Genomic DNA, 128,676 nt, shown 5'->3' with positions numbered 1-128,676 from the left:
TAAGCATATATATACAGTGTTGGGAAAGTTCACTTTCTACATGAACTAGTTAAAAGTTCAGTTCACAAACTTTAAAATGAACTAGTTCAGTTCATAGTTCAAACTTCAAAATTTCAAATTTCAAAAATATTTGAACTAAGTTCACAGTTCCAACTAGTTCAGTTCTTTTTTTCCAAATGTTTCTGCGAGCTATTATTTTTCTAAATTATTGCCACAGCCCAGAACCACACACAGCAATTATTTGATCAGATTTAACACTGAAGCTATGCATCAGATTTAATCTTCATATCCAATTTTGAATCCTTATCCAACCAGAGTTTACATTAGCATTGAGGGGACAGCATTTCCCCTTTGTTGCTTTAATGTTGCTGTCCATTCACTCCACACCAGTAGCAGCTGCAGCGTTCACCCCTACAGTACATTCTCAAACACATGCTGCTTGAATGGTCTTTTTTAAATAAGGAATAAAAACAGGATAAGTTTGTTAGGCTTGATTATGTTTACATCAAATATCTGATTAGATACACAATAAAAAGAAAACCCACTTTCTCATCAGTAGTCGTTCTGATGAAGTTCTGTGTGTACGCATGAATATGTAAAAAAAAAGCTATAATTTCCTTCAGATGCTAATATAAGGAGACTCTTTCCTGAACCGTATCATGATCAAGATCCTATATTTTTTTTTCAACAAGCTTAGAAATGAAATGACAAAAACATTATTTTTCCATTCTCTCTATACTCTAATTATAATACATTAAAACTATAATAAAGGATGTCAAAAGCAGTCATTGAGAGCGTGAGTCTGATAAGAGTGTATTGATAATGCAGAATATATACAGTACGTGTCAATGACTAAGGATGGAGTTGATTCTCAGATCTTTTAAAGGTTAAACGTGGAGGTGATTGGACACATTACTGCAGTCTAAAAGGCTCTGTGAAATGAAAAATTAAATACACTTTAGTACTTCTCAGATTTATTTTCTGATTTTATGTGATTACGAAAGAGGATCTTGTTTAAAATCTGTACTTTGTGTGGATTTTTGGTCATTTTATGTCATTTTGAAAAAAAATAGTCATTTAGAGTAATATTGCAAACTTCAGTCTGCATTTTTGGTGAATTATACCTTTTCTTGTAAAAACGTTTTTACAAATCAGTTCATTTTCAGAAATGAATGAATGAATGATCGTTGTAAATTGTTAATTAAGTTGTTCATACTGTCAGTCAAGTTATGGGCAGGAGCCACATTCCTGTGTTCTAAACCTTATTTGCATGTGGAATCGTGGAATGTTCTGTAGAATAATGGTAGAATTCCATGGAACTCATCTCAGATTCTTTGGTGGAATCCTCGGCGCCTATTAACCAAACGCCCACAAGAATCGATCATTTCAGCTCAGTCAACAGATCACAGCGGCCACATTGACCCGAGCTCCCCGATTTCCAACAATTCTCCTTTCAACACAAAGAAGAAACAAGTGAGTTACCAGCAAAGCTGCAGACTTTAAACCATTCATCTAAACATTTAAAACGCTTGAGGCCTTGATTCGACAAAAATGTCAAAACCTGAATCTAATTTCAGTTTTTATTGTTGTATAGTTTAATAGACCGTCTATGTGTGTATTGGCTCACTGATAAGGAGGACAAATATGCTGTTTATTGTATTTTCTGGCTCTCAGTAATTCCTTCACTTTATTGTTCATGGTGACAATACACAACATCCAAGCAAATTCTTATCAATGCGTGTTGCTGATGATTCGCCCCTTTGTGTTTTACATCTTTTACCAGAAATGGAAATACTAAGAGACGCCGTCCGCAGAAGAACCCTTTGCACCGAGGAGGCACCACAAGCTGCTCCCGGCTTGCTGCAAAGGTACGTTAGTATTGTGTGTTCTCCACCAATGAACGAGTCGTCGCTAACGTCCAGCACATCTTTTAGGATCTTCAGGTATCTCAACCCCTGGGGTCAACCTCCCACTGTGGCCCAGGAACATCTGCAGGAGTCACCACTGCAGGATGACTCAACCCACCCGGACACAAACCCAGAGACCGAGGAGGCACCACAAGCTGCTCCCGGCTTGCTGCAAAGGTACGTTAGTATTGTGTGTTTTCCACCAATGAACGAGTCGTCGCTAACGTCCTGCACATCTTTTATAATCTTCAGGAATCTCAACCCCTGGGGTCAACCTCCCACGGTGACCCAGGAACATCTGCAGGAGTCACCACTGCAGGATGACTCAACCCACCCGGACACAAACCCAGAGACCGAGGAGGCACCACAAGCTGCTCCTGGCTTGCTGCAAAGGTACGTTAGTATTGTGTGTTCTCCACCAATGAACAAGTCGCCGCTAACGTCCTGCACATCTTTTAGGATCTTCAGGTATCTCAACCCCTGGGGTCAACCTCCCACAGTGACCCAGGAACATCTGCAGGAGGCTCCACAAGCTGCTCCCGGCTTGCTGCAAAGGTACGTTAGTATTGTGTGTTCTCCACCAATGAATGAGTCGCCGCTAACGTCCTGCACATCTTTTAGGATCTTCAGGTATCTCAACCCCTGGGGTCAACCTCGCCCGGTGCAGAAAGACTCAATCTTCAGAAGGATCTTCAGGTATCTCAACCCCTGGGGTCAAAAAAACCCAAACCAGGGAGTTAGGGGTGGACAAAACAAGACCAAAAAGATGAAAAAAAGGTTCAAAATCAAACTGATGATTGTGGGACTCAAATACGGCTGGAGAACAAAGATCATGTATTTCCTCCTCCTGTTTCTGTTTGCTGGTGGTGAGTCTTTGCTTCACTTATTGCTCTTACTGGCGTCGCTGTGTCCGTCTCCTTTCTGAATGTCCCTGCTTTGTGTCCCCTCAGGAGTGACACAGCACCTACACCTCAGCAACCAGCTACAAGACGCCCGGCTGCAAATAACCACCCTCACGCAGCTGATGGGCCGATTGAGTCCCGTCGCAGACACAATGGCCAACTTCGCCCAGGAGTCGCTGGGTGAGTCCTCGCCTTTGCCTTCATCATCATCATCAGTGGCATCGTCTCGTCAGGTTTGACGCGTTGTGGTTTGTAACTTTGTATTCGTGTCCCTTACTTGCAGGAGCCAGAGTCCTCCACACCCTGTCCTCAGACACGTTCCGGACCTCGATACAAGACAAAATAATGGACCAGCTGCTCTCCTGGGTCACCACCTCCACCGACCACCAAAGAATCATCCAGGTAGGAAGGTCTTATCATGAACGAACGCGGAGACACCGGTCGTAGCGGATGGCCTGCAAGCCCTGAACCTCGACTCTTTGTCTCTCCTCAGGACCACTCAAGGTCGCACCCCGGAGAGTGCTGGTGCTTCGCGGGGGCCAAGGGACACGCCGTCGTCTCCTTGTCGCATCCCGTCGAGGTCACGCACATCACAATCGGTCACATCACAAAAAGGCAGTCACTCACCGGGGAAATCAACAGTGCGCCGAGGGAGTTCTCCATCTACGTAAGTCAGAAGCTTTCCTGGACGCGTCCCACCTGCTCGGCGCCGTTGTTCCGTCCCTAAAAAAAGTATTTTTTTCCGTCTCCTCCAGGGATTGGTGCACGACAACGACGAAGGCATCCACCTGGGGAGCTTTGCGTACAACAAGAACGGCCTGAGCTCCCAGACCTTTGAGCTGCCTGTGAGTGTGTCAGAGGTCAAGCAGAGCAGCACGCATGACCTCTGCTGCTAGTAGATATGTTCACTATAACAGACTGAGGTGGAGTCGCAACCTGAACCAGGTCTGCATCTCCGCCACGAAGCGCCACGCCCTTCATTCACGTGTGTTTCTCTCTCGTCTCTGACCAGGTCCCAGTCAAAGATGTCTTCAGCCACGTCAAGCTGGAGATAAAGACAAACTGGGGGGATGAAGACCAAACGTGCCTCTACAACTTCAGGGTGCACGGGTATCCGGTGTCTGGTTAGGGTGTAGAAGGTCGACCAACCCTGAACCGTCCAAGAACAAATGAGATGTCATCAAATACATAAATATGTGATCATGGGTATGCATAAATAGATGTATTAGATGACATGTTCACAGATGTGTTCGGGTTGGTTTGCCTTCCCACGTGGGTTTTCTCCGGGTTCTCCGGTTCGCCCCAACACACCAAGCATTGTTTGGTTTACAGTTGGCAGAAGAGGATTAGGTCTTTTGGGTTTTCTCCGGGTTCTCCGGTTCGCCCCAACACACCAAGCATTGTTTGGTTTACAGTTGGCAGAAGAGAATTAGGTCTTTTGGGTTTTCTCCGGGTTCTCCGGTTCGCCCCAACACACCAAGCATTGTTTGGTTTACAGTTGGCAGAAGAGAATTAGGTCTTTTGGGTTTTCTCCGGGTTCTCCGGTTCGCCCCAACACACCAAGCATTGTTTGGTTTACAGTTGGCAGAAGAGAATTAGGTCTTTTGGGTTTTCTCCGGGTTCTCCGGTTCGCCCACATTAATACCCAACATTATTGGGTTCACAAAAAAAATGTTTAGTTTATAATAATAAATATTTGGAAATTTATATTTTGTTTTCTGTGTATTTTATTCACCATTTTATTTTTTCTGATGTTCCATCAAAGGGAAACGGTTGATCTTGTCTCTTGGTCATTCACAAGGACTGAAGTCCTGAACATTGATGGAGCTTTTCATTGTTAGTGGCAGGTCATCGTCACTTTAACAATTCAATGACACTTCTAAGGTTAACATAATAATAATATTAATTCTATAATAAGGTACAATCAAAACCTGCTGTTGCTGAGTTTGAGGGATTTATATCAACAAGCTATTATAAATATGAGCTGGGAGAAATGTAGAAGAGTCCACTTTAAATGTATATTGTGCAGTTCAACAAAAACAAGGGACGGATGAGTCCTCCCCAATGAGATGATGGAGCTGAAAGCAACGTCTCAATCACAAACCGATTATAGAAGTCAATCGTGTTGAAACCGGAGTTCCAGTATTTTGATCAACAAGCTTGTGCTCATAGGATGTAGGTCACAAAGGTCAGACCATGGGTACACATCAGTTTTCAAAAGGCCTTCTTTTTGGTATCAACTGAATTGTATGTTCTCCACATTTAATATTGACACTACGCAGACTGGAAAACAGAAGCACATGTTATACATGGTACTATAAAACCAAACCTTAACTCAACATCTCTCAACACCACTACTCCACACGGAAGATCAACACAGCAACACGGGCAACATGTCTCATCAGTGACACGTGTAATGGTGGTAATACTCTACAACGGTAGTCATAAGAACTCTTAATTATTGGACCAAATTCACCCCGCATTTCTAATTAAAATAAATACCACAAGTTCTTGTGAACCGGTTGAGGTCTAAGTTTGAGGTTATGGACCCCGATACTCATCCCCCCCCCCCCAAAAAAAACAAGATCTCAGCTGAGAATATTTAATTGCACAATAACAAAAGTCTCTTTTAATTCAAACCCGCGGCACCTCGCATGCCGTTACGGCCCAAAGGCACAGGTCGACCACTTCGGAAATTACTGCAAAATAGCATTCGCCCTAAATGAGGAAAAAGCCTCCATCGATGCCGCAGAGTGTGACATTTTGATAAAACGCCGGATGTCTCAGGAGCCGGCAGCACTCGAGCATTTCATTTATTTATTTTGGAGAGAATATACTTAAATTGTATGAATTGTATTTATGGTCTGCCACAGTTAAGAGGGAGTGTAGATATAGATACATACAGTGTTGGGAAAGTTCACTTTCTACATGAACTAGTTCAAAGTTCAGTTCACAAGTTTTAAAATGAACTAGTTCAGTTCATAGTTCAAACTTCAAAATATTTGAACTAAGTTCACAGTTCCAACTAGTTCAGTTCTTTTTTTCCATATGTTGCTGCAAGCTATTATTTTGCCACAGCCTAGAACCACAGACAGCAATTATTTGATCAGTTTTACACTGAAGCTATGCATCAGATTTAATCTTCATATCCAATTTTGAATCATTATCCAATCAGGGTTTACATTAGCATTGAGGGAACAGCATTTGAGACCAAAAAAATGCGTAAAATAATATATACATCGTACCCGTAAGTACCATTAGTATTTAGTCACTTCTGGCATATTTTTCATTAACAAGCAGAGGATGGTCTGCAGCAGTTCCTGCACATGAGGACATGTCTCCCTGAGATGATTTAGTGAGTGACGGCTGCCTGCTGCATGTGAGAGCCGGTAGCCCCGCCCACCCAGTCAATGCGTGCAAGCAGCCGGACAGGGAGCGGAACACTTAGTGCGCTTTTTTAATAAAACGTTTTTAAATAAGGAATAAAAACACGACAGTTATCATTAAGGTGCTAATGCTTGCAAAGAAAGGTAAGATTCCTCCCATCCTCACCGACCTTGTCAGTAACTTCATAAAACTCATTTTAATTATTATACGCCGCCTCTTTGCTACACGCAGCTGTCGCCTCCATGCATTTCTCTTTTTTTTGATGACGCATGCGCGGTGCGACACTGGAGGCTGGTGTTGCCAGATTGGGTGTTTTTTCCGCTACTTATTAAGGCGCGTTTACGGTGTGTTTTCTATAGAAATCTGGCATCCCATTGAACAACGTTAACCTGAAAGAACGTGCCGTTCAGACACCAGAATGAACGAGTTCACAGTAATGTTCATCGGGCATTAATACAGTACGTTCAGTTCACGTTCGCATATATATATATATATATATATATAACTGCAAAACGGATCGTTACATATACACATATATATATATATATATATGTAACACAATATACAATATGTATATATACAAGATGTAATATACAATATATATATATATATATATATATATATATATATATATATATAACCTCGTAGTTATCGACCATCACTGTTTGCCATGATGTCATATCATGGGGTGCGTTCGTTTTACAGACACTGTTTACCCGGGATATTTTCTTACATTTTTCTGTTCGTTGTTAAACGTAACTAACTGAGTTAGAGAGTTTTGGATTGATTCCCCATTTAAATGTAATAGAAGACCAAATGATTTAATTATAATATTGACACTCGATTAACGTTACTTTTACTTAAATGTCAATGTTCACCGCCTGCCGGTAGATAATGTTATTAGTCACGTGGCAGAAAACCAAACGCCGTTTCCGGAAGCCACTGGTCAGCTGCTTGGGCGCTGGTGTTTATATGTAGCTTGATGGCTAAAGTCGATAGTTAGTGGGTTATACTGCCGGATGTTGTTTTTGAAAATAGTTGCACAGTAGTTTTTTGTAAATCTATAGACTGTCAAGTTAAAAATGAAGTCTGTGTTTCTTCTCGAGGCCTTCTCCGTCGCTTGTTTTGTGCTTTTAAACCAAGTGACAGCTAAGGTAAGGCTAATCTTTACTAGCACAGGCTAGCTAACCTGACGTAGGAGAGGAAATGGTTATGATGGCATTCTCGTCTCTTTAAATCTCCCTGAAATGTTCTCTTCACTGTGATGCTAATATATTATGACTATAATGTCGCAGGTGTTGCTAAAGTTAACGTTAGCCAAACAACGACAATAACAACAACAAAACATAAGCCTATAAGCCCGATGGAGGTAGGATTTGTGTGAGGACTGTTGTATAAGACCGCTTTAGTGTTTAGCTTGGTGTGCTCAATAGACCGATCCCTGGATTTATGCTGTCGCTAGCTAACTTACTTATGTAGGGAAGCTAACAGCTAACATACTCTTTAGCAGCGTGTCGCCAATTTAGTAATCAATATTTTGTATTGGTGCGACGGTGTCCTGACCTGGACAGTTTTAATGTGAAAATAGACCGTAACGTTACGTTACTTTGCAGAAAAAACTGCAAAATGTCAGAAAAAAATATAGCACAAATGTTTTCTCGGGAACATTAGCACTACTTAAGAAGTAGTGGCACCAAACAAGCAATTATTCTGATGAATGTTTTGTATATAATGTAAAAAGTTTTAGGTGAAACGCTAATGAATTACATTAACTACGTACATTTCTGACAGTCAAGCATTGCTGCAATTTCGGGTGACTCATGTATATGATGCATCTAGGTGTGCAGATGAAAAAGTACATTACTGTTTGCGTGTCTGTTTATGTATGTATTCTCACATTAATTTATCTGATAACAATGAAATGTGATCTGTTACAGAATTCTGAAGACATCCGTTGTAAATGCATCTGTCCGCCATACAGAGACATCGAGGGTCAAATCTACAAACAAAATGTCTCTCTCAAAGACTGGTATGCCAAGTGATGTGTCATTGTACTTCCCTGAATGACATGAAGAGGCCTTTTACTGCCTCCTACTTCCCTAATGTTTTTTTCATTCGGTTTCAGTAACTGTCTCCATGTGGTTGAACCGATGCCGGTCGATGGAAAAGATGTGGAGGCCTACTGTTTACGCTGCGAGTGTAAATATGAAGAGAGGAGCTCGGGGACCATTAAGGTAGGTTTACATTGAAAAGATTGTTAATTCCTTTTTATCTGAATTTCTACTGATTTCACTGTTCTGCTCCACCTGATGAAAACTTAACTATTAATTAATCTTTTTTTTCCTTCTTTATTAATTCATTTTGTATAAAAAAAAAACTAAAGGTATGACATTTACAGTTTAATTTAAAGTAACCCCCACATTTAGGGAGCTGAAGTAAATGTTTTGCAATTCTGGTTGAAAAACGCCTTGAATGATTAATAAACCATTTCCGAACAACACTTCACTGAATTTGTTCTGCTTTATGTGTTTGAATCATTTCAAGGAAAACAATCAGTAATCATTGTGAATATTTAGGTTACCATCATAATGTACCTCTCCATTTTGGGCCTGCTACTGCTGTACATGGTCTACCTGACTCTCCTGGAGCCCATATTGAAGAGGCGTCTATTTGGACATTCACAGCTAATCCAAAGTGATGATGATGTTGGGGTATGTATTCCTCTTGATAGTTCAGCATTACCAATCACTGTTAACGTACAATACCTTTTTTTTAATATTACGTCATTATCTAAATTCTTTCCTATCAGGAGAATTTAATTATTTCCCTAACCTCCATTTGCACAGGATTTCACATCCTTTATGGCTAGAATCTAATCAAACAGTATCCAAAACAAACAGATTTTCCATCCTGTTTCAAGCAACATTAAAGACAATACCTGAAAGTGTATTCAAAGAGCAATGAATCTATTTGGACTGCAGCTAACTTGTTGACCTCACCTGTGTGCTTTCACCAAGAGTAAGTATAACATGAGAGCTTGTGCTGTGAAATGGGACAAAACAATGGTAAGAACGAAATGTTCTACCTGGTTAGTGTGAACATTTGGATAGATGCTTGTTCATTGTCTAAATTACTGACAATTTAGTTTCCTTAGTCGTTTAAACGGAAATAATGGACGACGTGCAAATAACATTTACTGTATTTGTGGAACAGCAATAAAATTGGGAAAATCCTGTGAAAACTGCTATAAAATCTGTATATGGCTGAAGTACTAAGCAAACAAAGGGCAGAGATGTAAAAGCAAAACCAGTATACAGGTTAGTACCGCTGCTATGTTAATTATAGAGGAAATGGTGGGCTTGTAGTGTTTATTCAGTCAGTGATTCCCAACTGATAATCTTGGTTTATTTTCCTCAACGTATTTGCCACGGATATCAGTTTTGGTTGTGATCCTCCCAATCTTGTTCCGGAATTGACTTTTATTATGTTCCCTTCTGTCTGCAACAATGGCAACTTGAATTGAGCAATTAAAACTAAAAATTAATTTTTATAAAGTACTGATCATTTTCCTAACCATACAAACAACTCACAAACCTATGTCACACCTTTTAAGCTAATTGTGTGTGTTTTTTTTCTTTTTTTTTTAGGACCAGCAGCCTTTTGCCAATGCTCACAACGTTCTGTCGCGTTCGCACTCTCGACCAAACATGCTGAACAAAGTGGAGCATGCTCAGCAGCGCTGGAGGAGGCAGGTCCAGGAGCAGAGGAAGTCTGTGTTCGACCGCCATGTCGTTCTCAGTTAAACTGCCTCTTGGAGCGAGAACTACCGGTGGAGCGAAAAAACAAATCACTGTGACAGACGCCTCAATTTATATCCCTTCCTAACTCTCCATTTTTGGTTTGTATCTCATGCAGCGGGGCACTTCCCAGGTGAACAGGGGGGAGGGGGGGGGGGGGGGGGAGATGTCGATCTGTAGAGCAGAGGTCCCTGTTAAATGTACATTTTTTGAGCTGGGAACTCTTTGGTCTGCAGGCAGCACAAGAGATCAGTGACTCCCTTTCTGCACAATCTTAAATGAACAGTCTTAAAGAGCATCTTTCCAAAAGCAGAATTTACTCTCTGCCTACTGTCTGGTTTGAATAAGTAAGAAGTGCCAAGTTATCAGATGATTTGCTGTGGATAATTTGATGGGAGTGACCAATAAATGTTGGATAAAAAAGTGGATGTTTTGTAACATTCTCCAACTCTTTCTGGCCATCGTGTCATTTGCGGTCCCCTCAGTCTAAAGCTAGCAAGTCTTTCATATTTTAAAGCATTTTCTGGCTTTCAGGCTAAAACATCCAGATGTTGGTTAACTGGATAACGAGAGCAACCCCCCCGGCTGGAGTCATAACCTGTTAACTTGTAGCTGGTTGGTACTTTCCACACTTAATAATATAACTCGAATCTACTGCTTGCACCACATGAGGAAGGAAAAACTGTACAATATAAATCTTTCAGCCTTCTTTGAAAATGCATGTTTTATAATGAAACTTTTATAAATGCGTTTTGAATCCTTTATCTCAACCGTAATGTCTGATAACTGGTGTGAAATCCATCATTTAACGCATAACACTATATTTGGCTTCTCAAAGTAGTTGCAGGAATCGATGCAATCTCTTGGTGATGTCATTGTAATCGTAGCTGTTCTTCTGATCCTCCATCTGTTGAAGACCTTCTTGAATTCTGTGATTTCTTCAACACCCTAAACGGATCTAATGAGTAGTCTTATATTTTGGCACTTCTGTGTGCTTGGTATCAGTTGCATTACCATGGTCTTGTCTATCAGGCAGCATTAGTATGACTGGTGTTATTCTAAGCGAAAGGGAGGTTATTGTGTGGCTACTGGGGCTGTGTGGAGACCGCTGGAAGTGTTCTTGACAATTGTATATGTTCTATCTTTAACTTTCAAATAAATTGATGTAATATTTGTGATCTTTGCATTTGTTCAAATGTCTATGTGCTTTGCATGAGCTGCAGGCCTAACCAGCTAAAACAACTCTAGAGCTTGATGTCATGTCAACATCGCTCACAATATTTTAATGCACCTTGCAATAACTAAGATGGCCCACTCATTGTTTTTAAACACACTTGCACAGTATTATTCAAATCTCTATATATCTTGTTTTGTGTTTATCTCACATTTGTGTGAAATTGCTCAAGGATGTGCACCAATTAAAACATTTAGGGCATTCAAATGTTTTTTTTCTGGGTTTTTTCTCTCAATGTTTTGGCATCAATGTGACAACCCTGTAAAAGAACTACAAGCATGTTAGCATGATTCTGCTTATTACCTAAAAACATCTCGAAATGGGCAATTCAAAAATGAGTTCAACTAAACTAAGACAAATTTCATTTTGCCTGCAGTTTTTTTGACAACCCTTCGTCTGTAAGATTTCACCAAACAAAATGATTTCCATACATAAGCGTCATCGTTTCCTGTGCAGTCCACTTTTCCTTTTTTTTCTTGCACGTTGCATCCAGTTATGTGGAGGAGACTATTTTCCGCCGAAAAAAAAAAAAATCACTTTTTCAGGCAGTTCAGACAGAAAGCGACACAGACTCTTACAGTATGGATCTTTGAGCAAACACTGCACCCACCACGCAGACAGGTAAGCTGTTGGCTTCGCCTCTTTCCATGTTGTATGTATATCGACATTTTCTTGCCTTTTTAAGTAACTTGCAGTATTTGTAGCATCTTCAGACGGACGCTTTGGTGACAAAATCCACTTTCGTCGTGCCTCGTAGACTCTTGTATTGTTGTCCCGAGGGACACGACTCGCATAAACTTGTTCCACGCGCGCTGACTTTGACCGATGTGTTTGCATTGTCTAATCCACTGTTTGTCGTTCAGGGGGAAAAGTAGTTATTGTTAAGTGTTACTGCTTCATGTGCACGAATGAACCTACAGGGGGCGCCTTTGCCTTTGCATTTGATCTAATAAGATAAATGATGTCTGTTCCACTCCTCAGAGCGTGTGAACCCACTCACCTGTGTTTACCTTTTCCTTCATGTCTCAACGAGTATGAGTTTAATTGTGACATTTTGCCAAACCCACCCTAGACAAACACACATACACACACACACACACACACACGCACACACGCACACACTCCAGTGTGTTAAACATTACACCATTACGCTACATTTGCCTTCAAGGTTTCCGAGCCAGACATCAGACGGGTGTTGTAGCTGCTGTGTGGTGAAAAGTGACCATGCCGTGAGATAAAGGACTGTCCTTGTGCTAAACAATGGGGCTCAGTAGCACATTGTGTTGTGAAAACTGCAGCTGCGATTATTCAAAGGACTTTAGACACAGTGTGATGGTTTCTCGTCGTTGGGCGTACTCTATGAAACAATCATTTGGTATTATTATTTCATGAACCGCAGATTTTTCCCAGCTGGTTACAGATTTCTGTTGGTTAGAATCATGATTTGTACGACTCGGATTATGGTCCCTTAAGTAGGTGGTCACTGTAATTTTGGATCCGCTCCATTTTTTTGCAGACTGTGAAATGGTGACTGTACAAAGAGTAAGACAGTCAAAACAAGTTTGAAGTTTGCCTCGGGCTGCAAACATGAATAATCAAACAGCTTACATTCCCTTTCATTCTCCCATGGCAGATAAAATGTGTCATGTGTTTTGCATTTAAGCTTTAGAAAAAAAGAAGTAGTATAGATCATATCATTTTCAGCTGCCGTTCATGAGACCCTTTTCAAAGAGGAGAGGATGTCTTTACTTAAAACTCTTACTGTGCTGTCAGAAGTGTTGACTAGACACGTCAGCCTCAATCTTAATCCTGGATTTGAAGAGCTGCCTCGGGTCTGTTTCTTAAACCCAATAATGGTGTTTGATGATCCTAATATGTTTTCAAAGGGGTTGAACATTTCCTCAGCTCCTCTCGACCCCTTCAACCACGTGGACATGCAGAAGCTGGAGGGAGAATCTGACGTGTAGGTGGGAAAATCTCCACAGGGCTGCCAAATAATCCCCCTGGTCTGTTTTAGGATTTAGGATTCCCGGTGGATCCTTAACACACACAAGATGAGTGTTTTTTATTTGATGAATGAAACACTCTTTCTCTTGCGGCTGTGGCCTCGGCAGGTGTTTAGTCGTGAGAGTGGGAAGCCAGACCCGAGATCCACGGCACCAGCTCGGCTCACCCCCTAATAGCGTTGTGTTTATTATGTTTATGGGGCCCGGCGTCCTGTCAAAGATGCTTGTCATGCTAGGTTTCAAACTTTGGTTCGTTGCTCCCATGCCATGCAAGAGGAGGATGAGGCTTTTAATGAGGAATGCAGATGGCGGTGCGATCAATGGAAACAAAGCCACGAGAGTGCAAACTTGTGGTAAAACATCCCACAGAAAGAAGTCACTGTCTCATTCTTTTGTTGGCAGTGTTTTCCGGGGAGAACATTCTTTTTATGAGACCTTGAAAAGGTTTTTAAGTGGGTCTCTGAGAAAAGATACAGAGTGGCTTGTCGGCCTCCTGTTGACTTAATGTGACGCACCGTGATGACGGATGTCATGAGTTTTGTGACTTGCATCTGTGCCCGAGTCCAATGATAAGACTATGGATGACGAGAGCTTGTTTTTGTTTGTGTTTGATAGCTTGAGTCATTATTCTTAAATAGGTGCCCTTTCAAGGGTCTGTAACATACGTCTGGGACAAATGCTAACATGAACAGCCACTAAAGGACACATCAGATTTGAAAAGGAACTAAAAATTCTTAGCAGTTCATGTATGGAAGCAGTGGGGAGGATTCCTGTCATAATAATAATAAATACCTACAGAGCAGATTCAAGATTTCAGGTTTTGTTTTGTTCTGTGATTATTTTGATCAGTTTTGATCAATACTGTTTCTTGAAGGAATGTAACTGTTTATGTCACGTTTACTTTGAAGCCCTGATATGTATGATCTAGAAAGGTGCCATGTATACAGTCGATGAACATCCAAATAAACATCCACCAAGTATACACGCTGAGATGTGTGAGCTTACGTTAGAAAAGCTGCTCCGTGTTATTCAGTGAACGCTCCAGAACCAAAGCACAAAGAGAGTTAAATGGCTCAGACCGCGGAGGGATATTATGTTATGGATGAATATTTTCATTTTTGTGGTCACCTCAAGTTTAGGCCTGTGGTTGAGCTCCAAAGCGCGCACAACCACGTTGGATATGTTTAGAATATGTTGAAACATACGCAACAGGGGAATGTTATACACACACATTTGTTCAAGTACTAACTTAAAACCAGGAGCCGCTTCGCACCTGTAGCCACACCCACAAGTGACGTTATGGGGTTCTCCACTGCATCTCTGCATCACTGCTGCTTACAGTTAGGGCATTTTCAGTGGGGTTAACTCTGGAAGGTGATATTGGATGAATTTGCTCTTTACTAAAGCTTAACATACTTAAAGCGCATTTGGTTGATAACAAAACGTTTGTTCTGTCACTGATACAAGACTCTTAAATAAATGACTTACGTACATGTTATGTAGTATTTTAACGTTTCAAGGAACCCAGTACTTATTTTTCCACTACAGCCTAATGTCTTTGATTAAAAACTTGTTCACGGTGACTGCTCTCTAGCTGTGGAGAAATGTAAGTACAGTAAGTACATGTATTAAATCACTGTACTTGAGAACAACTATCAGGCGCTCGTACTCTACTCCATTTCCATTTCATGCTGTTCTGCACAATACAGTACATTTACCTCTTATAGACTAGTCAATGCATTTCAATGCGATGACACATACTTTTTCTCCAGTGAAATATCTGAATACTTTCTCTGAGATCCAGTGTCTTGCTGCTTGGTTACACACCCATCCCAGACAAATGAAAGACATCTTTGTGCGCTGGTTGAAATGCTTTCCCATGTGCCAAGTAGTGTGTGCGTGGGGGGGGGGGGGGGGGGGGGGGTTCAACCAGACAATGTGGTGCATAGCTGGCAACATGTGCTTCAACTCGTGAATATTCATCCACACTCCTCGGCCCCACCGGGACAATAAACAAGAGAGAGAGACACAGAGAGAGAGAGACAGAGACAGAGAGAGAGAGAGAGAGAGAGAGAGAGAGAGAGAGGGCGGCTGAATGCCTGTGTGAGGAGGGCACGGGGGCCGAATCTCCATGGCAACAAGCCCTGCCTTCTACTCTGCAGCGGGCTGGAGGGTCCCCCCCCCAAAAAAATCCCCCCCCCTCTCCCGCCCCCCCAGCCTTTTTGTCGGTTTTGGTTGGAAAGACATAAATGGGAGTTTATTGAGAAGGGGCAGGTTTCCGGCAGAAAGACAGCCGAGGTTTGCCCGCGCGTAGACGAAGGGGATTTATGCTTCGCGAGGGGGGAATAATCCCAGAACGGCAGCAGCCATGGATGCGAGGAGCGACCCGGAGGTAACGTTAAAAGTCCGCTATTCGAAGCTGTTATTGACGAGCCAACATCAGGGGGGGTACACACACACTTCCAGCCAGCGGTAGGGAGCAAAGACGGAACAAACTACACCCCCCGAAAGACAAATGTAAAATATGTTATAGAAAAAGTTGCAAGGTGCGTTTGAAATGTAGCCCTGAACTCCACGTGACCTTATTTGGTCATCTAACATGTTTAAACGATGAAGTGCAGCAAGCAGACTCAAACACAGGCTGTTTTTTTCTTTTTCTTTTCTTTTTTCAGCTGACCCCTTTGAATAAAGAAAAATGTCCCAGCGGATACAGGCAGTGACTCTGTGGATTGTAATTAGCACCGAGTTATCGCTCTAACATCCGAAAAAGTCCAACCGGCTGATAAACAGAAAGTAGAACTCCAGATCAGACCTCTGGAAAGCACAGAAACCCCTTTGTGTGCTCAGGGAGATTAAACACACCAAACACTACTGTATATGTCACCTTGGAATGGCTGCTGTGTGTTTATACGGAATACTCACATCCTGTGTGTGTTATGAATAATTCAATATAATAATCTATTATCTAAGTATATATTGTTCTTAAACTGGAACATGCGTCTTTAAAAAATAAAACAATGAAGTTCCCCACTTCCTTGTGACTTCCCTCACTTACTTGGATGATAAAATTAGGCAGTTAAAGCATTAACACATTCTCCACAACTAAGGCATGCTCTCACTGAGGTCTCCTTTTTAGATATGGGAACCTTCGCTGCATCTGTCATGGATCTGAGAACATTAAGATTACAACTTAAATCCTGAGGGTCTTCTCTTATTCAACACAGCTATGCCTGGCTTTATTTAGCTGTATTTCTTCCCTTAAACTCTTTCTATTGTGCAGATCAAACAACGACCTTCCCCTCTCGCTGGACGGGCTGTCAACACAAAGCTATTGAGGAAATTCTTCTCTGTTCTCCTTTCAGTGAAACAGTACTGGCCCACCACTAGACACTTTTAAATGGACTGTGGTTCACTCCGCATCGTAATGAAAGGGATTTTCTTCTTTCCTGGTGCTGTCTATCCACCCAAAAGGTTTATTTGTGGCTGTCGTGGTAAACACCATTTCATTCATGATATTCCAAAATAATTTTCAATCTGAATTTACCAGGAAAAAGTACCTCTCAGGGAAATTGTCTGCAGACATGGAGTGGGTGGATTCCTTTGAGTCACTCTTACCTTTAAAGAGACATTGCTGTTGAGTTATTGCAAATGTACAGCATGTCACACTCAATGACATTGGGTGTGTTATTGAGTGAACTGTCCCTTCAAGGATGTCTGATTGTCTGATTATCAGTACTTTACTTCACACTCATACACTTAATACATAACTGATCGTTGCTTATTGTTAAGAGTGATAAAAGTGATTGGTTTAGGGACTCACTGAAGTCAAAGCTATCGGTTTAGAGTGAAAATACTTCCACATAATTTCCTCTAATCAACTTTCTGAGCTCACTGTTCATGTCCAAAGTCAATCTCTCTCAACTTGAATCCCCAAGCTCAACAGAAGTCATTGTACACTGAGATCATCCATCCATCCTGATGCTTATTTATATCTGTAACTTAAGGACCTGGCTGTCGTATTTGTAGAACAGTTGGAAGTTGGACACAAGTGACAGGTTTGTCCATGTTTGTATTGCACAAATGATAGAAAGAGACGTATTTTGTGTTGGTGTGTTGTTATTTTTCGCCGATGACGACATCGGAGAGCGTCCGTCTGTTCCCCCCGTGGTCCGTCTGCACCAGCTACTGTTGAACACTTTTCACGACGACACTGATCCACCTGTGATGTGTAATCCAAGGTTCCAGCCTCGGACTCTGCTTTGACACCTGTTGCTAGAGATAATACTAGACACTTTCACTGGCTTCGCTCAACGCAGGTGGCATTTCTTCCTTGAATCCTCATTTAGGGTTTTCAGTCTTGTAATGATTGACCTGCAGCCACAGTGCAGTCTAACTCGTCACAGGTGTGAAGAATCAAATGTTGGCATCATGACGCAATGAGATGCCTTCATCGAATAGGTGTGCTAGTTCATCAAACTGAGACAGACGCAGTTCACGACTAGCTTTAATGTCTGAATGTTAACAGCTAAAAAACACTTCCTTCTATAACAGCCTACAACCAGCCTGTAACCTATAATATATTGCATTTATTCTCAGAGCATTGTCGTCAGATTCCTAGATCATTTAATAAGGTAGGTATTTCATTATCTAACGTTGTCATCATTTAAATGACTGTTTCCTTTATGAGTTCATTTGTAGTTATCTTAATTAATTTTCAGACTCCTTTCAGTCAAGATAAATCATGCAAATTTGAGCTTGAGCTGCTGGGAACATGTTATCACTTGTGTATAGCCAAAATAATGATCATTTAGATTTATGAATAATGCCCCGCTTTTATTAACTTTATTTTTAAAGCTGTTTATGGAAAAACACACTGGTGTAGCCTTTGGCTGTTCCAATTGAAAGACAAAAATCAGGTCTAACCTACTAGAAGCATATCAACAAATATGCTCATACTAGGGACAAAAGGGGCAACAACACAGGTAATATACAAATGATTATTGTTAACTCTGAGTTTAAGACAGAAGCAAACGAGAATACATTTGATCTACTTAATGTCCTTAGAAGAGTCCAAGACCGGGTGTCAGAGGTCTGCTCAGTGACACCATCTCTACCCCCCCTTGCTGCAGCTCAGATGGATTTAAGCCTGTTTTCCACATGCCTGCCTCTGCAGCTGTGCATGCTCATATCTACGTTACGCAGAAGGGATTTTCCTCTTTTCCACAAAGAGAAAATATGCCATGGTCAGTCAGGAAAAAAAAGAAGAAAAAACCTGATGTGGCTGAAAAACAAGATAAAAAAAGATTCCAAGAATTGGTTCCACCTGGTCAATTGAGCTACATAGTGGCAGCATGGCGAGCTATGTGGTGGAGCATGGGGGTAATTATATAGGTACAGCTATGTGCAACAACCTTGGTGGTTTTCTTTTACATAAAGACATATTCAGGCTGCCAGAGCTGTAAACTGCTATCCAGGCTCAGCTGGTTATGGGAAGAAAATCCATCCAGAGTGTAATACATTTTTCTTTTAGTTTGAGCTTTCTTTTTTTCCGCTGAATTTATCCCTGCAACTCAGGGCTGTTTGTTTGTGTTTACATGTACAGCTCGTGGTGTCTTATGGACGCTTTCATGCAGACTGAATTATTTAGTATCAAGAGCTTGATTCTCTTGGACCAGAATAGTTCTCATGCCATGTTCAACATGCCAGCTCAAGTCAGATATTGAAACAATGGCATGTATCACTGTGTGGGCTCATGGCTGCCAGTGAGTTGGGAAGTCTGGAAAGAATTTGCAGCCATTTTCACTCCCTTTTTTCTGTGTTGCATCTTGGTAAACTCTGCAGTGGTTTTTAAAAACCTTGAAGTCAGATTGCTAATCATTGGAAAATGAGGAGCAGGTCAGCCAGAATTGCAGAGTGGGAGGAGACAGAAGACAATATTAGACTGTTTATGCACCCTTGTCTCTGCTACGGCATATTTCAGGATAAAGTAATACACTTTAGGACCGATCTCCTATTGAACCCCAGTAACAGCCTAATAATTGTTTGAGGTCATAAAATTCTTACATACAATTGTGCCAGGTGCTGAGAGAGCACATGTTTGGGTGTAGTCTTTTGTTGAATACAATCTTGGCATCAAGTGCAGGTGTTCCTTTCCTGCTCCTCTGCTTTCTTTCCCACTCTGAAACCCTTTTTTAATATTTTGAATGGAGCCACAGGTCTGATGGATGCCAAAAATATTAGTACATTCCTGCTTTTAGTTAAGACAAATTTGCATCAGATGGTCTGCCGTGTTTGACCGGGTCTATGACGTGCAGACTCTCTTTTGAAAGATATTTCTTTGACTGCTAGACACGGTGTCTCTTACGCAAGCACACACACACATGCACACCCTCAGCTGATAAGAGACTAACTGTACAAACCACATCTCCCTTTCAAGGACACATGGGACACAAAGGCCTTTTTTATTCCAGTCCATATTGTCTAATAGAGACCCATTCATTTCATGAATATGCTCTTGTTGCTGAGAAAGACATACATCACAAATATCCCTCTTTTGTAATCAATAAGTACCTGTCACGTCGTTAAAGCTAGATGTGTCCTGTGACAGACTACAGAAGAAGTAGTCAAGAAAACAAAACCCAAAACCTTTAATCCACACACAAATGAATAAATAGTTTGATATTAACATTGGTGTAATCTAAATGGTGTTGCTCATTGTGGTGTAGTCATAGATAATTAAATCAATAATATCAGTTGCCGTGTCACATCTGCAGAGTTTTGTTGTCTTTCAGATCATTGTTTCTGTCTTCAGGACTGCAACTTTATTATTTTGGTCGAGTCCCAAGATTCTCATCAGTGTGGTCTGCGACATAGAAGCTTTCCAGGCAACCAGAACAAGCACTAAAAACACATTTAGTGAAGGGCTGGTAAACATTATTGAGTATTTAGCAGTGAAAAATCCATATATTTCCCTCAGGAGAAACTGGATTTATATTTGGAATCAAAATGGTCAGGTGGTCACATACATGTCATCAAATGTCAAAGTATTCATTAAGAAACTCAATGATTGGGGGAGTCAGAATGGAGCGGTCGGCGTCTCAATCATTCGCCCTGACATCACAAGTGAAAAATTGTCTTGAATCTGTTTGGATGTAACGTAAAGGTACTTCAGAGCTTTCTTATAAGTGGTTGTTTACAGCCTGTGATTTTGTGTAAGGAGATAGTATCAGACCTCAGGAAGTCAGTTGGCTAACGCCTTGGTGTTTACACTGCAAAGTCCATGTTGGGCCTCTGGGAGCCATTTCTGTCATTTAGGCTTTCTCAGCCCCCCCCCCCAACAGAAAATATAACAAGGAACTCTCACTAGTAAACATTGCTTAATTTAACTAAACTGCATGGAGCTGACACAATTTAAAATAATTGAATTGCTTCAGCTCCTGGCAGCTGATATCCGTTTTGCTCCACTCTGTGTATTTCCTTAAAGGTTTTACAAATTGAAGCTCCATGTTTTCAATCAAGGAGAAAATATTGAATTTCTCTTCCAAAAACATCTAACATTTTTACAGCAGGTCTTAATCAGAAAGATATTTTAGACAACTGCCAGTGTGTCTGAACTTTATGTTTCATTTGGTCTAAATTAAAGTACTATGAAATATCTTATTTCTTAAGCATTTCTGGCTCGATTTCCTGTCCAGATTTGTTTTGTTTTATTATGCAGTCATGGGTATATTATTAGTCATTCATTAATCAATTTCTTTACATTTGGAAATCCACATTACAAGACTATTTTCACTGGACAGTCCTCAATGCAACCCGTATTATTTTTCTCAAATGTGCCTACGGCTCTTTGATTAATAGAAATGATTTGAGAAGTGTTCAAAGAAGAAATCTTCCCCTCCATCACCTACAACCTGACACACTGGTCAATGCATCGGCAGCACCGCCTGCAACACGGAACACGTCTTCAAAATGTTCATGTCCTATTTAGTTCTCTTTAGAAATGCACTGTGAGTGTTGTGTTTTGTTTTTGACAGGACAACACAATTCTTTTGATGAAAATAATGATGCAAATTCCCCGTCGTTTGAGCACAATCGACAGTTACAGGAAATAGCTGACGGCAGGAATGCTCCCTCTCCGTCCTCATCTGTCTCTATAGGACTCAACTCCACCACTGGTTGGCTGGCTTCTTCATACAACAACTTCCTGTAAACAAGCCATGCTGCCAAACACCCTCCCATCCTCCACTGCTAATCTCTGAGGATCACCATTTGACCCCCTTATGCACCAGATAATTCACTTTGACCCTTTTTAAAAAAGGTCATTGCTGCATTTCAGAAAGTGATTTCCAGGGGCCATTGTCAATACTTTGAACAAACTGCTGTTCTAATTTGAGTTTTAATCCAGGAAATGTTTATTATTTCCTGTTTTTGGACTTTTCATATTGTTAAATAAAGAAGGTTAAATTGGACTGATGCATACTGCGTAAATAAAAACAACATGCATGTGTTATGAGCCATGAATGATCTCCAGTGCTGGATATTAAGCTGCACCAATAAAACGTCCGGGATAATATTTTCCCAAATATAAGCACGCGGGCCGACCGATACGTGAGAAGAAATCACAGTACAGATTACAGAACATATGATTAGCTTAATAACTGTCATTAGATAAGTGATAGATAGTGAAAAGTTTGTTTTCTAACTAGTTTCTCGACGGTAACAGTAAATATTGTGGACACATATTTTTTTATATTGTCTTTTTAGAAAAAAAATAAGACCACCGAGCAATATAGCATTGAAAATTCACTATCGTCAGGCTGTGCTAAGTGTCTGTTTAATTGACCCTTTAATGAGACTAATTACAGTCTCTGTAACCGCAGCTGCTTATAGACTATATAACATCCGGTAATTATCTGCAGCCACCTGAAGGCAACAGCTCGGGAGCCTCTGAAATAGAATGAAAGTGCAGGGACAGACAAACTGGGACCCGTGGTGGTGACCTCGATTAAATCCTGTACAACAAACATCAGGCAGCTGCAATAAAACTCTTTACAAAGGCCCTCTGTGATCATGATCCAAAGGTTGTTCAAATAATGTCACTTGAACCGTTTTAGTGGCAGCAAATCTGAAGTTTAGTCTGAAGCATCAGTTGTGTTGGTTATGAAAATCCATCTGCAACGTTAACACAGAAGATTGAACATGGCGTCTGTAGCGGAGGGCGCTGCTTTGTTGTATTTCTGTGTCAGCTTGCTTCACAAAAGGTTTTGAAGCTCAACATTACCTTTGTCTCCACTCTCATACTAATTTGGGATTGAGTCTGAATAGGGTTAAAAGTTGGATAAAGTCAAGTTAATTGTAGGGTTACAGTGATCAAGACCATTATTTCCTTTAAAATTCCCACTTTTGGGGAATTTATGTTCATAGTTTGATGCCAGAGTTAATAAGCTGTGGGCCAACGTTGCCCCCCCCCCCTGTATTTGATGTGGCACCAGAAGTTCTTCCATGCTCAAAACAGGATTTGATCATTTTGCATATTGACTTGGTCAAATTTTATATCTTTAGTAATAGTGTTAATTCCTTATAACACTCATTGACGGACCCAAATAACCTTAGAGGTGTTTCAATCTACTAGTTCTTGTTCATTAACTGATTGAATGTTTCCCACCCTTGTGTTTGCTCATTAGGTGAGTGAGCGGCTTGCGGACAAACATGACTGCCAACAAGTGTTCGAAGGCTGTGCCTCGAGCAGGAGGGGGTAAAGCTCCCCAGGAAGTCCCCGACAGGTCAGTGACATCTGGGACATCGGGGGTGGGCTGTTTAATGCGTACGTCCATGTCACAATGTGTCAAAGCATCCCATAAGTTCACTCATGGGGAAAGAAGGGTTGATGATTGTCAGTCTTGATAAGACTTCCGAAGCTTTTGCAAGTGCGATCCTGTGTCCCGGACAAGGGCCCCATCCGACTCTGTACTGTGAGTAGCGAGCTGACGCTTGTGTTAGCACGTCGAGAGCTGACGTTGTCCTGCTGGGACGGAAAAACTAACTTTGGGAATGATATGTGATATCTATACTATTAGTTCTTACAATTTATCATCCTGTCCATGTTCTTTAAACACCAAGTTTATTTTAGGAACAGGCAGACGGTTCTCATCTCGCATGTAGTATTTACACACAATCGTTGCACTTCATAGCGGGGAAATGGAGTCTGTGTTCATACTGCTGCACCACTTTGTGACAGCCTGATGGCTGACTTTGAGCCAGGCGATTGTTAGAAGTGTCCCTGTTTATCGCTATTCTAATAATGCTACTTTTTGACCGGCACTGCTGATGTTGTGGAAGACACACAGAGAGCAATACTTCATACACAAAGCATAAAATGGCTGCTTGGTACAGCTTTTGCTTGCCGTGTAAAGCTGCACAAATATTCATCCTAATGTAAATATTAGGATTAAGATAAGTGGCATTCATTTGCATGTAAATGTGTAAGTTCACTGCTGTTCCCAAGGTAAACTTGGATAATGCAAATGTGTGGAAAACACTAATCACAACGGCACCTGCTGACTGCATTACTCTAATATGATAATTGTGCAATTAACCTCAGCGTCTTTTGATTAATGCAATTGTCATTGAAGTAGCCTTATTACCAGCTTGCTTCACAGGCTCATGTTATCCTAGATTCTTACAAATCATAAAAATACTTTCAACAAATGGGTATAAAATGAGTCTATAGTGCTAAACAATGCATTCTCCAAAACTGAGAGATTGAGTTTCCAGGGCAAGTTACTGCAACAAACTGTGTATCTTCAAGGGGCACACAGCTAGCATATAATAAAACTGTGGTTAAAAAAACAAATACAAAACAAACAAAACTCTAGTTATGTGATCTTCTGTGCAAGGAATAATGATAATGAGGATGATAAGGACTTCCTGCCACTGAATTGAGGTAAGAAACCCAGACAGGTGCTTTAGTGACACAAAACATGCTGACAAAGGTGTGCGAGAGACTACTCCCTCTCCTGTGACTGGGGATTCATACACCCAGATCTAATGTGTATACAAGCAACCTTCAACACCCTGCGAATCAAATGTGTTTAATTATCACAGTTTCATCCGTGATCATGCATTATTGAGTGCCGACAGATGACAAAGTTAACATATGTTGAACCATAATGGCAGAAGAGCTGTTTGTGCAAGCGGTTGGCTCAGTAACAGGAAGTGACCTGTGGATAGCATTCCCTGACAGCCTGAGTGGAAGCCAGAGGCCAGGTTGTGACTGGCATGTAGCGCTTTGTACCGTACTGTCTGTGAGGCTGGACTTGTTTTTACAGGCAGACCACCGGAACCCCCAAAAGTACCTATAAGCCCTACATAGACAACAATCGTGCACGTGTTCTTTTTGTTTCCAATCAAAAGATCTTTTTGTTGCAGGCTAAATGTTCCCTTTATAGCGGGAATAACAATATTTTAAAACCTGTATTGTATATTGTATTTGCTAGTGACTTAAGTCTGCAGTGATGTAAACAGATGAAAAATAACAAATTCAAGTACAGTACAAAGTACACAATAGGTAACTAATATATCACAGCGCAATTTACTAGTGTATATATATAATGAGACAGAGACGCAGTCTCCTTGTAACAATCCCAAAGCACTAGATCACACGCAGCCAGGTGACGTCATGTTTTTGAGCTCGGAGACGGTGGTGGATCCTTCCCGGGTTTTAACTGGCAGCCATCAAACCAAAGAGCAAAAATTGAAATTGCTGTCATTAACTCAATTAGTGGTATTGTTACTGGCATTAGTGTTTGGTCTGGTTGCTACTGAAGTAGTCCCATTGATACTAGGCTTTAGAAACTCTGCTCCCTCCCTGGTCATACTCCTTGGCAGACGTCGAGTTTTAGCAGCAGAACGGTAGGATTTTAATGTGCCAAATTCTAATAGCTGCAACATGTCTCTTGTTTGACAGGGTTAATACCAAGTAGGTCCAAATAGTATTTTCTTCAAAAGAAAACAAATGTTGTGTCGTGAGAAAATGCTTGAAAACACAGGTTTTATGAAGAAAGTCTTTAGTTAAAGTCGTCTTGTTTCAGAGATGAGTGCATTAATGACTATTAATGTGGCTAATAATAGGAAATACGAGTTGAAACTGGTGTATAAACAGTTCATGTTTTCATGATGAACAAAAACCAGTTACCAGTTACCAAGCTGAACTTGTTTTCATTGATACATTAAATCATCATTCAAACTATTGCATGCTACAAAAAAAAACTATTTTCTGGACTTCAGAATTCTACAAACCAGCAGTAAACATTTTAAAACACAAGTCCGTCTCAAATCTCATATTTCTTCAGGGAAAGTAAGGTAAGATACAAAGAGCAAGCTTGCAGCTGGCTGGTTCCCAGCGGTTAAAAAAAAAGTCTCCCCTCCCTGGAGCTGGAGGAATGAAACCAGGGAAGGGCAGGTAGGTGAGAAGCGAGATCTGTCCTAACCTGCATTGTTGGATCACAGTCCGCAGCCCTCAGCTTCCTCCTCCCATGAGGCTTGTTATTCTAACCAAGGCTGTGACATCAGATATCTCAGCGCTTCGCTTTTGCAAGACTTAGCGAGCCTCCGAGTCATAGTAGGAGTCGTCGAGTACTATGTGTGTCGGGGGGAAAGTTTCTTTGGAATTCTCAAAGGAGGTGAGCAGCTTGAGAAAGCAGCGTGTGTGGTGCGGTCAGCTGTAACACCTAGAATCACTTCAGAAAGAATCTGCCAGGATAATAGAGGAGTAGATTGACTTTCACAGGTAAGGACGCTCTATAACTCTTCCCTGACACTTGGCTTGTGTTTTATATCTTAGTTATGTGGAAAAAATCCACAGTGGCTTTTTAATGTTTCCTGTATTTCTTTTGGACTTTATTTCAACGTCATGCTAAAAAGCTCAAGTTTTCATTCTGTCTTTGATCCTACAAATTAATTCAGAATTTTCAGCTGATTCCCAACTGTTTCCCCCCCCATCTGTTCAACATCAAGTTTCTGGTACATTTTGCGTGGTGCAGGGCTGAGTGTTTTTCTTTGATTTTCCTCTATTGGTTATTAAGAGTTTCTTTGTGTGTCCTAGAATCATTTGAATGTTTGCAATGTAATTAGCTCACACCTTTCTCTGGTTGAAGGTGCCGCTCCACATCGGCGTCTCCTGTTCTCGCTGCCAGTCAGCGGCCGAGCCAGCAGCCTGTCCTCAGCGACGGGGAGAACTCGGGGAAGCAGAGACGCTACGCCAGGACCGACGGCAGGTTCCTAGCGCGCGCTGAATGGAGCAGCAAGACCTTCTGCGGCGGTGCGGCGCTCACTGGTGACACCGACTTCCGAGGCGGTCTCACCAAGTCAAAGAGCATCAGCTGTTTGGACAACCGGCTCTCCATCTACAAGCCTCAGGCCCCAACCAAATCCTGCCAGGAAAGTCCAGGCGCCCAGGAGCAACTAGGGGAACCCTCCAGGGGCGATGGACTAAACGGCAGGCCCCTGAGTTGGAGCACACTCTCCCTGGGACCTTCCTCGAACCAAAGCCACAAGAGCACTCTCTCTCTGCCCCGCTCGGGAGCGGGTGTCCCCCCCACCGCCATCCGCAAAAAGATCTCAGAATGGGAGTGCCGCAGGGCAGCTCTGCCTAGGATGAGCTTGTGTGTCGATAAAAGAGGAGAGCGTGTAGGGGGCAGCGAGGGCTGCCCCAGCCTGCTCTCTTCTCCTTGTAGCGAGAAAACCTTTGACTTCAAGGCTGTTCGCAGGATGAGCACGGCTTTCTCCGAATGCTCCTACACAGAGGAAGAGGAAGGGGTTTCCGACAAAGATGGCGTGGGCCGCTTCAAGAAGAGGATTGGGAAGACGGAGTCCTCGGGAACATTCGTGCGCTCCCTGTCCGCCCGGAAGGAGACGTCGGCGGTTCTCAACAGGATACAAAAGATAGAGCAAGCCCTGAAGGAGAACCCCAGCCCGTCCCCTCCACGATATCTGAGCAATTGCTATGCTCCCGACAAGACAAGACAAAAGTCGTTTGTGATAGGCGACGACTTGGACAGCACTTGCACCAGTAAGCGCAGCAGCATTTGCTCAGTGGCCACGGAACCGGATGCCGTTTTGGTGTCCGATAAGCTCTGTAAGCTCAGACAAAGGTTTAGCATGTGCTCGGGCAGGTCCGAGAGCCCGGAACCACCGGGCCACCCGGCCGCTGTCGGCACGCCCGTCAACCCCTTACCTAAACCCAAACGCACTTTTGAGTACGACGCCAAGCGGGACCAGGAGGGCGAGTCGCCGGGCAACGGACTACCTCCAAGCAAAGCCCCCGAGTCCCCCCCCCCGCCGCTGCCCTTGACCCCTGCGCCCAGTGTGAATCGAATGGGGAAGACGGAGCGGAGCCCCCCGGCGAGACCGCAGGACAGGTGAGGATATCAGTGGGCCTGTGTCCGTTTATCCGTCAAAGTCAATGTTTTATTGTATGCATCCTCATTGGGTGCTGTGAATTTCTTTAGATCCCTCAGGTGTAGGTTCATAGGTTTATCATGAACTAACTAACTAACTAACTCATAAACTAACTGATGCATTGAACAGACTTAAACACACTCCCAACAAATACACAGTATTTTCGTCATCGAAAATATGTTTCCTCGTAATCTGCCTGTAACTGAACATACCCAACTAATAACCTACAGAAGCCTGTGAAAGATTAGATTATAGAGCCCCTTTCTTAATGTCATATCACCTAAATCTTGGAACCTGAAGGGCATCATGTACTTCTGCGCCCACTTCACACAAACACTATCACTGCACTCAGCCGTATCACAGCACAAGTACTTCATGCTTTGCTTTGTTGTCGCTGAATTTTTGTTTTTGCTGTTTTGACTTTGGCTGATGCGTGATAGAAAGAGAGGAGTAAAGGTCCGGCCTAGTGCGATTTGAGATGCTCGCAATGTGCGCCATAGTGGAGAAAGGCACCGCTCACCAGACGAACTGCAGGTTTTGTAAATACGACGTTACCTGAAGTATCACAGCGTGCGCTTTCTGCTCGTTCGCTGATAACTCTACGCTTGCAAATGTACTCAAAAGAGGCCCTCAGGCTCAGCCGGCTCTTTTTGAGGGTGGGGCCTCTCCAGATTGTCCTTTTGTGAAATTAAGATGAAATTCTGACTATGCATTTAACATTCCTGTGGCTCTAGAAATTTTCAGAATAAGCTTGGAAGCCAAATGCTGGCGATGGTGCAACATGACCGTACTGTAGATCCCTGCACTAATGTAGCAACGTCCCTCTGCAGTGTGCTGCAACATGTGATTTGAACATTATACTGTGCAGAGAAGACTCACAAATTATAAGATATCAGTTTGTTTACTTATGACTTACCAGGAACTGCCTTGATATTGGATGTTGATCCTGGAGTTTTCAATCTTTCTGGTCATCTGGGCTATTTTTAATGCTATCTGGACTTTGTCTGTTTGCTCCTGTCTGTGTCCACTTTAACATCTTTCCCTGTCATGGTCTATTTTGGCTTTCTTCATTTCTTCCCAGGGAGTCATGTGAGTCGGAAAATGCTACGAGTAGTCTGCCTTCTTCTTATCCGTCCTCACCTACAGAGAACGGCACACTGACCACAGGCACACGGAGTCGGCCCAACTCCAAAGGCACTTTAGAGGAGAATGCCTATGAAGACATAGTAGGTAAGCAAATCATTTAAAATCAGTGAAAAGGAACTTTATGTCACTGTTTTTCTGTCCTACCTAAAAAAAAATCTCTTTTTGGTTTTGGCTTCTTCAATGTGAATATTTGCACGTTCTCTTGCTGTCAATTGAATATATTTGTGTTTTGTACTTTCGGCTTGACATTTGAATTTAAAGGTATACATTTGTTCACTCTTTTCTGATTCTATGGACCAATTATTTGACAAATCAAGGCAATCAATGCTGGAATAGCTGTAGTTGTAGTAGTCGTAGTTGTTGTTTTGGAAGGATGACAATTTACTAGGAGTCCAGGCTTTGTTATCGATTAGAACGGATTGCACATTTCATTACCTTGAATCAATTTCCTTTAAAAACCCTCGTATTACATTAGCTAATTATGTTGACATTATGCTGTTTGACTTGAAAGTATCACAGTTTAATAGGCTAATTTTCTTTTCTCATGGATGCATTCATGCACAGGTGGCATTCATCATTTCCTGCAGGGCACACTTAATGAGTTCGAGGTGTGTGTCGGTGTCAGTAACGTCATGTGATGAAACCTGCGATTTCAGATTCAAAGTGTTTTCACACTGTGCTATTTTTTCAGAACGGATGCTCAGTGACCAAATATGGGCTTATAACAAGTTTTAAATGACTTACGTGGTATTTATACAAGTTGCAGCGTTGTTCTCAAAACATTCATCAGTGTCATGCTCCAGAGCATTTATTTTTTTCCAGTGAAAGGGCGTGACTGATTTTCTTGGGACTCCTGACAAAGCCTTTTTTGTTATCCGGCATTGTGAGTGTTGAGTTTTCAGTTTGGTGACGCAGCTTTTGCCAAACTCTTCATGTTCCTGACAAAGATATTGTTTATAAGCTTGAAATTTCTTCAGCCATTTCCAACAAAGCTTTCAAATTGGCGTCCTAATGGAGGAGAACAGTGGTCGCCACTACCGCTGGACAGCGGTTTTCAGGTCAGCTGATCCATTTGAAAAGCAGTCGCAGCTGTAAATGAGCAATGTTTTCTTGCCTCTGCTTGAACTAGAATACAGAGAACCAGAAGTCCCCATGACATATTGGAGCCTCCTTGAACGGACATTCACCAACGCCATTTGGCTTTTTGGCGCCTGTGCTTGATGTCAGACGTTTGAGAGTGAAGGTCATTTGTAAGCCACGCTACAGTGTTTCTACAATTGAACGATGGTTTAAGTTATTAGGGGGAATGTTTTAAGTGCTTTTGACAGGTGGAGTGCCAATGAGTGATCTGTTTACAGGGCAGATGAATCACACCCTTTGCTAACACTGTGATTCAGCTCTTTGTGTGGTGGAGTCACGGTTCTCGTTCAAAGTCCCATCGTTGTGTCCCTTCGCTGACGTAGTTTGCTCCAGTGGCGTCTGTCCTCTTGTGAATACACATGAGAAACTGTCTGGTTCAGGCTGTGAGTGATTCAGATCTGATTGGGGTTACATTCAGACACTTACAGACATGCTTGGACCTATGACTCTTTGTTGTATGTTTGCACTCTCCTACGACCTTTCTCCAACGTGGTCACAAGCAGACTCTCTCCATGATGGACGTGATGCACGGTTTGTGCTGCCGCCAAATGTTTTTTCAAAACTTTAACCACACTTATTCTGTTAAGGGCTCAATGGCCCAAAGGCCCAAAAGAGTCCATTGTGCATGCAGAATCACTGTGTGCAGCCGAGGTGTGTCCACTCCCTGTGTCTGGGGTTGTGCTACACAGGGATCTGGATGTTTGTAATCAGAGGAGTAGATTAGTACCCTCCAGTTCATAAGCAGCCACGCAGACATATCATTTTCCCAGCAGGCTCTCATTACAGTATGGCTTACGTTTAATGGAGTTGCGGCACAACGTGGCGTGACGCTTTGCCCTCTTATTCTGCTGCTCAGCTTTAATGATGCACAGAAAGTTAGTCCAGTAGGCTAGTGTACTGTGTGTGGAACATCACAACACCACTAAGGTCCTGAGCAGTGTGCATTTAATGTGTGCAGGGATGTGAGTGTTTAGCTCCGACGGGTTAATAATTAATGATTCACCCAAGAATAGATAACTGAACAAAGCTCTGCCTGTTGGTAGATGTGTTGAATACACACATTCACTATTTGAGATGTTGAGATCATCGGGTTTTCCACTAATGTACTCAGGAAGAAGGAACACAGCTACCAAATCTTTTCCTTTCTACTGACAGATAACATTGCTTTTCTTTCTTTTGAAAGTTTCCCTCACGCATTTTGACGCCATCTGGCACTGTTTTTATTCTTCACTGTGGTTTCTTCACTTTCTCACAACCTTTTTCAGACCCTGCCAAAAAGCTATTCTCAGAGCACATGTCTGAATAGACATGGACTGTGGTGTTACGCAAGTTTTCTCTTTATTGAAGTTGGCCCACTGCCAGGTGACATCAGTGAGAGCTGTGCAGCACTTCCTTTTCTTCCAATTTCTGCTATCATTTATTCCCGTACAATCACGGGTACATCTACCGAGTCGTGGAAAAGTCTGTGTTTATTGTAGTTTCTCGACGTACGGTGATGCATGTTTTCAATGTTCAGTCCTTTTTTTCATAACAGTTGTTATTCTACTCTATATCATATATTTAAACGATCAAATATAACTCCTCTAAGCATAATTCAGTATCAGCGACTCGGCATGCCTGGACAGTGACTCACCAGCACGGTTGTTTCCAGAAGTTTCAGCTGGGCCCACTGGAGCCTGTGGGGCCCATTGCCAAAAGCAACCGTGGTCGAAAAAAGGCAGCTCACTTGAGAAGCCGGGAGTGACCTTTGACCTACCTTTTGCGACTCATCTCCTTTCGGACTGACCCTGGGGGAGGCCCTCCGACACCTCGTGCTGTCCCCCGTTGCCACCTCTTTGACCCTGCAGCCTCGTCTGTCTTCCGTCAAAAAAAACCCTCCGTCCGCGGCCAGTTGCTGGCTTCACTTCTGACGTTATAGTCGGACTACACTAAATACTTACTTCATCCCCGACAGAGAAGGAGAACCCGTATGAGGATGTTGACCTGAAGCGGAAGAGTTTGGGTCGGAAGTCATGTCTGCTGGAGAGCAACAGATTGTGGACCACCATGGATAGGAAGCCGAACTCTCCGCCTCAGGTAAGTCACGTTGGGATCAACGGCACTGATGTGTTTTCCTGTTGTAAACATAATCCACGTGTTTTCCAGTGGGAACGTGAGTCCCCCTCGCTATGTGTCAGTGCCTGGACAAGATCTTTTAAAGAACCTCACACCTCATTTGTGGTGCTACGGTTTGATATGTTTATGCCTTGTGATTCTCAACAGAAAGGCCCATCTGCACATTTTGATCCGTCGCTTAAACGCAGCAGCACTTGTATCCCTATAAAAAAGGTAGACACACATGGTTACTGCTGGCAACAACAAGTGCGGCTTGTGGACTATATTTAATTCTCCATCGAATACTTCTTGAGCAGCTACTTTGTCAGGAATATAACGGATGAACAAAATGCTTCAGTCAATACAATACATTTTGTCCAAAATATTTGGATTTCTTCCATCTCACTACAAGAAACTGTAATCGTATTTGAAGCTGCACACGACAGAAATAGTCTACCACACAACAACAGGGCGCAGCGAGGTTTGTGACCTTTCTGCAGAGGTCGAGGTGTGTAGCCGATCAGCTGCAGCTCTTCATCCAGCAGCTCACTGTGGCTGCTCCTTCTCGTTCCCTTGCTTCCTACGAAATGTATAACTCATCAGCTTTAAGCAACCATGTCTTGGCACGAGAGTTGTTGCTCTAAGCCTATCCTCTAAGACAAATGCAGTACATTTCCCGTGACTGCTTCACAATGAAAGACACCTTGTTCTCCGTTGGTTGAATGCTTTTGAGGTTTTAATGCTTTCAATGCTTGATTTGCTTTGACAGTAACCTAATGCGGCTCTGTTACAGTGGAAATAGAGTTAGCAGTAAACAGCAGTGAAACATGCATAATATCCTGTAAATCTTGGAAGTGCATTTTATAATCCAGCATGTGAGTGTTGAACAGTGCTACTAACACATGCAAGAGCTGAAACCTTAATAAATAGCCTTAAAATGCAAGTTTGTTTTCATGAACATTTTTAAGGGACAATTCCTGCCGACATAAAAAATACATCAATTTTTGGCTATGGAGTTGTCTGCCCTCACCTGAATTTAATGGCACTCTATGGCACCGGGCTTTTAGTGCTCAAAGCAATAATAGTAAAATTGGGTATTTTTTAGGGTTCTAACGTGAGTGAATGCGCTGGAACAACTGATATACCAACCCTTGGCTTTTCTTTCCTCTCCGACTAGTTGCCCTCCAAACCCAGTAGCCAGTCCCTTCGCCTCCCTGGTCCAAGTGACAGGAAGAGCCATCGCATGTCACAGTTGTCCAAGCGCTACAGCCACGATGAAATGCTGCTTCCCTCTCAGCGGGGTGGATCTACGTCACCTTGTGGCCGGCTGACGGACGAAAGCCTCTGTAGCGCTAGTGATACTTTGGCCTCACACAGGCACTGGAGGATCCCCAAGGTACACAATACAAGATCCTACACAAACACCTACACTAAGGCCCTGCAGAGCTCTGGCCGTGTTCTCTTTGCTTTACTGCTTCACAGACCAGCTTAGGTTTCTGTAGGGACCAAGTCACAGCAGCTCTGAATCACTTGCAATCTTATATACTTTTATACTCAAATATAGCGCTTGGGTTTCCATAGTGGACATTTTTCTTAAGAACTGGCATTGAAGGTTTTTAGTAACCCTTAAAGCACTGTAAATTATATACATATATACAAAAATTCCTCCTTTCTCTGTTTGCAGCTCGTCCAGCGGATCAACTCCATTTACTGCACTAAACGAGGGAAGAAGAGGCTGAAGAAGCTGAACATGTCCAATGTTGAGACGGCATCGCTGAGAGGTAAGGGCTCTCTTTATTCCCTGAGTGAGTAAATATTTGCGCCACGGCCACCCACATGGAGTTCTTGCTGTGTCCCACTCGTGACATAAACACGGGTCTGCAAAATTGCCCTCTGACCCGTAGAAAACCTTCTTGTCTGTCTCATGTCTGCCTCCAGATGACAACAGTGAGAGTGAGAGTGACTCTGATGACAGGTTCAAAGGTGAGTGACCACAGCATTCCTCTGCAACGGTAAGGTGTTACAGTGTTGACCCCGTGTGACCTGACAGAAAACACAGAAACAGAAACATTGGCATATATGGATTACCAGAAAACCATGAAACATTTATCATATGTCTATGTTCAGTGACGGGAATTCTTGAGGAAAAGTAAATTACATAATATGAGGATTAATTCAATATAAGATAATTCCCTTTGTTCAGTAGAATTCCATTCTGAACTATCTCGTGTGAATTTTCTTTGATCAAAGTGTTGTATGTATTGACGTTCGCTTCCCTCCTCAGCTCACACCCAGAGGTTGCTGAAACTGCAGTCCATCCTTCGACGGGCGCCCAGCTACCGCACGCTGGAGCTGCAGCTCATTGAATGGCAGGAGAGAGAACTCTTTCAGTATTTTGTGGTCGTTTCTCTGAAAAAGAAACCCAGCAAAAACTCCTACTCCCCGGAGGTCACCTACCAGTTCCCTAAGGTAAATCAGCAGAGCACCACATCTAATGTGTGTCAGGAACACAGAAAGCAACATTCACAACTGTCTCGATAGAATTATCTTGAAAATTTGAGACAATGATGATGAACTCTTAAAAATGATCTAAATGAAAATGAACTAACGAAAACCCCCGTCTTCTTCTTTCCTTCTCTTGCGTCGCACAGCTAGAGAGACCCACCAAGCAGATGAGGGAGGCCGAACAGAGACTCAAAGCCATACCTCAGTTTTGTTTTCCAGATGCGAAGGACTGGAGTCCTGTGTCTGAGTACACCAGGTATGGATACATCATTCTGTTCACGCCATATTTAAGGGAAACAGCTTCAGTGTAGAATTGTAAAGTATTCAAATTCAAAGCAGCAGTGGCGGACTTTTTGTACCTGGAATTACTTAAAGTAACTTTCAATTTCTCAAATTGTCTCTTTGTGTCAATTGTCATGTGTACACATTTGTCTTTTGCTGCAGTGAGACTTTCTCCTTCATGTTGACTGGAGAGGACGGCAGCAGGAGGTTTGGTTACTGTAGACGCCTGCTGGTAAGACCCCCCCCCCCCCCCCCCCCGGGGCCCCTGCCCCCCCTGGCCCTTCTGCTCCCTGTTCACACCCTGCTGAGCCCTGTTTGTTTTTACAGACCTTTTTTTATATGAACACATGAAATGCTTTGTTGGGATGTGTTTCATGACCATCCACTGTGGCAGCAGGAGATAGAACGTAGAAATAAAAGAAAGACAGAAAAGACACACTGTCAAATGTATTTATTGAAATAAACACGTAAATTAAAATGCATAGAAAGAAATATAGTAGCTGCATACTATTTAACTATTGCCATTATGACCAAATACTATAAACGCAAACATTCAGTCAAAGGCATTAAGGGCACACAGATATAATCGTTCATGATCAAAACTTTGTTAGGATTCACTCATTAAATTTAACGAAAGTTTCTCAGGAGAGGAGAAACACAGAAAAACCATGAAAAATCCTAACCGTGTCATTGTGGAGCATTTCTTCTTTATAATGAGGCAGCAGAGCGCTTTGATGTTCTTCATTCTGTTACGCTTCCCATGCAGCTTGCGGGTAGAGAGTAGGACTGTGTGGGATTCTGTGAATGTGGTGGTGATTGTGTTTGCCTTTTGGTATTTCTGGGTATGTTTACAAAACGACAGTGTGTGTTTTCCTAAGTTTACAGGGAGTGTTTTCATCCCTGGGTGTGTGTGTGTGTGTGTGTGTGCGGGATAACAGCCGGACGTTTTGGGGATACAGAAATGTTATTAAACTGGATCGGCTCTTGTTGATCTGAGATACATTTTGATGGAAGCAGGTTTTAATGAAGCGAGAGGAAGAGGTGAGCTGCTCTCCTCCAGTAACTACTTTTCTTCCCTGCTCTCCGGGTTGACTTGGCGCTGGCAGGGAGCGAGCATTCCTGAGGACTTGAATCAAGCTCCACATAGTTGATTTAATCATCCATTTGGAAACGCGGAGGAGAAACCCAGAGAAAATTGTATACCTAATATGGAGAAGTGGATTGGTAGTTGTTGAGTGCTTGTGTTCATTTGTGTCTGGGGTCTTGAAGCACATAACGGTGTGTTGAGTGTGCAGAGGAAGGTAGATACAATCAGCAAGAGCAGATAAAGCACCTGTGTTTAGGAAGTTTGTATCCACATTAAAGACTTTCACATCAGATACAAGCCCAGATTCAAAGACTTAAGCTACAGTGTTTAAACGATGGATCTACGTGTGATATTATAATGGTCTGCAGGTGATGGTTATATTATTATGGTGCCGCCATTTATTCATAGTAAAAAAACAAAAACAAACAAAAACGATGCTCTTTAAAATGTCACCATCCAATTCAAATTCAGTGTATTATTGCAGGGAGATTCATTCAGCCTATGAAAGGCGATGCACAATGTCTTGTGTGGCTCTCGAGGAGCTTTGTAAAGCTGGAAAAATAACCCCCCAAAGAGATCCTTATCTGCCTCTTAAGTCTCTTTAAATGGGTTTGTAGACAGTTCACAGGACGCCTGTGATTGTGTCTCTTCATCAAGTCTATCATCCCCAGTGCTCACTGAGTCCATCGCCTTCTCTTACAGCCCACTGGGAAAGGACCTCGCCTTCCAGAGGTGTACTGTGTCATCAGCAGACTGGGCTGTTTTGACTTGTTCTCTACGGTGAGTTCATCCTTTCCTGTAAATTTGACACGTGCACAAACACACACACACGCACACACACTTTATACAGGCCGCTGCAGTACGCTGGCTGTGTGCGGTATTGTTGCTGTGGTTAAACCGTCTCACTGCAGAAATAAATGACTTTGAGCAGACCTTGTGCAAAGCGGCTGTTCATTGGTAAACCTTATTTCAGTCCTTCTTTCTTTTTTTTACCTCCTGATTTCCCAGAGTAATTGTTTCCTTTCTTTTGTCTAAGTGGTGCTAACACAGAGCTGAGCTCTCACTCTGTTTGACTTTTCCAGGCTTATCTGATCCCTTATTAATTCAAAGGGGGTAAGTCCACACTGTTTAGACAAAGTGGTGACTGTATTACATGAAAACAAAATACCATGGTATGTTTCAAAGACTAAAGCAAATATACTTTTCATTGTGTGCTAATCGTCATACCCAGGCTCTGATTAAAGGCTCTTTAAAGCCCCACCAAACATGAAACATCTGAAATCTGTAGTTGGTAGTTGGGTTAAGCAGATTAACGGGCACAGCAGTTTGCATTAAACAGCAAAATAATGTGATATGTGATATTTTAGGGCAAAAAGTGGACGAGAATTATTTTCATTTTGAATAAAATAAAATAAAAGTATATAGGACGAGAAGCAGTGTTTTTATCTTTCGCACACACAACTCCCGACTATATCAGACAGACAGAGGAATGAAGAAGACTAAAGAGGTGATGTCATGTGACCTTGATAAGACTTTGACCCTCCAATATACTTTCCAGACACCAGCATCTTGGACCAAAACCGGCAGACAAACACATGACAACGTGTTTTTATTAATGGTCGACATGGTCAATAATCTTGATGACTTTGCACTTTTTTTGCCATGCTATTCATTCATGCTTTCATATGATCATATATCCAGAAAGTGTGTATTTATGAAACCAGTTGTAATATGTCGAGGTAACCTTGCTTTGCGTTCTCATGTTCAGATCCTGGATGAGGTAGAAAGGCGTCGAGGCGTCTCAGCAGCCCTCGTCTACCCCTTCATGAGGAGTCTAATGGAGTCCCCCTTCCCTGCACCAGGGAAAATTATCAAAGTAAAGACCTTTCTGCCCGGTGCAGGAAATGAGGTTAGAGCTACTACTCCCACTGCTTTCTGCATGCATCCCCTCAGTTAATTAGATCCACAAACGGTCACAAAAAAATGAGAAAATTCCATCATTTTTTGTGGTCATTCAGGTCATCGAGCTGAGGCGGCCCACAGACTCCAGACTGGAGCATGTGGACTTCGATAGCCTTTTCAGTTGTCTCAGTGTGCGGCAGGTGATACGAGTGTTTGCCTCGCTGCTGCTGGAGCGCCGGGTCATCTTTGTGGCTGATAAACTCAGGTGAGGTGCCGTGCTTGTCTTAATCCCCCTGCAATGAGCCTCTATCATCTCATAGATATTATTTAAGTTAAAGAAAGCTTATCCAAAATATGAGAAATATATCCTCCACACTTTCCCAAACTGCCAGCTCGTGTACATTTAGGACCCTTATCCAGGCTGGCGATGACAACAGAATAACAAAAACCATAATCTTAAACAAAGACAGATAAAGGCAGCATTATATGGAAGGGGGTTTCTCAGCCTGGGCTGAGCAGAAATGTTTGATTTCAGGTCAGTCAGATAGTAAGGAAAACAAAAGTGAAGTGGGTCGCACAATGAGTCACTGCCGGAGCAAAAGAGGGTGGGGCTGATGAGACGCAATGAGTCTCTTGGGACTTGGTGTCCCAGTCTGCGCGTTGTTACAGAGAAGAGATGGGTACTTTTTGCAGCATTGGAGGCGAGAGGGGAGTTGGAGAATAATTGAGTGGAGAAGTAATCTCTCCATGTATCAAAGCCCAGTTTAAACAAACATCAGTGGGGGCAGTGACTGTGAGGAGAAGGAATGTACTTCCTGTGTGCGCGACTCTGCCCTCTGTGATCTTTGGCCGGACTGTCACCGTTTGACTGATGGCGCCACGTTCACTCCTTACTTATGAGCTACGCCGCTTTCTGTGTACGCGTAGAAAATCTAAGTTGCTCATCACAGAGGCGTGATTACATCAAGGAGTCTTTCGGTGGGAACCAGGCAATAACTCTGTGATTTATTTCCACATATTGCCCAAAATGGTGATGGTAAACTCACAGGCAATTCTGTGATATCCTGAACGACGAGCATTCAGAATTCGATGCAGTATCTGCAAACCTGGACAGAGAGACATTCTTTGTGCAACAGCTATTTCAAAAAGCAATGCATTATGAAACTTTTGTATTTGGAACAAAGTGTATTCAAACGATGAATGCTAATCCTAAAACCTTCTTCTATGGGGGTTAGTTTTAGGGTTATGAGGAATAGAATGTCTGACTATGCGGGCATACATGCAGGGCTCCTGTGTTTTGGTTTCTGTTCAAAACTGTGACAGGGCCTCTCTGCAGCATTAATGACTACGATGATAAAGGGCTGCTCCCTCTGGGGCTCCGGTACATAATCCATTCCCAAAATAGCTCGCCAGCGGACCATGATGTATGTTTCTTTCCCTTGAAATGTACATCCACCGCGAGCAGGAAGCGAGAGGAAAAGCCGTTTTCGGTGGGTTCTTCTGTCCCTCGCTTCTTTTCTCTGTTACGTTGCCTTAACTCTCGAAATAGTTCACTGAAACCGTCTGTTGTTTTTTTCGGGATGAAAGAAATGTATTTTCCACCCAACGCCTGTGTTAACGAGTTGGATGCATGCTCAGATACATTTATCATAAGCTAGGTCACTCTGTAATTGCTTGAGTTGATTAGCCTGCAGATGCTAAAGTTGAATCAGTGCTGCAGACTTATGTAAACAGTCTCTGTCAGACTTCAGGCTAGAGTGGAGGACAGTCACCAAATTGTGTGTGCATGTCTGGATTTGTCTGAAGGCATGGCGGTGCAATACTCCCACAGTAAAGATATCAGATTTAAATTACTTTCCCAGAGAGGACTCCAATGCTGAAGTGATTGAATCTTACCTGCTTTGCTGCATCATAAATAAATATGATATGATTTTTGACCTCAAATTTTGAAATATTTCATTGCAAATAGATTATATTGCCCTGTTTAGGGGTCTTTATTGCAGTAGTAAAGAAAAATATGAATAAATATATTAAAGTATGAGTCTATTTTGGAGAAAGAGTGATGGGAAGTTTAAAAAGGGATGAACAGGAAGGTGCTCGGCTGTATGCAGAGACCCTGTGGAGCACTTTACCAGCACTTGAGAAGGCTCTTACTTTAAGCACTTTGTATTTTGGCTTTATTTTTTAAGTTTTACTTTCTTAATTCTTGTTGTTCTGGGTCGGAATTCTTCATGGTTGAAATGCACTTATTGTACATGGCTTTGGATAAAAGCGTCAGCTAAATAAACTCTATTCTAAAACGTTGTCTAATAAGCAGTCTGAAAATGATTCGGAGGTCTGAAGAAGTTTTGCAGCTGCAGTATTTCGGTCAATGTTGCAATCCTCAGATCACTGCCACTGCTGCTGGCATTTTTTTAATCAACGAGTAAACAACATAGACATTTATTTTGGTCCTCGGTTATTCTCAAAAACTTTCAAAACGCTTTGCAAAAAGGGCAAAAAACCAAAACCGCTTCTTACAACATAACCCAGTTTCCCATGTGGTATTTAACTCTGAGGTAGAGAAGAGTGAAATCCAAAAACTGTAGACATGTGAAATGTTTTTCAAGAAGCCAAGATACTCTTGGATGCTGCCAGCGACTGACCGGCTGATTTTTACATCAGTGTCGCTCTCATGAATGTTTACACCAGCACGTAGTCGCTTACTTACACCTCGACACTCATATACACAAACACCTGCACATAAACATCTGCACTGACGACAGAGGTGTTTCAAACTTACTGAACCTGCATAGAGTTTCCCACCAGGAGGCCGGTTGACTTACGCTGTTACCTTCTGTGGAGCTGAAGACCGTGGGCCGGCTGCTGGAGATCCTTAAATACAGGAAGTGAGGGAAAACCATTCGGGGACTGAGGGAGGAGAGAGCCTTCAAAATGCACCCTGTGCCATAGGAATCCTATAGGTCTATATTCCCCCCGCTGTTTCTTTATATGATTTTGAAGTTAATTTGAGCTTTAACATTGCGGGGCTTTGGCGAACAGCTGGTGTCTGACAGCTGTGGTTCAGCCTAGTTTTCTTTGTCCTGCGTCTATGGAATCAGTCTCTCTGCCAAGACCGGTAGACACAGTGCAGTGCTTTAGTAGGGCCACGAAGCATGTGGCGACAGAGGCTTTTGACTTCCTCCCTCTCTCTTTCTGTCTCAGACACAGAAATTTCCCTCCTCCTCCTCTGGGCTTCAAAGACTAAGCCTCTGGATCCCCTGCTTCCTGAAACAACTGCCAGTTCAGCCCCACGCACACTAAACCGGGCCTGGCAGACCTATGAGGGCTAATATGTCAGGATTAGCTTCCCAACCTCAACACACAACAGCTTGCATATACCTCACCCCTGAGTAACTGGTTACTCAGGACTTGTAATCAAATAACTGTCTCATCAAATGTTAATGAATCTTAAGAATCTTACATTTTCTTTTTTTTTCTCTAAACGTCCATACATGCGGATACTTCAAACTTCAGCTGTGCTCTTTCAGGAGTTTTTTGCACCCTGAAAAGTGAACAAAAATAGCAAACATGGCAGATACGAAACGACTCTTTCCTTCCTATTGTTTGTACAAGGGGGCACCAAAATAACCCGTTTTGGATGCTTTATTTTCTTTGTGGCCTGAAAGTGCACAAGGAGACCAGAGCCCTTTTGTTACAACACATATGTGGTGTCTGAGGGTCTGAAGTTTTGGTCTGAATGGGAATGTTCCTCTCTCTTTCCAGAGTTGAGTGGCAACCTCTAGTAGTGCAGAGTGTTTTCGTTGCAAGTTCATCTTCTCCCCAGAGTGTGTGGTTGGGGAATGAGTGTAACCTATCCTTCTGGTATCAGTGTTGTGTATGGCTCCGACGGGAGACGGGATCTGTTAGAAATTATGAAGCCCTCCTCCGGCAAATGGAAATCAAACGGCCAAAGGAAAGCTGCAATTGCTTTAATGCTATGAGTGATCTGGAGAAGGCCTTAAAAGACGCCACCCTTTGGGTTTATCATGGTTGTGATTCTATTTAACCCCTGTCAAGAAAACACATTTTAATATTGACAATTTGACCGGTGGGAGGTCAAGATGAAAAGGCCACTGGCAAACACGTAGCCTGACTGATTGGAGAGGAAAGGTTCGTGGGAGTTTTGTCATTTATCTCAGCTCATTGATTAGAGCACTGATCTCTGTTCTCTGTGTGTTCTCTCTAAACTGAGTGTGAATGAGGTCACATGTGAGGGAGTAACTTCTGTTTACTTGGATGTTCCGTGTGCTGTCGACGACAGCAACCACAGAGAAAAGCCCTCATTAAAAGTGCATCCCGAGTGGGGTGTTTGTGCATACCACGTTTGAGCCCGGGCCTGGTCCTTGATCCATACTGATTTAGTGCTCCACTGTATGTGTGTGTACGTGTCCGTGTGTGTATGATTGGAGGCACAGTTTATTTTCACTCCCTTTTGTGTACATGGACTGGACAGTATGCGGAGGACAGAGGGGAGGAGGGTCAGCCACTGTCAACAAGCGACGGATCGTGAGAAAGACGGGCTGCTATTTGTGATTTCCATTTCATGCGGCAGCTGTCAGAGTTAAACCAAAGTGGCGCTTTTTGGTATTGCGTCAACAAGCCTCAAGCTTAACTATGGCAACATGTCAGAGTCACGCTAGCCCTGCCGACGCTGCAGTAATGTCACGGTAATGGGTTTTATTGGGCTCACCATTCTTCACTGTGGTTCGTAATAGATGGTGTTAAACTCTGAGAGGGAGGAGCACAATAGATACATGCAGTCATTTGTTCATAAATGTTTCTGAAAGGAAAAAGGGTGGATACTTCTGTCCTTCAGATGAGCTGCAGGAAGAACAAGATTACATAAACGGTCTCATATTAACTGTTTCAAGGGAAGGATAATCAGGTCAATTTACCAGAGAGTGTGATTTGATCCTTTTGAGTATTTATTTTAAACAACTACAGAAGTTTTTGGCCGCAATAGGCAGTACTTGTTGTTACCGTAAAATTGTTGTTGCCATAGAAACCACCACTCCCCTTTCGGTCCGGGAAAAAAAAACGTTATACATTATCTAGTGAAACATCTGCTCCATTCTGACCGTGTTTAGTTTGAACTGGTGTGGCCGCTGCAGGGCGTTGTTATTGTGTGAGTGTGCAGGTGACTAACGTTGTGTGTGTGTGTGTTTTTTTTGTCTCCCATCTACAGTACCTTGTCCAGCTGCATGCACGCAGTGGTGGCGCTGCTCTACCCTTTCTCCTGGCAACACACCTTCATTCCCGTGCTGCCGGGCTCCATGTTGGACATTGTTTGCTGTCCCACTCCCTTCCTGGTGGGGCTGCTGTCCAGCTCTTTGCCAAAGCTGAAGGAGTTGCCCGTAGAAGAGGTGAGTAGACCTCATCTGCAGTTTCTCTGCCCATCGGCCTTTTGTGTAGTTTTTTTCCAAGACTTAAGCCCCGTTTCCTTGAATAGTGGATTGTATTGTGTGCGCTGACAAATAAGAGCAGTACAGATCCAGAGCAACCTCCTTATAAACTGTCTGACTATCGCTGCATGTGTTTGACCTCCTCTGCCTCTAGTCTTATGATATCAGGGAACCAGCCAGGTAACTTCCAACCACAGTTCAGACCAGGGAAACTGAAATGTGCATTTGTTGTTGTTTTTGTGCCATTTGAGGGCAGTGGATCACGCTGTAAACACAACACTGACCTTTTATCACCTTCTGGGGTGAACCTGGAAATGCTCTTGGGAAGTGAGGTGATCATTTTCTGTCCATTTTAGTCCATACAGTCGACCTCTCTCCAATTATACATCTTACTTTAATCCATTGATTATACCATCGATTCGTGTAGCATTAGAAAAATGAAAAATACAGTTTTATTACTAATTCCAAGGACATGATTCAGCTTTGTTTGCTTTTCAGGAACCATGAACTGAATATATTCGGGTGTTAAATCGGGCAAAACAATTCCATAAAAGTTTGAATACAAATAAACAAGAGTCACAGATGATGGTTAGTTGCAGCATTTATTAAACAGGTTATTGGTAAAATAATTGGCTGCATATGTGTTTCTTAATGTACCTGAACATATCTATATTGAAAGTCAAGCAATGACACACCTGTTAACATTTATTCTCTGTTTACTTGTACAAACAAGAAAGAATAAATTTGTTTTCTACATATTTTGTTATTTATTTGATAGATTCTATTGAACCGAGAGCAAAGGTGGAATTAGCAGTTCTTGGAGGAGATAAATTAAATGTTTTTATTAGTTCAGAACATTAATAATAATATCCTCTTCTTTTCCTTTTCTCAGGCGTTAATGGTGGACCTGGGAACTGACCGATTCATTCGACAGGTTAGTCTGTGAAAAGAAAATAAGTACTTAAAGGAAAACTATATACATTTTACTGACAACAGGATATCAAATTCCATTTGTTTCTTTTGCCACATATAAGGCCTAACAGGAATCTTTCATACATCCACAAACATCCTGAATGTTCTGAGGAGTTTGAGTGGGCTTTTCAGTACCTCATCAAATCAACTTTTGGGTTTTTTCCTCTATCAAACATTAGATGGTGTTGCTTTAAACAGGCTGTAAAACATGCGGTTCTCTGTTGGAAGTCTGAGCCTTTGAAACGTATTCTCCAAACATTGTTGTTTATCACTGACTGCAGTGTTTTTGGTTGTTTATAGATGGACGACGAGGCCTCGCTGTTACCACGGAAACTTCAGGCGGCTCTTGAGCAAGCACTGGAGCAGAGGAATGACATCATCAGCCAGGACTCGGACAGTGAGTCAGACGAAGGTGAATGAGAGACAAATAATCACTTCTTACCAAAACAGATTAAATTAATTAGATTCTTTAAGTCCAAGTCTCTGTAAAACTCTGACGTCTGACTCGTCACAGTGAGTCACTAAGGCTCAGTTTAGATATCAGAAAATGAATTGTTCTACAACAAACACGGCAGCAAAACAATTTTGGAATATCTGTGAGCTGTGAAATAGACAGAAGAAAAAATAATCTCACTTTTCAGTTTCAGACTTCCCATTAATGCCTTTCCCTTTGTTTTACAGAGTACAACTCCTTGAACAGCCTGGTGTCAGAGGCTTTCATCCGCTTCTTCCTGGAGACCATCGGACATTACTCCTTGTTCATCCCTCAGAACGAGCGCGGAGAGCGCATTTTCCAAAGAGAGACCTTCCGTAAATCGGTGGCGTCCAAAAGCATCCGTCGTTTCCTGGGTGTCTTCATGGAGTCGCAGATGTTTGCTGGTTTCATTCAGGATCGGGAGCTGAGGAAGAACCGGGCTAAAGGTAGACGCTGCGTTCCCCCCCCGAGGGTCACTTGTGTCCATGCTTGTAAACATACCAGTAGGAGAGTATATACAGTAAGTGTATACAAGTGTGCAGGAGACGCTACTGCAGTAACACTGATCTCTAGTGGCTGAAAAGTTCACGCTGTGTTTCCAGTCGTTTTCTCACCACGTCACTCTGCTGCTCCTTGGCAGACCAAGTAATTGTAACTTCCTGCAATATGAGATGTTTCATTCTTTTTGTTTTTTTTCTCTCGCTCCGTCCCATTGGCAGGATTGTTTGAGCAAAGGGTGGATCAGTATCTGGAGGAGCTGCCAGACACAGAGCAAAGTGGAGTCAACAAGTTTCTGAAAGGCCTCGGTGAGTCCTGCTGCAGACACACAAGGCTTCATTCCTTTTTGTTTATTTATATACTCTCCATGAGCGTGATGCTGTGTGGTAATCCAGACTCTTATTTATGTCATTAAACATGTCTGGAGATGGTATTTAATATTTTTAACTGGATTCCACAGATTTCAGCAGATGTTCAGATTTCTAGATGAATGCCTTGTGGTTATTCCTGATGTAATCTCTGCCTTGATAGGTCCCCAAATACAGTTTAATAACTTGAATAAAATTGAACCCATGGGATGTTGATGTATTTCACATATTTTAATATAAACTTCTTTTTTTTTTCAGGAAGTAAAATGAAGTTTCTCCACAAAAAGAACTGAGGGGAACTCCTCATGTTTTGAGTCTTACAACAAACAGAAGACCTGAAGTCTCAAGTCGCTGCATTGTGATGATTCTCACCTTTTTAACGCTTTCCTTTGTTTTTTAAATGTGTACATATTTCACTGTAAGCTGGCTGTGATATTCTTCAGTGTATGTTTATAGTTCCTTATGAGATAGCGACAGTAAGACGGAGCTCAGTGAGTGAGCCGTAGAGTAACCACTGATGTCAGGTGTTCTTGTGAAGAGTGTTATCAGGGTGTGTGAGTGTATGTGACCTGACAGGTTGTAGATGTACAGTCCATATGGTTTTAGTTTCGCAATATTTCACCAGCCTTGTCCTCTGTTTAAGGAGTGTGGAACCGCTTTGAAAACTGTACATGCATCAAGACAATGAAGAAAATGATTGTAACTCATCATTGAGCCTTTGCAATCTTTTATTAAAAAATTGTATAAATTCTTCAAAGTGCACTATATTGAGTTTACTTGTAATAAGCACGTTATTATTTGTGTTGTTAACTGTTGCTTAAAGGTCAAACGTTTTTTTCTTACCGACACTTCCCAGTCATATCAGCCAAAACCACTTATCAATAAAAACCTTACAGATGTACTCATCAGCCTTTATTTCTGACAAAACGAGACCCAAAGCATATAGACGTCCATTTCAATAACCAAAATACTTAAATTACAGTTCGCCGGATGATATGAAGAATCTTCTCCTTTTGCATCCGTCATCTCAATGACAGCTTCCCCCAAAGCTATGCATGAGGGGAGGTTGGTGGGATCCCAAAAGGCACAGTTAGTCTGGCACCAGCTCCCACATGCTGCCGGCAACCTTATTACGTCTCTGCACATCACCATGGTGGCTGTCGCTGACGTGCTGTCATCAGCTCTACTAACCGAGAGCCCCTCTGTTGGTTCAGGCCTCATACTACTTATGAAAAACGAAGTAACCTTTATAGCAAATAAAGGGTGACATTTGTTGTGAACTAACAATGTTCTCTGTTTAGCATTAAACTGATCACCTACTGTATATTCATGTCTTAGTTTACATTAGTAGTGCTTTAAATAGTACTTTGTGAAGCATTCATTTCACCTTCTCTACATTAATTTTTTTTTTTTTTACTTTTACTCCACAACATTTATCTGATATTTACAGGTGAGGCTCCACCACAAGATACATCAAAAGACTAATTTTTGTCGAATGCATCAATGATCATATACCATTTGTAATGCACTTTTTAAAATGATTGTCAGAAACATAAATACCTTCTTCAAATCTCCTATTACAAGTAAAAGTCCTGAATAAAAATGCTAACTTAAAGTAAAGATCGATTAGTATCAAAAATGTAGGTATTCATCAAGCAGAAGGGCTTTTGTCAGTATTGTATTATTACATAATTTTATAATTTTCAGTGTTACCACAAACAAATACATCTAAGTAGTACATAACTGTCCAGAAAAGGGTAACTGGAGTAAAATGTAAGTGGTATATGTCACAATTGGGTAAGTAGCTGCATTCCACCACTGCTCATAATGGTTTCACTTGTTTACATGTATAACATGTGAATACTTCTTCTATCATGTTGCAGCAGTCATGGTTCCAGGATGTCATTCTTAAAAAACTTTTCATAAATAATCCATTCTCATCACCAAGTATTGTTACGCTGCAGCTTTGAGAAACGTCAGAACTATCGCATGACAGTGAATATCAAATCTCACGATTAAATGCGAGACTTGAATTTCTCCAAAATTTTGGCCGATTCTGGAGAGCGGCATCCGACGGGGGGGTGGGGACTGACACTCGGGAGATGCACGGGTCAAGGTAAAATAAAAACCCACTCTCTCGCACTCAGGACAGACACGCAGCTGACACAGCTGAGACTGTCCCACTGTGACCTCCTCGCACGCGCTCTCTCCGATGTTTAACCTCGCATGATGATGATTTGCACGAGTGCAATTGTTTGATTCTCAGACACAGTTTCTGGATTCTCTGTTCACCCGACTGCGCGTGTGTGTGACGACTTTATGTTTGCGTGCTGTGCTGCGGGTCCCGTTTTGGTTGCGGATCGCAACCGCGATGCCACGATCGGGGCGTAATCTCATGCGCACTTTCTAAAAAAGACTGTCACGCTCAGGGATGCGCCGGAGGGGGTGTTGCTGATGCAGAGGTAGGCGGAGGGATGCTGCGGCGGCCGCTCTGCAGTTTGACTGACAAGCGGCGTGTTATTGAGCGAACGCGCGTTCATAAAGGGCTGTGACAGTGAGACGTCCACGGGCACGTGGAACAGGCAGACGAACGTGGCACATGCCACGAGGAGAAAAACAAATCCTCACAGCTGTGTGTACAGTGAGTTATACAGCACAACACTCTATACGTAATGGTAGTTTTCCCATAACTTTAACAGTTAAACACATATTTTATGTTTTATGTTGTTAGATTTCAGACAGAAATGACATAACACAAACTAGATAGTTGCAACCAAACAGATGAACATGGTAGTTGCAATTCATTGTTTCCAATGTTTATGGTTAAGTTAAATATCCCATTCAAATTCACTACAGCATAAAATGTATTCTGTATCAAATCCTACTTATCTTTAAATTCTGTCACTCTCTGAAAGCTGCTTCAAGTACTTAATTAGATTATATTCAAAATGCAATTTTTGCTTCAACTGACAAATAAAAACCACGAGAATCAGCAGTAATAAAAAGTAATTCCTCTTGACGTCAGTAGAACAAATTTTAATTGTCCTCAGTGTTAAACACTTACTGCACCATATTAAATATTGCACAAACAATGTAACCTTTTCTTTTAGATTGTGTAGATTTACATTGTTATCAGATCAAGAGGCTAAATGTGGGCTAGTTTGAAAGTGACCAACTATGCAGCTTTCTAGAGCTTTCAGACTGTTTAACTGTTTATGAATGATTTTATACAACAAATATACATCATACAATTATACAACTGTTGTCATACAAAAATAAGTGTATATCTCTGTGTTTTTGGAATAGGATTTATACACACTTAGCCAAAATAACAAGAGCATCAACAAGACGATCCATCAAAGTAAGAATATTTCATTTTTTTTGTACTTCCTCTAGCCTTCCGGTGGCTAAACATTTGTTATTAACACGTTTCAACAGAGAACGCGGTATGCATGAGTGCAAGAGTACGTGTGTGACAGGTTTGACTCATGAGGCTCGTGGTGAGATACTATTAGCTGAAGCAGTTTTGGATCAAAATCTCTTAACAATCTGGTTTCTGTGTGAAGTTGCAGCAGCTAATCCAAGCTTTCCTCAGACAAACTCCTACAATGGGGTTTTTCAACAGTTTTGTTATTTTTGTTGTAATTTCTCAAGCATTTACTTGTTCATGTGTAATGTTCATGTGTTTACTACTTTAGGCAAGTGAATATGTTTACTCTCTAGTTGATTGATTGCTTTGCAGCAGAGTAAATATACATTATATTAAGAGCTGCAAATAATCAAATAAATATAACAACTTTGCAATTCTAAAAGATGATCCTGCTTTCTCTCTGATCTCGTCACTTCGGTATTAATAGATGTCACACGCGGGGGTGCTTTCAAGAGAGAGATCACTAAGCAGGTCTCTATTATTGAGACATCCCTTGAGATGGCGTGCGTATCTAGTGCCGGCTCCACTTAACAGGCCAGGGAAGGTTGGCGGGAGGTTTCAGTTTAAAAGATAAATGCAGAGAAAGGTGCAGAGAAAGAAAGTGCAGAAGAGCCGAGTGAACGAGGGGAAGGGTGTAATACGACTAATTGTGTTTCAAATTGGGTCTTTGAGTGCAGGATGGGGAATGGGATTGTTCTGAGCTCCCCACTGAAGCACCAGGATGAGAAAGTTGTTAGATTTGTAGGTCAGGCTGCAGGGGCTGTTGTTAGGCTGACTTTCTCACAGCTTGAGAAGTCTCAGCTGTTTGACACTAAATTATATTTGGTGGCTTGCATTAGTTTGGATCGCTTTCTGTTCTGCGGTTCCCTTTTTCAACTTTCATGCTGCCATGTTTTTTTTTTTGTGCAAATGCACACTCAGAATCTTATCAATTCTGCATCTAAATCCACCTCATCTCAGTCTGCAGTTGGCTTCTTTTCTTTCTTCTTATAGTGTGCTCTCCGACATGTTGAGTTAAACAACCTTTATTAATTTCACAGTTTTGAAGGGAATTGCAGGAGGGTACCCTGGTCCCATCTGGAGCTTATCAGAGGCTGACCCGGTTTCGGCGTGCTACGTTATGCTCCTTTGGGACCTGTTCCCTCCTCGTTGCTGACAAAGAGAAGAAGGCCACAGCCGTCCTATCCTAGCTCAGACCCACATACCTCGACTCGACCTGAGCCGAACAGCGCCGGATCCTTCCTCGCGCTGCCCGCTCCGAAGAACTAAAAGTTGCTTACATTACCCGTCCTCCCTCCCTCTCTCATTGTAGGTCACTTGGTCTACCTTCCTCCATTTTGGCAAGGGCTTGCGGGGATATTTTGCCCTACAAAAAAATAATTATCTTATCTCCCTAATTCCCAATTATTATGCACAGGCTTATTTAAGAAAAAGGATTAGATTTTCACTCTTTTTTTTTTCTCGGTGGCTGCACCAACATGCAGGGGGATGAATTTGACTGTGGCACTCTCTTCCGTAGCAGTGAGGGGGTTCTACACCTAGATGAACTAGGGGAGGAGAGAGCACAGTGAGGCTGTCATGTAAGCCGTCTCCTCTGGGGCCACCTCTCTCTCTCTGTGCGTGCTGCTTCCTGCCTCAGGTAGAAGCCTCAGTGCTTCTGCTGCCGAGGCGACAGGCTGCTCGCTCTTCTCTCCTCTCCCTCCCTCCTGCTGAGAAGGCAACAGCTCCACTCTCAAAGCATTGAAATGGAGAAGGTAGGATGTTCGCTTTAGCATTATTTCCTATCTTAATCTTGACACAGGTTGAGGTTGTCTATTTGTGTGCAGTAGTTCCTGAGTTTGCACTGTTGATCGTGTGATTGAACCCCTTTAGGGCACCGTGGGCCTTTCTGTGTCGAGTTAACACGCTTCCTACGATTGTCTCTCGCGACCAAAAGTGTCATGTTAGAGTGGGGATAGGGATACCCCTGCCGCTGCAACCTAACAAGTGTTAAGGTTTAAAACTGGATTTGGTTCAGACACTTTTCCCCAATCCTAAATTGGCAAGGATGTTGTACTGCAGAGGAAGGGTTAATTTGGCTTAACCTAGCAGGCGGCACATTTTGCATGCTCTTTTGTTTAGATCGTTGTTGAATCAAAATTGCATGTATACAAAAGGGACTAAGAGGACTTTTATAATAATGTCCTTCTTTTAAAAGATTTTTTGTCTTCCCTTTTCAAAGTTTACTTGCATTACAATGCTTAAATTGTCATTGTTGGAATATTACATTGATGTTAAAACATACTGCTCAAGCACAGGTTTGATTTCCGTTACATTCTTGTCGAAGTCTCTGAGACATTTTTTCGCATGACAGCAGATAACATCTCTAGGAGGTGTGATTTTACCCAAAGCAAAGTGGTCCCACAAATGTTTCTGACATATGCCACTTTGTGGTTTTATCACACAAGCTTCTGCATGTGTGGGTGTGTGGGAGAGAGAGTCTGTCCACTTTATATTTTGAACATAAGGAGGAATGTTTTTCTTTGTGTGTGTCTTTCAGAACTGCTCAGAGTGCTCAGTGCCGACACTTGCACAGAGCCTGTGTACACTCTGCAACAAGTGGTTGTGTTACCAGTGCACAGATGTGCATCGCCATCAGAGAGCTACTACCACATCCCATTACACAGACATGCACAAGCAACAGAGGCCCAGTGCCACCCAGTGTCCTGACCTGCTCCAGAGAGGCTCCGACTCCATACCTCCAACTAGACAAGGCAAGATGTTTGCATTTTCAAGATTTTCTTACCTACATTTGTAGGGGAGTGAGCCAGATCGTCGTTGGGGCTGTGCAGTCTGCACCTCTCTGTCATCACAGAGCCTGTTCTGGCTTCTTTGTTTTCCCTCTGGTTCTCTGTTTATTTGTTAATCATTTCCCTCCATGCACCATTGCTATGAATAATGCATGTCCGTGATGATGGCTGATAATAGTTGCTGGAGATCCTTGGGTTTTATTACACCTCTCTTTAACACGTGGCCCAGATTCTAGGTTGCTCCTTTTTTGCTAATATTAGTGTATTTCTATTTTAAGACCCTCAAGTGTGCCTGGCAGCGTTGTTGCCAGCTGCTTGTGCAGTTCTGCATCAAACAAGTTATCAAAAAGTGAAGAGTAAGTCCTGGAGACCATTATTGGGATGTGGCCGTGTTAATGTTTGGTTGGTGTACTTGCTAGAAAGAAAGCGTGTGACTGTTCTGACAGGATGTGGTCAGTCAGATCAGGTTGATGCACGCAGGATGGTGCTCTGCTCTTTACCACAGAGAGCTGTGAGGATCTGCAGGCAGGGGAGGGGGGAGGGGGGGTTGAGTGAGGTGAGCCGGCCAGCAGAGAGCAGTAGGGCTGCTTTCATTAGCCGTATCCAGCTATTGTTAGATAGACACTCTGTGGGCCAGCAGTTTCTTCGGTGACCTATTTAGAAATATGTGAGAGACAGACGGTGTGCATTAGTACGTGTGCGTGGTGGGTTCATCAAAGGAGGGTTGGATAGCGCTAAGAAATATTGTTCACTTACAGCCTAACCCTCAACGGGCAACCTGCTTCCCACAATTGTTTTATCGTTTTCATTCCAGGGTGCAGAGGTAGGCCAGTTTTAACAATAACAAGAGTTTATTTTTAACTTACGTGTAGCACAATGTAACAGTTTTCATAGACTTCTTATACTATAATAAGTTGCATGAATGCAAAGTGTATTGAACAAAAAGGCTTTCAGCTGTAGCTCACTATAGTCACTTTTCAAAAGACAGGCATGTCGAAAATATATTCATATTTAGTTATACACAAGGCGTTTTGGAAAATATGACTACTTACTTTCTAGCCAAGGGTTAGATGAGAAATGCTTTACAACTCTCATGAAGAAGCTATGGCCAGCTTAGCTTAGCTTAGCATAATGACAGGAAACATGGGGAAACAGCCAGCCTCTATCCAGCAATGCCTCAGCTTTATTTTTAAATGTAACACAATCCACCTCACCCCAAACTCACCAATTAACCAAAACCCACCTTGTTGTAACCAAATCAAGATCTGTCCTTCACAATATTAGACATCCATTTTATCCTACTCTGATCACTCAAACAACACAATTCCCTAACCCTAATGCGGTTCAAATTTAGTTCCTCTAATACATGATTTGGTTTTTAAGTTATAAGAACTCCCTGTTAGTTAGATAGTGTTGTTTTCATTCTCTTCCAATAATAAATGTACACACTGACGGTTCTCCTCTAGCTGTTAGTGTGAATTGCTAATTGTCCTGCTGCCTCCCTCCGTCTGTCTTTTAGGTCCGGGGTCGTATCCTTGTTCCCTCCTGATGTGCCACGCTCATAGACAGGAGCCCTTGGAGCTGTTTTGTGAGTCATGTGACCTTCTGTGCTGTAGCAGCTGTCACCTGTCCTCCCACAAAAACCACAGGTCAGTCCCTTAGATAAAAAAAAATGCAAGGACACTGCAGAGAAGGGCAAACTGCAGGTCAAAAACTTCCTCTGAGAAACAACTCTCCTGAACTGCCTTGTCACTTTTATCATCTGCGTCTGCATACACTACCCTTGGCTCGTCCAATACCTATTATGTATTCATATGCTTTTGTTTTTCTGTGATGTTACTGTACAGTAGCTGCCTCTAAGGTCACCTGCATGATGCCTTGTTCATGGGGAAATCAATTTAATTGTGGTGTTCTTCATGCCCAAAGATGAAATTAGTGAACTCTCTGTGTGGTGTGGTGGATGTTGTGATGGTTTTCAGGGTGGTGAAGATTGGGAATGCCCTACAGGATCAGCAGTGGCTGTTTGAGAGCCTGATGGTTCAGGTGGATGAGAGGAGATCGGCAGTGGAGAACAATGCTAAGCAGATAGAAGAAAGGTTGGTGAAAAAGTCATAATCGTAGTTCCAAGTCTGAGCAACTTCTTCTACAAATGCTTAATAATTTACCAGTGTGAAATATAGCAAGCTAATGCATAAATTAAGGTCTGAACGTCTGCTCTATGCTTCTGAATTTGAGATTTTTTCTCCTACATTTATTTTCCCCTTTCTGTCTTTGAAGACTTCATGGAGTAAAGATTGCACACAGGAAAGCAGAGAACCAGATTAAAATGGCAAAGATGATTATGATGAACGAGCTTAACAAACGAGCCAACCTATTAATAGAGCAACTGGAGGTAATTGCTTTCTTTCGTTCCTTCTTATCGTTCAGCCAGCTTTGAATCTACATGCAAAGAATCAGTAACCGCCGCGATGTAATCAGTCCTGAAAGCAACCAAATGAGGACCCTTAATAATCTATCAAAGCTGCTCAAGCAAACATCTCAAGAACTATGTCTGACACAACAAGAGCCATAGAGTTAGCCCACAGCTCTGTATCAGTAATTACTTGATGCATTTTTATGCGTCAAACACATCTTTTTCTTCTTCTATCTTCTTAACTTTACAGAAAATCTCAGAGGACTTTCAGCATCGTCTGGAGGACCATCTGCAGGGGGCAATAGAGATATGTGGCCAGCTGGACCATGTCCAGAAGTTCATCACCTGGGCTACGACCCACCACTGCAGCGGCCCGGTGCTCTTCAGCAGAGCTCTGGTATGTCGTCGGGGCGGGCAGCAGACGTCCACTGTCGTATTCTAACATACACTGACCTTTGGGGAAGGAGTAATTCATTCATTTTTTGTATCCAAAAAGGGAACTTCAGCTTTTATATGGTAACGGATGTAAGCGTAGTCCCCTAAAGCCTAGTTTGGGATATTTATTTGTATTGCATGCTGGTCTCTGCGTCGTAATTCCAGCTGCTTTTCTTTCAGCATTAGGTGTCTTTTGAGCAGAGCTTCACAATTTTACCAATATTACAATATGCTACTCGTTTTTCCCATAACAGAATATATGTTCTCCAGATTTCTCTCCAGATGCAGCAGCTGCTTGAGTCGTCACTCCACTCAGACTCTTGGAGTCCTGTCAGGATCAAATTCAATTGGGATGCAAGTTACTGGACGAAGCAGATTTCCTCTTTAGGTAAACATAAATGTTTTTGAAGCCACATGGTTTTATTACAGCGGTTGTATTACCGTTACATTTTTCATTCAGAATGACTTCTTTGAAATCATGATGGACATGAAGCTCTTAACGTTACATTTATTCTCTGCAGGCCAGCTGAATGTTGAAGGGGGAAACAGCATTTACCCTCACGGCTTGGCCTGCTCCAGTATTCTCAGGCCTCAGCCAATCAACAGCTTGGCTCTTCCGTCCGTGTGTCACAGAGGACGAGAGCCAGGCTGTGGGTACCAGAACTGCTGCGAGCCCCAACTGTGTTGTGTCCATGGCATTACCTCTGCGCCGGACCCGTCCCGTCCGGATAAAGGCCAGCTTGAAGCCGTCCTTCACAACTCCAGCTGTGTCCGGCCAGCCGTTTTCTCTGCCTCTTTGCACCAGAACATGCAGCTCCAGAGGTGCTGGGACCCAGACAGCTCCTCGCAATGTCCTCCCCCTTCCTCATCTGTCCCGATGACGGGACCCATTCAGCTCAACTGCAGTCGAAGAGCTCTGTCCCAGCCACACGGTGCTGCCTCTCAGACCCAGTCTCAAACTGAACCGTATCTCCAACGGCCACATCAGAGAGACGTTCTTCCAGACAGCAAGGCTCAGCCAGGTGCAGAACTTCGCAGGCCGTCGACCAACACGCCGCTGCAGCAGCAAGTCAGCCACACGGCAACGAATGACGAGAACTGGGAGGAGAGGTGCAGGCTGGAGGAAGCTCGAGGACCAACAGCAGTGGTTGAGAGCAGGGCGCTGGCGGATGGGGAGGACAGAAGGGAGCAGAGTTCTGTCCAACAGCAGCTGCGCGTTGCTCCAGCAGCAGAGCTGAGACGTGAGCTGCAGAGAAACCGGCCTGCAGTGACGCTCAGAGACCACAGAGATGGCAGAGTGAGTGATTAAGTTACCGAATAAACCTGCATGAATACTGTGGATTGCAATATGTGAAAATAAGAACGCAAGCATGCCTGAAATGTGATGGCTTAAAACTTTTTTGTATACTCTTTTGTGATCAATATCAGCTGCTGTGAGAAAATAGCGAGGCACACGGTTGTATTTTGTGCCCCTCGTTCTTTTTTCCCACGTTTCTATGGCCTCAAACAAAACCACAGCACCTATTTATATGCACCTCTTAAAACCCACAATGTATCAGTCAGGCCTATTTTCTGTTCAATGTTCAAACACTCGCTCAGAGGAAAAGAACAAAAGACAAAGACAAAAAAGCCTAATGAAAAGAAACACATCATATAGTGACATTTAAGTCACATTGAAAGCCAGTGACAAAATGTTTAACATATGGAAAGTTGTTATTGTAGATACCTGAAATCTTCTGTGTTTTGTTGAATTTGAGGCTGTTTTAATTATCCGTAAATGACTTAAAGGACAGCTTTATTTTAATGCCAGAATGATTGCTTCCCACAGTTGACAGCAAACCTGACAGATGGTGCAACAGAAATGTGCTTCTGCTTTTATGAAGAAAGGATGATGGGAAAACAAAGAGCTGGTCTGACAATTACAGCAGAGCTGTTTTTAGCAATGTGTCCCAAAATCAGGAGAGCACCTTTGGTCATAATCGCACTCAATGCCAGAGGTTTGGGCAGACACACAATCACCTCGCCAAACGTCTCAGGGTAAACATGTACAAACACAAGATGAATTGTTTAGCATTTCTTAGTCAAGCATCGGTAAAACCACATAAAACCATTTCCTCATGTATGTACCTAAAATGTAATTAATACGTTGCTAAGGAAACAGAGGGAGCTGCCAGTTTAATTTCTGTTCTAGTTTGCTCTCAAAGATAAATTTCTCCATCGTTCCAGAGAGGAGGATTATAGTCTTTTTCCCTCCACATTCTAAATCCTGCATTCGCTTCCCAAGGGGCGAGGATCAGGTAAGTGTTTTAATCGCATGATACTTAGGGGTACATGCTCGCTGTGGATGTGGCCTCAATTTGTATGACAATAATCTAGAAAAAGGAAAAAAAGGGGAACGTGAGATGTGTTAAAAAATAACCTAAATGATTTGTCAGCCCTCCTGCTTCCTTAGCGGACGTGTTTAAAGGAGCTTTTTAAGCCGCTCACATTAGCTAAAGTGTAATAAGAAAGCGAAAGAAAGACTATTATCGCTCACATTAGCTAAAGTGTAATAAGAAAGCGAAAGAAAGACTATTAGTAAGTTATTTGCTCTTCTAGTTTAATCAAATGTTCAAACTGCCACCCTGAATACTAGCATTTTTTCCTCTTCTATACAGTGATATATGCAGCTGTGTGGGCCATTCTCCATCTTTGTAGGGATTGAGTTGTGTGTGTGTGTGTGCATGTGTCACACTCAAGCTGGTTTCCACTGCACACATCCCACACCTTTTCTCTCCTGTCTATTGTAAATGGCATGAACATGGGCATCTGTGCATGGGATGCAGCTTGAAAATCTGCTCAGTTTTGCATGTTTGTGTTTCTGACAGAGATCCACGTCCCTGGAGGTGTCGGAGACAGCCCACGAGTGTGTATCCGATGTGCAGAGCAGCAGGCTCAGCCCTGGTTTAGTGTGCAGGGGGAGGGACAGGCGCTCCCAAAGCATCCCGCCAGAACTGGCAGCCCCTTCCACCAGCCCTTACACTGAGAGGCCCCCAGGATGCAGTCCAAGCCCCCAGGCAGTAGCTGAAACTAAGGTAACGCTGCATCAGAACATAATCACATGATTATCTTCATAATTTATTAATTAGGCTTTTATCTTCTTGATTGTATGTTTGATTGTTTTGTCAATAAAATAGCAGAAAATATTTGACAGGTTTTCTCTGGAGCTTTCCAGAAGACAAAGTCGTGACTATATAACTTTACATTTACTAAATTCCTGTTACATAATGTTTATTTTGCTCTCAGTATGTCAGTGTGGATCGCAAACAGAGGAGGGCCTCAGATGGGGTGCTTTGTGTTGTCAAGGAAACTGCGTCTGAAACGGAGCTCTCCAGAGGTCACCGCTCTCCTCTACTGACCTATAAGAAAGAGCCAGGTGATAGAAAATACTACTGGTGTATCTTTCTTACGTCATTCTTTTTTATATCCGCATATAAGCGATTTACTAAGTCTGTGAATACATGCTCATCATTTTTCTCTTTAGATCATTCTTTTAATTATTTAAATGAAGACTTTGATTATGAGGGGAAATGCAGGGTGACGACAAACTGCCACAGCAGGTGTGTAAAAACTGTCCATTCAAAAATCTGTCCATGCGCAAATCATGCAGAACCGGTCTCATCATTCTTTCTCTACTTGCCTCTGGAGTAACAGAGATGTTCACAAGGACTCAGACAGGCCGAGGGTTCCAGTGGTTTGCTTGGAGCGTCTCAAAATCCTCGTGTCTCAACTTCCCCCACATGGACGACGGCAGAGCGACCCTCTACCGGCCAGCGGGACGGAGAAGAGCCAAACCCTGCCTCCGCAGAGGGCCCGGCACGATGCAAGGCCTGAAGTACGTCACGTTTCTTTGCATTCAGTCGAGGAAAAGGTGATCCTTGAATGTCGAATGCCAATACTTCTCTTGTACCAACCAATTTGGAATAGAAAAAAAAAAACATCAACTAAAGTGACTGTTTTCTTACTGAAAAGTCAAACAGGGTTTTGTTCAGGAAAACTTCTTGTATTACTGGAGATTCTACTCAACATAATGTTAAAATAACGTCTAATTCAGCTGGGTGCTGTAAACCAGCAACTATAAACAAACCACATGAACATAACAACTTGTGTTCTCTTCTCTTCTCCCATGTGTTGTAAACGTAGGGGATACCTGGAGCCTCTGACATCACGAGGCCCACCCGCTCACTCACAGCTCAACCATGTGCACAGCGACAGAATCTTGATCCGGCTTCCACACCCTCGACCACCAGAGAGTTTGACATGCGAGACACAATCGGCTCCTGTAAAGCATCAGCGCCTGCGTCCGCTGACCCTACATACGTACCACACAGTTACACTGCACTGGAGCTGGACTCAGATTCTGATCCCGGATCAGTCTCAGAGGACGCAGTGGTTTCTCAGGCGGATCCAGATCTACACTCGGATGCATCACCAGATTCCGACCGAAATGCAGAGTCTTCCTCTGAGTCTGAGCTGGAAGGTCGGGCTGTGGACGAATCACTGGCTCCAGCACAGATGCGGCTCCGTGGTGAACCTGATATCACGGGGGATTCAGAGCCAAGTCTTGAATATGAGGCGGACCCGGAATCAGATGCAGCAGGGGGATCGGAGGATGGTCAAGGGCTGGTCGATTATTGTGTCAAGCCCGACAATGATCCCAGTTTTCAGGCAGAGACCGACTCCGACGTTTTATCCGACCAGCCTCCAGACTCTCAGGGCGCCCTCGAGTCCGAGCTCGACCTGGAATCAGAACCTGAACTCCCCACCGACGACCCACAACCACTTCGCTCTGACTTGGAAGAGGAGTGCCACAGCGGTGCGGCTTGGGGGCCGCTTCTGCATTCAAACCCTGTCGCTCAAAGGGCCGCAGAGGAGGCCGAGGCCGACCAGGACTGTCCGGAGATGGAGAGTGAGGACTTCTGTGCCGTGTGTCTAATTGGAGGGGACCTGCTGTGCTGCGACCGCTGCCCAAAAGTTTTTCATTTGTCTTGCCACATCCCGTCCCTTCTAAGCTTCCCCTCGTAAGCTTCTTCTAGCCAAACATGAAATGCTTCCAGTGCATTTGATATTACTCGCAAACTTCCTTTCAAGCTGTTCATTTGTTTTCCAGAGGCGACTGGGTGTGCGGCCTGTGCAGGGACGCCATGCAGCCAGAGGTTGAGTATGACTGCGAGAATGAGAGAACATCTGGAGAACACACATCAGCGCATAGACTGCCCGCCTGTGACCAGAGAGTAAGCTGTTCAATCACCTGCATTCATAATAATGATGGCCAGTGGTTTCCTGCAACTTTCTTCCCTTGCTGCATTACATAACAATTTTCCTTCTTGTTTGTAGAAATGTGAGCGGCTGACTCTACTGATCCTAAGTAACGTCCTGAGTGCTCCCTTCCACGAGCCCGTCAGTCCACTTGTGAGTGATCACCCTTTTACTTTTATCGACCATTTACAGAAAAGGCCAACTTTTTTCCATCATATTTTTCATTGCAATTACAATTACAGGAACACTGTAGCAATTATTTTTCTTGGTTGTATCAACATACATAATATTGGTTGAAAAATCCCCTCCGTCTGCCTCTAATATAGATTTATAGGTTCAATCTATGGAACATGTATTTGATGCATTTTGAGTGCAGAAAGTGGTATGATGGTAATTGCATTTTAATGTTATAAGAAACTATAATGTCTGGGTGGATTATATCCAGGGTGAAAGGTTTCTGTTTTTTCATGCAGGCTCGTCATTACTACCAGATCATTAAGAGGCCTATGGACCTGTCCGTGATCCGAGCCAAACTCAACAAGAGGAATACTCAACATTATATCTCGACAGAGGAGTTTGTTGCTGATGTCTATCTCATGTTTCGCAACTGTGCAAAGTTCAATTATGTAAGTTGAAAATGTACATCCTGTATGTGTGAACTCAATATACAGTAAGTCCAATCACAATGAATCCTGGTTTAAATAATGCATATGAATCAATAGTGCTTCACCAGCAGCGATCTTATTGGCTCTCTCCGTCTCTGACCGCAGCCTGACTCCGAGGTGGCTCAAGCGGGCCGCATTCTCGAGATGTTCTTCATCTCCAACCTGAAGGAGGTTTTCCCGGACAGAGTTTTCCTTGCAGCAGAGGCGGACTCTGACAGCGACGAGTACGATGAGGCCTACAGGGCCGCTGAGAGTGGTTTCCCCTGGCCAGAGAGGAGAGAGCTGTGCCACAGGAAGAGGAAGAGGAGACCCTCTCTCAAGTCAAGGAGACCGCTCTTCTAACCGCAGAATGGGACAATGGACTAAAATGGTTTTTTTTGTGACTATATGCTGTTTTTATTTAGCATCCTGTGGGCTTGTGACATTGTTTCCATTCTGTAATTTTTAGTGTGCATTTAGTGGTCCGCAACAATATCACAGTGCTGCCATCCGATGGCAGCTGAACATACTGACACGTACTTCAGATATTTAAAGCACTAACGAATACTGGAGAAACGATCAGCAAACTTCAAGTGATAAAAGAAGTAGAAGTTCAAGATCAAACTATGTTTTGTTGCATATTATATTCTACACATTTGCAAACACGCCTGATTGGAGAAAAACAACTCAAACAGAACTCGAGGGTGGCGTCTGCCTGCAAGGCTGTAATTGTTACTTTATAATTATGCCACTGATGCACTGGAAATTACATTATTTACATTTAGACCTCCTCAAATCAAATACCCAATGTTCTATGCTGTATTGTACAAAGGTGATTCTGTAGTTTGTTTATTAATCTCACTTAGCATCTTAAGTGGATTTCTATAGTTTTTTTTAGGTTAGTTTTGATTATACACAGCACTGTATTTATCCTATTTGTAAGCTCTCAAGGCATTCATTATACATGTGTAACTTGATAGAACTTTATTTTATTAAATGTCACCTTTTAATTACTAAATGATTGCAGGCAATTATCACAGTTTTGATTATTGATATTAATGTGTCTGTGGAGCTTTTTTTTTTAGAAAGCCTTTGACTTTGTCTTTTTGACCACGGGGACACAGAATGAAAGTGATCAAGAGCACTAGTTCTAGTGCTAGAGCTCCTAAGGACAGGTGTATTTATATATTTATCCAAATTAAACAAACAAAAATTTTAATTTGACATTTAACCATGAATTATTATGTATGTGCATACATGATGTAAGCTTTCCGTTCCTCCTGTGTTTCAGCAAAACCGTATACTCCATCTATATCTTAATCTTAATAAGAGTGTTAGGTATTGATATCATTCAGTTTTGTAGTATCTGTAGAGTCACATTGTTAAGAGAAAAATACATTTAATGATACCCACCGTTAAAGAGTATTTCTTGTCAAATATTATTCAATAATTACGTGAAGCTTAAGATAGATTTGACTTTAAATAAGAGAAATGAAAGTCTGTGCACACCTTGGACATTATCAAGAGTAGTGAATATACATTATACGATATGTTACTTTTAAATCAGTAATATTTCCTATTATACAAGGGAAGATAAACTTAAGTTGCCGTCACTCTTTCAGGAGAACAGTTAATTTAATTATTTTTACTGTAACAGCCAATGCTAAATGCACATTTATTATTATCAATAAAATGAATTCAAGAGAAAAAAATGTCTTAATGTTTTCCATTTAACATTTTCAGTCATCACAAGTTTACAGGAAACCAATGGTCAACAAAACCTTATTCTCTGTCCGTGTCACATGTGTTGGAAATCAGGGCACATTTTACTATCATTAAGTGTTTATCTCACAGTCGTGATGATTGTGATAGAATCACAGTTTGCAGAGGGGTGTTGAATTTGAAACCTCTTTTCTTCTGCTCTAAATTAATTGGTTTGTTTTTTCCTTATGAGCAATCATGCACCACAGTGATTAAAGTAATCATTGTCCCGTAGTTTGATTAAACTGGCACCAGGCGTTGTTCATTGCTGCTCATTAGAAAGCTTTGTGCATCTGACTCCACCATGTTGATGCTCATTGGTTAATGCTTGATTAATAGCAAATCCTAGTTTCTATAGCAAACATATTTTTACATGTTTCTTTGTGGATTGATATTATAAAGAATGTAGATTGATGGATATATTTTTAACAGATGTTTTACTAATTTAGATCATCCATTCTGGTTATTGTTTATCTTAGCAAATAGTTTACCATGTATTTTCCACAGCTTCGTGGTGTAAGTATTTTATGTTGGACTGGATTCCAGAGGCCATACTGGGATGAGCAAATGCTTCCCTGTAGAAAAGATTCAAGCACACTAGGATGAGAACATTTCGATTTTGGATTCATACAATTAGGGAAATTTCAGCGCTCCTTCACATGAATTAACTGAGTGAATACGGGGTAAATAGCTTACACAATGTATCAAAGCACACACTCAGTGCATACAGTAAATAGCAAGAGTTAATAATATTGAGTTTAAAATTAAATGTTTTTTGGGGGGTTAATTTAAGAAAAATGCACATTAACAAACACTGCTGATATGAAATGTAGAAAATAGAAATGTAGAAATATTAATTATTAATGCAAATAGATATATTTGTAGATTACAAAAGCATCTTCATTTATTGATACTACTAAAATGTTCTACTACTACTAAAAAGCATTTCTACTTTTATGTTTTTTCAAGTTCTAAGACACACTACTGTTGTTTTGTTCAATTGATTCTTGGGCATTACCACTATAACAAATCTGATTCTAGCTCAGGCCGCTTCACCACCTGGTTCACAAGTTGTATAATTCAGCTTTAATCGTTTATGTCAGACTGGTGACTTTTCAGGGGCCGATCTTTGGTTCAGGATGATTGATGCCGCTTCCAGACCTCGTTTGTAGAGGAGAGCTACTTTGAGATCAAGCTTCTTCACAAAACTGATCTGTCATGTTATGGAGAACCTAGAGCACCCTGCAGACCGCAGACACAGTGGCTCCATGCCCATCGACAAACTCATCAATAAACCGGTAAAAGGGGGAAGTCTGTCTGATGCTGGAAATTAGCGGCCATAATATCTGTAATTAAACATTTTGTCTGGGTACTCCAGACATTTTCATAGCACAACAAACATATTATACATTTGCATGTCAAAAGTTTTTTCTAATATTGATTGAAATCTCACATTTTTAAACCAATGACACACTTTAAACTGTGTCCCCTAAGGGAAATTGATTTTCAAGCAATGCATATTACAATACATAAAATAAAATAGACATACAGTAAAGTAAGGGGACAGCGTCCTGGATAAAGTGGGAGAGAAGTCCAAAAAAACAGTAGAAACTGTAGGTGGTCAAAACTAGGTCAACGTTGTCAAGGTTTGTCAAATATCTCTGTTGTAGTGAGCATTTGTTTTGACATTATGGTAAAGTTTCTTTTTTGTAGATCTGATTGACTCACAGAGCCCACCAGATCCACTCATCCCTTATGCAAACAGCCACCTGCAACCTAAATACAGCTTTTGCTGCAAAAAATGTAATGTAGCTGTTGTTTTGTGTTTGGAGAAGGAATCCTTCAGGAAAAGAATTTCAATTGTGGGTTACAAAAACTGATTCTATATTTCCGTGGAAGTGCAGAAAAACTATTTTTGGATTGCAATAATGGTCAGCATCAGGGCTGGACTGGTAATCGGGCATACCGGGCAAATGCCCGGTGGGCCGACGCACTTGGGGGCCGGTCGATAGGCCTATAAAAACATTTTATTTAAAAAAAAAATGGCTTTCGACCGGCCCATAAAGCAGGGACAGCGGCCCATTGGTTCATTTTCCATACTGACACTGGGCTGGCCCAATCATCTCTTTGCAGGCTCCACCCCTCCCTCTCTGTGTGTCAGTCAGATGCATTCAGTGACTCAAAGCTAGAAAGAAATGTGTGGATTGAGATGGAGAAACAAAAACGTAAGAGCAAGGGGGGTGCGGAGAAATTGCGGGCCAAAAATAATCTAGAGGTTGATGCCTCAACATGTTCAAAAATAACCGACGTGTTTAGTGCTGTAGCTTCAGTTTCCAAAACTACTACAGAACCTGACGACATGTTGTAGAAACAGCAGGTGAACACAGCACATGGAGGACGAGAGGTGACTAGCCACAGCGAGAGCGGTGCTTGCGGCTCGCAGTAGGGTTGCCAACTCTCCCACCCCCAAATCAGGGACACTTTCGCGGGCTGACGGGGGGGTGCTAGCAGTCGGCGGCCGGGCTTGCACAACCTCACATGCTCCGCTCTGACCACCCGCGCGCACACTGCTCTGATGCGCCACAACTTCACAACAACCGGGAGTTTTTCGCGCGTCATTGACTTAGCAGGCTGTGATTGGAAATCGGTACTGGAGCTGTCCCGGCCGGGACAAATCAAAATTGCCCATAATTCTGGATGTCCCGGGTAATACGGGACGGTTGGCAAACCTAGCTCGCAGGCAGCAGAGGAGAAGGTGCAGCAGGTGACAGTGTGACAGTGAAGTCCAGGAGGGGCAGAGTGAGCAGGAGAGTGTCATTGAAACGGTAAGCAAGCAGGTAGCTACATGAACAGGGAGGGAGTGTTAATCAGGGCGGGTGCATGAGGATAGTGTGTGTGGCTGGGCTGGGCCACAACCAAGATGATGACGATTTAACAGTTACCTCAATTAATGAATATTATAATAAGGCAACAAACATAATCGTTGTTGGTTGTTGCTATTATAAAGTCTGAGGGTCAGGTTGTCATTTGTCAAATTGTCACTTAAAAGTGACTGCAATGGCCACTCAGTTAGCTAAAGTCAAATAACACAGCATAAGCTATTTAGCACGGTTATTGTAGCTAGCAGAGTTGAGAGTTCACTTATTCAATTGCAACTTTATTCTAATGTAACCATTTAAAACTCATAACGGTTGTCGACGGCCCTTCTTCTCTAGAAAAAAACTTAAATGATGCCATTTGATTATTACAATCTAAATTGTATATACATATTATCAGGACGTTTTGTGTGAGTAATTTGTTTGTATAGGTTTTTTATGGGATGTGTCTCAACAATTGGAGGTAAATGTTGTTTGGTGTCATATTAAAGAGGGGGAAATGAAAATTGTGTCATCATTTACTCACCCCCAAGTTGTTTCAAACCTGTATGAATTTCTTTATTCTGATAAACAAACATATATATTTTGAAGAATGTCGGTAATCAGACAGTTGATGCACCCCATTGACTTCCATAGTATTTTTTTTTCTACTATGGAAGTCAATGGGGTCCATCAACTGTCTGATTACCGACATTACTGTCCATGGCACTTACAGTAGTTCTCAACCTTGTATGGGTTTTTGGGAACGGAACAGTAGATATGCAGATCTACAGGGAAAGCTAGGATAGTGTACTGGTTGGTGGTTGTGTCCGACCGATTGTGGGGGGCCGGTCTGAGCAGAAATGCCAGGGCCCTTTTTTTGTCCCAGTCCAGCCCTGGTCAGCATTAAAGTGAACCTGGGTGTCCCAATTGGGTACATTTGGGTGCTGAAGGTGCAGAAGCAGAGGGCACAGGCTCATGTCTGGCAGCGGCCATGTCTTGAAAAGTATCTCACAGCACATAGTAACAGTAAAGAGTTTATTTAAGTTGTATGCCATAGTGGCTATATGCTTTGAAATACAGTTTCATCCGATTCATGATGTAATCTCGTAATCTGTCTAGTGGATGAAATGCAAAATACTTCAATGACAACTCTCTCATGAGTCATCATCTTTATCTTCACAGAAAACTGGTTGAAATGTCCCAAAATACAACCGACACTGAATTTTAAAACTCAGACAAACCACACCAGTAGCGTCCACTAGATGGAGACTACGGACCAACCAAAATCCAGTGTACCACCGAGAAAACTAGTTCTCCATTCGCGAAAAAAAGAGAGAACTAACGCTCAGTGCTCACGTTATAAATTGGGTGAAAGTCCAGAGGTGGTCACGTTGTACCTTTTCAATGTCCGGTCCGTCATTAGACACACACGAGCCACGAGGGGCGCTGCAAGCTCCCCGCACTCAGGAGAGTTCATTCATGGTTCGAGGTTTGTCCCTCTTCGCTTTCCATTGCCGCTCACTGAAAAAGTTTTTGTGTTGGTTGAAGACCAATCCGCTAAATGAACATGATCTAACGTTACTTCAAGAGGTAAGAAGCGATCGTTCAACCTTCTCACCTGAAGGGTCTTACCAACCAAGACAAATGAAACTCACATATGTGTTATATCTGAGACGTTTCTGCCGGTCGCCTTCAGCAGCGTCATGTTTTGTTGCCATGACAACGTTTGCAATGGGGTAATGCTACTTTAGCTTTGCTAAAAGTTGACCGCCCAGTCTTTCCCTACACTCTTACATTATTGACGTGAAACATTTTGTTTTACAGTTAACGGCAGAGCTGACATACGGAAATTGCCTCGCGTTAATGTAAATTAATTTTCGGTTAAAAAGCCGGCGTTATATCTCTTTTGCCTATTAGCTTAATTAATGTTAACTTACGTGTTCCCATCAACTTTAAGCTAATCGACGTTAACTGCAAAGATATCTCCACTTGGAACATTTCAGAGAGCGAACAAAACCTTCACCGATTTCCAAAGGACATCTAACACAAAATAACCATATTAGCTTTAAGTACTAGAAAGGAGCAACCTGTCTTCTTATCAGCTCAGTTGTTAACCGCTTGGTATCAACTGAGATGATGATAGTTATCTGTCTGACAGATGTTGATGTTGAAAAAATGCTACTTTAGACTTCTAGTGAAGTAATTAAGGCACCTTTTGTACTAAAAAGCGAATAACAACAGATTTATTCCATTCTTTTAGACACTTGAAAACTGCCAGAGTAGCAGGAGCTGTCGATGCCGATAATGTTACTTAATTATATTCATAATCTCCTCGATTTCATTAGTAAGTTGGATCTAATGGGTCAGTTAAAGCCTCGTTACTATTCGGTTGTGTTGCCCTACATCTTTTGTCCTGGCTAACGGTTTATAAAAAACATTTTTAGTGAAGTGTCAACGTGATCAGCTTGCGTGTTGGACAATTACTGAATTATAACCCAAGGTGTAACGTCAGACATCTGTGTTTTCAGATATAAATGTGCTCAATTCCGTTCGGGTTGTCATTGAAATGAATTTGATTTGTTCTTGTTTTTTTGCCAAGGCCCACATTTTTCTTGATGTGTGCCCTCATAGCTTCCCAAGGCTGAGCCCAGCAAGGGCAGAGATTAGCTTTTACCAGGATTAAACCAATGAGAAAATTTGAATGTGTCGGCCCTTATCTTCTAGCAACATGTGGACTGCTCTGAGCAAATGGCAGAATTTGATCTTTTACTTCCTTTTGGCAAAGCATGTTTTCTTTCCAATAGACTTATCAAATATGACCATTGGAGACAGAGGGAATTCTCGGAGCAGCAACGTGCATTACTTGTTTGCTGAATGTAGGAATAGATTTTTAAAGAAGCGCTTTTTTGTTAGCCCCGTGGTCCGTCAGCTATCTATTACATTGTGTTTACAGCTCTTTAGTAAGTGTTGTATGCTTTAATGGCTTAAGGTTGGAAGGTTCTTGATATACTACACTCAGACCACAAGCCTTGATAATCTCTCTGCATAATATTATGAGTCACCAAATAACTTAGCGGAGTAGATGGGCTCTATATTTGCATTCTAAACATGCAATTTCTTGCCTCATCAGGTAATGTAATTCCACGCTTCATTAGGACTGTGAAGTTTATCATTTGTCATCAAAGCCAAGCTGTCAATAAATGATTAAGTTTCACATGGGGAAAATGTAATATTTGGGCTCAAGCAAAATGAATAGCAGTGTACATTTTAATTGAAGTAAGCTAGATCCTGTTTGTGTTTGATTTTGAGGCTGTATTTTCGAGGCTGCTTTTTACAGCCTGAGGCACCATCATTAGAAGCTGCTTAAGCCTAATTTATTCTGCTATTTATTTCATTAAAGAAATCAAAGCGCTGTATAATAATTTAAATTTGCATTATCTTGATGGTCTGGTTTTAACAACGTGGTTTCAGCAGCATACTATTTGCCATTTAATTCTGGGACACACCACTGCTGACAGTTGATATGCTGCAGTTATTCTACTGGCAAATCACACATATATTGAATTATGGCTGTAAATATTGATCATTTTCATTAGTGATATTTGCATTGAGTCTTTTTATGATTAAACGATTAACCATTTAGTACTTATCGTTTCAAACAGACTAATATCTTTTTTTTTTCTAGAACAAGAGTCCACTGATTTGAAGTGTTAAAAACTGGGAAAACATATCACATTTGAAAAAATATAATTCTAGATAAATTATCTGGAAAAATGTATTTACAAACACTTGACCTAAATGGCAACATGAAGCATTTCAGTGGAATCTGTCTCTGGTACAAAGTGGTGACTACATATAGTCAACACATGACGCATTGCACGTAGACAGCAATAAGTGATGATTACAATGATACTAGAATTTAAAAAAGGTGGATATTTAAGAACATGCCACATAGAAACAGAGGTGCATTTCCCAGTTAGGAGACAGAGCTGAGAAACCTTTTTGCCGAAAAAGCCGTTTTGACCTACAGGGCAGAAAATCATTGATTTATTTCATGTCGATTGATGGATCTACAAATATTTTCGGCATCATCAGCATCCCTCATGTTGTTCTATCGACAGATACTCCTTAAGATAACCCTTGAAACCAGTTGATCAGCAGCACTATTTCTGTATTGCTGTACAATGTTGACAGGATTGTGTTCTGGTCCAAAGCCTTATATTGCCTGATAAGAAGAACACCACAGCCTCTCTAGTAAATGCATATTACCTTGAGCTAAAAAACGACGAGCAGGTTTAAGGGAAGGCACACAAGGCCAGATCTGTGCATTGTATCCAAGCTCTCTTTGTTCCAAAGTGACATTGATTTTATTTGCAAAGTTCTTAGAGAGTATTCCCCATCCTTCAGTCATTAGGCACCACGTATATTTGTCTCTCGATACTCAGTAGGGTAAATACACACAAATTATTGTGTGACAGAATGATGGAGAGATGAGGCAAGTATGGGCTTGACTTGTGATGAACCGGCGGTTCTAATTACTTCCTGTGGAAACTAGAGACGAGGCAAACTCAATGTATAGGATGGAGCCTTTGTTTCTTTATGGTTGGGGTGTGTCTGACAACAAAGACCACTATGTTTTGACATTGTGAAGTTGGGCTGTCGACCATCATTTAATCATTGCTGGACATAGTTAAGAATTATGTTTTCATCCACGGGTTAATCCTCTGTCTACAAAGAGGTGGGGAAAAAAGATCCATGCACAGAATATTGTCACTTAGTCAAGTGAACAACAGCAAAACAAGCCGTCTAGACATGGTCTTTCTAGGATGTCTGTACTGCTGATGTACCAGCTACTTCATGGAAAACATTTTATGTGAACAGGTGGCAAAGGTGCCCACTCCTTACCAACCCCAGAGGGAGTTTATTTCCAGCATTTTGGTCATGCTACAAACACACTTGTCCAAGTTGCAACCTGCGAAAGGTTCTTGTAGCAATCTCTTGCATGTTGATTGAGCCGAGAGGGGTGGAATTTAGGAGGAATAGCAGGAACAGTTGCATTTACAAGTTCCGATATTCTTTTAAACTGGACAATAGTGGCAAAGGTACTGTGTATAACAGTATTGAATTCATTTCAAATGAAATAATTCATGGCTGCGTTTGGGCGCCACAATTGAACTTTTCTGTGTTAGCCTTCTTCCTCCCGCCCATGAGGTCCTCTGTTAGTGTTTTGTTTTGTGTAAACATTTGAAGTGACTCCGTTTAAAAACAGACACAGGTAACACAGGGTAATATACTGTGCTTTGGTCGGTAGTGTTACAAACACCGGTCTAGGAATTGCAGATTGACGACCCCCAAACTTAAAGCAATTCAGGACCTGTGTCTGCTAGTTACCCCTTCTAAGATCCGACTTTCTCACGCTGACCTGACCCTGATATCCAATTTCCTTTGCACCTTGGAACTGGGGTCTAAGGACCAGACACCTCTGTCTTGGAGGCACCTGAGGTGCGCAGGACCCTGCTCAAGTACCTTCAAGTCCCCGGTGATACACTCATCACATGCCTCTGTCTTCCACAAATGAGCTGAGATTGAGGTGATTGGAATTTCCAGAGGCTGTCACAATCGTTTTGATTGGAAAATAGACATGAGGTAATGGGAGAGACAGGCCTGCTATGAGAGCCCTGACAGGGCTAAAATAATGCATCAGTGAAGAGGTTAAAGACACCGCTTCCTTGTTAATAATTAATTGCTGTTCATGTGGTGGATTCACTTCATAGCTCCTAGTCATCCCTTGATAATTGCTTTACATTTAATTTGGCTTTAGAGACTGGGTGAGTTGTGCTTAAGGTTAATGTGGGCCTGGACTGAGACAGAAGTTTGGTCATAAACCACTCATTGAAAAGAATGAGACAATAGATATTAGTAAACTTGTTTCTTTAATACACTTAGGAAGCTATTTAAAAATTGTTTTAAATGATCAAGTGTGTTGTTAATGTCACACTTTAAGTCAGTAATACATTTTGAGATAATACTGACAAATTGCAAACCGCGCTGTTAATTATGAGTTATAAATGTTAACCAATCAAGTAAAATGATATTCACAAATGTGTTTTGTTCTTTAATAATCACATTCGTGCACATTTATTATGTTATAAGAATAGCTCATGGCAATGCAGTTGTTATTTGTAACAAATATCTCCATTTACTCTAAATGTCTATGGACAACCTGTCATGCGATGGCCTGAGAGGAAATCTCAAAGGGATAATGACGGCCCTCTTCTTCCATCTCTAGGTGACACGTGTCTTTGTTAGTGGATTAGGCATTAACATGGTGTCCACGCCGACCAGCAGGGACACACTGGCGAGGAATGTGCCTTTGATACGCCTGGAGAATGATGCCGACCTCAGGGTACGGTGAGCGGTTCTTTACATGATTCTGTATTTTGCTATAGGGCCACCACTGAAACAGACACACAGACTCACTGTTGACCTTTATAATATCTGCAACAGAAGAGGATGAAACTTCAATTTGCTGCTATATAGCCACTCTTCATTGGGGAATTTGACTTCTCCCATCGCCAAATGCTAAAGCAGCCAGTGCTCAGCCTTGCATGCACACAGATAATGATCAAGTTAATTAGACCTGAGATTGAACAAACTGCAGCAGCCACTTAATCATTTGTAACTTGATTAGAAATACTATATTCTGCACCACCAGAGACCTGAAAATGTTCTGTGTTTTTCCGAGAGCTTGGAATTAGGATGCTCTTTGGGATTCAGGTCTTAAGTTAAGACATTCATTTCAAAACAGTGAAATGATCCTAAAATCTGAAACACAAGGCACATCCTGTGCTGTCTTACAGTCAGGAGGTGTGTTTTACAAATGTATTCATATTCTCTTCCTTATGCCCATAGGACATCTATACATTTGGAAGGCATTTGGGTCAAGGTAGCTTTGGAGTGGTTTATGAAGCCACCCATATTGAGACACAGACAAAATGGGCTATTAAGGAGGTTTGCAGACCAGCGGTGAGTGCGTTTGGCGTCTCTCTGGAAAGCCTGTTTTAAGTTGCACTCATAAGAAAGTTCAATGTTGAGAGAAACATGATCACAACCAGAATGAAAAGTCATCAATTGTGATTCCCCATTGTGTCACTTTAGGCAGGAAGTCGGAGAGCCAAGATGCTGAGCCATGAAATAAACATTCTCAAGCAAGTGGATCATGCTCATATAATACATCTCCAGGAAGTGTACCACACGGCCCAGGTGATCTAAGCAAACATTCTGAGTAACAAACTCTAAGAAAGCCAGTTGAGACAGTGGGTTGTTTGTAATGCGTGTCTTGACACATTTTGTATATCACATATCACGACCTATTACTCCGTGTGCATGAATGCTATTTATAAGCACCCAAGTGGACTATTTGTTCAGATGCATTTTCTCTCTCTTGTTCTTAGATGACTTATTTGGTTATTGACCTCTGCGAAGGAGGTGATCTTAAGCAGCTGTTACAACGGAAAAAGTACTTTACAGAGGACGAGACTAGACACATCATCTGTAGCTTAGCTGACGCCGTTGTCTACCTCCACAAAAGAGGTAATTTCCTCCTACAGAAAGAAATTCTGATAGTGTTACAAATCATCTTTGAAAGCTAGACGAAGAGGGAGGTTTTTTATGACCTTCGTTGGAGTACTCACCTTGCCATTCTCTGAAATCACTGACTGCAGTTTGCAGGTTAACAACTTCTGTTTGTGGTCACTGTTCCAAACATGACACTAAGCATCAGACTATTGAAACAGTGTTGTTGCCGAGTCACTCGATGTTCACACGGATGTGAATCAGAGTACAGAGTGTTTCTGTACCGGGATTCTTCAAGTCCCTGTTTCTCTCCTGCAAGACAAGAATTATCTTTATCTTCTTCATTTCAAACTAACCCACACATACAGACGCACAAACACGCACAAACACGCACAAACACGCACAAACGCGCACACACACACGCGCACAATTAGCTCTGTTTGGCTTTTTTAATACATATAATAGCGGCAGAGCAATTGTTGAGTTTCACAGGACATAACCACTTTACTATTAATAACTATTAATCAATAATTGAACTTGCTAATAACCAAACCTTTTTTCGCTGCATCCCAACACATTGCCATCATAGTTTGTATTTATTATAGGAGCATTATTAGAAGGATTTTAAAATGCTGATTAACCTTTTTAGAGCAAGAACTGTTGTTGGTGGTAATTTAGGACATTGCTCGGCAATGAGGCATCGCCACATGCGTCTAATGACTCATTTGCAACAAGCCAGGGAGCAATACTGATTAATAGGTGTGTTTTAGTTGGAAAGTACCTCTCTGCTGGTTTCCCTCCCCTTAGTGTAACCATGCTAATGAGAAAGAGCTGGTTTTGAACTTGGAAGCCAGTATGAACCTTCACAAAGCTTTATTCTATTATTATTAAATAACATTCATGACATTATTAAATTCTGCTGTCCTTCGTCAGACTTGTCGGCTGCTTCTCACATTGAGCTGTCAGTTTTTGGAGCCTCACTTCACCTCGGCTGTGATTTGAGCTTTAATTCTACAACAACAATGGTTTATTGCCAGTGGCTCAGTAAGTAATAATTATATTATAGTTGGTAAACATTAAATACAGCAAAACTAATTCAGATCTAGAGTGTTTTAGAATTGCTTATTGTAAATGTACATTTACAGTAGATGTAATAAATAAAATAGACAGTTCTGAATGTGAAATTGTGTGTTTAGTTGTCAGCAAGCAGTTGAATAAAAAGGTAACACAGAACAAAACTTAAATGCATGAAGGAAAAAAAGAAAACATTCTCAGGTATTTGTTTTGTGAACACTAGTTGTTCTAACTTACCTTTCACACCCCATCAACACTGTTCCGTTTTATAATTGGTTGCTTCAAACAGGGCAGTGAACAAGACAGCCCGGGGCAAATTGTATTTTCCCTCCTGCCTCTCTCACTCCACCAAGTTTTGTTAACGAGGCGGCTCGACTGTTAGAAAGGTAAACCGACCGCTACGACCGAGTCTGAGGAAAACATTGTCTTTTCCTGGTCAATAACGTTAGCAGATCACGTTGCACTCTGATCACAGGCTTAAATGGTTCTTTTCATCAGAGCTGCGATCTATAGCTCCATTGATCATTTGGCTTCATGAGAATATTGATATGAATATTGATCATGACAACTATTTGTCACATATTTGCACGTTATGGGATTATGTATTTCTAAAAGTGTTCCTTTCATCTCACAGATATTGTGCATCGGGACTTGAAACTTGAGAACATTCTTGTGATGAATGATCTTGATGAGGAGGAGGAAGGCAGGATTAATATCAAGGTAAGATGGTGTCTCAAACTGAGAAACCTTCTTAACCATTCTTTGTCGGACCGAGTATAAGCCCCTGATGGAGAGATCTCTTCACCCACTATTTTTTACAAAAGGCTTTAAAAACGACCTCGTTACGAGGTACTCCCTATGGTCTCCCTTTATAGAATACCTTTACTCAGTTTTATCTTTACCAGCTGTGGACAAATAGTTGTGTGAATCGATGATCGAGTCAAATCAGATACATGGTGTCCAAGCTAAAAACAAGACTACAGTATGTTTCTCTCTTTTTTTCTCTCACACAAAGAAAACACTGACATATTGTACATGTTTTAAGAGATTTGTTGTGGCACACCATAAGTTACTTTGATTGCAAATGCGTTAGTCTTGTCTTCTGGATATGTTTTTTGCTTTTGTAATAATGTGATAACCCTTTACCAATGGGTGGTCCTGTAGAGCCTAAACAGCCATGTTGTTGTACACGTCAATAGTCAAGGATGCTTTAGCTGCAGGCTTGTTTTCCTGAAAAATAGAAAAAAAAGCACATTTTAACAGATTATTGACTGAGTTCCATCAGCACGTTTCATGTTTATTTATTATCGCCTTTTTATTAAGTGCTTTTCTTTGCCTAGGTGACAGACTTTGGATTATCGGTGAAGACAAACGGTGTCGGGATTGAGAACATAATGACGGAGGCCTGTGGGACTCTTATCTATATGGGTATGACACCTCACATATCTCCTTAAACATGCGAGTAGTACACATGGATAGAGCTTGAATTAGTGTGTAGCATTTTATTCATCTGCCACAGAATCTTTGTGGTTCTCCCACTAAGGGGTGCCAAAGTTATATTCATTTTAAAAGTGGATTATTTGTAAGAAATAAATGTATACTTCTTTTTCTGAATCAGATATTTCTGGTGTTTTTATATCTATACGTTAAGGTACCCTGCTAATGTGTTTACCAATAGTGCTGCCATGGAGCTCTTTTAAAAGTACTTGGTTGGAATTTGGGTTGCATCTTTTGCTCAATTAGCAAGCCAAGATCCATGTGTAGTGTGTGCAAGCTACAAAATGACATCATTGGTTTCATGCTATTCCACTCAAAAAGCAACCTGGTGGTGGGGAAAAGTGGCAAAGAAATACACAATTAGCAGGAAAAGGCAGGAAACAACCTAATGGCTCCCTTTACTACTTCAGACCCCCTTGCTCTCCATGACATTCTCTGACTCCATTTAAATCTAGCATACACACCTGCAAAGTTTTGTAACTGCATCTTTTGCATGTGTGACAGTATCACTGTGAAAGAATCTGTGCACAGACCAACAGACCAGCTGCTTGTCACTCCCACTGCTTCAAAACCTCCGCTTTGATACAGCCACGCCCCCCTTTAGCGTATGTATGAGATGCAGAGCTTTCGAGTAACTAGATTAGAAACCCATTCTTTTCAATCTTTGCAACTAGTGATATGTGGGTCAAAACTATTTCAACTTGTTTTTTAATTTCTCAGACAGACAAAAAAGGCAAACTTTTGTGGATGCATGTGAATTTCAGCACCTGAAGTGATGAGTGATCGTGGCTACAGCCAGTGGTGTGATGTGTGGAGCATAGGTGTCGTTATGTACATTTTGTAAGTAGACACACATATACTATATGTACATGGATGCCTACATAGTGTGAAAGAATACATGTATCCGCGCTGTGTGTCCCTTCAGGCTGTGTGGGGAGCCTCCGTTTTTGTCCAAAACAAGAACAAACCTACTTAAGGAGATTATGGACAAAGAAATCACATTTCATCAACCCATCTGGGGCACAGTCAGTGACGCAGGTGAAACTCAGTGATACATGAATTATAGTACAGTATGTTGCATTGCAGTCTTACTCTTCAGATTGTTGCTGACAAGCTCACCGATTGGCTTGAGTCTGTCTCGACAGCAAAAAATCTTTTGACTTGCCTTCTGAAGGCGGACCCTGCCTACCGCATGTCGGCTAATCAGCTGTTAGAAAACCCCTGGATTACAGTAAGGCAATGATTATTTCAGCTGCTTTAATAAAATTCACTGAATGAGTCACACTAGAAGCTCTTACCGGGTGCTTTGTCCAACAGGGTGACACTAATGTGCCTGCTATGCCGACCAATGTGCTGGACTTGATGCACGACCTCCCCGAACAGAGAGAGAGTAAGACAATGATGAAGATTTAACTTTATTCAAATAACTAAATCCATGTTATAGTAGCTTGAATAATCATTATTGTATAAGCAACAATATATTCTGGTGTACGGTTTGAATATAATGGACAAAGTGGAGGCAAAGCCATTGTCATTTATATTAAGTTAAGCTTCTGTATTGTTGCTATGGTTACCTGGAGTTTACCCTGAGTTTTTGCTACAATACCGTGTTTGACACGTCTTGATACAAAGCTTTCACAGATAACAACCAACCAATCAGAAAATAACTCTCTCACCTAGGGATAGCTGTGCAAAATCCAGTGTCAAAAAGGTCAAATTAGTAAAAAAAATTGACATGCCAGTAACTGATTGTAATAATTTAGAATGAGGCATTTAATTATCATACAGTGAAAAGTACTGAGGAACAGAGAGGCAGAGGAGAGAACCAAGACATGTGAGGTTACTGGATGTTGATGTTATTTTAAATTGTCCACAATAGGAAGACAGACTGTGGACGACTCGCCCCCCACCTCCTTTGAGGGCACACCAGACCCATCCCTGGTCCCCAGCGTCGCCTCAACAGCAACAGACGGCAAATGCTGGAGCCACACTGAGAGGGACGGCAGCGCCGGCACACCCTCCACATCCATCAAACCCGTACGTCTGTTTTTACTCAGCTCCACATTTGACCTCAGATGGCTATGTATGTTTTTTTTTCCAGGACTCTAATTTAAGACGATTCCCAAATATTTTAAAGTTGTCAAGTCTTTACTTATCTATTTAAGTAGTGTTACTTCTGCTTACACACAGCTTGTTCTTTAATGAATAGCTTTTCTTACGTCTTGTTATAAAACGCTGTATTCTTTGTTATTGTCATGCAAACTGGTTTCCATATTAATTGACCACTAGATGGTGCCATATTTACCTATTGCAGAAGATGGTAATGAAGGTGTTTTGATGCAGCTGTTTTAAAATAGATGTGATAGTTAATTCTGCAATGTAAGAAGATTATGTATATTATCCCTGCAGTCTCCTGCTGGGATGAAACCCTTCAGACACCTGAGTGCAAAGCAGCAAAGACCTCAGGATATGAAGGACGTCAGTACAGGACAGAAACCAGCCTCCGAACTCAGTAGGGTGGACGACCAGAGACCTTGTACCTCCAGTAATAGTAGGACTGCACCCCGCAAACTTTAAGACCAATACCCCTTCAAGCATTATCACTTGGGGCAGAGAAATACAGGAGTACACTCTAGTGAGCAGAGTTTTTCCCTCTTGATTGATTCACGTTCTTTCTCTTGGGTGAACTTGGAAGGGGAACCTGATATACACTTTTATTTTATATAATTCTGAAATCTAGCAATGGTGTTTGTGTAACTGCCCTGAATGGTGTAACCTTTTTTGTGATAACCAGCGACTAAGCAGTGACAGCAGTGTGAAATGCGTGGGCCTCACATGCAGGTGTGGAAGTGACCACCGAGGGTCTGCTCCTCCTCAGCGGTGCCTCGTGGCAAAGAGAAGGGCCCCAGTCTGAAATGTGACCCATATGGGGCCAAATTGCTGGAGAAAGGCCTACTGTTGCACAGTTCAAATACAGACTCACTAATCTTTATTTTGTTGTGACCAGCATTTTCATGACTCTTAGAAATCTGATTGAAGGCCCTTATTATAAAGCAGCATCCGTAAAGAGAGTTACCCAGGGGATTGGAGCACAGCACCTTAATACAACCGTTATTTAATAGTTATTTGAGTTCCTACCTAGCAGCACATCCAGTCAATCATCATGACATCCTTTATTATATATACGGTAATGTATGTCTTTTGCATGTAGAAATGCTAAAACACCTTCTGTTAAAAGTGAAAGATGATTCTTTACATCGGGAAATGTCTTTGTTATTAGCTAGAGGTGCAGCCTCTATCTGTTCATGTATTTTTAACGTTTGTAAAAAGAAAATGTACAAATTGATTCCCTCAAAATTAGCAGTAACATGTGATTACAACTGTGTGTGTGTGTCTATATACATAAGACAATGCACTTAGAATGTGCCAAGTATTACAAAACACAGAACTATTGCACAATTTTTAGTGTGTCATATTTCACTTTCAATAACATGATTAAACATTTCTCATGGTTTCTCGATTGTAATGTTAAACAGTCACAAAGAGCACAGGATGTTTTATTGGATATTATTTCAACAACCGAAGTGACCTCTCAATTCCAAAACGCCATATACGCAGTGACTGTATCCACTCAGTGTCAAAACAGAAAACCCGTCACACAGGCTGGCTTCGCTCCATGTGAATGCAGAGGATTGGGACTGAGAGCAGCCGCGGGTCTAATCTCGTTTGGAGGCCATTGAAAGTAGTAGGAGCTACTTTGAGGGCACTGCCATTCAAGCACAGGTTTTTTCCGCTGTAGAGAGAATAATCCCCAGCATAGATACAACATTAAAGTAGTCAAGCATAACACACAAAGGCTGAATTTCAAATCCACCCATTTGCATCTTGAAGTGAATGAGGGCCAACAATGGAGCTTCTGTGCGCATGCACAGGCTGTGTCCAGTAGGGGGTCAATGTAGTGTGCAGTTGTGAAAATTTAGATTGTAGATTTCTACATTGCAGGTGATTTGAGGTGATAAAAGTTCCAAATTCTTTCCAGGTAGACGAACTAATCTTGAATGATAGTCAGTAACATTGTAAGTAGATATGCAAAACACACTGTCTCTTGTAGGATTTGTTTAGAATAAAAAAAGACTATGGGAATGAACAATTTAATTATCTGTGATTCAAGCTGCTTGCCAAAGGACTGCAATACTTTTCAATGTTATGGACATACTATCTGCCTGTGTTTTACCCAGACGGGTTTAAACAGCAGATGGAGCTGTAGTAAGTGTCTGAATTCATTTCCTGCAGTTAATCTGACAGGAGACTGGTATCCCTAAAGCTTACTACCTGGTTTTGTGCATGAAGAATAGTAATTAGAAATGATTGCACGAAACACTGCCCGTTAACACTGTGATGTAAATGTAACTTGTCGCTAATGAATATATTGTATGGTAATGTCTTATTGGTCAATTTGAATGAAATAAAATAAGAACTGCTTATTTTTTTGGTTTGATTTGGTCTGATGTGATTTGGTTGATTCATAATTTAAGAAAGTAAACAAAACAAAGTTTTTCTCTTTAGACAACCGTCTTCTTAGCTTCTTTTTTTTTCAGCATATGGTCTTCAGTGTCTCCTGCTGGACATTTGATTAATTATAGGGAAACATAAAGACAAAAAACTGTACCGGAAAAATATGACCTGCAGCAAATTATAGTAGCGCTTGACTCGAGATGCAACACATTTAAAGTGCCTGGAATACAGCAAAAAATATATGGAAGGTTTTTTGTGTAGATGTGTAAATGCTTTCAAATACTGACAGTTTGTATTGTTGCAATCCAACTGGAGCCTCTGTTTTTACTTTCACTTTGACCAAAACAACAGAGAAAGGTGGCAGGGGTGGGGGGACAGAACAGGAGAGGCTGTATGGTGGATCGGTTAGGGGCGTAAATTTGGGACAAAGCATGGAGGCAAAGGAAATTAGAAAATTCGTTGAGATGGAACAAGGGATGCGCTCCACCTCCCCCCCCGCCCCCCCCCCCCCAAACCCTCCTCCCTTTTCCTCCAGCAGTGCTCCTGACAGATGGAAGTAAGGGTGGGTGGGTTGATGGGCTGAAGGGATTAAAACTCTGCAGCCCCATTTTGGAGCCTGAAGAGAGTCTCACTCTTGCAAAGGTGGGGTGCAGAGAGGCACTTCTGGCGAGAGTCATGGGGCGTTTAAAGTGGGAGCACGCGGGCTAATGTCAAAAGAGGCAAGGATGCTTCCCCTCCATTGGCCCCCCCCCTGCTCCATCCACCTTTAACCACTGAGGAGCATGGATGGGGCGGCTCAGAGAGCAGAGAGGGGTTCATCTCAATAACCTTAATAAAGATCCCTTTAATTAATCAGCTCATCTGCAGATACCTGCAGCTGACCCCACCCCCCACCCTCCATCCCCCAAGGTACTCCCCCCTCCATCCTCACCCCAAACGCCACATCCTCACTGCTGCTGTGACATTGTGGTAATGAGGTAACACAGCTACAATGTCATGGAAATGTTACGGAGACGTTATCTGTGGGAGCTCATCACACATGCTGATGTTCCTGATCCCCTTCAATGTTTGTGTGTGTGTCTGTGTGTTCATGTATGCTGCAACACCACAGCACCCCTGAACCCTCCCCCAAAAATACAGATATATATATATATATATATGGTCAAATGGCAGGGGTAAACCATGGTGGCTCTCCACAGAAAGGGGGCGGGTGGGGGACAAGTGATCACTTGAAACAGATGGCAATTTCAAAGCATGCCTCATCAATCTTTGTTGACACTACCCCTTTCAGAAGTACTCTTATTTGGGATATTTGCAATTATAATACTCACCGTATAAGCCCATTTGAATATCAAATTAATTACCGAACACATTGGAGTAAATACTTCTTTTATAAGTCCTTGTTGAAAGTGAAAAGTTCTTCACTATGGTTGGGTGGCGTGTTCATTTACAGTGATATCTAATCCCAAGTTACTTCACATAAAAGGCATTACTATACATATTTTAATGGGTAGGTGGTTGTTTTCCAAGCAATTTTCTGCTAGAGTACTTTTTTAATTTATTCATATTTAATTTATTGGTCTCTGCATACCCGCTCAGTAAAACTAATCAACGCCATGTATGGGCCTCTTAAAGCCACATCTCTCCTTGGCAGCCACACAGGCAGCCTTTGCATTAGGATAAGCTCTGCTCTCTTGTGCACGGAGTCGGGTGAAATGCCCTGCATTCAGTCGAGCAGGGGGACACCGGCTCGAAAGAGACTGTTCAGTTCTCACCAACAACCTTTTAATCGGGGGGTGGGGGGATGTGCCCACCAATGAGTGGTCCAAAACATTTCATTACCTTTGTATGGTGACCGTCGTCAGAACACAGTCCGCTGGGACAATCTCCTCTGCCCTTGAATTGGTTTTATGGAGCTTTGGCAGTCATTTAGCGCAGAATGACTGAAGTTCTTATCACCTGACACCACTATACAGTCCAAATATCTATCGACCCATTGACACACCTTGAGGAGGGATCTGCACAACCTTACACATGGAAATGATTTCAATTAATGACCATTCCCCTTTGACAGTGCAGAGGGGAGGGGGGAAACAAAGGATCCCATACAATAGGAGCATTTCTCTGGTCTAATGTGCACCATGTGTAATGAGCAGCGGAAAGGTCATTTGACACATTTCTGCCAGAATGAATTCATTTATTTCGAGCACTTAATTTTGCAGTCACCTCATTGGTGCACGGCTTGGCAGTGCACTGAGAGGGTGCATTACCACGAGTGGAGGCTTAGGTTCCTCCCCAGCAGCTAGTGCTGACCACAGGTCTGTTGGAATGCTTGAAGAGCAGGGAGATAGTGAAATAGAGTGTGTGAGATCCAATCACACCGTCTATCAGAGGAAATTCGCCTCCATCACCTTCTGCGTAATTGGAGCATTGATTACAGTTGAGTAAAAATGCAGGTTTGCCATTAGATGGGCAATTTAAAAAAAGGCTTCTGGAGAATGGGAGACTTGAGGGGTCACGATACAGGGTCACAGTCAAGTAAATAATGGGAATTGGTCCCATGAGGCTTGGAAAACCACAAAGCCCGTGGTCACGCACCAAAACACAACTCAGCGCAGGAGAGAGGCAAGAATTCAATAATCAGACAGAAAATGAAATGCCCTCGTGCCCTCACAACACCACAATAATTACAAATAGAAAGTCGGACACAATTTGCCTTCTCATAGTTGCTCTAATCTAATGAGTTTGGAAAGCGCTACGATGCCTCAGTCACAACTACAAGCTAGTTGACATCCACCTGACCTGGTGCAGCATGTTCTGTTTTTCACTGAAGACATTGCTTTTGCATAGCAGGAGCGCCCCGAATGTCCAGAGATGGAAAAAAATGATGTGATAACTTCTTCTGGATACCCTGAGCTCCTCGATTATCCGGTGAATTAAACAGAAAGCAGAAAGGGGTGCAGAGAGTTTGTGTCCTGTCTGATCAGGATCTTGCAGATTTAAAGTACTTAAGGCTTAAAAGTCAATTTAACTATATTTTGTCCATATTTAGAGTATGTAAAATGTATATCATGTTGTGAAGTTGATCATCAGATTTTTCCTTAAACCTTTCACACATTGGAGTGTAGTCTAAAGCAGTGGTTATATTTTCTACCAAGGACAAGCACATGGACATGTGATTTTGTGTTTTTCTAGATGCAAATAAACATTTAAATACCTTAAACTTTTCAATCCCACTCGGAGACTTGCATCGCTCGTCCATGTTTCACTTGAACGAGGTAGATGATCAAATCAAGCAATCAAGGAGCAGGCTTTACCACTGTTTGACTTCCTTCCTGTTTAGATAATGTTAGATGTGGCAGGACGAGCTGGTTTGCTGTTGTACTGTGGGAGCTATCTCATGTTCTCATTTCTTTACTGTCTCAAAGAAACTGGCCCACTGTAACCAAATTTTCCCTTTGATCCCATTTGATCACCCGGTGGTGCAAGCAGTCCCGCTCCATGGGGTCCACCAATTGATTTGACCCCTAAGGCCACGCACCTTGTCCCACAGTAAAGTAGTTAGATGTCCCCATCCCACTTCTTTTCTAGGCAAGACCAGCCCAGCACAGCTGGTTGAGACAATTGCTTTAGGTTATACACTGACCTCAAGAGGTTAGGCTCATAATAGCCAATTGGTCAGGGCATAGGACCTGAACAACAGCTAGAAAAACAAATGGGGCAGCAGAAGAATACTTGGCAGGCACATCGTAGTTATAGGAAAACAATGATTTATCTGCCCAAGTGTCTCTCTGCTGAGGCGTTTCTAGTGACACATCTCAGATCTGCCCCTTGGCGCCCGGAGTATGCTCCTCTCTTGCACTGCACCTCTTTTTCCAGCGTATCTTTAGACGCTTGAAAGTTAGCATAACCTTTATTTACGCACCTATAACATCGTGACTTTTTTCAGCCTTTGGGGCTGATCCCACCGAGACGCGACACTTCATAAGCGATCGCTTCAAAAACTTCCGGGCAAAGCTGGTCTGATAAAACGTCATCGTGTCCCTGAGAGGCAGATAATGAATTTGCACGTCATTAGGTCCCTTCCTTCATAAAACCAACACAACCTGAGATATGAATTTCCTCTCCCATATTAAGTAGCTGTCTAACAGGGCAAAACCCAATCCTCGCCCTACCACATCCACAGGCTTCAAAACAGGAAGGCAGTGGTAAAGTAGTAAAGCCCCTGGAATATTATAACTTTAAAACACTTTAAAAATGTGACGTACTGCTCAATAGGAGAGTGAACACCAGGTGCACCATATCATGGTGGAACAATGGTTTTTCAGGCAATTTGTGTCTAGCAATGCATTTCTGTGCATTTAGGACCATACGCTCTCAGTAGAGGCCTGAAAGTTGCAACACTTTTGTTTTATATCTACAATTGTTCTCCCACTTTTGTTTTTGGTTTGAATATTTCTCTCAGGCACTTGCCTGATCAAAGGAAGCATATTTAATGTGTTTAGATTCAAAAACGAGGTTGTTACTTGTGTTGTGAAGGTTATTTTATGAATCTTTGTCATAAACAAAGAAAACACAACAATTGCTCATCGCCTCACTTCCTATAAATGTGCCTGAAGTCACCACTGATAACACGATTGTAGATTCCGTTTGAGACATTAAAACACTCCCAACAAGTTGTTAGAGTATTTGTTAAGATCCCACTAATGACCATGTTTTTGCAGGAAAAGGGCCTATGCATTAAATATGAATCCACATCATGATGAAACAATTAGGCAATGGTCTTCTGTGTGACTGGTTTAAGGGTCCGGATGCCTGAGAACAACTAATGACGTAAACAAAGCTGTGAAGCAGTATTTGCAAATTGGCCTCACTTGTGAAAAAAAAAACACTGGCATCTTTTTGTCGAGACTGATCCATTGCAATTTAGAAAGTAAGATGATAACAAATCAGAAGTATGCTTACCTTTTGAAAAGGGTGCCCAGAGATTCATAATAGGGGGACACGTGCCCTTGGAGTCAGGGCATATGGGGTCTGCTTTGCTCCAGCCCTTCTACCACTCAGGAGGCAGATTGGACTTCTCACTCTCAGCTACTCCACATTATTGTCCATTATCACACCGTTGTCCGTGTGTGAGGTGACAGTGGTTCTCTGACGGAGAGGCGACAGAGGGACCCGGACTGCAATAACATATTATTAGCTTTTTTTCACTGCTCCACTGGGCTGGCTTTACACTGGATATCGAGAGACCTCCGAGGGCAGCCCACTGCCACGGCGGTGTCCACCAGCAGAGCAATTGCCAGAGATACACACGTGTGTGTGTGTGTGTGTGTGTGTGTAGACTGAATAGCATGCAACCATGGAAGGCCCATCCGGGGCACGTGTATGCACTCAGAAACACAAACAGTGTGCGTCTGTAATCAGTGACAGGCCTCTTTCCAATTAGCCCCAGTATTCTGTCATCCTTGTGTACTATTGTTGTACTGCTTATTCTCCTGTAAACTGTAAACATGTCCTGCCACCACTGTGTTAGTGTGGATAGGTACTGTAGATAAGTCAATACTGCATACACACTATATATACACCTTTTATATATATTATATAGATAATGTAGATAATGTAGAGATTATATTTAATCTATAGTATCAACCTATCTTTCCATCTAAACAAATAGATAAATAGATATATGCTGTAGATACTATAGATAATATGGATTTAGGTAGATACTATAGAAAGATACTACAGCTTTTAAAATACCTCGGAGGTCAGCCCACTGTCACAGTGGTGTCTATCATTAGAGCAATGGCCAGGGATACACAAGTGTGTGTGGAGTGAACAGTGTGTGTCTGTAATCAGTGACAGGCCTTTTCCAATTAGCCTTAGTGTGCTGTCCTTCTTGTTAACTATTGTTGTGCTGCATGTCCTCCTTTTGTTCTGTAAACATCACCTGGCATCAGTGTTGTGCGTCTGAGTCAACACGTGAACATTTGTAGATAGATATGACAGGAAAGGATAGAAGGAGTGCCTTTACATTCCATATGTGGGGGAGTGTGGCACATCTGTCGCGCCTGTTTAAATGTGAGATGCTCTTGTCCTTGGTAATGTTAACAGTCTCCCTGGTGACCGATGCCTCTTGTCCCAGGCCTGTTTATAAAACAGTCAGAACTTCGTTAAGGGACAATAACATCAGCCAGGCTCAATTATGGTGACATTTTGCTGACATGCAGATTGCCTCCCCTCAATCTTTTTTATGTAAAATACCGATGTGCCAGTCAAATATGGATGGATGAACTTTGGGAGAATCAATTGTATTGATGAATCATAGATCATACAAGTCAACAAGACTGACACCAGGAGAGCGAATTCATCGCACGCAGAACGTCAATATTAAATTGTAATCATAATCAGACAAAGTGAGTTATGTATAATCAATAGCACAATTATGATGTGAGTTGTCTTTGCAATACAGACAATAAGTTAATTCAAACAGGCTGCTTTGTGTTTATTACAGCATGGGCTTTTGTAGATGGCCATGTATTGTGAACAAGACCCCTTTAGAGTTTTAAAGTGACAATCACTATCAGAGGCAGTTCATTAATAATACAACTGACAGGATTGACAGTCCGGATAAACATACCAAGGACTCTTCTTCTTTTTACAATTTGTATGTTATTTTACAACTAAGTTCACTCCCGGCAATCTTTTAGGTGAGAGATTCAGTGTGTACGTTTTAATATATTTTCAGATTTACAAAAAACAATGGCCAATCAAAAATGAGTTCTAATATTTTCGTAGCAAGCTAGCGCCTGCAGTGTCAGGTCGGTTTCAACTTTGAATGCGATCATTAAAAAAACAATACCTCTCTCTCCCTCTCCTGCCTGTGACTAGAGCAATAAAAGGTATTGCCTTTGGGAGTGAGACAATACTTGTTGTCTTCATCACAAGATTACCGCTTTTCTCTGTTGAATAGCTCATCCCAAGGATTTGTAAGCATTCTGAATCGGACTTTGTAATTGCTGACCAATGATAATAACTAGGCCTTTGCAAAAACAGCATTAGTTAAGCCCTCATTTTTACATTATATGGACCTAAATTCTAATAAGTACAGAACAGGTGCACAGTCTGATACTCAATATCTCCTCTCTAATCATCCTTTTTCCTCATAATTTCCACTTAACTGCTTACCGTTTAAAGGCCACTGATTTTGTTCTCTTTGCTTCGACTTTTCCATTTGCAACAAGGTGTCAAATGCAACCCAGAAGCTATGCCACATGAAATGAATGTAACATCTTTGATTAAAGGTGCGTTCTGTTGAAGCCCCGGACCTTTGCTTGAGTCAAACCTCACACCTTTGCCCTTCACTTTGTTGTCGTTAATTCCCTGACTTTTGTTGATTAACCATAATGAGGTGACTTTCAACGCACTCCGGGCCAACCTGCTCCTTTAGTGAGGGGGTAGGAATAAAAAAGTCCATTTAGGAAGCCGTCATAGAGGGTCAGCACAAATCAGATGGAGGGGATTTCTTGTATCTGGCAGCCGACACTTTAAAATGTTAATGGTTGGGGGCGAACAAAGTTGAAGTGGGTCTGAAAATGCTAATTGTCCCTAATTCATGTAAATAGGTTTCTTAATGGAGGAATTAGGCCTTTTAAATATGCAATCGGAGGCAATCAGTCCTTTCATTTGGTGGGGTGGCACAGGTGTAGTGAATTGAAATTCATCTTTCACACAGGGTGTCTCATTTGTCATTTGGCTGTGTTCAGGCATGGATGACGGGGACTAGAGGAGAAGTCCCACTGCACTGTTATGTACTGATATAGGTGAGTAAAACACGTTGCAAAACCTTTAATTGTGTTCTTGTTGTTGACCATTAGAAGATAGCGGGAAAAGCAATTAACTCAGGTCAACACTGGAAAAAGAGCCATTTTCAAAAATATAATGTATTCTCCCCCCTGAAACAAATCATGAACTTAGATATTAATAAATGTTGATTCATACTTTCTATACTTATATCCAGTAGAATGCATTTATACATACAGCAACATCCGTAGAGTCATTACTGTATGAAAAAAAATGAGTGTAGCACACAACACAGGCAGAGACATATCTACCTACATTTCACAGACAGAGGAGCCGTGGACTCGACAGCTGTGACTTATTATTCTGATCATCTCAAACAGACAATAAAGCAGGAGGTCATGTTTCAGCATGTAATAACATTTTGTTGCAGCAGGACCAGAGACAGAGGGAAACTCACAGGCACCGTGTGGGCTATGAATCAAGTGGACAATACGTTGTCTCCAAAAATGACTTATTAGTCAATATAGAGGGGATTGTGTCTTTGAGGTGTAAATAGCCGTTGTTGTGCAGGGAACAAGAGGCGGCCTTGGTTAATGAACGAGACAAGAAAAACCTTGTATAAAAGGACAAACCAGATCACAAGATTCAACCCCATTAGCTGCTACTCACAGGGAATGATAATAATGATAAAGGATGGTAGGGCCTTTTGATTTTGGAGTAGCAAACTGTGTTGTCTTAAAAGAAAATCTTTTCCTGGAGGGGAATCAAAGAGCAGTTCATTTTCACACTGACCTTCAGGGCTCAAGGCGGCCAGACAAGGGCACAAACAGATTGAGAATTAATTGGTGCAATTAACATTTTGTGATTATAAGGACTTCAGATCAATACCCTATGCAAATAACAGTATTGATGTGCAGCAGAAACCTTGTTAATTGTGTTTGGCGAACAAACGGGCCCCTGTGCTACTATTCCATAATGGAACAGCAGGCACGGACAGGTTCAAACTGCTGACACTTTAGATGCACGAGGACATGTGGCCGTTTCCTCTCCCTACCAGGCCGCCCTGTCACCCCTCTGTGCTCAACACTCTTAAGAAAAGTTGCAGAGTTTAATGATCTTTTGGAGTCTCTCTGAAGAGGTTCTGAAAGGCAGGATGAAGATCCTTCTGTTTCTCTGATCATCATGCTCACGTTAGGAAGCGGTAGATTACACAAACGCCCTTCCGCCTCCTCTACAGCCGTGTCGCTGCATGCTTTTTCCACCCGGGCCTTCTGTGCCGTCTTACTAGTTGAATGACCTAATAACCTCATTATGATGCCACAGTTACAGGCTATTATTTGTTGCGTATAAACACCTCATATTCAAATAACACACAAATTAGTGAAATAAAATGTTACATGAAGCTCAACACCCACAAATACACTAACTGCAGATACGTGAATATGCATGAAGAGATGCTGCGTAATTAACGGACAATGCATATAGTCAAATCAATGTGATTAATCAATGTAAATCAATGGCAAGAGCAAACTCACAAGAGCCGGGCACTTTTATTTACAACAAAGCATGAAAAAACTATCCGTCTAAACTGCAGCACTAAAACAGCGCTCACTCAAGAGCATGGGCCGTTAAAATACTATTTACATTAGAACTATTTGATAAAAAACATCACAAAAGACAAATTAAAAGGCAAATGCAGATGTAAAAATACAAAAACATTTGACTTACTAAATGCTGTTCACTATTCACAGGCAAAGTTCAACCTGAACTCTTCTGTTTGACAGAAGTCACGCTGGCGCACTGACCAATCAGGGCGCACGTCAATGCTGCGCGGTACGTTGATGCAGACGTACTTATGAGGCTACCTTGGTACTACCGGCACAGAATCACAGAATAAGCCCAACGTGTCAAACTAAAGATCTGATTGGTTGAAGACCATGACAGGCATCAATATCCTCCCCATGTACTTTAATGTGCAAAGCTAGAACCTAGAGGACCTCTGGCCTCTCTCACAAAGAGACAGAGAATTGGATCTGATTGGATAAAAGCTCTCTTTAAAACCAGCTGCACTGGAAGCATTTATTTTTATATATATATATACATACAATTGCCCTGAATTTGTCATTTTGTTTTGTCCAGGAGCGATGCTTAGCTGGCCCTGACGGCCCACCACTGCTTTACAGTTACAGTTTTTAACTGTGGAAGTAGGCATGTAAGGAAAAATTGAAACACCCTTTGCTGACAGAAATTGAAATGAATTAGTTTCAGCTTTATTACTATGGACTGAATTTTCCACTCTCGTTATTAAACTGAGTTAAAAATGCACTTTCATTTCAGATAAGTACCAGTAATCCTGTTTGCGGACCACAGCAGAGGAAGTTAAATATAATTTAAGCAGAAATGGAAACCTCTGGAACAATGTAATCATTGAAAGTGAGATTGAAGTGATGCTATTACTATCATTATTTTTCTCATTACTATTGTCATGAAATGACACCACTGATGTTGGCTAACCCCACAACAAACAGAAGTTGAGAAAGAGGGTAAAAAAAGGCCATCCAATGACAATCAGAGCCTGCTACACCTTTCTCTCTTTTTCCTTTCACTGGCGTAGGTCCTACGGCCCTGAAGAAACACACATACACACACATACAACAGGCATGAAGCGACTTTTAATTATTTGTTTAAAGGCCATGCACATTTAGCAGGGTCCTTAATGTGCTGCGCAGCTTGCTGTGGTGTTGGTGTGACGATGCTGCGCTTCATTTGGCTCACCTGTCTTTAGCAATGTTGCGTCACATTTGTCTAGATGTATAGCAGCACAAAAGGCAACGGGCCTGGTGAGAGCACTGTAGGGCTGTAGAAAATAAATTGTTTTTGATTAATGTTTTTTACCAAATTGAAATGATTGATATTAAACACCATAATTTAAAATAGTTTCTTAAGGGTATGATTACAGGTTATTAAATGAAAATAAAACAATTGCCATCGTATTAGCCATTTGTTAGCGTGCTAATTACAGTTAATTCTTTTCAATTTTGGGCAGTGCTCCTTTAGGCATTAGCCTTAATCTCCCTAGTGATGAAGTTAGTGTATTAAATAGAAAGCGCTAGAGGGAGGGGCAGGTGGACATGGAATTAAACCATCATACTGATAAACACTGCAACTAACTGGGCTATTTGATGAAAAACTTGAATCTCAATACCTTCCTGTAAATTGTGTTTGTGAAGTGAAGCCCAATTCAATGAAATAAATATAGTCTAGAACGATGGTTAAGAAATGGTCTAAAATAAAGGATTGGTATCACTATGCAAAATATACTGCTGTATGTGTAAGACTTTAAATTGCATTCTAAAAAATACAGGATTATCAAAAATAAACACATTTTCTTTTTATTGGATTATTGTAATTGTAATTAATACCAGACTAGTTGCTATGAGGACATGGGGCCACCTTTTAGCCATGCAGTTTTTTAAAATCCATGTTGGTGTTGCTGCAAAATAAACTTCATATAAAAAACATGATCCACAAGCTGCTACAGGTGGCTGCAACTACACAAGGATAAAGATCAATCTGCAACCAAACGTCAATGATGATTGAGGTTCCTCTGCAAGCTAAAGCTGGTAAACATTGATTGAGAATGAAGAAGATTGTACTGGTGGTGACACTGATTCTGAATCTATTATTGCACCTGTTATACAATTGGTTATCTCTGCCGAGAAAGGACCTAACCTTTTACACAAGCAATCAACATACAATATCCATAATGATGACATGTGAACCATTTCCCAAACCCTGTTTTAGAGACAAAAATAACTTAGATAGTAAATCATAAAACCAGCGGTCGAAATTCCCATCTACCGTCAGGCTGTGGAGAGCAGGTGAAAAATACACAACAGCATTGCATTTCTAGACATGGCTCAAAAGGACCTTGTCAAGATTGATGTCTCTCCTGTAGCCATAGTTAATAGTAAGGGAACACTCCTGAAATTAGAATCCACTTCTTTCTAAATGCACCACCTGCGAATCGAGGACATCTGAGTGAAAAAAATGGAAAGGTACATGTCATTTCTATAGGTTTCCAAGACCCAGGGTAAGGAGAATAGCCAATCTGTGAGATGTAATGGATATGTCAAGAATTGCTAAATCATAGGGGTCTGAAGAAGAAAGACAACTAACCCAAACAAAATGTAATTTTGGAGGCTAAAAAGAGGTGAATGCAAGAAAGAAGACGGGAGAAAATTACATGGATGGATTAAGTAAAAATAAGTAAAAATATTAACTGTTTATTTTCTTGTGAACTGTTCTTTATTATTACCTATTCGGCATCTCTGTCAGGGTGCATTATGGAAATTAAGTAATGCTACTTTAACAATAACACACTGACTTTGAATCCTCTTACTTAAGGTTTGATTGCTTCTTGACGGTGGTTTTAAATGAATTGTGTTGAGGAGTGATAAAGAGCTTATTGCCAGGAATAAAAGCCCAGAGCAATGAAGAAAAGCTACACATGGAGTGGCTAGGCGATACAGGCTATTACGGTGAGGGAATGGTGTCCTTGACTGCCAGGACGGCTTAGAATTTTATTTCATCTTGTTTTGCTGGCTGCTGACAATGATGCGTGACTCTGGCATCGGAGGAAGAGGGTGAGCATGAGAGCCATTTTAGATGGAATTTACATGCCGTGTGTCTATAACAGCATTAACAAAACCGCATTTAAATGCACGAGCAAGTGCATAGAAACATAGATACAGGTGTGTTTGTACTTTCAAGCCTTCTAAAAGTTTGTCATTGAATTTTCCACATAGTTGCATTTCAGGGAAGTTATAGTTCCCCTTGTGTTGCGTGCGTTTGTGAATACATACTCGCTCTGACCTCTATTGCTCACATGTGCTGGAGCCCCCAATCCTTATGTATATTCGGACAATGGAAGACTAAGGGACTACGGGAATAGTTGTTTATCAGTCCAGCGGAAAAAAACGGTTGAGTTGTAATTGCCCTCCAGTGGGTTCAATATTAAACTTCTCTGTGCAGGAGCAGTTTGAGGCCTCCCCTCTGAGCTGTACATCTCTGTGTTATTTTGGTTGGCTGCTTGATTTGGGTGGGAGCAGTTCATTTGGAGGTTATAACTGCTTTTGTCAATGTGAGTTAGTGCTTCCGTTGCATACAATGGCTCAGATGAGGCAGTAAGATCTCCAAGGATCTCATTTCTTCTGACTATGAAGTCTCATCTGAGTTCATTCAGCCTCCAAGGTTGTAACTTTTTGGCGTTTTCCCACTTAGAAAAATAACAGAAAGTCTACTCTTTATTCTTCATTGACAAGTTCTGGATGTGGCCTCGCTGCACTAACTCTTTGAATGAATCTCAATCTGCAGCGAATGTTTATATATGTTCTTAGTTATCTCCAAGAAAACATCCATAAGTTCCAGCAATACTCAACAACACTGATTTGAAAGTAATATATTGAAAAAGATATTAAACACTGTTTAAGCAACCACACATACGGTGCTGAAAACACTGGGCTATTCTGAGCAACGCCTCCAAGCGCTGACTCCTTGACTTTGTGAGTCAGGCATGCCAAAAGCTGTAACTCCTTAAGTAACGTAGATGTCCACTAATTATCTCATATGATGCTGCATGTTTTCAGGCATACAGAAAATAATGACCTTGTGCCACAAAGTGCTTGAAAAATTCCAGTGGTGAAACTTCTTCCTCTGATAGGTTTGGGCATTTCAGACCTCCATTTCCAAAGAGATTTGTTCAGAGCTTTTCTTCCACTTAAACGTAGAAACACAGAGGATCAATTTGCGGGATTAGTGGAGGCTGCTGAGATAAAGTTGGTGTTGAAGAGGCCCACATGACTGGCATCCTCTCAGCTTCATTCCAGGCCACAGACTAAGCACATCCAAACCCCAAATGCAAGCTCAACCCCCGCTCAGACCCACCCCTCAGAATCGCCATCCTCAACAACACCGGCCTAAATTGCACCTCTGTCCCTCATCGCCAGGCCTCCCTGCCTCGTCTCCTCCCAGAACTTTATTTAATGAGTGAAGTTTTTTGGTGGGTGTTCTAGGGTCCCTCGCCAGGCATTGAGTAACAGAGGAGGAGCTTTCATAAACCATCGGCCAACAAATGGGATTCAACACACAAGAGGCTCTGATGGCCTATTAATTCTGGCTTGGCTGGGATCCAGAATGAGCCCAGCTTCTCTCCTAATTGGAGAGAGGCTAATTTCTATCAGAGGTACCGGGAGACTTTTTTTTCTCTGTGCAGGATGCATCCACATAACTTTAATGGATTCATTTAAGGGCTACGGCACGCAGACATTGATTAGATTGATTCTGAGGCCCCGCTGCTGGTAGCTTGACATAGGCAGCAAATGAAATGTGACCTCTGGTAAAAGGCCTGAACCAGCCAGCCCGACTCTAATCCATTAGCTCAGAACCTTTCCCCAGTCCCATTAAATTAATGAAGTGATCTGAAAAAGGGTGAACAGTTACCAATCCTTGAAACAGGAAAATACTGGCCATGTAAAGTAACTGAAACCAGAGCAACAAGAAAAACAGCATCCCCGGACAATAAATACCTGAATAAAGTAAAAGCGAAAGAGCTGCAGATTTGATGTTTGCAATGACATGTAATTATTATTCCAGCGCCAAATAAGATGATCCAAACACAAAACACATTTGAGGGAGGGGGGGGGGGGGGGGATTAATCAGCAAAATGTAAAACAGAGGAGGTAAACATTTTTTACTTTTGTCAGTTTTAACATTTGTGTTCATCTGGGCTGTGAAGCTGTGCTCCACACTCACCAGCAACACGTTAGTCTCTTTTAACTGGCTCTCTATTCAGACAATTGGAAAGGGAGCCGTGGCACACGTATTTCTGCTCAATGTCAAAAGAAAGACAGGCACCAGATCTCTGTTGGTGCATATGTTAAATTACTTATTTTTCTAATTTAATTCATTTATTTATCTTCAATTAATAATTTATGATGCAACACACAGTAGTATGCAAATGAACAATTTAAATTTAATGAGTTTTTAATGACCAAACAAATAATTAGTCAAGCCCGGTGCGGTGTGCATGTAATTTGAGAAGGAATGAATTGGAGAGCTTTGTTCAATGTTCGAGTAGAAAAAGGCTAATTTACTTATAGAGCAGCTTATGCAGCAAAAGAACTGTGTGGTACATACAAAGGCCTCGGAAAGTCTTTACCTCAAGGTTATTAGAAAGTCTGAAATAGGCCAGTTGTGGACATATAATGCTAAAGAAATAATGTGAGCCATTATATTCAGCACACTCGTAGCAAATAGCAAAATACAGGCACATGCTCTGAATATAACTCACACGTGGACAAAGGAAAAATCCACTCTGGCTATCCTAAATATTCTAAGTATTCCCATTGGTGAAGGGGAAAAAGGCAGAGGGCGACATGCCACTGGAGCCAAATGGCATTTGATAATGGCTTTTTTCAGCAAACCCAAAAGACATTGTTAAGATTTACATTTTCAAATATATGCTGACCTTTTTTCTCTCCTCTCCTCCGTTCGCTTGTCATCAGCACTGTAATTGAATCAATATATTTCCTGATCAGCCCTGAGATTGAATAAGGTCACAGGAAGCCATGTGTGGACATTAAAAATCATTATTCTACTCAAATTGAGCAGAGATGGCAAAGACCATTCAGGGTTCAAAATGAAATTATATTAGACTCTATTACACTTTTACAATTATAGAGACGTTCCAATATTACAACGGGAAATGAAGTCATAATAAAAAGCCCAGGGGTGTATTACAAAGAAATGACCCAACTATTTTTTTCACTTTCACACTGTTATTGAATTGATGAAGAGAACTTGGAGACATTACATTTACTGATAAGTGACCTTATTCAAGAAAAATAGAGCCTTTTTCAGTGGCTACACTTTATAACCTTAGGTTTGCTGTGGAGTCGTTTTCCACCGGCAAGAACAGATGTGCACAAAAGTGCGAACATGTGCATTTACACAGAACATTTGTATTTTCTCACTTTCTGTGACTTTCCCACGAATGGAGCCGCTAAAGCAGTTACTGCTTTAATTGCCTTTAAGCATACATTCATTTTAATTATTCATTTATTTTTTGGGATATGGGATTTTGCTTTTTGCACACGTCTGAGCTTCACAAGCAGCTAATTAAATCACCCCATAGAGTTGTGCAATTCAAAGCCAAAGTTTCAATCCTCCAATTAAATTAAACCACACTATTAACTGATACTTCTCAGTCTAAACTTTTGCAAATTATGTCTAACTATCAAATTAGATAAAACTCTTTTTTAATTGGCTTACTCATTGAAATGAATAACACTTATCAGCTATCAACTTATCAGCGCAGCATGAAATAAGAATGAGCAGGACAAGAAAGAAAAAAAAAAACCTTCCTTCCGGCTTTGCAGTTATTCTTTTGGTCCAGTTTTCTTTAGTCTACATTTAAAGATCAGACTGAGTGTATCTCAAACTAGACAATTATATGGCTCCACACATATAAAGCGGTGACTTGTGATTTGTCTGTGCTGTCGTGTTGGTCTGGTAATGTGGGAGGAAGAGGATCATTTTCTTCAGTTGTTCTACCTCTTTTTCACTTAGGGCACAGCCCCTCTGGTCAATTAGGCGTGATGGCCACAATGTCTGCAGCGCTCTAACAATGTGCTCCTTAAAGCCTGTCAAATGACGGCGAGCGGAGAAACCCGGTCGCCTGGAAACGATGGCGGCTCCCACGGCCGTCATCATCATCGCTGGATGTAAATAGCCTTTCATCTCAGGTGGAACAGAGCCATTGAGCGGGCACATCCACACTGGCCTCTTTAAACTCTGCGTACAGAGAGATGAGCGGTAATGAAAGGAACATTTACACCATTTATTCCACCTCCACCTCCCCAGTTTTTTTTAAATGTAAAACCTTGTTCATGAAACACGTAATGATGATCTAAAGCTGTGGGCGGCTTCCATCTACATGGATTAGAGGGCTCAATGTAGTTCAACGTGTGAAGCCATACTTGTTGTCTTATTACTGCAAGAGCTTCAGAAGTCCTCCCTGAAGGAGAAAGCAAGGGGGGACACACACGACTATGCCACACATCGCTCTCAGCAGAGCTCTCTGTTGACTTTTTTAAAAATGAGGCCAAAAGTTTCTTGGCCTGTCACATTTTTCAGGCAGAGGAAAATAACTGTGGTGGAGTTTTACTTTAACGATATAGCAACACAATCTCACACCAATGTGGGAGTCAATATACACTTTTTTACATGCATAGTGTCTTCTCTTAATAATCTATGTCTTCACTGGAAATATACAGTATGTGAAGGCATAGACTGTATATAAGAAGTTATTGTTGGCACCAATTGGTTCATAGAGTTTCGTTTTAAAGCCATGGTTCAGTGTTTTGGCTTTCACCGAGTTGGATTTAAGCTTTCTTGGCTTTTGGAAGTGACTTATACAGCTCTGCTGGTGTAATAAATCAATTGAAAAGTAGGACAATTTTCTCATAGTTTTCCAAGTAACGCTCTCTAATGGCCAATAGAGAGAATGCACGTTTAAGACACTTCCACGATGAAACCACGTTGAGCAAAAAGAGCGTGTTTGACGTCAATGCGACCGACCATCGACTCACGGGAGTAGTGACACACGAACAGCAGTCTGCTGGATGATGTGTTGGTTTGACTAAGCCACATCCCTTCCTGTTGGACCTAATGGGAACTACATCACTCCTTAAACTCTGTCAGTTGTCAAAGAGCTACGAGCAAGCTGCATAATTTGACGTGTTGGGAAGTGAGAAAGAGGTATCTAAGCTCAGGCCACATAACTCTAAAGGGAAGGAATGAATGCACACCAGTTTGTTTGAAACCAGCAGCATTATTTATTTGGATCCCTTTCCAATCAAAGGAAGTCATCTTAACAACAGGTGGGTGGAAAATGTTCAATGGATAGGTTCACATCAGGAGAGTCCAATATAAGCTAAAAGCAAAAAAGCAAAAAAAAGCTAAACACTTTTGTTAGAACCCTGCAATTTAAAAGATACATTTGAAACTGATGAAATTGACCGTGCAATTAAATAATGAAGATGAATAAGTAAAGAAATGTTGTTTAAGGCAAATCGGTATTTGTGTGATGGAAACCATTAATGGTTACAGTTGGCGGACAAACAGCAAGTTACACACATCCATCCCTGGTTCACAGGAGGGTCTCTGCAGCCCTGCTCTGCAGTCCCATCGTCTCCCCCCTCGGCCCCACTGGCTGGCTGGCTCCGTCACCCTGGCTTGTTGGAGGCCCGATGGTGATGAATGTCTTTTCCTTTTTGTGAAGTCCTCTGTACTGCTACGGTGTGCCAGGCAGAATGAAAAACAGATTAAAGAGGCAGGAAACCGACACGGAGAGGATGTTTGGCTGTTGGCTATTGAGTTATCAGCCCTTTTCACACCTAATGAAACAACTTTCAGCACTGCAGCTTATTAAATATCCCCCAGTCACTGGGCAGAGTTGCTAGGCCCTGAGAAGGCTACATTAGATTTTAATTAAAAACAAACAAATTATACAGCACTCCTTGCATCGAGGACATTTAACTCAATCCAAAAATCTAACATTTGTGGGAATATACAGGTACACTCAAACCTGAATATATATTTATGTTGGGTTAGGACTTAATACACCAAAGAACTTTTATAAACCAAAGAATACATTCAAAAGGTAATGTTAAGACAGCAAGGAGACTGGATTCAATCATCACAAACTGTGAGCCCAAATGTAAAATCCTCACTGGCTGATGTAATATTTGATAATCAATCGTATTAACCTTCACTGCCGACACTTATCTTCTCTTATCAGTATACAATACACAATGATTCTGAAAATCATACTGAAGAGGTTAATAACCATTTCTGGTCCCATTGTTCTTGCAGGATGTGAATGGATTCAATTGAAAATTCCACTATAATGACAATGACATAAAGCGGTTTTTCACTGTTATTTTGAGAAAAATAGAAACATTATAATCCTTTGTGTTTATAATGTTGTAAAAATGTATGTTTCTCCATCACTCGGTTTCTCCATGTGCAAGTCAAGTTATACTTTACTTTGATTTTATCTCTGCTTTCAGCCTCCAAAGCAACACTTTTGACAGATCTGGCTTTAAGTGCTTTATATTTTCTCCCCACAGCCAGACAGAGTTTGTTTAAGCTCTGGACATTATTCCTTGTGAGAAACGTTCATCTCATTACTGAAATATAGATATGAAGTACTGTGTGAACAAGTACATTAACATCTTTTCTTCGTCAAACGAAAACAGAGTGGAAGCGAGAAATCAGCTTCACGGCTGAAGCGCTTCCATCTTTAGGCAGCTAAAGCAATGTGCACTTCTTCTATAGTCCTTGTTTTACTCTCATTGCTTCTTTTTCCTCCTCTGGATTTCAGCTGTCCTCCTGCTTTGCAAGTAACAGGCTTGTTCGTTTCATTTGGATTTGACCCCTGCTTACCTAACTTCCGAGGGGGCTTCATTAAATGTCTTTTGTGGCTCTTTCACAGACTTCTCTCTCTCTCTCTCTCTCTCACTTCTCTTTCCGAAACACTTTGTAAGTGGGAGACTTGTAACAAAAGGAATGTCGCCAATGTGCAGTTCTGAGTGGAGAGGGAGATCCCAACTTTAGGGAGAAAAAGAACCTGAGGATAATAGCAAATAAAGCCAGGGGCTAATGGGCAGACATAGCAGAGTTCCTAGTGCTGCTTTAACTGACAGACATGTATATTAATACTCAGCATCTTTTTTCATCAAAGTGGAAGAAATATGAATATTCATCCTCATTTATATTTTAGGCATTTCCATTCCTGCAGGGGGGGGGCTTGGTAGGTTCCGTAGGATTTCCATCCCTATTACCGAGATGACAGCTCTCACTCTCGGGCCCTGACAGAGGTCTGCCCAATGCGCAGGAGGTCTTACGAGCGGGGAGCCTGCGCCCGTTCCCAGCTGTCCACAAACACTCATTAACAGAGGAAAATATCCAACGGAATCTCTGTGAGAATTTTTAATCACACAAAGGTCCTGCTAATTAGGCAGCTGATGGGGCATGGAGAGCACAAGGACGAATTCTTTAAACAAAGGACTAGAAACTTTAGGAGCCTTAATTACTCGGGCAAAGAGTTCATTCCAGAATGGCAGAGCACATCATTCCGCTAATGAGACCAAGTGGCAGCACGTATTAGCGAGAAATAATGTGGAAAGTTCAATTATATTGTGCTTTTGGAGCCTTTTCCTTCTTTCCCTCCCTGCTACTTATACACACACATAAGACAAAGCCCGGGCCAGCGCAGGAAGGAGGCAGGGGCGGAGGACACGTAATCACTGGCACCAGCACTCCGTTCTTCACGTGTATCTTGGCAGGCTTGATCATCTTAATTGCCCATTAGTATTTTCTCCTGTTTGAAAATGAATATCATTATGGCATCCGGTTCTGGCCGCTGCTGGAGAAAGACTTGCTACAATTTTACCATTCAGTACTGCGTGTGTCTTAAATTCGCACAACTGACTACCAAATTGTAAAAAGCAAACTCTCAGAAATGCTGTGAATTAAAAGGGCAAAGGCAGAGTTAATTACAACGAGGTGTGATTTTTATTTTTTTATTCTTCATGGACAAATTTTCTTTCAGAAAAGGTTTTTGGAAACGCCGCCCTGTCATTGGTGCCAATTAAGTTGTGTGTTGAGTTTTACCACACGGGCTGTGTCTGTAGGTACAAGAGAAAAGGAAATAAATCATTTACTATTGATTTTTTCTGACTTGATGTGCCGCCTTTCTTCACGGGGCTGCTCATGCCGAGACATGACCAGCACTGTCTTTGGGTGAAACAAGCAAACCATTTTGCTTTCGGGGATTTGATTCCATTCAGGATCACTGTTGGAAAAAAAGGACACTAAAGTTTTTAGGTCTTTAGTTGATGATTTGTTATCATCATTTTGCAGTAGGCTAACAATGTCAAAACAGAGTTATAGCCACTTGTATTTAGCGCATAACATTAGGCACAGTCTCTAACTTTGTTTCACACAGTGTATGGGTAAATAATTGTGGATGACAATCAAATAATGTGCTACTGAAAGGGTAATATATGCGCATTCTCACCTGCGTAAAATATTGTGTTAAAAATCCTAATGTCCACATCAGGAGGTGCCCAGACGCCAATTACAGCAAGCAGGAAGCAAATTCTCCGTGAAATAAAACCTCTAATGGGAAATGGAGGGCGGCATGCATCATTCCTTATTGCCTGCATGCTGGATCCAGACAGAGGAGCAGGCCGATGTCCACTGCAGCATCTGGTCTTAACCACACTGCACACAAATACATTGTTTAGGCCTCTGTAAACAAGGCTGTTAAATAGTTCTGTACTTAAGTCTATGTCACTTCCCCACATATATCATCCAAATGCTATCTAGATGGCATATGGGGATTTCTTTTTTTCATGTAGTCAATATAAAGTCTCTAAACCCACTTCCGAATTCCTTTATGATGCAATGTTTTCAACAGAGAAAAGGGAAATGAAGCAATTTCTTTTAGATAATATTCAGATTTATGTTTTTTTTTAAATATGCCAGACATTAGTGGCCATCATACAAATTGTAATTCTTCAACAAACTGACACCAATGTCTACTCATATTTACACAAAAGAAATATGTTTTGGATTATATGATCCACACTTAAACACCAACTTAGGTCCCAAAACACTTTCTCTTCACTACACATAAAACATTGCAAGAAACCTAGACAGCAATTAAAAAAGCAATGGATCCTATAATTACCACATTGCAACTGGAGACTTTCATCTTTTGACCCTCCCTGAAAAAAAAGAATAACTTTGTTAGACAACCGTTTTCATAGACTGCACTGCTTGCACATTGACTTTGACATGGAAAACACAAACTATGAATCATTTTGTTATCTAATCCTAATCTTTTTCTGAAACGCTTCCATCTGTTTGCTCTTCCTTTTCAGCTGAGGGAGTCCAATGCACATTCTCTTAAGAACCCTATTATAAAAAACATTTGAAAATCAAGCGAAGAGGATGTGTTCCCTTCCTAAGGTTTGCAGAAACAAGCCTAACCCAGAGAGAATAGCCTGACCAGAACGGACCCACCAGTGAAGGAACCTATTGATTCTCCCCCAGCCCCCCCATGTTCTCTCTGCCAGACTTGTTTGTTTCTTTTTTCTCATTGCCCCTGTTTTATTTACAGTCACTGGATCAATACAAACACTTCCTCACTCCCTTGTTTCTATCTTTATGAAAACACATATTTCAGCCTCTTAAGCACACTACGTCATTTCTGCAGTGGTTCAAATAATTTGAGCTAAACGTATTGACAGGGGTAATTGTGCAAGAAGGTGGCTGTATAGAAAAAGATGAACTGCTGCAGCATTGAAGTGAACTCTTAATATGTCAAGAACTCATCCGGGTTGGAAAGATTCTCCAGAATATTGACCTTTGCAGCTGTCAGTTCTTGAGCGTAATATATATACATACATATATACATACTGTCTTATTTAAAAAATAAGAGTAGGAGCAATGAAATAGAATGCATTGGCCAAACAGCAGAATAACATTACTTGTTTTAGTGTAGTATGTACTGAATATAATTACTCACATGCATTTTATATGCTACCCCTGCTTCCCCCCACTTCCTGTTGACTGGCACCATGTTCCTTCCTTGACTCACAATGCGTTCGCACTCATTCTGGTGCAGAGGGTGCTACACATTGCATTAAAATAGTTCTGATTGATAAGGTAGTTGAAGGCAAATCTGCTCCCACTAATTGTCTTTCAAATGCCCTCATTAATCAAAGCAGCGCCGGCACGGTGACGGCCAGTCCTGTCAGCCGCTCTGCTACAAGCTCTCCCATGGCCACTCACCTCCCAGCATGAGGCCTCCTTCCCCTCTGTCCGAGGACTAGAGGAGCACAGGCCATCCGTCCGTCCACTGCGTACCTGCCTTCTGCCAGACAGGATCTGACCGCCCCCTGCCACTAGGACGGCCCCAGAGACCAATTTAGCAGCCACTTAATGATTCATGACTTCAAGTGGTGGAAATGAGGGCAGCATATGATAACAGGAATAAACACATTTAATTAGCTCCTCTTATACATTATTTATTTATTTACCTGCACTCTGATTAATTTATATATTTTGTGCATGTGCAAGGATTTTTGGTATTCACAGCATCTGGCAGAGAGCCTTTGTTGTGCGGTTGAGGGAGCGCCATCTCCCACATCTACCTTTGGGGGGGGGGATAGCAGGGTACCTCCCCCTTATATGGACAACTTTTGTGAGGGTGCAATGGAGTGGGGTACCAGCAGGGATTTGGCGAGCCTCCCACAAGGAAATGAAAGGAAATGGTGCAGAATATTAGACTTTAAAATATACAGTTCCCAGTGCTCTAAGTAGCCTTGTTTGTGAATTTCCTGACAGGTAGTTACTCCCCCAGTTTTCTTTGAGCAGAGGGCATACATTTTCATGGAGACACTAATCAAAGCTGTGCTGTGGCAAACAGCAGAGCCACAGCAGGCCCAATCAAAGCCGCGTACCTGGCTCTCTTCCATAAGGCCCTGGGAATGCTGATGACAACTCTTACCCTAGCATCTGCCATCGCATCCATCACAGGTGGACTTCCTTCACACTCACTCCACATCTCTCTCCCTTATAGAGCAAAGACTGCACTAGAGCTCTCTCTCTCTAGGAGTTGGTTTACACAGAAATGAGTTAAATCAATCCAGAATGTTCAATATTTGTAATTGTCATGGAATTTATCAGATTTTTGGTGAGGTTGCCTTCGTCTTACACACATTGCAGAAGGCAAAGGGAGGCACAACAATACTTATTGTCCTAATTAACTGTTGCTGAAGAAAATGTCTGCACAGATCATGTCTGCATGGCAGTAAATTATAATGTCTGCTGTAGAAACAACCTCAGAAACACAACGTAGGAGTGACCTCTACTTTTATCCGCTCAAGGCTTTGCTCTCTTTGTCACAGCAGTGGGAGTGTGAGGATGAGAGTGGAGGAGGTAAGAAAGGCCTCTATGGAAAGTCGCGGAGGCAAAGATTCCCTCTGTAGGAACTCCTCCTCCTTTCTTTTCCATCTCTGTGCCCCCCCCCCCCTCCTCTCCTCTAATCCCGGTCCACTGAAGACCTCCAGACGCCCCCTCTCATAATGACACGGCTATCAAACCCAATTGCTGTGGCTCAGACCCAAGGTAGTGCATTAAACCCCTTAGTGTCTGATTGCCTCTCCAGAGTCAAGTGGTTGTGTCCTCCCTGTCATTCCCCGGGCCACCGCCACCTCCACCGCCGGCTGCCAGGTGCTGCTGAGGCGGGAGCCCTCACACGGGCCTGGTTGACCAACTCACCTCAGTCACACTGACGTCACGTCACGCATGCAATGAGGCAAAGGCCTGCGCAGAAAGATGCAGAATCACGGATTGCATGACAGGCTACAAAGATGTGTTTTGATTTTTTTTTTAAAGTAAAGGTGACCCATTAGTTCCTTCAGGGTGGTGTTTGACTTTTGTGAAGATAACAATACTAAATACTTTTACAAAAGCTAAAAAACTATGGAAAAACAAGTGTGTTGTTGTTTCAATGTCAGAATTCAGTTCTATGTACAATTCAGCTTAAGTGATGGATCAATTTTTTTTTTCTAGATTTCACAATAGTGTGCTGTTTATATCAAGAGACAAGTACAATCCTGTGGTATGATTTGCTTCAAGAATTATCAAACTACAATGTGTGTATTGCAAATACAGCATCTGAAAGCTTGTCAAAAATGGCAAATTATTTTTGGGCCCCGGAAGATACAGGAAATTCAATGAAACAAAAATCAGGTGCAGGTTATTATGCTATAGAATAAGTATGTATTCTACTACAATATAACATATTATATTATACAGAGGACAATGCATGAATTTTTTCCTTTAAAAAAATAATTTGTCAGTGCAGTAAAATATTATAATATATAATAATCTCTTTTCTTGAGTCTTTCTGACACTTAAGGAAAAATCCTTAAATGACCAGCTTGGGTGCATTGGATGCAGTAGTAAAATACATTTCCTTGTAATCTTGAGGGGATTTAAGTTATAGAAAAGTATGTTTTGTCAGTATTTCTAAACAATATGTTTTAATGTTATGCACTTTTTATATCTCAGCATTGGACCTTCACTAGCCGTCACCAACCATTGCTGTAGGGATGTTCGCACAGTGCAAATGGCCAAGTATTGCCAATGTTGCCTGCACACCAATGGTTGCACTGAAGGGAAACATAATGGGAATGAAAGAGCAAATATGTGTAAGTAGTTGTTTGTCAGTGTTTGTGTGCTCCCTTCCTTATGTTTGTGCGTACGTGCGCATGAGAAGTGTGTGTGTGTGTGTGTGTGTGTGTGTGTGTGTGTATCTCTGCCGATGTGTAAGATGGAGTGCAGTGTCGGAGTTTGGGCAGAAGGTGAATAACTACAGTGCTTACAGTGTAATCATGGTTCCTGTCAGCCCTGGTGCAGGAGAGGAGGGGGCACCCAGCAGACTGAGCTCCTCGTGATGAAGTGCAGGCACAGAGGAGCGCTCTACACCTGGATATTTATTAAACCAGGCCTGACAGTAATGAGGCCTGAACAGGTGGGCTGGGACACACATATCAGAGTGAGGAGCATCCGCCAGGAGGCAGTGGGGGAGACGGTGAAGACAAGTGGGAGTAGTTCACCCTGCAGGGACACAGACTCACGTAAGGATGTGGCCCCAAGCCCACTCGTACTTACATTCACATCTGCCTAAAGAAAGCAACTACATGTTGATTTATCCTGCGCTGCTCCAAAAATGTGCCCACTTTGATTCACTAATATCACCAAAACACTGGTTGAGATTTATTAGACTGGTCAATTAGAAATTATCAAAACATGTTTTAAGTGTCTTTACTTTTGTGGCCCTTTATAGTGTTACTCCTCCAGTGACACATATTGTGAATACAGGAAGAGGTATAATTTGCATGGCAATAGCCTCTGGCATTCTGCAGTCTATCAATATCTGGACACTTCTTTCACCCTTTGATTAGACATTTCTTTTGCTATTTTGAGAAAACACCACTTTAATGGCAAAAAAAGCATTCCCCAAAAACTAGCCTTTTCATGTTCTTTAGTCCGAAGGACGGACTAATAATAATTTGGAGGCTGGGTGAATGAAATCACTGCATTCTCACTACAGTACACTGAATCAGAGCTGGACATTGACAGAATTCCACAGACATGATAAAGAAAATTCAAATAAATGGCCCTCAGTCCTTGAGGTGTGGACTCCGGGGAGAACAGCAGACACACTCAGAAAGCCCGACAAATCACCAATAGCAATGGACATTTCCCAGACCTCATTAGGGTCTTGGACGGAGTCTCTGAGGTGAAGGCTGAGGGCGTACAGGCTAAGCATACTGGCTGGCAACGCACTGATCTGGTGTGCTTCTGCGTCTGCGTTGGCCGCGTGCTGCCTTTTATGTACCGCGGTTGTCTTATTAAAAGTCTGAGTGAGGCTAATCAGCGCTGTCATCTGACGCTGAACAGATGCAGCGAACAAAGGAGAGGAGGAGACCACTGCAGGCCCAAGGTGCATCTGCGGGGGAGGAGAGAGCTGCGCTGCCTGAGCTGATGCTAGCTGATGGCAGTCCCTGTCAAGTACCCCTCTCAGAGACTAATGGGTGGAGAAAAGGTAGAGGGTGACTACGTCCAACATTCCATGTCAAATCCACCTTAATAATTTGTCATTGCCAGCTGTGACAGACACAAACTGCAGGGGGAGACGGCGTCTGGAGCTCGCCCATAATGGCACACGGAGAAATTCACTTAAGTAACGTAGTTGACTGTGGACCCAGTCCTCTGTGGGTAACCAGACATGCTGGTGTGTGAATAAAGAGTAAAACTTTTGCTTTACAGAGGGGACATGATTTTGAAAATGATTAGAGGGGAAGAGGTTGGATGACAGTGCCAAGTGAACACTCGACTTATTCCCCGTTATCTCTCCCTTTAAACCATCTATTGTGTGTCTTTCTTGCTGTCTTCCCCCCCCCCACATTCTCACTCTCTGTTCCAGCCATAGAGCCACAGAGACTTAGCACTTAGGAACTAGGACTGAAGATATACTTTAAAACCAGTGGTGACTATTAAGTGATCTCTGTAGCCTTCCTGCTGAGTCTGCTGGGAGCTTGAACACATTTCTTATGCAGACACTCCTAACAGATGACCTTGGTCTTATCAGGACAGGTCTAGATCTCGCTTAAACCAGCAAGGCATCGTGTATTCATTATATGTGTTGGAACGAGACAAATATTGTGCGTGTGTCATTGTGTTTAAATTTTGTCTCCATAAATCATGGTCGCAGTAATGAGAACTCAGTGATCTCCGACATCAAAACAACTACAATAACAGTTTAAGATAAGTCTAATTACAAAATATGTGATAGTAGTTTTTTTTTTTGTTAATCTACCCAGATACGTATCTACCACGATCGGCTATAAACTTCCCCTGTAAGAGCTTGTTCTGAAAGAAAGTCCACTTCAAGTGTAATTGGAAAGGCGTGCACTCTACATGGATTTAAATGAATACCACACATGTTCTGCTTTGCACATCAGTAAGAAAAGTGCTTTCTCTTGGGCAGGCCGTTCCATATTTAGCCCTCCAGTCAAACCAGTCACATAAGCATACAATAGGCCTTTATTAGCCTATCCCCCACACTGCCTTTCAGGGAGGACAGATCTGCAATCTGAAGAGAACAAGCATTTCCTTTAAAGATCCTGTGTCTGGGGCTAATCTGGTAAACTCCCATAAATGCTCCTCAGCACCCCGAATGGAAGGAATTAGCAACCCCAGGCAGCGCAGGAAACCCTTAAGCCTGTAATATACCTCTGAGATTAATTAGTTTCCCACTTTAGATATTGCAAAATGTTGGTTTGTCAGAGAAATTACCATGTCTTCAACTCCATTAGACAGTTTTGTGCCTCGGTCCGAGCAGAGAGCCGAGGCGCTTAGCAAGGCTTTGTCTTCCATAATGCATGTTGGCCTCATCCGTACTCTGACAGCACTTAAGAATCCTACAGCTGTTTGAGTGACAAAGATCTCATCTATTTTTCAGTTTTGACTCGCTCTATGAGGGAAGATCGTGTGCAATGGAGTGTGTGTATGTGTGTGAGTGCACAGGTGTCTGCAAGTGTACACAAGTGTGCGTGTGTTTGCTGGAGAAATTAGAAATATGTTGTTGGACAACAGTCTCGGGTTTAGTCACAAATAATCTCAACTCCGCAGCGCAAGCAGCAGCGTCTCCGTGTGTGAGTCACACTTTTAATGGGCTCTTTTCATGCAGTCCTCCACAGCCTCGCTCGCCGGCGCTGCAGAATTACTATTTTGCTCTGAAAAATGGGTCTTGTTTGAGTTTATGTGCTTAATAAAACCTCCGATTGAAGAAAAAATCAGGGGATACACACCAAGAAACGAACTACACCTTTAAAAAGGGAGGAAAAACAGACGATCTCCTGCCGGTAAGAAATGGTTATCAAATTGTCGTGTGGAGATGACCTGCAGTGAGCAGCTCAGACCTCCATCTCTCTTTGTGTTAGAGAGCTTAGATGGTGAGTCTCCCAATCATCCCCTTTGGTCTCTCGAAAATGTATTTTATTTGATGTGGTTTAAAAATGTATTACGAAAGCCTCGTCGGCACTCTATGACCATCCAGACAACATGCAGGGTATCATATATTAAATTAATGTGACCTAAATTATCGACTCATTCTCAGAAGCAGTTCCCCCGGTGAGCACTTTTCCAACATGTTTTGGTTGAAATATAAGAGCTGGATGTTAGAATGGAATTTTTTTTAAAACATCTTTTGACGGTGCTTCTCAACGTGATACGTTTTACTATTACAAAGAGACGGGGCCAGATAATCCATTAATGTAGCATTAGACCAAACTTTTAAGCTTCCTCAGACAGGCCTTCTCCAGTGTTTGGCAACATCGCAGGTGGGTGGCTTCTTATTGCACATTAAGTGCTTTTAGACACAAGAGCAGAGCATGTGGTGAGTGATGCATTAGGAGACAGACTGTCGAAGATATGTGCTCTCTCATGGATGCCACTTGTATTGATTTCTATAGCCTTTTAATTTAAGGCACTTTCACTTAAGGCTGAGACCAAAGTGAGAAAAGGCCGGCTGCATATTCAGCTGTTAATGCTACAATCATGTTCAATTAAAAATGCATGAGGCCACAGATTGAAAGACAGGTCCTTCGTATCGTGTTTTCCCGTCAGAAAATAATTAGGATTGGTTACGAAATATATATTGCACAATGAGAAAAGTGCTTCTAAAGATCAGCAAGCACCGTATGTAAAACATAAAAGATGCAGCGGGGACAAGTTATCCCTCAGAGGCTCCCACCAAGCAGATGCAGCTTACTGAGTGTACGACCTTCCTAAACGGCCTTGAAAAGGCACAGGTGACCAGTCTGCTGCTTGATAACTTTTCCCTGGCTGCATGTGCTAAGTGAAATTGCTGTTTTCAGCCGTGGAGATGTTAGGCTGCAGGTTGGCGGCACGCAGAGAGACGAGGGAGGAGCGCAGGGTAACTCTGTCTGTTAAGCAGGCCGAGGGCACCCTGTGTCAAGCTCATTAACCTCAGCAAGAAAAACGTTTCAACGAGACCCAAGATATGCACGGCACCGGGGTCACATCCTGAAGTGCCGCCTCTTGTACAACCTGAAATTTCCGAACTGACACAGCAGCATCGGCATTTCATATATTAAAGGCTTTCTTTCTCTGAAGTGGCGGGATGGTTTACAAGAGGAGAATGGGGACCTGTAGTTGATACTGAGATACGAGATTTAAATATTCAAAAGGAAAGGGGTCGCTCGGGCATTCCTGATGCGATGGGGTATACATCATTATGCTGCGGCCTCTCAGCCTATCTTTATTTGTAATTCTTCTCATACCGTCACCTACCATGCTGACCGGTTCAAAATAAAGCCTTTGAATCAGACAGGCACAATCAAGGTGATGAGTACACACATAGACAGCGTCTATCTTGCCTATTAATCTGGGCACCCAGCTGTGAGGAGGGCTTTGCTGCCCTATCTTCCAGGGTCCACACAGTAGCCCGTCGGTATTGCTGCTGATGTTTGGTTTTCATCGAGAGCGCTGGAACGTTTCACTGTAACACAGATCAGGGCACACTCGAAAATGGATCGTGTCTGTTTCTGGGAATATTTGAACCTTCAGTTTAACTTCTTGGCATTTGCTTCTTCTAAATTGGAAATATGAGCAACTTTACTTTTAGATCAACAAACTATTTTATTCCATGCATAGAAATGGGGAGTGGAGCTTGGTGGTAGATAAAATGATGTAGGCGGCTTAACTCAATGTTGGTGGTGACACAGAGACGCTCCAGTAGAAACAGGATAACTTATAAAATCTTGTCTTTTAACAAGGTTGGTCGGCTTGGTTCCGATTGAAGCAATATCTGTGTGAGGGGCGTCAAATCCTTATCAATTCTCATTCATACTGTCCAAAGGCAGCTGTTTACCAGAATGTGGATTAACATTGTACTTGTTGCATATTTAATAATTCGTAGGTATGCGCACAGATAACTTAGCATTAACTTAAACTTCACTGACCATGAATCCTCTCTTCAGACGGACCAAAATCTGTGATTTTGAAGCCTTGAGGTTTGAATTTAAGGCCGACTTCATCTGGGTTTTGGCCCGCGCCATCTCGTTGTCTTTGCCAACAGAAACAGGAGGTTGGAGGTAAGTAAAACACAACACGTAGGGACAAATGTACAGAAAAACAAAAACAAAAGGTTGCAATTTAATGGAGTGAAAACAAACCGTGAAAGGGTAAACGTTGTAGGAACGAAATCTTCACAACTACCAGACTGGACAAAGTCGAGCAACGATCCGTCAATGACAAGGTAGCCGCACCCCAACGCATACCCAAACCCTGCTGCAGGGTGTGTTTTACTCTAAATGGGTCCATGATTTACTAAATGAATGCAATGCTGTATTAAAGATTGAAAGGGATTTAAACCATAAAGTAATCTTTGTAAGATTTACTGTGCTATCAAATCAAAGTGAGGAGAATTTGAATATTCTCCTTGACTTCTAAACAAATTAGTCAAAATGCAGTCATAATATGCATATGAATCAATGCTTGAGAAGCAATCTCATTCAGATTACTAAGAAAGCAAGTATTATATACAGAGCCTGTGAAAGGATTTAGCCTTTGCAACTCTGCAGGGGAATATTCCATGACATTTCCTCTGCAGTGATATTAAGGTGTGGAGCAACGCTGGCCATGCGGGTAGGGGGCTGTTTGAAGCATGAAATTCATTGTCAAATACTTTCTTCTAGTTTAGGAGGGAAAAAAACCCTGATGTGGGGAATATTGAGAGAAAATAAACTTATACTAACCGACATTTACAGTGGGCTATTTTAAAACTGACAATATTAAATGTTACATTGACAAAAGACATTTCTCCTTTCATCATGACCGCTTTGTCGTATTGATATCCATCATGTCATTTGAGATGACTCAATTCAGAACGGAATTTAGGTGTGTTAGTAGAATATAACAGAAGTCTTCTTCTTATTTTGACTCTCGGTGTAAAATGCAAACGGGCTGTGCGTGGAACGTGCAACAGACCTGTTAATGAAGGGTTCTGATTAGCATTTGTTAAAACTCAGGGAAGTTCTTATATGCGAAAGGTCAGGCTGCTGTTCTGACAAGGGGAGATGAAAACGTTCTGCTTTTTGGGGGAATGTCATGATTTGAATTAAGATTGTCAGATTGGCTGTAAGCTCGTATCACAGTGCAGCCGTCTTGTATGACCTTTTCAAGGAATTGTCATTTTCCGCCCCTGTGGTGCCACCATGGCTCAGCGGGGGAGAGGCCCCTCTTCTCTTGCCATGTAGTTTGTCCTGGGTGTTACCATTCACACTGCACTACTCCCAGCCTCTCGCCTAAATGCTTATGTATCTACAGACCAGCAGGCCGCGACTACGGCATAGCGAGAACCAAGCCGCTCTGGTTCTACTTTATGCACCGTGTGCGGCAGGAAAGGCCTGCGCCTCCGTTGGCCTGAGCATCACGCGCCCAAAGCGCGGCGGCAACCACTGAGCTAAAGCAAATGTGATCGCGGTTAACGATATTTACTACACTCGCTACAGCAACAGCAGCACACATGAGCAATCAAGCTCTGGAGCAAGCAGTTGAAAGTTGTTGTGTACTTCGTGGTAAACTGTGTTTTACTCACAATGGTGTCTGTTCATTACAGGAAACATAACATCAAGTACAGGGGTGAGATACATAATGTGTTGCTGCTTTAAAAACTTGAACACAAAATAGGATGGAAAATGTCTTTAATCTCGCCATCACAATATGAAATACCCGGTAACCACATGACCATCTACCGTATGTGCTAAAAACGTTTAAAAATAACAAAATAATGTGCAAGTTCTGTTGAGTTTAATTCATAAGGGATGTTTTTTTTACCAACAATTTTCTTTTTTTTTATAAAAAAATTGCAAGTAGGGGTAAAAGTAAGCAAAATAAAGTGAGATGTAATTATTGCATTTTAACGCTGCTCCTTTGAACACAAACTATATCCCATCACTTTATGATTTGGTAGGTAGCAACAACGTAACATTCACACCTCATATGGTTAATGCCATCACAAAAGTTTCATTACAAAGGAAAGTTTAACCAAGGCCTTTAAGAAAACAAGGTATAGGTGTACTTATGTACAAATCTTGTTGCAAGGATATGCATTTTTTTAAATGAAGAAATGTAACGCCACAACATTGCTGCAAAACATGGTGTGGACGAGGAACATTTCAGCCACTTTGACATGACTCCTCAAATCAGTCTTCTGAGATTTGCACCTACAATGAAGATTGTACTGCATAGCAGCACTGAAGCTGATGTGGCACTGCTGCCCTTTCACAGCTAATTGGTCGATCTGTGCTCATCATCTGGTTATCAGCAGTGATTGGCTGATGGTAAGCTGCGACTGGTCATTCGAGTGTCACTAGCCTCTGTTCCTGTAATTAAAATCTGTCATCCAGAACCACATCCCTCGTCGCCACTAAACCCTTTCGTCAGATGGCAGAGCTCAGATAAACTGCCCTGCAGTCATTTCTCTGATGAGAGAATAGCACGTTCGTGGTGCAAAGTTTAGGAGATGGAGAAAAGGCTTAAGGTATTCCTATAAAATCTTCCAAGTTATTTGAGCAAAATAATAAGCTAATTGGGCATTCATTGTCACATAAAGAAGCTGATTAAATATACGGTTATTTTCTGTATTTGAATTACCTGTTACGGTCTTTATACTTTTCAAACTTTTAAATGCAACTGTGAAATGTTTCATCATTGGTAGAAAGGGTAGAACTGCTGTAGTGGGAGAGAGGAGGAAGAAAAAAGAAGATACTTGATATTTGTAATGATATTGAACATTTCTTTGGGGATTTAACTACTGGAGGGCACTCCAGTGTTGAGTTTCCACCAAGCTGGCCTTGTGAAACATGGACGAGAGAAGTCTTTGGAAATTAATTAGCGACAACTCCCATCTCGCGGCTGAAGTGTGGCATTTAAGGCATCGTCCTTGGTGCTCGTATAACACCACCTTTCAGTGTCGACCCCTTTCCTTCCACAGTCTGGATAATGCAGCCTAATCCACATTAGCAATCACTCTAGTCCCCGTTGTGTAGTGGCAGACCTTCCTAATTGCTTGGCATTATTAGGTACTTTACTTGTAAATTTGAGGAGGAGGAACATCATTCTACTGCATCCAAGCAGCAAATGATCCAATTTGCTTAATTTCCAAGAAACAACACCGGTCTGTTTTCTTCCCCTCGCTGCTCCCCCTGTTGTTTGTGGAGGGAGATGATGGGGGAGCATACAACTAGAAGTCAGAGGTGTGTGCTGATATATTGATTGGCTCAATTATTATCTTAAAATAATTACTGGAGCCTGACCGAAATCAGCTTGAATCAACGGGAGCCATTGTTGAGAATATCCAAATGAAGAAGAAGTATCTTTGACGTAGGATGACGTCTATCTCTCAGCTCTGCAGTTTTGTTTACTAAATTTGAAAATTAACATTAAGCATATGTGTTAGCATCAAGGTAGAAATGAGTTGGAAGTATGTAAGAATATTGCCTCTGAATCTCTAAAATGTAACCTAATTGGAAATCCAGGCCCTGGCCTGAGGCTCCAGAGAAGGGAAAAGTCTCATAGTCTGTAAACCACACATTCTTGTCTTCTTTACACACTTTGGCACGGCCTTCTCTTCCTTTGTGACTCTCTTGTTAAAGTTTTACAGTCACTCACTTGCCGTCTTTTTCACTTTCACTCTTAAAAAGATTTAATCATGAGTTGTTGACCGCGGGTCCCTCTACATTTCTCCGTCTGCGTTGAGGGGAACATGCAACTCAATCCACTTCATCTCCCCCTCTGCCCGTCAGTCAGCACCGTCCCTGTGAAGGGAGGGAGGGAGGGAGGGAGGGAGGGAGGGAGGGAGGGAGGAAAGTCAACGTTGCCCAAGGCGTGCCACTACACACCAAGTGGCAGACATGACAGCCTGATGACACTTGCTTTTGTGTATCATATCATTTTACCAATCATCTGCATTTCATTTATGTGGGTACTCGCACTCCAACGTAAAGTGTCAGGCCTGTTGGCCTAGTTAGGTTGGGAGTGAAGTTGGCGGGGTAAAAAGCGAGCTGATGAGACCCTGCTCTCCGCGGCCCGCTGACAAGCCTGGCACTCCAAATGAAAGTGGAAAGGCAGCCTTATTACAGTACGTTTCATACAGCAAATGGGGAAACAAATGTGACTTGATATCTCAGGATGCCCTTTGTTGTTGTTATTACTGCTGTTGTTAGTGTCAATAATGGTGAAGATAATGCCTGGTGTTTTTTTTTTCCCAGTGCTCTCTTTTGTTTGTTCTTACCAAACAGGCTTTGTGGGCAGATGAGCTGCTGCAGCAGGGAAAGACATAGATTCATCACAATGAGGCCTGCGCTTTGTTATCGTGAACCATTCCTTTTAAATATAAAATCAAAAATGAAAACTTGACTTGATGTGTCTTCAACAATGTGAACATTGAGGTGCCTCTTTATAGATTTGACTCTACCATCCTCAGTTCGGTCATCTTATGTATTTACTGTGCATCTAAGACTAGACACTGAGCACAATGTATCCCCTGACGGCATTATTTATTATGTCTATTTTATTTTCTAATCTGGCAACTTCTTTCCCAAGCGGTGTGGAATACTTATCATCAGCCAGCGTGTATCGATCGCATCAAGTACTCTGCATTCTGTAACCCACCTTCATTAAATTTAGTCCCCAGATTTGTCCTTCAGATAAGAACAAACTCTGCTTGGAAGTTAATTTCTCGATTGGTTTTCCTGCTAAAAAATGTTCCATGGCATACACAAAACTGATTTAACTGGCTAAAACATAATACATTCTACATGAACATTTTGAAGTGTTGGCGCAAATGCACCACGTACCGTTGTGGCCCTGCACTTAAGAAGAACACAGATTAGCGATTGGCCCTCTTCCACTCTGGGTACTGTCAGTTTTCCATAGAGACAGGAACACTTGGAGACAAACATTTAAAAGCTCTTCATGTAAAAAACAGTCAGAGGATTGTGTCTGGAAATAGGTCTAAATAGAGAAATGAATAAATAAATACAATAAAATGTGGCCCTGTTCTCGTTTTGCAGCTTGGATGCAGCCTTGTCAAACGGCACTTAAAAGCCAGGGAGCTGGTCTTGGGGGAGGTTGGGATGTTTATTCTAATGGATGCCATAATGAATGCTCACAGAGTCAGGCCTTGGCTTCGATAGGGGGCTCTGTGCCAGCATGGTTTTAAAGGAGAGCAGCCACTGCAGCAGCCCTGGGCGCTTGGCACGCTGAGCTCTCCACAATCTCTCGGCACACACAGAAATGGCAGCAAGGACCTGGAGATAACCACCCGTGAAATCTCTCATCACATGCCTTTGATTACTTGTCCACTATTTACTGTTTTTAAACCCCGAACTTCAAACACAGCAAATAAAACAGAAGTCCTGTGACATCTTCTTCCTTTTAGGTCCATGTTTGTGAAAGACTTACGTCTCCAATTGTCCTTATTTTGTGTTGTCTCACACTTGGTACTTGAAGAAGACGTGGAAATTGAGATTGAAATGCAGGATTTACACCAAGTTTGGAATTCTGTCACTCGCTGTCACTATAAATACTCTTTGAAAACAGAAGCAGCTCTCTGTAGCTTTTATAGATTCAATTCAATTCATTTTATTTTGTATAGCCAAAAAAATCGCAAATTACATATTTGCCTCAAAAGGCTTTAAAGTCTGTACACATGCCACATCCTCTGTCCCGAAACCCCTCACATCGGCACAGGAAAAACTCCCCAGGAAATGAGAAACCCTTCCATGGGGAAAAAAGGGAAGAAACCTTAGAACGTCAAAGGGGCGATCCCTCTCCCGGGATGGGCAGACTACAACGGATGTCATGTGTACAGAATGAACAATGTAAAAGATGCACAACACATTCAATTCCTATTTTAGAAATTATACAAATAATTGCAAGTAGCAAGCCAAGTGTACGGCAGGACCACTGCAGGGACAACCACCATCAGATAGAACCGCCATCCACAGAAGCTTCTGTAGGGGAGGGAGAGCACAAAGACTAAAGGCTAATGTTGGTTTATGATGACAGTAATGTGGGTAGATGTGGGTCTATTTTTCCATATAAGATAGACTATGGTGTGCACAACACAAAGTATTTGTTTCTGTGTGTGCTCGCCTGTTTGGGATGAAGACTGAAGCACTTTATTAAAATGATGAGAGCAAGTTCAATTTGAATCATGCAGTGCCTGTCAGTGGCTTCTTGAATTGCAGGGCTGATGAAATTGCTCTTGTGGTTATTTAAAAGCAGTTGTAATCCATCTGAAAATGCTGTGATATAATCCATTTAATTTCTTATTCCTCGCAGCAATAACATTGAGTAACAAAAATCTATCAAAGCAATGAGGCCTGGTGATTTAGTAATTATCTTTATTTTACATTACTGCAATTCAGCCTGGATTAATTGGAGTCTTATCTGAACAGAGCGGCAGGTCACTTACCTCAATACACCACAATGTGTTTCTATCTTAATCATCAACCTCCACAAACTCAATTGTGACCTACTGTGCCAAGAAATTATTATTTTCTGATGCATTAAATCTGAAATATATACAGAAAAGCACACATGAATTAATTGGTATTATTGTCCGTAACTGGTCCCTTCAAAATAAAACTGAAAAGCGGTAAAGGGCAGAAACAACACAGCTGACTGCTGCGGTACTGCGATCACCTCATCAGAGGGGGTTGCTGGTGAAAAAAACAAAATTAGTGGGTGGAGCAGCAGGATGTATCACATGGTAAGTGTCATGGAGTGATGCCTATTTGTGAGAACTCACAAAATATCCAGTATTGATCAACTGTTTAAGTTGAGTTAATGTATGAGCGATGCTCAATGTATTCCCTAATGGCTGAGCTGCCTGTGGGCAGCGGACTGGTAATAAGACCTCAGACAGCCACATAACTCAGCCTGTCTCTAAGACCACTCTCTTTTTTACACACCTGAGCTATCTGACATCTGATATTAGCAAAATCACAGCACTCTGGAAAGAGGAAGTAGAAGGATGGAGTAGAGAAAAAGGACCCTGGCAAAGCCTATGAACGCTTTAGCTTTTAGCGGTTGAGAGTGATTAGAGCTTCATTACAATGAAGGCAGCAGACTATTTGACCATTTCTGTCATTACCACCATGTGAAGAGTACATGTTATTATTGGATATAAGTCTTGTTTTTGTTTTGGTGTTTTTAAGGTTGTTGCTCATTTCTGTAAATTTCTATCCAGGCAAGCAATAGTGTCTGTTTATGTCATGGAATTATAATAATAATTTAACATTATTTGCTGTAAAACAGCATAACCCAATATATTTTTAGAAGATTTAATGATTTGATTCGATGATGATGGTGTTCAGAAAAGCTGTCTGTAATGTAAAATTATTACGATTTGAGGTGCAAGGACTGTAACGTAAACAACAAAGGTACGGTCCTTTAATGTTTGTGTGTGTGTGTGTGTTTGCTCTTGTGTTAAGGACATCAGCAGCAGTCCGTTTGCTGCCTGCATGCCTGCTGGTGGATAAAACACAAAGGACTGTCCTCGCTAAGATTAATTGATTCCTTCACATTTGGATTCAGTTGAGAGAACCGGAGAAATTGGTTGTTTTGACAGTGACGTGGCTCTCACTCACTCATTTATGGAGTCAGATCAGTCTCAATACTAATGAATGCACACAGAGGGACTTTCAACTGCATTTTGGGATTTATATATACTCAAAAAATAGTAAAAATATGTAAATGACAAGAATGTGGTTTAAAAATAATCCTCCTCTTTTCATATATTCTAACGGATGATATAGTTTGACAAAACGCTCGTCGCGTATGAACTCCGCTAGATTTGGGTCATGGATTTTGGGAGACTTCTCCAACTTGATTACCAGCAGAGGTCACCCTAATTTTCATATAAGCAGACCTTTATGGGTTTATATTATACGGTACATTATTGCCTTGGTGGGAACCTGCAAAGAGGATGGAAAGGAATCAGCTCCGTCACTGATCTCTAGCAATTACTTTTGGTGAACATTGGGTAATGTTTACGTTATCTTTGCAACACATTTGTTTGCCAGACGGTGATCCTCCTGTCAACATTGTGGATGGAACTTCTTAATCCAGTTGCTGTATACCTTTGTTTGGGAACTTTTGGGGATCTTTACAGACTTATCTTTCCACACTTTGTTGTTCAAATGTTTGGACTACTTTGGCGAACGCTTGCTGTCTGATTGGTTTCCTGTAGATGTAATAATAAACCCCTGTGGGGGGCGGGTCCATGCCATTGGCTGAAAATTGAGGAGACACCTGATTGGCCACAGATAATCCCGTGTTGGAAAAAAACAAATTTTTTACCATCAAGGAATATCAAGAAAATCCACACACACATTCAGTGAAGTACACATATTTATTGTGAAAATGCTTGTTTAAAAGTTTCTACATACAAATGTTTTGGGATTTTCTGTTTCAAATAAATATCAGTTTCAGTCAATTATACCCAAATAAAACTATTTATGAGTCTTTATATGTGTATTTATATGTGTATGTCTATTTGTGAGTCTTTATATGTGTATTTATAACTGGAGACTCATTTCCCTCCATAGCGACTCGCACACTCACTCAGTTAATTACTCGATCTCTCACTTAATGCCAAAAACACAGATATTGACTCAACATGTATGTTATTTATATCAACTGTAACACAAGCGTTAAAAACTATGCTTTATTCTTCAGTTGTCACAATGAAACACAATGATCATGAGCACAATCCATCTTAAAACACATCTACTCAGAACCTTGCTGACGGTGTCTCTGTCTTTGCCCCATTGCAAAAAACAAATACATCACTGGCGGCAGGTATAGTAAAATCATTATATGTGATTTGAATTTACCTTGCCCATTGGTATGAGTGTTTTGATGCCTTAGCAGAACATGCACATAAGGCCACTTCATGATGGCATTTTTCATGTATTTTGATCATACCCTCTGCACTCGCCCCTCACATGTTCAGTGGCATAAATGCTCATGTCTAATACCCTCAGAGGACGTTTTGGTCTGTCTCTATGAGTCTAATTTACGGATATCTGCATGAATTGAGAGGGCCCGGGGCCAACCATCTCATGTCTTTTTAAGGGAGCGGGTGGGCTCTTGCGTTAGCCGGCCCTGTCGGGACAGGAGCAGCATTTTAGATAAGATCGGCGGCGGGAAGTGGTGAGCCGGCCCGTTTGTTCTCGTTGGCCATCTCTCATGTTGCACCACTGATTGGGAGGAAAGCTAAAATTGCTTTCACCGGGGCTCACTCCAGCAGTAGGCAATGATAACTAACAATGCCCTCGGGACCTAGTTAAAGCTGCATCACACGCGCTGGGAAACCACTTTAATGTGGCAGCATTAGGAAGCTGTCAGTTTGGTTGGTGGGGAAAGCAGATTCCAACTCATGGTCGACTTTGAAAACATTTGTTATCCTCACTTCAAAAATGCATGTAATCAAGCAGGCATTTTTAATTTAATTTCAAACGACTTACCATGAAGAAAAAAAAATAAGATCATTCAAGCAAGGATGCAGCACAGAAAGTTAGCACGCTTCCGCTCCAGTTCTGAACCCCTCGGCTCCCTCGCTCAGTCATGGAGATTGTGGCGCTCTTGTCATACAGATGCAGCAGAGTTTCTCATGTTTTTCTCGAGTTATGATTCGGGCAAAGTTCAGCAAATATGTTTAGCAGGCTTTAGATTATTGACTTATCCTTGCAATTTATCTAAGTGCCACTTATAATTAGTTCTATTAATATCCGCTGCTAACTATAGCAAAGCTTTTCTTCTCAATTAACTTCAGAGTACAAAAACAACATAAATAAGAGTTTTATTTTAGCCGTATATGACAGAGCTGTTTCTCAAACACCACTTTCATTAATGAGTTTTAGAGTAACAGTAAAGAATAAAATAACTTGGTGGTGGTTTAAACATATTCATATTTTCAATATCAAATGTGTGTATGCTGTTTGAGAAAACGTAACAACTAATCCTTTTTTGAACTTTGACGGTGCCAATGCTGAAATTCTGGACCAGGGAATCCCAAAAATGTATTCAGTGATTGACCTTTCCATTGGAGGATAGAAAATACAGAGAAAATGTGTACTTTCTGAGGTTTGTTTATGTTGTCTCGCTAAAAATGAGTCGTTCACCTTTGGAGAACTTTGTCCGTCATAAGTAAAACTTCATATTATAACCTAAATTCAAATGAGTCAAGATATGCTGTTTAGCTTCTTCATTCAGAATAACAAAATCCTCATGATATGCTAATTCTATGTTTTTACAAAATGGTAGTGATCTTTGACACCTGCCTCTGTCAACAGAGGCATGCAAGCTGTACATATATAATTATGCTCACTTCCATAGGAAGTAGATTGAATTAAAATGCATTTCTTAAGATGGAATAGAGAATTATAATGGCTGATGAATGTGATTACCTTCTCTTTAACAAGAAATAGTCAAAAGCAAGGTCTGACACAGAGTGCTCACTCCACACATGGCATAACTCTAATCACTCAACAAAAGACACCTTATCTTTGCTTAATGCCGACTCTCATTTGGCGATGGTCTCTGAGTGTCCAAGAGGTGTTCTTATCCATTTAATACATGCTCAGAGTGAATCCTGTCAAAAATGGATTTGAATCAATAGCACTCTGGAGTGGCTCGTTAAACTTAAATCAGCTTGGAAGTGGTGCATGCCTGCCTCACAGCTGCTGTCATTAACCAGCAGCTTGCCGATTATTGGAGAAACGTCCTTGTGTTAGCAGATCCACCAGTGTACCTAAGGACTGTCGGTTGGAACTCGGAGGAACCAATAGGTCATATCTACACCGTCTGCCTTCACTTTCCATATGTACATTAACAAAGTTTAAAGGCTTGACCTTCATAGAGCATAACAGCTGCCGTAGTTGTCACGGTGGACCAACTTCATGAACCACTTGATCTACTTCTACTGACGTGCACCCGTGTATTTATTGCTTCACAAACAGGTGCAGGTTGTTCTCTTTCCTGTGACAATCCCAGCTAGCATCAGGCAAGAGACGGCGTCCATCGCAGGGGTGACGTAAAGACAAAGGCAAGGTGTCTGTCTGGGGAAAGTGATGGAATAAAAGATGAGAGAGAGAGAGAGAGGAAGCTATTGCTCAAAGACAGAGTTGAAAATCTTTTACTGTTTCTCGCGTAAATTTGAAGCTTCTTTTTGAAATGTGTTTACGTGTGTAGCTAATCCGTGGCCAGCTGTTCACATAAGCTACCCACTGAAACCACTACTGTCGTGTGCATAGCAACTATCCAAGCACATTGCTCTTCAGCACCGGGGTCAGAAGGTCACAAAAAGGCCAGCAGCCATTTCTGAGGTGGCATTAAAATGAGTTTTGAAGGAATCAAATTTGATTTGACTTTTTTAAACAATGTTTTAGTTTGAGCATTGTTCAAACCCGAGTATATTTCCCGAGCTATTTCCATGACAACCGCAGATAGCTCATAGGTACACTCTGAAATGTGGCTGAAAACTTATACAAACTTTTAAGCCGAGTATTGATTTTTTTCTTAATTAAACTGTAAACTTTGTTTGGTGATAGCATGGTGTGTTCAAGATTTTAATGGTTTTAACATAAAATATTCTCAGTAATGTAACCATTACCCAAAATGATTTACACACGCACAAACATACAGTCTCAGTGTGGTCATTTGAAATACATGCATGGTTCTCTTGACTTGGCTTAAATCCTCCTAAACGTGTCACTTGTGTATTCTTCAACCGCATGAATAAATACGAATACTAGAGACTAAGTGGTGCATCCTCTCTCCTGTAGAGAGTAAAGCTCATTGCACAGCCCCGCCTTGTGGGAAAGGGTTAACTGCGACATCAACAATAATGAGAGCGCAGTGAGACGTGTGAAGTAATTAGTCAGTCTGCTATCCAATATTTACCCAGTTAATTATTTGTGAGTATTACTCTTGTCTTCCCTTCAGATGGCTGCCCGTGTTGTTTTTTCCACACCATTTGTCACTGTCCACCTCATGTGGGTTCTCATCCCCTCTTCCTGACCCTTTTCTTTTTTTCTCTCTTTTTTTCTCTCTCTTGCTTCTGTAATGGCAGGAGAGTGGCATTTTGGTGAACCCTTGCCAGCGGAGGTGTTAGACCGCTGTCCCTGGTTGTGCGAGGTCAGCAATGATTATTTATTCATCTGTCCGTTTGTCTAACGTTAATAGCAAGATGTGATAATGGTTGTTAACTTTCCAGAGTGGTGCACACCGCAGAAAGGTCAGACAACCAAGTAACAAAGAAGAGGACCCTGAGAGTTAAACCTCACCTCCGGGCTTCTTGGGGAATTAAACACAGATATTCACGGATGTGAAATAATCACATTCATCTGAAACACACATATTTGAACTTGAAACACTGCATTGCCACAGGTGAAAGGGTGGTAGGCTGGTGACAATATTAAAATCCAAACTCAAACCTGGAGTTATATATATATATTTGCCGGGCTCTGTGAACGGTGAAAAGGAATCTGCCTACACGCACCTCTGAACGGGACGGTGCAGGTCCCCCCCTGTTCTCAGTCCTTCTGCTGAACTACGCTCTGTGCTCTCACTGTAGCGTCATGTTTAACAAACAAAAACACTGAATAATAATCTTCTCACCTGACTCTTGTGTCGGACTATTTCTTAACTTCACAGAAGTATATTTAAAAAGCCACCAAAGGCAAACCAGCGTGAGTGCAATGAAGCCGAGGCAGAAATAAATCTATTATCACTGTCACTGTTTAATTAACGTTTAACATGTGGAGGAAATATGTCTCTCGCCAACATGTGTGGGGGGGAGGGCTCGCAGCTGAGAAAATGGGATGGGCTTGGTTGGTTGACAGGAAGACCAAATAGTAATTATTTTATTATGTTATGACAGAAATAATATTACAGTAGTGCAATGTGCAGAGCGCTTATCGGTGGAACAAATGAGCTCCCCCCCGGGAGAGCAGCCTGCAACACTGGTACAAGGTAGGGCTTGCACTGCTGTCTTTCTTTCCTCACACAATTTCTTTCCCCTTTCTAGGCTACCATTTTAATATTCTCATTCATAGCACAAGCAATTATCTAAAAAAATAAATTTAGCACAGATAAGAAAAAGAATGGGGCCTCTTGGGTGAAGCAAATGACTTCCTTGTTTTTATTAGAAGACAAGGTGTTTATAAGGGGGCTTGTTGGCTTATTGTAGGAGGTTTCTGAGTTTGAGTAATTGTCCAATTAGGTGTAATTTTAGGATTGGTGCTAACCCAGGCGATTGTGCTGTAAGAGGAAGGATACCACTGGGACACACATTAATGAATCCCACTGAGACCTGTCTACCTTTAAGAAAGAGAGACTGTGTCTGCTTCTGTTTCGCCTTCCCAAATCTTTTTAACGAGGCATTATAACTGGGATATACAATTGAAACGAGGCGCTATTTCTCCCTCCCCCACTTCATTGTTCCTTATTTTTCACCGTCTGTGGGTTACAAAAATAATTCATCATTCATGTTATTTCAGTTCAGGCAATTGCCTCTTATTCAAACAGAAAGGTTACCTTAATTGTTATGTAGCTCAGCTATTTATGCCCTGGCATAACAATGCATGTTCGGTGCTTCATGGAAAGGTCACTCATTACAACCCAAATAAGTTTTTTTTCTTTTTTTTCTGTTGGTGTGGGATCCTCAAAGTGATTGTTGGCTACTTCACACTGAAAGATGGAACAAGGTTTTCAGAGAGATCACAGCTGTCGCTCCCTATCTGATGCAATGAACATTTTGTGAAATGCACTTGTTTCCTTGCCGAAAGTTAGATAAGAAGATTGAAAACATACTGGTGTCTGTCTGTAAAACATGATACAGATACAGGAGACGGACTTGGCTGAGCATAAAGAATCCTAGCAGGAAGTAAGCTAACCCGTCTAAGTCTGCAGGGCTCACTAATAAACACATATCTTGTTTTTATCTCAACAATCTTGTGTTGACTGAAGGAGTGTTCAGGTTAAACTCAAAGTGATCACATACATTATTTCGAGTTGGGCGTGGTGCTGTGTCGCGACAGCCCACCACAGTAAAGATTCTCTTGATTTAACTGGCTGCTCTTGATCCTTGTTTACAAAAAGCACAAATGTGTTATCTCAATCTTCTCTTTTGACTCTCGCTATTAAAGCAAATAAGCATATTTGCCAAAAAGTGTAACAAACTCTTTCATCAAAAACATGATCTTTAACGTATTCATAAAAAAGGACCAAAACAAGCATAAAACCATAAATTGTCCATAGGAGTGCTCAGTGCAGGGAAAAACAAATTGACATTGAGGACAGAGAGAGAAAAAAGGACAACATTAGGACTGTGCGGACCTGTAAAAAAACTGAAATATTAATAAGGCTAAGGGCTGTGATGTTTAAACTCTCGGACAACATCCTCCCACCTGTGTTTGCTGGTGTGCTCCTCGTGGACAAATAATAGGTGTTGAGTTGGTCTGAAAAATTCAACACACTGCATAATGTACAAAAGTCTAGCACGGAAACACACGGAATATGAAGGTGACTCTATCAAGATGGGCCCGGCCTTCACAACATGTCGGCACACGCTCCGTGCACCACTCGGCCGTTACATCTGTACGGGTTTATTGCTCCAGCAGGACACAGAGAGCTCCAGATGAAGGGAGAACTACGCACTGTGAGTCATCAGCTCTGGACTTAGTGCAACAGATATGGCCTCACACCACCTGAACCACAGGCTTATAGTGCACACGATCCCAAACTGGACATCATGCAGGCCCACTTATTTCCAGCCAGTGGGAAGATAAAGCACTAAGCTGCTCATATGAATGCCAGCAGCATCAGGAGAAATGTGTCAGAATCTCAAATCTAGTTTGGGTTCATGTCAAGGTTACATTACACCCACCCACCCTCCACCAACACCAACACCACCACCACCCTCTCCTTTTCTCTGTCTCGGCTTCATCCCTTCTCACATTAGAGCCTCTCACAGTCTCACCACGACCACCGACACCACCACGAGCACATCACATCCTCGCAGCGGCTACCCACCGCTCATCTTCACACTAAACCTTGTCCTTCTTTCAGGCTTACGTCTCAAACCTCCCTCAGAAATAAGCCATTTCAAAAAAGATTCATGAGCAGCTGGAGCCGCCATGCTGTATAACCGCAGCCATCACAGGCTTCCTCCCTGATGCGGCCTGACGTCTCCAAAGGCTCCAGGATTCAAAACAAAATCAGGTTTTCTGATCCAGTGACAAACTGAGCTATTGGGAAAGGCGCTTTTGCTAAGACTCTTTGTAACATGATGATTGGGAGACAGGCTCAATTATCCATGAATATGGATGTAACTGTTTATGCCTGCAGGAGCAAAAAAAAAAAAATCAAGCACGTACTCGACTGGTAAATATTTGTGAAAAAAACAATCTTGAAATGCTGTTGGCAAGGTAGGCAATATATATATTTGTTTTTGTTGTAGATAGATTATTTCTTTCCAGTGTGTGGGCTTGGACTGTCAGTTCATACTATCTTAAAAAGGATTATCTGATGCACCTCGGTCTGATTTCAATTTGAATAGGTGCAAATTTATTTTGCAGTGCTCAATATCACATACAAATAAGTCCCCTATAATCCAATTCCACCCCCACCTGAAAAAGAAAAATGAAATAAGAATCTCATTATACTGTCCTGCTTTATGTTGGCTTGTTCCCTCACAAACAATATTCTGAATTCAATATCACAGTGTTTACTCGTAGCTTTTGAATGGACAGAAATCTAAGTGAACGACAGGTGATCTTTTTCTAATTTCATACAATTTCAGGTACAGAAATTCATACCCAAGCATTACTTCATTTTGAAATACCTGCACCCCATGTCTTATTTACTGCCTCTGCGACACTGGATTCAAAGTGATTGAATGTGGTGGTAGGAAATTAGATTGCATTGTGTGTCTCTGGCTAATAATTCCAGATGGAATAGCTCCTCACTCTGCTTGACATGATGCACCCAGAGAGAAATATGGAGGCAGAGAGGGAAAGTTAAGGTTGCTTATAGGTTCATCCGGAGGCCTTAGAAGCACAATGAATCAAGCTTTACTAAACCTTGGCAGTGGTGAGGACCTGTGCAATTTGCTCTCAGAAGTGTTCTCTGAGGAGGTGTTTGGTGCTTCTGGCACAGGAAGAGGCCTGCCCTCTTCCTTTGAGTACAGTGTGATGTGACGATAAGATGAGGTGTCCTGTTTAAGAGCGTGATTAATGGCGAAGGAAGACACGGCTTCTTCTGAGGACAGATACTGTTTGGCTTTGCTGAAGTACACTTCTGTGCAGGGGAGCACTCCTGCGGCGCTCCACTTCATCCTTGCTCAAACCCCAAATTACCAACACCACTGTCACCAGAGCTCATCCAGACTTAAGGCTTAATGGCAAAGATCGCGATCAATTTTCAAAAGTCCTTTGGAGCAGGCTCCTTCATTGTGTTTAAAAACCATTCACACTGATTGATCCACGATGAGTGCATGGTATTGATAAATAATTAAAAAGCTCTCAGTTTAATTTGGGGGTAAGTAGAGGATAGAGATTGTGGGGGTTGGCGGCAGGGGTTGCGTCAGGCCAGTGGGCTCTTAGTTGGTGTAATGAAGCCTGGCCCCCTGCTGTGGCACACCCGGCCTCGGCTCCCTGTCTGCGTCCCCACTTTGTCCCAGTGGACGCACAAGCAGCTGGATACGCCTGCCATATTCACAGCAATCAATGCAATCCGACTTGAAAGAAAATCAATAAGATGTGTCCACTTATGCCACAGAGTGGCTATCCTTTGCCGGGGTGAAGCTGCAAAACCAACACGAGAGATTTCCTGAAATGTCCTGCGAGGACTCTTTGAGGTTCTGGGGTGCTCGGCCTCGTTCAGATTCTTTTGTAGATTGAAGCAGGTGGCTGGCCGTGCGTTTCACACACATGGCCTTAGTGATGTCCTATACAGTCCTACCTGAGTTGATCTACCTCTTGATACCATCATTATGACGCCATGGCTCATTAGGGTCTATTTTGGCCGACCTTTTCTCACAATATGTGGCTTTCCTTGAAAAGTCTGTCTTGAACATGTTGTTGTAAGTACATCTGCAAACAAATCGATCATTTCTCCTCCATCAGCTATTTTGGTTTGAAAAAAAAGCTTGCATATCGACTCAAACTCTTTCAGGTCGGCCACCGAAGGGTCATCGGGTTCAGTTTGCCACCTGTGCATAGCTCCGCCTCCCACTAGTGCGTATCTGTTCAAAAGAAGCGCCATTGTCTTCTAGCTGGCCCCGGTGTCGCCAACTGAGAAAATGTTTGATTAACTCCATAGTTTCAAAGTTCTTATATGGGTAAAATACAAGATGTATTAGCAAGATGAAATGTAAATGCATTTACTGTTCAGATAAATTTAAATCAACTCAGGTTGGGAAATACATATATCATTGTTGGACTTCCTCAATGACTACGGATTAAAATGTGGTGTAGAAGTGCAGAGAGAATTGAAGTAACTCAAAATTATTATTCTAGTACTGTACTTGAGTAAACTGTCCACCCCTGATGATCATTGAAATACTAGCTTGGAAAATGGAAAAATATATTTCTATTTAGTCAAAGAACTCCTGCTGGAGAGTTATGGAGCCCAAAATTGAAAACTTAATTTGAAACACAATTTAAAAGCCATTTGGAAATTCCAGCAAATACTTGGTGTCCTTTCCTCTGGGGTTGTTCTGCTCATGTTTTTTTGTTAATGCTCAAACCACCAAATCCTCCACCTCCCGCTATTGCCACCTGGCTAAACCAGTTAACACCGCAGGCTTGAGGTCGCGGCTCAGCGACCCTGGTGCAGACAGCTCCTAGAAGTGTGATATGAGGCCTCGTCCACAGCTGAATGTCACGACATGCCAGTTATGGACTTACACCTCCACCGAAGAGCATGATGACTGTAAATCTGAAACAAAGCAAGGTTAACCGTGGAACAGAACAATGGACGCTCATATGCACCAACACAAACTGACAAGCGCACACAAATAAAATGTGAAACCAAACACAATCCGTGTCAGAGTTGGTGTGTGCATGTGTTTGTGTGAAGTCCTGAAGTATTCGACTGTCTCTCTGTGAAGCAAAAACAGCAGGAAAAAAAATAGAGTTTTATGCAGTGTCATACATTTTAGTGCTGATATCCG

General features: G+C 41.8%; 5 protein-coding genes across 23 annotated transcripts; all 5 read left to right on the top strand.

The window, feature by feature from the left end:
• Nucleotides 1-1,222: 1,222 nt before the first annotated feature.
• LOC119229982 (uncharacterized) lies at nucleotides 1,223-4,436 on the top strand. Of its 2 annotated transcripts, XM_037490891.2 has the most exons (11): nucleotides 1,223-1,473; nucleotides 1,784-1,868; nucleotides 1,935-2,084; nucleotides 2,160-2,300; nucleotides 2,367-2,462; nucleotides 2,529-2,773; nucleotides 2,858-2,989; nucleotides 3,093-3,211; nucleotides 3,303-3,476; nucleotides 3,565-3,654; nucleotides 3,822-4,436. In XM_037490891.2, the coding sequence occupies exons 2-11, from the start codon at nucleotides 1,786-1,788 to the stop codon at nucleotides 3,936-3,938; spliced, it is 1,347 nt and encodes a 448-aa protein (XP_037346788.2). In that variant the 5' UTR covers nucleotides 1,223-1,473; nucleotides 1,784-1,785; the 3' UTR covers nucleotides 3,939-4,436. The 2 variants fall into 2 exon arrangements, with proteins under 2 accessions (XP_037346788.2, XP_062418013.1); XM_062562029.1 differs by lacking the exon at nucleotides 2,160-2,300.
• Nucleotides 4,437-7,116: 2,680 nt separating this feature from the next.
• tmem9b (TMEM9 domain family, member B) lies at nucleotides 7,117-11,169 on the top strand. Its single transcript, XM_037453374.2, has 5 exons — nucleotides 7,117-7,350; nucleotides 8,134-8,225; nucleotides 8,322-8,430; nucleotides 8,773-8,907; nucleotides 9,844-11,169. Exons 1-5 carry the CDS (start codon nucleotides 7,279-7,281, stop codon nucleotides 9,997-9,999), a joined length of 564 nt encoding a protein of 187 aa, XP_037309271.1. The 5' UTR covers nucleotides 7,117-7,278; the 3' UTR covers nucleotides 10,000-11,169.
• Nucleotides 11,170-11,744: 575 nt separating this feature from the next.
• Nucleotides 11,745-46,741, top strand: dennd2b (DENN domain containing 2B). 3 transcript variants are annotated; one of them, XM_037485511.2, is made up of 21 exons: nucleotides 11,745-11,848; nucleotides 22,917-23,015; nucleotides 26,388-27,650; nucleotides 28,772-28,920; nucleotides 31,931-32,052; nucleotides 32,239-32,304; nucleotides 33,248-33,466; nucleotides 33,755-33,851; nucleotides 34,009-34,053; nucleotides 34,355-34,539; nucleotides 34,722-34,831; nucleotides 35,020-35,089; nucleotides 36,647-36,724; nucleotides 37,713-37,853; nucleotides 37,963-38,111; nucleotides 43,074-43,251; nucleotides 44,183-44,224; nucleotides 44,563-44,674; nucleotides 44,944-45,183; nucleotides 45,457-45,543; nucleotides 45,862-46,740. In XM_037485511.2, the coding sequence occupies exons 2-21, from the start codon at nucleotides 22,942-22,944 to the stop codon at nucleotides 45,894-45,896; spliced, it is 3,462 nt and encodes a 1,153-aa protein (XP_037341408.2). In that variant the 5' UTR covers nucleotides 11,745-11,848; nucleotides 22,917-22,941; the 3' UTR covers nucleotides 45,897-46,740. The 3 variants fall into 3 exon arrangements, with proteins under 3 accessions (XP_037341408.2, XP_037341400.2, XP_037341417.2); XM_037485503.2 differs by lacking the exon at nucleotides 11,745-11,848 and adding an exon at nucleotides 15,479-15,625; XM_037485520.2 differs by lacking the exons at nucleotides 11,745-11,848; nucleotides 32,239-32,304 and adding an exon at nucleotides 15,479-15,625 and having other exon boundaries at nucleotides 45,862-46,741.
• Nucleotides 46,742-47,637: 896 nt separating this feature from the next.
• trim66 (tripartite motif containing 66) lies at nucleotides 47,638-62,347 on the top strand. Of its 15 annotated transcripts, none has more exons than XM_062561751.1 (19): nucleotides 47,647-48,235; nucleotides 48,910-48,964; nucleotides 50,518-50,787; nucleotides 51,573-51,786; nucleotides 53,342-53,471; nucleotides 53,802-53,918; nucleotides 54,100-54,214; nucleotides 54,486-54,632; nucleotides 54,941-55,058; nucleotides 55,192-55,967; nucleotides 57,538-57,744; nucleotides 57,956-58,085; nucleotides 58,194-58,269; nucleotides 58,358-58,544; nucleotides 58,853-59,730; nucleotides 59,820-59,943; nucleotides 60,047-60,121; nucleotides 60,442-60,594; nucleotides 60,739-62,347. In XM_062561751.1, exons 3-19 carry the CDS (start codon nucleotides 50,779-50,781, stop codon nucleotides 60,973-60,975), a joined length of 3,693 nt encoding a protein of 1,230 aa, XP_062417735.1. In that variant the 5' UTR covers nucleotides 47,647-48,235; nucleotides 48,910-48,964; nucleotides 50,518-50,778; the 3' UTR covers nucleotides 60,976-62,347. The 15 variants fall into 15 exon arrangements, with proteins under 15 accessions (XP_037304495.2, XP_062417735.1, XP_037304542.2 ...); XM_037448645.2 differs by having other exon boundaries at nucleotides 47,647-48,244; nucleotides 50,556-50,787; XM_037448637.2 differs by having other exon boundaries at nucleotides 47,647-48,244; nucleotides 50,553-50,787.
• A 2,242-nt stretch (nucleotides 62,348-64,589) lies between these two features.
• stk33 (serine/threonine kinase 33) lies at nucleotides 64,590-79,859 on the top strand. 2 transcript variants are annotated; one of them, XM_062561748.1, is made up of 13 exons: nucleotides 64,590-65,198; nucleotides 71,521-71,637; nucleotides 72,144-72,257; nucleotides 72,390-72,494; nucleotides 72,686-72,824; nucleotides 74,515-74,600; nucleotides 75,221-75,308; nucleotides 76,142-76,217; nucleotides 76,303-76,415; nucleotides 76,523-76,608; nucleotides 76,695-76,767; nucleotides 77,257-77,414; nucleotides 77,787-79,859. In XM_062561748.1, the coding sequence occupies exons 2-13, from the start codon at nucleotides 71,557-71,559 to the stop codon at nucleotides 77,952-77,954; spliced, it is 1,287 nt and encodes a 428-aa protein (XP_062417732.1). In that variant the 5' UTR covers nucleotides 64,590-65,198; nucleotides 71,521-71,556; the 3' UTR covers nucleotides 77,955-79,859. The 2 variants fall into 2 exon arrangements, with proteins under 2 accessions (XP_062417732.1, XP_037312606.2); XM_037456709.2 differs by lacking the exon at nucleotides 64,590-65,198 and adding an exon at nucleotides 66,761-66,821.
• Nucleotides 79,860-128,676: the final 48,817 nt, after the last annotated feature.

Source organism: Pungitius pungitius, chromosome 4, assembly GCF_949316345.1.
Source record: "Pungitius pungitius chromosome 4, fPunPun2.1, whole genome shotgun sequence".
NCBI lineage: Eukaryota > Metazoa > Chordata > Actinopteri > Perciformes > Gasterosteidae > Pungitius > Pungitius pungitius.
This window is presented reverse-complemented; position numbering and strand designations above follow the sequence as displayed.

What these genes read in the sequence shown, in the direction of transcription:
- stk33 (XM_062561748.1), top strand. Translation starts at nt 71,557, where the DNA reads ATGGTGTCCACGCCGACCAGCAGGGACACACTGGCGAGGAATGTGCCT. An exon ending in AGAATGATGCCGACCTCAGG is followed by an intron (nt 71,638 to 72,143) that starts GTACGGTGAGCG and finishes TTATGCCCATAG; the next exon opens with GACATCTATACATTTGGAAG. An exon ending in TGGGACTCTTATCTATATGG is followed by an intron (nt 75,309 to 76,141) that starts GTATGACACCTC and finishes TGTGAATTTCAG; the next exon opens with CACCTGAAGTGATGAGTGAT.
- tmem9b (XM_037453374.2), top strand. Translation starts at nt 7,279, where the DNA reads ATGAAGTCTGTGTTTCTTCTCGAGGCCTTCTCCGTCGCTTGTTTTGTG. An exon ending in AATGTCTCTCTCAAAGACTG is followed by an intron (nt 8,226 to 8,321) that starts GTATGCCAAGTG and finishes ATTCGGTTTCAG; the next exon opens with TAACTGTCTCCATGTGGTTG. An exon ending in GGAGCTCGGGGACCATTAAG is followed by an intron (nt 8,431 to 8,772) that starts GTAGGTTTACAT and finishes GTGAATATTTAG; the next exon opens with GTTACCATCATAATGTACCT.
- trim66 (XM_037448598.2), top strand. An exon ending in TCCTCCCACAAAAACCACAG is followed by an intron (nt 53,472 to 53,801) that starts GTCAGTCCCTTA and finishes GATGGTTTTCAG; the next exon opens with GGTGGTGAAGATTGGGAATG. An exon ending in GGCACGATGCAAGGCCTGAA is followed by an intron (nt 58,545 to 58,852) that starts GTACGTCACGTT and finishes TTGTAAACGTAG; the next exon opens with GGGATACCTGGAGCCTCTGA.
- dennd2b (XM_037485511.2), top strand. Translation starts at nt 22,942, where the DNA reads ATGACTGCCAACAAGTGTTCGAAGGCTGTGCCTCGAGCAGGAGGGGGT. An exon ending in CTCTGATGACAGGTTCAAAG is followed by an intron (nt 34,054 to 34,354) that starts GTGAGTGACCAC and finishes TTCCCTCCTCAG; the next exon opens with CTCACACCCAGAGGTTGCTG. An exon ending in CCTGTGTCTGAGTACACCAG is followed by an intron (nt 34,832 to 35,019) that starts GTATGGATACAT and finishes CTTTTGCTGCAG; the next exon opens with TGAGACTTTCTCCTTCATGT.
- LOC119229982 (XM_037490891.2), top strand. Translation starts at nt 1,786, where the DNA reads ATGGAAATACTAAGAGACGCCGTCCGCAGAAGAACCCTTTGCACCGAG. An exon ending in GCTCCCGGCTTGCTGCAAAG is followed by an intron (nt 2,085 to 2,159) that starts GTACGTTAGTAT and finishes TATAATCTTCAG; the next exon opens with GAATCTCAACCCCTGGGGTC. An exon ending in CTTCGCCCAGGAGTCGCTGG is followed by an intron (nt 2,990 to 3,092) that starts GTGAGTCCTCGC and finishes CCTTACTTGCAG; the next exon opens with GAGCCAGAGTCCTCCACACC.